The sequence below is a fragment of the Rhinolophus hipposideros genome (genome assembly GCF_964194185.1).
Source record: "Rhinolophus hipposideros genome assembly, chromosome: 13".
In the NCBI taxonomy this organism is placed as follows: domain Eukaryota; kingdom Metazoa; phylum Chordata; class Mammalia; order Chiroptera; family Rhinolophidae; genus Rhinolophus; species Rhinolophus hipposideros.
In genome coordinates, this window is record NC_138059.1 from 1689945 (window position 1) to 1829971 (window position 140027).

General features: G+C 58.3%; 2 protein-coding genes across 11 annotated transcripts; one reads left to right on the forward strand and one right to left on the reverse strand.

The window, feature by feature from the left end:
* The first annotated feature begins 64758 nt into the window (after positions 1–64758).
* Positions 64759–115389, forward strand: LOC308506895 (maestro heat-like repeat family member 5). The gene is made up of 30 exons (XM_081070890.1): positions 64759–64822; positions 75465–75601; positions 76756–76901; positions 77537–77665; positions 80415–80574; positions 81710–81762; positions 83544–83651; positions 83981–84097; positions 85032–85151; positions 85720–85866; positions 85997–86119; positions 86827–86906; positions 87904–88039; positions 89172–89267; positions 90501–90605; positions 91890–92078; positions 92152–92481; positions 96128–96277; positions 97145–97299; positions 103315–103474; positions 104736–104917; positions 107221–107358; positions 107783–107897; positions 108657–108800; positions 112618–112794; positions 113369–113524; positions 114247–114369; positions 114502–114601; positions 114851–114925; positions 115263–115389. Exons 1-30 carry the CDS (start codon positions 64791–64793, stop codon positions 115358–115360), a joined length of 3981 nt encoding a protein of 1326 aa, XP_080927016.1. The 5' UTR covers positions 64759–64790; the 3' UTR covers positions 115361–115389.
* Positions 115390–118197: 2808 nt separating this feature from the next.
* PTP4A3 (protein tyrosine phosphatase 4A3) lies at positions 118198–133706 on the reverse strand. Of its 10 annotated transcripts, none has more exons than XM_081070622.1 (7): positions 130829–130900; positions 125947–126632; positions 125674–125892; positions 122488–122580; positions 120338–120468; positions 119649–119723; positions 118198–118761 (listed from the first exon to the last, which is right to left on the reverse strand). In XM_081070622.1, exons 3-7 carry the CDS (start codon positions 125776–125778, stop codon positions 118644–118646), a joined length of 522 nt encoding a protein of 173 aa, XP_080926748.1. In that variant the 5' UTR covers positions 125779–125892; positions 125947–126632; positions 130829–130900; the 3' UTR covers positions 118198–118643. The 10 variants fall into 10 exon arrangements, with proteins under 10 accessions (XP_080926748.1, XP_080926747.1, XP_080926740.1 ...); XM_081070621.1 differs by lacking the exon at positions 130829–130900 and adding an exon at positions 130269–130546; XM_081070614.1 differs by lacking the exon at positions 130829–130900 and adding an exon at positions 129278–129402 and having other exon boundaries at positions 125674–125860; positions 126315–126632.
* Between the last annotated feature and the right edge of the window lie 6321 nt (positions 133707–140027).

A 140027-nucleotide genomic window follows, 5' to 3' on the forward strand; every position in this document is an offset into this window, starting at 1 on the left:
TCCAAGCTGGGGCTTGCCCCTGCCAGACCCCTCCAGCCCTCTCCAATTCTCCATACTCCACTTCAAGTCCAGTCCTCCAGCTCAGAGAATGGCTTGGCGAAGGGAAGGCGGAGAGGAGGACCCTCATGCTCTTCACTGTGGCACCCAAAGCATCTCCTGAGTGGGAGTGAGTGGGAGTCTCTGGATTTATTTTTGATTGAACTGTAATGAGCTGGAGCTGAGTGAGGCAGGGCCCTGCTGTCCCCTGTGCTGGACACCCAGCCTGGTAACCCCGGCATGCCACGGGACGGCCTTCCAAGCGGGAATCACTGTCCTCGCTTTACAGATGAGGGAGGTGAGACGCAGAGAGATCCAGCAACTTGTCTAAGCGAGAGGAGACCCCAGAACGGGCATCAGAGGTGCAGTGGAAACTCGCCGTGGTGGCAGATGGCCCAAGGAGCTCCCCGCCGGTTCTCCGTGCGAAGCCACCCCTTCCACGGGCACTTGTGGGAAATGCTGAACATGGCACCCTGGCTTCCCTCTCCGTGCTCCCTCTGAATCTGGGAGATCATCTCATCCTACCTGCTCGTCATCATACAGATGGGGAAACTGAGTCCAGAGAAAAGTGAAGGCCAAGCCCAGGCTCCCTGACTGCAGGTCCCTGTCCTTCTCATTTTGGACACTCCCACCCTCTCTATGGGCCTCAGTTTCCCCATCTGTAAAATGGAGCTGTTTGGTTTGCCCCACAGAGCTGCTGGAAGGCCCATTGGGGCCATGCGTATGCAGTGCCTGGAATGACGCCTGACCCCAAGTAGGTCCCTCTGTCCTCCCCACTTCCAGCTCCAGCTTTGCTGGGTCTGTCTCTTCCTCTATCGGCAATACCGCTCCGGAGACTAGAGCCGGGGAAGGAAGGCGGAGGCCGTGTGGGAGAAAAATCCCTGAAAGGCTGTCATGTTCTTCTGCAAAGGACACGATCTGCCCGGTTATTAGACACACAGACCCGCAGACTGTGGCCAGGAGATAAGGAAATCTTCCGTCAGGACAACTGTGGGATGGACTTTTCTTCCCTTTTTTCTTCCTTTTTTTTTTGGTCTTTTTCTGCTTCCCTCAACTTGGGTATTTTCAAGCTTAGAAGTGACTGCTCTAATCAGACCAAGAGGCCAGCAGCAGGAAGCGGATTTGCTCACAGAAAATGGAAAGTTAAAAAAAGAGGCAGGAGTGGGAAGGGGAACTTATTCTAGAAACATCTCATCTCCAGGTTGTGTAGAGATGCCAGGGTCCCAGGCCCCACGCAGCCAAAAATGTAGAGTGGAGGCATCGCCTTGCTTCAGACGCCTTGAATCTGAGGGGCAGGCAGGGCCCCGCCTCCAGGGCCCCCACCTCATGACCGGGGCAGATTCCAGTCTGATGGCCCTGTCCCACCGGGGTGACATTGGTGCCATGTCAGAAGCTCCAACGCACTCCCAGACATGCCTGGCGGCGTGGACATGGCAGCAGGAAAATGAGGTCTTGCTGAGTGTCCACACTGTGTGGCCAAAGCTGCCCCGTGCTGCTGTCTGCCAGCCTCTGAGCAGGTCCGTCAACAGTGGGCTGGCTGCCTCCTCCCTGCCCCGCCTAGCGCAAGGCCCACAGACGGAGTCACCTCCTGGAGTGACGTGTTCTTGCAGCAGGAGCCCAGGCGAGGGTAGGGGGCAGGGCCCATTCAGCCACCACTCACCCAGTTTCACCCCCACAGTTGTTCTCCCTGAATCCAGCTCCTGGCCATGGGAATGCTGGCCCCAGCCCTGGCAGTGTCCCACCCCATCGGCCATGAGCACATCAGGACATCTCTCCATGTGAAAGCCACCCCAGGGCTGGCGGGGGGCAGCGGTGCCTCCCCTGGGGTGAGGGCCTCCCTCCGTTGTCTCCAGTCAGTGTGTTCCCCTGGCCTCACCCCTCCCATGGGAGGTTGGGGACTGATGGCCACAACATTTTGTAGCTACTCCCATCAGCGGGGGGTCCACTTCTCCACCACGGAACACGGGCCAGCTGGGACTCGTTTCGACCCACAGACTGTGGCAGAGGTGACGCTATGGAACTTCCAGAGCCCAGGTTCCTAGGGGAGCGTCCACTCGCCCTCTCGGCGGCCAGCAGCATACGGAGAAGCTCCACTGCCCACTGCCTGATGGTGCCACGTGCAGAGAGGACGGCCATGGGGGGGCTCCGGCCCCACGGTCACCCCCAAGGCCTCAGCCCCAGAGTCAGGCTGTCTGGAGATCCCAACTCACGCTGAGCCCCTAGCTGACCAAAGCCACATCGGTGACCCCAGCTGATCCCACAAGCAGCAGGACAAAGTGGTGAGAAATAATAAATCACTGTCACTTTAAGCCGCCCAGCTTTGGGGTGGTTTGTCATGTGGCAGTCAATAGATGAGGGGACACTCGCCGTTCCTCCCCACAGCCCTCTCACAGCCCAGATGGGACCTGTGACCCGCACTTAAGCGGGCACACCCCACCCGACAGAGCCCTGCTGAGCGGCAGGGCAAGGTGAGGGGCCCAAGGAGGGGCGTGCACAGGGACAAACGCGGGAGCTGCCACCTCCGCGAGGGCAGGCTGTTTGGCCAGCGCACACTGCAGCATGTGACTGAATGTCCACGCCCTGTCCTGAGGCCGTGCGCTGTGGGGAACCTCTTCTGAGCCTCTTTACTTTACGACTCCATGAGGGAGACTTTGGAGCCTCTTGAATGCAGGAAGTGCCTGTCCTTGCGGTGCCCTGATTATCCCGTTTTCCCTTGTAAATGCCCCTGGAGTAGCTGACCTCCTTCCGCCCTCTGCATAAAGCCCCTGCCGGGCCCAGAAGTCAGGGTGCACCTGGCTGCAAGTCACATGAACCCAACTCAAACCAGGTGAAGACAAAAGGCCGGTGTCAGATGGGAGGAGGGGCCTCCCAAGCAGAAGCCTGGGGCAGAGCTGGCCACTTGTGGGGAGGTAGCTGGGCCACTACTGCCACCCAGAGGCTGGTCAGGAGCCAGGCTGCCCACCCGGCACAGGGACAACCTGAGAGCCTGTCCAGCCTGCAGCCCAGCCAGGCTCACACCTGGGAGAGGGGAGTTAGCGAGGGGAGACCCAGCCATTGCCTCTGCAGACCCTAGGGGTTTCAGGTCCACCCCTGGGGCCCAGAGATGCCATGGAGTGGCCCCAGGACCCTGAGAGCCAGCTAAGGGCAGCCACAGCCTTGGGGTTCTGCTGCCTTCTCTGCCCCATTGGGAGCCGCATGGGGCTGGGGCTGGGGCGAGGGGGGAGGCCACCCACCCTTCCCCTCCCCAGGCCTTAGCAGCCTCCACTGGGTAGAAGCTCTAAGCCAGAGACGCTCTCCAGTCTGTGCCGAGGCCCCTCGCCTCCTTCCATCTAGGCTCCCAGCATCCTATCACCACCCCCTCCTCCAGACAGCCCACCTGGGCTCGGGGGCTGCACTGTGCCGACCCACCACCTGGGCTTTACCACCCGCTCCCTGGACGGTTTGTCACATTTCCCGGGGCGGGGGGCGGGGAATCACATAAAAACAAAGACAGAACCCCATCCCCAAAGCATGGGCTGGTAGGGCTGGTTTTCTAAGGACAGGTGGGCAAGGAGAGGGTGGCAGCTGGGCAGATGTGCCCTGGCTTCCCCTAGACACCTCTAAATCAGTGCGTCCTGGCTGTGCCTGCCACTCAGGGACCTGGGTCACCAGTGCTAGTCGGGGGCCGACCTCCCAGTGTGCGGCAGGGTCCCCCTGCTCTGACCACCCCATTCACAGGCAAGGACATGGAGGTCCCACAGGGAAGTGACTTTGCAGTGGCACAACCCGAGCCAGGTTCCTTTCGGGCCAGCTGAGGACAGCGTCCAGCATGGAGGGAGGGCGGTGACGGGCTCCCTGGGGCTTGTTCCGGGCGGCAGCCACTGCCCTTCAGAAGAGACGTGTGCCAAGCCATCACCCAGGAGGAGAACAGAGTAGGACATTCCCCTGCAGCCTGTGCCAACTCTGGGCCACCCTCACTACCTCAGAGTCACCCTCTCCTGTGGTGGCAGCTGACCCCGGCTTCCCAGCTTGATGACCAGGACTGGCCTCTGGGTCCCTCACGTCCCACCGTGGCCTCGGCAGTGCCCACACCCCTCAGAGCCTTGTCCTAGCTGTGAGATGAGGACAGCTGTCCCTCACGGGAAGTTGTCGGGGTCTCCGCCTCATGGGTGGTCACTGCACAGACTCTGTGGCTGGAACACAGGACCTGACACCGAGGAGGTGCGTGACGTGTGCTCCCCGCCTCCTGACCATCTGGGGTGCAGGGGTGCACGCAACCTAAGAAACATCAGCAACGCGAATGTTCCCACATGGAATTATCAAACGGGGAGTTACATCCCAGAGCAGGTCCCCACGGTGACCCCTTGTCTCCTGCTCCCCAAATCTTCCCATCAAACACTGGTCCCTGGGCCTGTGATGGTCGACACCCTGCCCTGGGTCCTGGGGAGGCCTAGGAGGCAGGTCAGGGGCCCAGCAAGAAAGCCAAGGGCTCCGGCCAAGAGATGTGGCTGGCGGTCCATGCCCCACCCAGCAGCACCCACTCGGGCTGGAGGGAAGGGACAAGCTCTCACCATGGACAAGACCGTGGGTGGGGCGCACTGACCCTTAGCAGACAATCCTTCTTCCCCTCCTCACAACTACCTTGGCAGGTGGATCATATTCTCCCCAACGTGCACGGGAGGAAACCGAGGCACGAGGCCATCCAACCAGCAGAAAGCAGAGCTGGGGAGGGGATCCAGCTGGCGGAGCCCCAAAACCAAGCTGTGACCACTGAGGACTCCCGTCTGCTGTGATACACACAGTGCACGAGCCCAGACTCACAGCCAGCCTCTGAGCCCCGGCGCTAGTGCTGCTGTTCTTGTATAATCACGGAGAAAGGCTCACTCTTCTCTCCCTCTCTCTAACTTGTCCCATTGACGTCCTGCAGTTCAGGCAAACTTGCTGGGGTTGTGAGAATGATGGCAGGGTGCTGGCGGGGAGTGGCAAAGGTCAGGGTGGGCACAGCCTCCTGCCAGTCACTGAGGTAAGGGGCATCCAGGTGAGGGGCGTCCAGGTGACGGGCGCCCAGGTGAGGGGCGCCCAGGTGAGGGGCAACCAGTGAGGGGCACCCAGGTGAGGGGCATCCAGGTGAGGGGCGCCCAGGTGAGGGGCGCCCAGGTGAGGGGCACCCAGTGAGGGGCATCCAGGTGAGGGGCGCCCAGGTGAGGGGCGCCCAGGTGAGGGGCGCCCAGGTGAGGGGCAACCAGTGAGGGGCACCCAGTGAGGGGCATCCAGGTGAGGGGCTCCCAGGTGAGGGGGCGCCCAGGTGAGGGGCACCCAGTGAGGGGCATCCAGGTGAGGGGCTCCCAGGTGAGGGGGCGCCCAGGTGAGGGGCAACCAGTGAGGGGCACCCAGGTGAGGGGCACCCAGGTGAGGGGGCGCCCAGGTGAGGGGCAACCAGTGAGGGGCACCCAGGTGAGGGGCATCCAGGTGAGGGGCGCCCAGGTGAGGGGCACCCAGTGAGGGGCATCCAGGTGAGGGGCGCCCAGGTGAGGGGCGCCCAGGTGAGGGGCACCCAGTGAGGGGCATCCAGGTGAGGGGCTCCCAGGTGAGGGGCGCCCAGGTGAGGGGCGCCCAGGTGAGGGGCACCCAGGTGAGGGACACCGAGGTGAGGGTCAACACTTCAATTTTACCAGAATAACAATATTATGTTAGCCACCACCACCACCACTGCCTGATGGCAGCTGTCTTGGGCCCCAGAGGGGACTGTGTCCTCAGCCAGGGCGGTCGTGCAGATAGACAGCCTCCTGCAGTACTTAAGTGACAACCTCAAAACAGGGCCAGGCACCTGTCCAGATCTGGCCAGGAAGCTGGCATCGACAGCACACTCCAGAAGGCGTCACAGCGGGGCCACCTGCCAGGCCTTCACGATGGGCTGGCTGAGTGGTCGACCCCTGGGAAGGCCCTGAGTCTGAGGCAGGCAGGAGGGAGCGGGAAATGGCCCTCTGCCCAGGACGAGGGTGGGAGGAGGAGCAGAGGGCAGAGAGGGCAGGACACTCCGAGCACTTTCCCAAAAAAGGAGATCTAGAGGCCAGTGACTCCAACCCCTTCCTTCTGCAGACAGACGTTAAATGACTTGCCCAAGGTGACACAGTGACAGGGTGAAAATTAAGCCCATGTCTCCTACCTGCCAGTCCAGGGCTTTCGCCAGGCATTTGACCCCCCAAATACTGAATTGTTAATAGGACAGGAAGCCAACAGTTTCAGCACAGGGAAGACCATAGACATCATCCATCTGCTCACCCAAAATCCATTTATCCAGCCATCCTCCAGTGCACACTCACCCATCTATTCATCTGTCCATATATCCTTCCATCCATTCATCCACCCTGCCATTTACTCCCATCCATCCACATACGCGTGTATATCCATCTACCTATCTGTCCTCCCACCAACTCATCCATCCATCCATCCCCACCCACGTAGCCACCCATCCACCATTTATCCATTAACCCACCCACCCACCCATCCATCCTTCCACAAACCTATCCATCCCCCCATCCATCCACCCTCACCCATATATCCATTCATCCACCATCTGTCCATTAACGCACCCACACATCCACCCCCACCCATGTAGCCACCCATCCACCATTTATCTATTAACCCACCCACCCGCCCATTCATCCTCCCAAAAACCTATCCATCCATCCACCCATCTAGCCTCTCACCCACCCATCCATCCATCCAGCTACCCATCTATCCATACATATCTTTTCATTCATCGATATATCCACCCTACGTCTCCCACCTACTCCTACCTATCCATATATTTGTCTCCCCACCCATCCACCCACTCACCCACCCATCCTCTCTTGGGTCCATCTATCCAAGAACATTTGTTGAGCATATACGTATAGGGTCCTGGCTCTGACTCAACTAGAGGAAGACACAGTTATAACTGGAAAAGACCCCCAAACATGGATTGCTTGTCTCTGCCCACTGCGGACTTGGGGAAGCAGGGTTAGGAGGGAGGAGAAAATGCGTAAGAGGACACAGAATCATTCTTAGAAGAGGTAAAGGTCTCACCACCCACCCCAGCTCCCTCTCAGAGCTCCTCACCATGTCACTGCAGCCAGGGCCCACGGTCTGCACTCTCCAAATGCCCTGCCACCAGGTGTAAGCCCTGGACGTCTTCTTCCTGCCCTACCTACCCAGGTCGTAGGTAAAAGTAAGTAACCTGGACCCTGCAAACAGCCCAGGCTCAGTGATTTTCCCTCCAAGCCTGCTTCCTGGTGTGGGGTGTGCCATATGGGCAACCCATGTGTGGTGTCCTGGGTTCTCACTCTGTCTGCTCCGTGACCCTTCTCTGGACTTCAGTCTGTCCACCTGTGCAATGGGACACTAAGACCAGAGGTGTCCCTGGCCCGGGATTCCCAGAGCAGCCGGAGTGGGAGGGTGGGCATAGGGAGGGGAGGTGGGATGGGGGGCAGCGATTACATGAGCCAGCACCGAGGTGCCAGGCACTGGGGCCCCAGGACGCTCTGCCAGTGCGCCTCTGGGCTCGTATCCTGGCCTGATGACTCACCCTGTCAAAACCTGATGAGTCAGAGCTGCTGGCGAATAGGGGCACCGCTCCAGCTGCCCCCATACTGAGGACTCAGCCACCCCAGGCACGGCCTGAACAAGAGCCACCCAGCCCAGGAGCAAGGCTCCAGAGGAGGGAACATCCTGCCTGTGGGTGGGATGTAGCATTGAGGCTCAGGAGCCCATCCCCCATCCCACCAAGGCCCAGAGAGGTTGACCGATTTGCCCAAAGCCACACAGCTCGCAAGAGGCCCAGGGAGGACAACACGCAGGCTGGCACTTGCAGGGGCGCCTGCCTGTCTGCCACTCTGCTGCCCCCACCAGCACTGGGGTTACGCCTCGAAGGGCCCCAGGCTGCACAAGCCCTCACCCCACCACACCCACATACCTCCTCCCGGAACTCACTCTCCCTCACCCAGCTCGCCCAGAGAGAAGAGACCCTGCCCACACAAGGCTTGGGTCCCCCCACAGCCCCACAGGGCAGCGTCCTGGCCTCAGGGAAAACAGATGCCCCAAGACACAGAGGCCGGAGGTCAGCAGACTTGGCTGTGATTGAAACCACGTCTGTCTGGCTTTAGGCCCAGGACCTTTGCACAAGGCCCTCCTGTCCTCATCTGTCCCCAGTCCTGACACTCCTTCTGCATGGGTTAGAGCCCCTGGCACTGGTCATTCCACGCAGTTTGTTCACTCAGCCCGTCACTGTCATTTAGGCAACAAGTCTGAATGGGGCGTCGCGCCTGCACTGGGTACGGGGATGGAGGGGGTAACCAGCCCCGTCCTCCTCACCCGGGCCCTGGCTGTCCCTCAGGCTGCACCTCTCTGCCCTCGGGTCACCTCAGGTGGGTTCCCAAGGGGTCCTGCCAAGGTCTGTTAGGAGAGTCAGTGGTGCAGGGGCTGACGCGGCCACTCCAACCCCACTGCCTTGGGGTCCACATGGCTCGGGTCACGTCACATAGGGGTTTGGGCCCAGCCCAGAGCAGGTGAGGGCATTGGGGCCCACCCAGAGGAGGTGCCCGGATGGGTGGGGTGTACAGGCCAAGGCCACCGACGCCGGAGGGGACCCGGGCGATGCGTGACAGTGATGGGGACAGTAGAACAGCAGCAGGTCACGCTCCCTGGTCCCTGTGGGCGTGTCTGACGCTGACCTAAGTGCCTCCTTCCACAGGTGACAGGCAGTCGTCCCCTGGGACAGGCGGGAACCTGACCCTTGACCCTCGGTGACTGTGGGCAGATCACAGCTCCCAGGTGACGGCTCAGAGCCCCAGGGCTGCCTGACTCTCGGCGCCACTGGTGCTGGAGCGAGACTACAGACTGCATTGTGGCAGTTGGGGAGGACGGGCGGGCCCCCCAGAAGTGGACCTGGGGGTGGCAGTGGTGACATGTTAGTGGGGAGCCATCTGTGACATTGGCTAGAGCAATGGTTAGGCACTTGGAGGAGAGAGGAGCGACTGTGACCTTCCTCGAGCCAAGGTCAAGGTAACAGGTGTCGTCCATCTCCCCTGGAGGCAGCAAGGGTGGCGCTTCCTCCCCCGGCAGATGCTGCCCTGCTCTGCCTGCCCTGCTCCCCTCAATCGGTTTCATTATCTGATTCATTTTATCAGTGTTTTAAACACTTCAAGTGGATTTGAATTAGCGTAACTGGCCCCAAGTGGAAATAAATTACTGTTAGTGCGTAAGAAGTTTCTCCAGACAATTAGAACCTGAACTAAATTAAATTAATATCTAATCTTCGCTCACCCCACTTCAGAGTCCAGCTTTCCAGATGGAGCGGGGCTCAGGTGGGCACTGGGCAGGCTGCGAGGCAAACACACATCCCGTTTAGAGAACGATGCCGGGCACCAGCCAGCCCTCGGCCTCTCGGAGACCCAGAGGCCAGGAGACAGCGGAGAAACCGAGGCAAGGAGAGGAGGCGCAGCCAGGGCTGGGAAAGGTAGCTGAGCGGGCTGACCATGGGTGTCCAGGTGATTGTGGACACCAAGCAGGGTGGCCTCGGGGAACCCTCCGAGTGCCCTCCTCGTGTCCCCGGATCACACTGGTACCCCCTCTGATGCAGTCTCCCCAGCAATCTCAAACCCTCTCACACCTGGAGGAAACCCAGGGCCACGAAGGTTAAGTGGCCGCAGGGGCACCACCCAGGGGCTCAGCCAGGGGGGAGTGGGGCATCTGCCTCTGGGAGAGAGCCCCCCACAGTCCCTGCTGGGCTTCCCAGGTGCTCTTCAGGCGCCGGGGGAGGGGCTGGTGGCCAGGTGACACTCAGCTCTAAAGTCCAAGGTGGGAGAGCAGCAGCCCCTCGCCCAGTCCCAGCCCAGCAGTGTGCCACGTACCCCACGAAAGCGCTTCCTCCCTGTCCTGGCCCGGCCCGGCCCGTTCTAGGAGCTCTGAAAGACTCCGCATGCGGTTTGGCACTGAGCTGCCCAAGGTCACAGAGCCACCAGGCTGCAGAGCTGAGCCTGGAGCCCGTGTCTTCCAGTTTGGTTCCATCAAGGATTATTTATTGAACACCTAGGAGGGACAGGATTTTGAAGGATGAAGAAGGGCTTCCGGGGTAACCCTGGGGGCTGCGCTGGGTGGGGGAGCTCCAGGAGAAGCCCCCGTTACCCCAGCTGAACTCCCCCCCTTCAGGGGCCTCTGTGGGCAGCCCCAGGGTCCTCCCTCTGGGTTGATGCCAGAAATGCCCCTCACTTGCTGCTGCCCTGTCACCATTCGAGGCAGCAGTGCAGAGCGTCATGCCTAGAAGGCTGTCTGGGCACTTTGGGGTCAGCCGTTCGGGCCACCTCTAGGTGGACAGTGGGACTGCTGAGTGCGTGGGCCAGCCCCTCTGGTCCCCTCTGACCAGCCTTTACCAGAGGGACTTGGGGAGGGGCCACGTCTACCCCGGACCCTTACATGAGGAGCCCCAGGAAATTCTTCTCGGGACTTTGGAGTGGCTGTATGTGCCCCAGAATGTCTGTGGGGTCATCTGTGCAAATCCTGTCCAGCCGATTTGCCTCCAACTGCCCCTCGGATTTGGACTCACTGCCCAGTGCTCCCTGCAGGGCGCCACACTGACTGCCAGGGCGGCTCTGACCCTCTCCACAGGGGGACGCGTGGAGGAGACAATGGGACAGTCACACCAGCCAGTGCCTCAACTGCAACAGTAAGCAGGCCACCTGGGAACACCGTCGGCAGAGGTCCCCTCGGCAGCACATCTGACAATCACTGCTTGGCACATAATAGCACCTGGGCACTCCTGCCATTCACACTGAGCTGGGATCCAGAGGGGGGCACCGAGATTCCTTTCCTGCACTGGCTACTTTGTTTTACCTTTATTTTGGGCATGTAGGTTCGAACCAGCTTCGCAGAAATCCTGTCTGCCTATCCGGCATGGAGGGATCCAAGACCTACCCCACACCCCAGTTTGCTAAACCAATAGCAAGGAGCTGGTGAGCCGGCCGCGGCTCTGCTTCCAAGCACCCCAAGGTCCCACTGTGGGCTGGACAGACCCTTCCACCCCTTGCCTCCTTGATGCCAACAGGCGAGGCCACCCTCTCCTCTGGCCGCAAACATTTTCAGACTCATGGGACAGCCTCAGCTTCCTTTCCGTCTTCTCGTCTCCACTCACCGGTGCCAGGAGACCGTCATCTGGGATGTAATAAGTGATCAATTAATATCTGTCGGGTCAAATGCATGAAGAGTCAGATGGTAGAAACCAGCTGGCAATGGGGCTGAAACCTGGCCTGGAGTGGGCAGGTCCCATCTGGAGCCCAGATAACAGCTGGCCACTCAATCCCTCGGGCAGCTGCCCACCCCACCCGGGGCTCTGGCACCAGCCCACCCGTCATAGGAAATGCCTGACCTGCCTTGCTCACCATTCCCTGTAGACATGCTCTGAGGAGCCTTACAGGGAAGGAGCAAGACAGGAAGCCAGGTTGCAAACACCCAGTCTCGGAGGCTGACTGCAGGACCCCTCTGTCACCCCACCCTCCCCAGCCACCCAGCCCACCCCACCCTGCCTCACAGCTGTAGCTGGCTTCTGGCTCCATGGTCTGCAAAGACCGACGTGGCTTCAGGACTTCCCATCTCTCACCTGGCCCCGATGGGATGTGGGGATGAGAAGCAGGCATCTCAGCGCAGGCCGGTGGAGAGGCCAGGAGGCCCGGCCACCTCGTGCGTCAGGACACCAGGAGCTGGAAGAGCCTGAGGTGGCCAGCCCCCTCGCCCATCAGGGCAGCCCCAACTCTCCCCCTGCCCTGGCTGCTGAGCAAGTAGAGGCCTCGGTCTCTAGTGGCAGGGTGGGGAAGACAGGAAGAAACATCCCCCTGACTTGTCACTCCCAGCCCAGCCTTCACCGACACCCCCACCCACAGGACATCTCCATGCGACTGCAGAGCCAGTCACACGACCAGGCCAAGGGTTCCGCCAAGGAGGGGAGCACAGTTCACTCTGTACCTTGAAGCTACCATTCCACCGACACCATTTGCTGTTTCCAATGAGATGTCAGACCTCCCATCGCCCAGGAGAAAAATCTCATGTTCTCAGCAGCAGGGACCCGGCAGCCCAGTCTATTTTGCGGCAGAGTTGAAGGCAGTTCTAAAAAGGAAGCAGAAACGATGAGGGTGGGAAGTCTGAAAAGCCACTGGGTCAGGTGCAGGCAAGATGTAGGCTCCTGTGGGGACAACCTGCCTCTTGGGCCCGAAGCAACCAACTCGGAAACTTTGCTCTGATGTCCAAGCAAAAGGCGTCATTTCTGCCGCTGTGGCATCAAGGTGGGGAAGGACGAGCCAAAGGCCCAGCAGTGTGGGAGGGAGATGTCACCTGCGGGCTCTGGGCAGTACCTGGAGTGAGGGCTCAGGGACCTACGGAGGCCTCTGTTCATGCCATGACCTTGGACAAGTCACAAGAACTCCCCTGGTTGACAGTCACAGCTGTCACGACTTAATCTCCTGGGAAGTGATGGAGCAAATTGAAGACTAACACTGAGCCCGCCCTGCCCTCCACCCGCCTCAGCTGGAGCGCCGGGCAGGAGGGACGCATGGCTACCACAGCCCAGCCTTGAAATCTCCTTCCCTAGTAACCATCAGCTGTGAGGAAAGGAGCCTGGTACAAGAGGAGAAAGCAGGGACATTATAAACTAAAAGGAAAAAAAGGATACATATTTGCAGTTCCAACTCCGGAACAACCAACTTCTCGCTGGCATCTGCTCAGAAAATGTGGTCTCAGCTGACGGGCTAATTACCCTCCAAAATGCACTGAGAGCTGAGGAAACAAGGCCGCTGATGAGGAGGGTGGTGAGGAGGGGCCCCAGGGCTGGCTGTCTGGGCAGGGACCACGTGAGCCAGGAAGGGGCCTGGTAGGACCCCCCAAAGAGGCCTCGGCTTCCGCCCAGCTCACCCCCCAGCTGTGGGCTCAGCACTCTCTCTCCCCTTTGGCATCTCCCGCTGCCCTACCAGCGCCCACCCTTCCCCATTTTTCTGTCTCTGCCTGTGCTTCCTGGCCCCCACCCAGCAGGCTGCCTCTTGCACCTTCCTCCCCCTCCCTCCCTTTCTATGTTTCTCTGGTTTCCTCTCCTCACACTCTCAGTGCCCAGTCTGGAGTTAGGGGAACGTGCTCTGAACCTCAAGGGATAAGGTCAGATTGGGGGTGTGGGGGGCAGCAGATGGGAAGAGCCAGCATGGGGCCCCAGAAATGGCTCACTGAGGGCCACACCTTGGGGTCTCACTCACTCAAGAAGAGCCATAACTAGAGGTCAAGACAAAGGTCAAGGGCAGAGTGCCTGGTGGAGGTAGAAGGGCTGCAGGCAGAGAGCCACCTGGGGGGCACGGGCCCTCCAGGCAGGGGTTGCTCAGGGCTCTGGCAGCAGGGAGACAGTTCTCTAGGTGGTGGTCCCGGGCCCAGGGACACATGGGACCCTTGTCCGGGCAGATCTGAGACACACGAAGGTGTTCAGTGCCCTCTGGAGCAAAGCCATTCCTGCCTGTGCCTGGCCAGGGGATGCGCGGCCCAGCCCACCTTTGGGCTGGCAGGGGCAGTGCACAGGGCGGGGGTGAGCACTGCCTGTGGGGACGGCTCCCCTCGGAAGGAGGGACGGGTGCTGCAAAGCAGGGGGACCACGTGGCCTCGATGGAGGCAGTCAATAGACGGGGGACACTGCCTTAAATGAAGGAGTACACCCCAAAGCCCGGATGAGCGGTGGAGGGAGAGCGGCCACTGCCTCAGGGAGGAGGGGCTGCATCTTGCAAAGGCAGGGCTTTGTGAATGAATAGTGCACAGCGGCAGGCGGCGCCCAGGGACCCAGCCAGCCCTCCATCAGCGTCAGTGCCTCCATTTTCCTCCCTGGCCAAGGCCTGGCCACCACCCCCGCAGTGAGGGGCATGAGAGGGCAGGAGCAGCAGGCCGCGACACTGACCAGGCCTCTGCCAGGAAGAGCCAGCCCACACCAGCGGGAGAGGGCTGTGTTTCTGACCGAAGGATAGCAGGAAGCAATCGGGACCTGAATTCCATGTTGGAATGTCTCCCTGAATGTTGCCCTTCCCAAGGCGGGGGCTTCACAAAGGCTCATTTGTGTCCCCAGGGCCTCCCATGGTAGTAGGCACTGCCCAGTGTGGGGAGGGGGCCCTCGGGAGCCGCTGGCCCCTTGACAACCTAGGGAGCAAACCTCCAGGTGAGGGACGGGGCTCAGCTGCTGGTTCACAGGCAGCTCCCGTTAGGGACAGCGGGACAGTGCCATCGCACTCTCTCCCGCCACGTCCAGAAACAGAGAAACGGGAAAACCATCCACAGCAGAATCATGACACCAGACGAGCGGTTGTCCGAGTGACTTTTTTTAGACCAAAAGCCGAGCCAGGGTCACAAACAAAGTGGAGAGGGCGAAGATGCCTGGGCCACCATCTACCTCTGAGTGTCTTGTTTTTAAGGGGATTTTATGAAGAGCTGTGTCAATTTCCACTTACATCCCAAGCCTGGGATCCCGTCACCTAGATTTCTATTTTAAAACGCCGAAAGCACTATTTCAGGGCAGAAATCAATAAAATACCCTCCCTCCAAAAAATAGAAAAGACGCTTGCAGAACAAAAACATCTTCCTGCCTCTTACTAAACGTTATTTCTTGAAAACATTAATAGCTGCAGCTTTTAACTTGATTCTGGCGTCTGCAGTCAGTCCATTTAGATAATCCTGTGACAAGTGGGCACCCGATATCTTGTCTCTACGTGCCCCTCCGGGTGGGCAAACCACAGCCAGGCGGGTCAGGCGGCTGCCTGTCTAGGAACAGGCCCTCGCCACCGGGAGGCCTGGGCCCTCTGAGCTGGGCGCACAGTGGTTCAAAAGCCCACCAGGAAGCCATGCGTGGCTTAAGGAAGTAAACAGCTGGGTAACAACAAAACCACAGGGAGAAGAAGCTGTGAAGCCTCAACAGCTCTGGTGCTTCTGAAGCAGACACGGGAACAGGCAGATGGGGCAGCGAAGGGAGAGACCAAGTGGAGTCCAGCAGCCCTGGGGGCTGGCCCTGACCGCCTCTGGGACCAGGACCAAGTCCCCACCACCAGCAGACGCCAGGCGGGCTGCCCACCACCCTCACCCACAGCCACCTCTCCTCCCTCTGCCCCACCTGAACCCGCCACCTCCTCCTCCAGCGCACTGTGGGTTTTCTCATCGCAGCCTTTGGGCTTGGCTGGGACCACACCCATGCCCGCCCCTGCACCAGCCCCACCAAAAAGAACACACCTCGTCTCAACCAGGTGTGCTGTCGGGGCAATTCCTGTGATTGTTTATGGAATATTAGTGTTCATTCCGCAGGCAACTCTCCCACTGGGTTCCACCAAGTTCAGAGGGAATTGCCGGCTGGCAGAGAACAAGATAAGATATGTAAGGCCTAACTCGCTGTGACCTTTCTTTTTTCTCTGAAAACCACTTGCTTAAGAAAAATCTCAGCCGTCATAAATCAGCATCGCTCAGGAGCACGTGGGCCGGCACTGGAAGCTAGGGTGTATTCATCATGGTTTCGGGGGCTTTGACAGCCTGCTAGCTCCTGAATTTGCAAATCGCAGCCCCTTCCCCTCTGCTAATTTCCTGCAGCACAGAAAATGTCTTCCATTGGAATCCCCTTCTCCCCTCCAGTTTGCAGGGCACCTTCTCACATTTCCAGGCAGCACACTCACCTCCTCCAAGGAGCCCTCCCTCACGTTCCCCTTCAGGACAAGTTTGTTCATCAGAGAGAAATGGGCAGGTGTGGTTGACAAAGCCATGGCAAAGCCACCCAAGGTTGGTGTTCATTTCTCCAGGATCTGATCTCATACAAAGGAGTTCCCTGTCCCTTTGACGTACAGTTTGAGAGTCAAATCCCCAGCCCACAGTCTGTTTTTACAAATAAAGTTTTATTGAAGCTATCATGCCTATTCACTTGTGGTTGCCACAAAGCCTAAACTATTTATTATCTGGGCCTTCACAGGAAAGGATCACCCACCCCTGACCTTGACTTGACATTGACTACCTCCATGAGTGATGGCTCTTTCCAGCTCCCCAGGCCACACAGCAGGGAATCCTGGAGGCAGGAGACTAGAATTGGGGGCTCTGCTCCCCACTGTCCCTCCTAGAGGGTCTGTAATTCTGACCTTGAAGGCCGACCTCACTCACAGACAGGCAGCCCGAGACTGGATGTCCAGAGATGGCCGCGTGATCATTCCGGCTGGGTCCCCACCGCCCTCCCCAGCTCACCAGGCCCAGCCCCGCCGACGCCGACTTCTTCCCTCTCTTCTCTTGCCCTTGACTCCACTGGTGGTCTGGTTATTCTTTTTCTAATGTCCCCGTTATTCCAGGGAAAGGTGTTCTCAGCCCTGAGCAGCCCCTGCAGGGCTTCCCTGAGCCTCACACTCACCCGGAATTGGCTGGGCCACGTGGGTGCTTGCTGACCCTTGCTGATGGGGGACAGCGCCCAATCCTGGCTCTGCATTCTTCCAGAGGACCCATGTCAGCACCACCTGCAGACGAGGGTGCCACGGGGTCCTGAGCGGTGGCCGCCAGGCGCCAGCGGCCCCACAGCCAGCTGCCCCCATTCCCACACCAGATCAGCTCCACACACCCACCACTCTGGTCGGGACAGTGGTGTCTGGAGCAGTGCCAGCTCTGCTCTGTCACCAGCAGATGGAACAGAATTCCAAATAGCTGGTAGAACCAAAGCCTCTCAGAGCGTGTGTCCCTCCCCCTCCCCTCCCCCCCCACACTGACCTTGGCAGAAAGCTCCTGCTGTGGCCATGTTTCCTGTCCGTGGGTGCAGGGTACCTGCAGACAGACACTCTCTTCCCACTGAGGCTGGCCCACTGCACACTGGAAGGGAGCCATGGCTGTGTGGTTGTCAGACACAAAGGTAGGACTTGTATGTGACGTCATTCACTCATTCATTCACTGAGAACCTACTATGTGCCGACACCAGGAGAAGCAAAAGGCACGCCTGGGCCCTGCCCTGTGGAACTCGGCCCGGTCTTGAGGGGAGACAGGATTAAGCAAAGCTGCCCACCCACCCATGTCAAAGCGCACACGTGGTTGTCAGAGCAGAGGAGGGAGCAGGCTCGTGAGCAGCTCTGATGCGGGTCGGGCCCCACTGGGCAGGACACTGAGCTGAGCGCTGCAGGCGGAAGAGGCACAGGGAACAGCATGACAGCCAGTGGGAACAGCATGAGGAAATGCCCCACGACAGGAGGAAGCAGGCTGAATTGGGGAGTGAGGAGATGAGACCCTGTTCTCAGACTCTCTGCAGAGGTGGCCGAAGTTTGAAGGAGACTACAGACCACTGTGAAAGAGTTTTATCTCTATTCCAAGGGCAGGGAGAAGCCACTGGAGTGTCTGGTTTTTGTTGCTTTGTTTTGGTTTGGGGAGGATGGTGGTTTCCTCCCCAAACCAAGGTTCTTGCCGAGGTCACCAGCCTGTCCAGGCCAGGGCTTCCTCCTTCCTTCTGGAGAGGGCACCCAGGCTCTCATCTGCAGAGGCCAATGTAAAATGTGAGAGCTATTTGGGGCGTAAAATTGACCAGACAAGGTGGTAGGTGGAGGGAGGTTTGGACTCCAGACTCAGAGGAAGAGGGGCCCTTCCCTAGCTGGAGAAGGGGAGAGCAGAGGAGGGGGCCAGCAGGGCAACTTTGATTTCAATTAAAGGGCCCACACCTCTCCCCTCTGAGGCCTCCTGAGTGAGGATTTCTGCAGGGGTGGGAGTGTCTTGGAGGCTCCCCCAGGGCACCCCAACCGTGGGATCCAAGAATCTGCCTCCATCCAACCTGCTGGGCAGCCCTTGGGAAATCCTGAGGCTTACGGGAAGCCCAGCAGTCTTGGCCAGGCCAGGGGACACTAACAGTCCACCCTGACTCCTCCTGATGCTCAGAGGCCCAGGTGACACAATGCAGGGGACACATTTTGCAGGAGGGTCAGTCCTCAGCGAAGGCACCCTTAGTGGGTCAGGACAATCACAGGCATTTTGTCTGGATCTGTTTGCAGGAATTTTCTTAAATGCCTGGAGCTAGGGCCTTTATGAAGACTGCATGCATATTCATGCAAATCATATGCAAATCATACCACCCCCAGATCAGCTGGAGGAACAGTCAAAGCCTCATCCTTCCTCCCCAGGGGCGGGTTGGGGTGGGTCAGCGTCATGGAGCAGCTAGGAAGCTGGAGGGCCAGGAAAGGTTTCATCATCCGTACACACGTGTCAGATGGGAAACCAAAGCCAGAGGGAGGGACAGACCTGCTGAGGTCACCAGCCTGTCCAGGCAGAGCTGGGCGAGTAGCTTCAGGCCAGGGCTTCCTCCTGCCTTCTGGAGAGGGAACCCAGGTTCTCATCTGCAGGGACCAAGCCGGCGAGGTCCAGAATTCTCAGCAGGAGGGAGGTGCCTCTGCTAAGAAACGGTAATATTTGCTCTTCAATCTACTCCCGGGAGACACAGTCACAACACAGTCCCCAAATTCAAAACCAGCTCTAAACATAAAGCATCAACCAGCCTCTGTGGACGTGCTGGGGTCTCCTGGAGGACCAGGCGGCGTGGTACACAGAGCCCTCAGTCCACACCCAGGAACAGCAGCGCCCACGCGGCCATGGGCACAGCTGCGATCTGCACAGCCCCCTCCGGCCACCCAGAGGTGCCACTGTCCAGTGTGGCCACTGCAGGTCCCCGCCTGTTGCAGGCAGAAGTGGTGGCGCCTTCTCCGTCCCCATGATTAATGAAGTGCTGGGTCCCCACAGTTCCCGAGAGAGGAGGTCACCGTGGAGAAAGTCAGATTTATGAAACAGTGAGCTTAACGGGAAGGTGTGCGCCCCATAGATCTCAACCACAGGCTGGTGTGAAAGGAAAAAAGCCAGTCTCTGCAGGGAGGCGGCCAACCCCTGAGTCTCCCAGCGCAGGGGAGAAAATAGAGGTGGCAGCTGGAGGGACAAAAGCAGGAGGAATGGCAGATGCCTGGAATTCAAGCACATGCCTAGAAGCTCAGCACCGGCTTCGAAACAGAAACACACTCAGCTGAACCGACGGACACACACAAACATGTGCCGGGCGCACAGAACCCAGGCCCCGGGCAGGAGGGCCCAGGGCAGCACCTCACAAACTGGGAGCACCATCGCCCGACCCTACACCACACCCCCACCCTCCTGTACCCCCCTTAGTGACTGGCTTCCCAAGTGAGTGGCCACGGGCCCTCTGGGAAGGGTGGGCAGCTCCTGTAGACGGTGGCTGTGTGTGGAGTACCCACCCCGGGGGGCCAGCCACGGCGTCACCGACGGGCTCCGAGTCTGGAACCTGCTGGAGTCTGGCAAACAGGCACTGACACCAGCTCTCTCCGTCCTCCCTCTCCTTACATTACATACATTAGCCCATTTCTTGCCCCAGGAGCGCTGTGTTCTGGGAGCCCTGCCGGCGGGGACCACTGCCCATGACGGGTCCCCCAACCCTACCTGCACTGGGGGGCTGCCCTGGCCTCCAGTGTGGGGCCTTGCAGCCAGTGCTGCCCCAGCATCTCCTGCCATCGGCCCCACCGCCGAGAAGGCCGCGCGGGAGCCACCCCCGTGTTCTCCATGGCGCCAGGCAGTCCTACGACCTTGGGGAGCAGCCTGCGGTGTCCCGTCCCCACGCGCCCACCACCCTGGACCTCCTGATGCCTTCCTCCCTCATTTGCCATGGCTCTTCTGGCATCTCCACTGCATTAACCAGAAGCTTCCAGGAGTCCTCTGGGAACAGAGTCTGGACTGGCCAGGGGTTAAGCCCAGTGTCACAGGACAGGGCCCCCAGATCGGCAAGGCCCCCGTATCCAGTTCCATGCCCACGCTCCCCACTTTGCCCAGGCATCTCTCCGCAGCCCGGCAGGTCCGCTCGTCACGCCCGCCTCCTGCCCTAACCAGGCCCTGCCATCCCCAGGCTGGCTTCTCCGAGATTTCACTGTCCTGGGTCTGGGGGGCAGAGCCGAGGGCTCACACTGTCTGACGGGCACTGGCCTTCTCGGGGCCTCTGAGTCATCTCCCAGCAGGGAGCGTTCAGGTCTTGGGGTTCTCGGTGCTTCTCCCCAGAAACCCCCAATCTCAGCACCCACTTCGTCCTTGTCGGGCCCCCGCTGGGATTTGGGGACTGACTCCCTGAGAATTCGGCCTTTTCCAACGTTCCGCCTGTTGCCACTGAGGTCCTGTGCCTCACCTTCCATCTCTGCCCTCGGCCACAGGAAATGAGTTTCTCTCTGAATTCTTCCAAGGAGGCCCTCTGACCCGCTCAACCCGCTTTAGATTGATGATTAACAGACCCAACACTGTCATTTCTCTCTTCAATGCGTCAGTGGCTCTTAGCAACCAATTGCATGGCCCTCGTAGCCATGACGCCCCGTACCTGTTCATGCCAGGGGCCTGCTCCCTCCCACTCACTCAGGCCTCCTGCTCCCTCACCTGGCCGTCCCACTGCCACAGCCCTTGGTGACATCAGCAGGAGACCTGCCCCAGCAACGGGGCCTGCACCATCATCAGGGGCATGCAGCCACCTGCCTTCCAATCCGCTTCCTCTGCCCACTCTGGTCCCTGGGTGTAGGTCCAGTTCCCTGGCTCCGGGATTCCTGGGCAGGGGTCTCCTGTGGGAGAGCTCTAGGGAGAAGGAGCGTGAAGGGCATAGGATGGGGCAGGAGAAGGAACAAGACACGCAGGCTCCCTCACCTCTGCCCCCCTGTGTCCATCGATCAGTCAGGGGAAGGTCCCTGTACAAGGGAAACATAGCTTCCCAGACAAGGAGGGCCACTGGCCGGGGACAGTGAGCCAGCTCTGCGAGGACGTGGGGCCAAGGAGGAAGAAACCGAGGCTTGAGAGGAGAACCCACCACTGCAGCACCCCGAGGAACTGGGTCAGAACGTTTTCTCACAGCTCGTTGCCCGGGGCATTCCTTGCCACTGTCCACTTAGCTCAAAATGGAGGTCAGGCAAAGGGCTGAAGGGGAGATGACCTGAGGGTCCCATGGGGAAAAGCTCTGAGGCCACACCCCTCAGGGGCATGGGCACGGGGTGGCGGCCTGGGAGCTGGCCAGGAGGCTGCATCAGCTGACAGGCAGGAAGGGCGGCCCTGGCCGGGCTGCGAGCGGAGGACCGGTCTGCTTGTGGTCCCCTGCCCGTGGTGGTGGCTGAGGGGAGCAAGACCACTGGCTGTGCTTGGCAGCCAGGAGCCGGCCTTCCCCAGCACCGGGAAGGGCCTGCCATCTGCACCCCTTGTCATCTCACCTTCTTGGACCAATCTGTGCAGGTGCTGAGATTCTCCTAACTTCTTTGTGACAGCCAGCCCCTCCCTCACCTTAGTCAGAAAACGTACCCAAGGTTTTCATCCCTTCCCAGTAGAACAAGCCTGCTGGTGCCCAGCCCCAGGGGACAAGGAGGTGACGCTGGGAGGTGACAGAGTCGGAGGCCCAGGAGGTCAGTCTGCGGCCCCACAGACACGGGCCAGAGGAGTGCAGAACCCCCACCACCACCACCAAGACTTCACCTGCTCCCCCGACCCGGCTACTGCCCTCCTTGGGGCAGATGCAATGGTGGGACCACCTGACGGGCCCAGACGCTGTCCAGGGCAGGATCCCCAGCCCACGGGACACACGTAGCCCAAGGGTTTGTCAGTGGGGCTGCTGGTCAGCCCCTGCCACCCTCCCCTTCCTTTCCTGCCCAGCTCCCAAACTTCTCCCCAGGACCCGAAGAATCACTGACTCATGGACGATAATAATGGAATAGTGTATGTACCCTGATCATAGAATAAAAAGGGATCACAGAAACGAGTCATATAATCAAAACGAAATCTTAGATGCCCGGAATAGAGCACTGAACACTTAGGTGTAATCACATCATTGAGTCACAGAGTGTCAGAGCAGGTGGGGCAAGAGGGGACCTCAGAGATCACTGGTCCAACACCCTCGATTTCTGGATGAGGAGGCGCGAAGAGAGTCATGGGCTGGCATTGGGGGATCTTGGAGGGATGGCCAGCCTGGATGAGCCGTGTTCAGTCTGATCCAACAGGTCACCTGGGAGCATCCCCGGGGGGCCAGCCACCCATGGTTGAGTAGACAGATGAGGGGACAGTGTGGACTGCACACTATCACCTGTGGGATTGCTATTTTATGCCCATTTTATAGATAAGAAAATTAAGGCACAGAAAGACTAGGAAAGGGCAAGGCAGGAGTGGAACCCGGGCTACCTGGCTCTGAGGTCCGTGCTCTGAACCACTCTGTGCCAGAGAGAATGATTAGGAAGGGCTTCCTGGAGGAGGTGAGACTGAAAAGAGTAACTTGTTCCTTCAACAAATGTGTGCTGAACACCTACCATGTGTCAGTACTATGCGGGTCAGTGTGCAGCAGACTGACTTCACACGTGTTCACATCCATGTCCCCCATATCTATGTGTACAGGGACTGACAATTAAGTTTGCGAACTTGTTGCAATGATGTTGCTAACCTTTTTGATATCAGAGGGATTATTCATTATGAATTTGTACCAACTGGACAAACAGTTCACCAAGTTTACTATTTGGAAGTGCTGAAAAGGCTGCATGAAAAAGTTAGACGACCTGAACTTTTCGCCAACAATTCATGGCTCTTGCATCACGACAATGCACCAGCTCACAGGGCACTGTCTGTGAGGGAGTTTTTAGCCAGTAAACAAATAACCGTATTGGAACATTCTCCCTACTCACCTGATCTGGCTCCCAATGATTTCTTTCTTTACCTGAAGATAAAGGAAATATTGAAAGGAAGACATGTTGATGAGATTCAGGACATCAAGGGTAATACGATGACAGCTCTGATGGCCCTTCCAGAAAAAGCGTTCCAAAATTGCTTTGAAGGGTGGACTAGGCGCTGGCATCGGTGCATAGCTTCCCAAGGGGAGGACTTCGAAGGTGACTGCAGTGATATTCAGCAGTGAGGTATGGAGCACTTTTTCTAGGAAGAATTCAGGAACTTAATGATCAGACCTTGTACACAGGCAGAAGGGGTCCTTTCAGACATACCTGACGCATGGCACTCTGTATGGAATTCTCCTTCTGTCCACTTGCGGGACTCAGCCCATCACCCTGACAGGCTCTGCTGCAGTCTCTCAGGGTCGATGAAAGCCTGCATAGCATCAAGTCTATTTCCCTACCTCTGGAAGCTGAGTTGGCCTGAAACTTGCTTTGGCTAACAGATAGGTGGTCCTTCTCCCACCTATCTTTCTTGGGCCCCTGCCTCCCCCCAAGAACAAGACCAGACCAGTATGCTGGAGGAGGAGTGCCCAGTCAGCCCCGTGGTCCCAGCCAAGGGCCCAGACAGGTGGGAAGGCCTAGCCCAGATCAGCAAATCCATGCATCTGTCTCATAGCTGACCACCAATGCAGGGGTGAGTCCAGCGGGTCAGTGGACCCATCCAGCCTACCCTCAACTCAGGAAAAATAAATGCTTGTTGTTTTAAGCCACTAAACTGTGGGGTATTTTTGTTATGCAGCATTCCTGTGGCCACAGCTAGCTGATACGGGGTTCTGCTTAGTGGTGGCATTACAGAAAGGGTGTACTGTGTGAGCAAAGGCCAGTTCTCCCTGGCTCTCAGAAATTCCTCCCCAAATCTCTCATTCTCTGTGCCACCTCTGTTATTTCCTCTCTTTTTTTCTCCCTTGCAACATAAGATCAAGGGAAGGTCTTAGAAACAAAATGCAACAGTTTTCTTCCATAACATCCTATATTGAAAGGCACGGCAATGAGCCCCCCTCTGGGACATCCCTGTAATTAGAGCTATGTGGGGTGACAACAGCCATGCAGGCCAGTGTTCTCTCCCTGGTTCCAGAGAGCAGCCAGTTTCCACACCTTCTCTTGTCTCTTTCCCACCCCCACTGCCGTGCCTGGCCCTCCTACATCTCAGGGCCCAGCACTCCTGGCTGCCCGGATCAGAGACAATAACCTGGAATGGGTCCAGCTCCGGTGGGTGAGTCCCAGGCACCACGATGGCACCTGGGAATTCAGGTGCATGGCAGGGCAGAGGGCATATGACACCACGCCCCACACACCCACACAGGAGATGATGGGATAAATGAAAAACCAGGGCTGGACATCACTGAGCCAACCACCGTGTTACAGATGGGGAAACTGAGTCCCAGGGAAGGGGAGGGGCTCTCCCACATCTCACAGAGTTGGAAAAGAGCCAGGCTTCCACCCCAGGCCTGTGCCCTCAGCCCCACCACACAGCGTCCGGAGAAGGGAGGGGCAGGAAAGAATGGGAGGCATCCCCTCCCGGAGCTGCAGCCCCCACGTCTCTGGGGCAGCAGGGCTGTGGGTGGATGGGATGGAGCTGCAGACACTTCCAGAGAAGGGATTCAAGGCTTTGGGGTTCAAGATAGGGTGGCGGAGGGGGCTGAGAAACAGGGCTCGGGTCCAGGTGTCAGGCAGAAAGGGAGGAATAGCCAAACTCACCTAGGTTAGTACCTTGCGCAGCTCCCCCAGCTCTGCCAGGAGCTCCACACGGGCATGTGTGGCTCTGGGTAAATAGTGTCACCGGCCTTTATTGGGCAGTGCTGAGTGCCTTCTGTGAACTGACACATTTCATCCTAACCACCACCTTACGAAATAGCTATAATTCAAAACCACGGCACAGAGAGGTTCATTAAGGTGCCTGAGGTCACACAGCTGGAATGTCAGGGAGCCCAGATTTGCTCCCAGTCTGATGGCAAAGCCAGAGCTCACAACAGTTTCCCACAAAAGTGGCTTTGACCGAAGCCAGGGCTCCGTCTACACAGTGCCTGGTACAGCGGGACATTTCTGTAAAACTGGAAGAGAATGTGGGGTCAGCAGAACCTTCAACTCCCCTGTTTGTTGTTGTCCACTCGAGGGGTCTGAAGCCTGACTCAGTCCCTTGTGCGGGTGCCCTGGCTCGAAGCCCCGTCACTCCCACCTTCCAGCTGGAGCTGCCTTCCTGGGGCCTGCGAAGGGAGGAGAAATGAACTGCCAACACATCCCGACTCATCATCCTGCCATTCCTCTCCGAAAGCTCTGACTCATTTCTTCTCCTTCCTGGTAATTGAGTTCAAATAATTTGTGAGACTCTCCACCAATTCGTCATGATTCTCACAAAGCCCTGAGCCGTCTCCGGAGCCGCTCCACAGAAAGGAACAAGCCCAGGGCCCTGCGTGGGGCAGCTGCTGCAGTACCCGCCATAGACCTGGGCTGGATCAGGCCCCGAGACCTGGTGTCTCAGTTTGCCCATCTTCAGAATGGGCTGACCCACGGTCTGATGAGATGGAAGGCACGGCTCCTCGATTTGGGGGGTATCTGAGCCAGCTCCATCTATGGGGTTCTTGTCTCCAGCCCAGCCCTTGCTGCCAGGGTGCAGACCGAGACGTCCCAGCTCCCAGAATTTTCACAGGCACCTCAAACTCAGCCCATCCAAAACCAAACTCGCCACCAGCCTCGGCTGGGTCTCCAGGATTGTGGGGTAGAAAGAGCCCCAGCTCAGAGCTAGGTGGGCCCAGGTACAAACACTCTCTGCGTGACCTTTACTAAAGCTGCTTTGGGGGGATGTAGGAACGTTCAAGGTAACCATGACAAGTGCCCTGGGGAACGCTGGACACACAGCAGGCTCTTGAGAAGTCGTGCTGCTTTGTCCGCCCCCCACGCCACCCCAGGCCAGAAGGGTAGCGTCTCCCTGGCCTTTAACCAGTTGGTCCCCACTCACATCTTTCTGACTCCCGTGTGCACCCAGGTCACGGCACAGCCAGGCCTCCTGCCCGGTCACTACACAGCGCCCCTCAGGACACCTCCAGCCACTGCCTGCCCTTCGGCCGTCCTGGGTCTCACAGCTTTCCCTATTCTGGGGTGCTATGTCCGCGTGTTACCTGCATCCCACAGGTGTGGGAGCAGCCGGTGTGGGACAGGAGTGCCCAAGCCAGACCACCTGTGGCTCCCCTGCTGGCGCCCACTTCCCTGCCTCCCCATCGGTGACATGGGGTGCTGCAGTCTCACCTGCGACTGAATGTGATTGTTTTCACAAAGTGCTCACACCAGTCCGGGCACGTGGGGAGGGCCACATACACATTTCCATATGAAATGAAAACGATGGTCCTCTCTCCTGCCACAGTGACAGCTGTCATGGGCTGGGGTTCCTATTGCCCACTCTGGATCCCAGCGCTTAGAACAGTGACTGGCTCCCAGAAGTTTCCAGGAAATATTTCTTGAATGAATGGACAAATCCCGGCTCTTGGAATCTCAAGATAGCAAACTGTCATCACCGCGGGAAAAGCCCCAGCTGCCAAAATGCACGGGGGGTGAGGGACAAGGGGTCTTCAGCCAGCACCCCACGATCAACGCATGCCAGAATGCTGCCCAGCCTGTGGGTCCCTGGCTCCCACGACAGGCAGAGGGGCCTGTGACCCTGCCTCTGAGCTGATCTTCTACTGTCACGGCATCCAGACCCTCCGGGGGGTGGGGAAAGGCAGGCCGAGAGCCCCGCAGCCCCACCCGCGCAGCCCAGGAGGGCTTTGGACATCCCAGAACCACCCGTGGATGATGGAGGGACCACGTCCTCCCCAGCATTCATCCTGGCGTGCTTTCCTGAGGGGGCCTCAAGCTGCTTAATGTGACGTCTGCTAAAAAGTAATCGTGCCCTAATTTATTCAACTTGTCGGCTTCCATCTGCCACCTACAGCTCTGGGCAAGTGTGTCAGAGATTTTGGAAGCAAGAGTGGAGCCTTCTTCTCACCCCAGGGCTGGTTCCTGGAGGAAGCCCAAAATGACTGTTCTCCGAGGGGAGTGCCACCCTTGGCACGTGGCCAGGATGGGTGCCGGGAGGGAAGGGGACGCAGCAGGGCCGGGCAGGGGACGGGCTGTGGCTCACGGGCACGCCTGAGGCGGGAGGAGCAGATGGGGGCTGGCAGGGAGCCCGGAGATCAGCCTGGTCGGCCCCTCCCCTGACAGATGGGGAAACAGAGACCAGGGGACGAGAGCCACTGCAGCCCAGAGCAAAGGACTTCGGCTCCTGCTCCAGAAGCAATGTGGGGCTTCCTACCAGAGACCTGGGTGTAAGCCCAGACGCCACTGCTCAGGGGGCTGGTACCTTCCGCAAGTCACTTGATGTCGGTGAGGCTTTTCTTCACGGCCCACAGAATGCCCCAAACGAGTGAGGATCAGAGATAATTGGGGCAAGCAGCTCGCCTGGGCTAGGCCATGGCAGGCACCCTAGAAGCACGTAGCTTCATGGGTAATGACTGCTATTTGACCAAACATCTGCAGACAGAGCCAGGAGTAGTCGCTGGGCTCTGCACCCATCTAAGGGACGATGGCTTCCTGCAGTCTGTCCCCAGGGGCAGATCATCTGTGAGTCCGGGACACAATGGACAGGTCCCAGGTACCTCGAAGGCAGCCCCGCCAGGGTGCGTCTATTTGGCCCATCAGCTGGAATCCCACCTCTAACCCTCCCAACCCTTCAGAGTCTTGCACCAGGGCTGCCTCCTCCAGGAAGCCTCTGAGGCATACCTGCATCCCTTCCCCCTCGCTTACCCCTTTTGTGGTCCCTCCCCTGGGGTGATTTGAAGCCTCATAGAGTTGGTTTGTGCCTCCGTCACTGCAGAAACTAGTCACTGTGCACTAAATGACCCTCCACTTCTCTTCCTGACAAACTCCTACTCGTCTCTCGCTACCGGTCCTGAGAGTCCTGTCTGGGGCCCAACAGCCTCTGGGCTTCCTCCATCATAGAACTCCCTGCTCAGGGCTGGAACTGCCCATGAGGGTCCTCTCTCCATCCAAGACAGGCGTGTCCCCCTACTCGCTGCCTGCTGTCCCAGGCCTGGCACACAGCAGGTGCCTAATCAATGCTTGCTACGTGAGTGAATGAGGCACCGGGGCTCACAGGTGACTTGTAGCTTCCGCCCTGAGCCTGCTCAGTGTGCAGGGTTTGGAAACTGCTCTGCTGACCTCCCAGAGACTATGCAGGGGCCCTGAGCCACAGAGGAAGCCGCCGTCACTGCCTCGGGGCTAAGCCGCAGTCACTCCAAGCAGCTGTTAACAGCTTGTGAAGTCCAGGCTCCATGAACAAATAAGGTCACCATAAACAGCTGGGGGTGGGACCGCCAGACCCTGGAAAGAGCAGGTGACCCTTGGGAGATGCAGCCACCCTCCCCCATGTCAATGCAGACCCCTGAGTGTCAGGAGCCTGGGGGTTCTGACTCCAAGGGCCTCCTGTGTTCACAGAAGGACAAAGTCAGCAAACTGCCCTGCTACTTCCCACCTTTGTAAAAACAGCACCCAGACAGGGCTGCCTCCCTCGGGCGGGTAGTGGGACAGGAGAGGACCCCGCTGTGGACGATCCACTGTGTGTCCGATCTGTGGGTCCACTGGGCACCCCGAATCTGCTGCTTATGATTGTGGGAGCTGCAACCACTTGGTAGCCCCTTGGGGCCTTGGTCTCCTCATCTGTAACTGGAGGAGACACCAGCCCCAATCACGGAGGAGCAGACACTCTGGCATATGTCACCACCCCCTGGGACTGTCCTAAAGGACCTCTCCAGGGCACCGAGAGCCCGACCATCACCAGCTTTACTCGAGGCCGTGCAGGCCGGGGGGATCCCAGAACCAGCTCCCCATCCACGGTTTCAGGCCTGAGCTCAGCCCACCCCGCACCCCTGAGGGAGACCTTGGTGTCCTCGGACATGCTGACCAACCACAGGCCAGGCCTGTCCGAGGGGTGCTCAGGCAGAGACACCTGCTCCCACATTCAGGACCGGGGGATTAAACAGATAGTGAAGTTTAATGCCCAGGAAACGGGTTTTAAATTCATTAACGTTTATGATCAGTACCAGCTCCATAATAATTACACCACGAGCTCCCCTTCTCTCTCCCCACACGCTCCACCCTACACGCTCTGGCTTTTCTCTGGGTCCTGAGCAGGCCTCGGCATGTGCACCCAGCACACAGGCGTCCCTGGGTCCCGTACAAGCAGACCCACCAAGAGGTCAGGACACACACAGACAGAGAAGGCCGTTGCCTCCCAGAAGACTGACCATCCCTGGAGAACGTGCCAAGGCCTTGCATTTCCCAGCGCCAATGAGTCTTGTCACCCCCGAGCCCAAGCCCCCCACAGATGCAAAGGGCTGTACCCGGTCCTGGGTGAGCTCCAGACATGGTGGGAGGGGCCTCAGCAGGGTCAGCCCCCAGCTTCCCTCACAAGACACAATGCACCCCCTTTAACTTGAAGAGGTCTCACGCCCCCTATAAACACACAGACAGGATGGAGCGGAAGAGCCAGCCCGAGCAAGGCGAGAATTTCAGGGAATCTCAGAGCTGAGGGGCCAGGCCCTGCCTGTGGGGTGCACGTGTCCACGGAGCTGGGAGGTCCGGCTCTGCCCTCCCCTGCCTGACCCGAGGGAGTCGCTCAGCCTCGCAGCCCAGCCTTCATTTCTGTAAGAACGAGCTGAGGGGCACTCCCAGGTATTGGGGTACGCAGTAGGCCTCCCTGCTTCCTCAGGACCTCACCTCTTTTGGGTCAGCACCTGGGTTCTGCATCGGGGCTTCTCTCCCTGGACACCTGGTCACCTCTCCCGACTCTGCCTGCCACGCGGGCTCGCGGCCACCTCACCCCAGCCGGGACGCCTTCATGTCCCTCGAGGACTCCAGCCCTAGAAGTTCTGCCCGCCGGCCTTAGTCCTGAGTGGGCGTTGGCACCGGCTCAGCCTGGTGCACCCACACCTGCACTGTTTCCTCTGAGGGTCTCCTGGCCCCAGGCCGCAGCAACGTGGCCGTCAGGACAGGGCAGGGTCGTGGCTTTGGGAGAGGTAGGCCTGCAGCCTCATCGAGGACAAGGAACAGCGTCACCGTCCCAAGGCAGCAGTCCCCAAACTCCTGCCTGAATAACAAGCCCCAGGAGATGCCACTAAGGATTGTACGTCAGGAAGATCTTGGAAAACGCTGCCTGCCACCTGCTCTCCAGGACACACAGGGACACACAGGAGAGACACCTGCCACCCAGACGCTCCATGAGGCCACACCCGTGAGGGCACCGGCATAGGGAGGACCGCCCAGCCCTGACCTGGCACTGGGTGGTGTGCCCTGGGACCCTTTTTGGACACTGAGCTGGGCTGTCGGAACCCACAAAAGGCGGTCCTGGCTGAATGGGATGCAGGTCACAGAGAAAGCTTCTGCAGCCCAGGTCCCACCCAGAGCTCATCAGCGGGGTAGGGTGATCTGGCACTTTTTTCAGGAGGGGGATTGGCCCAAGGCTATGCAGCCAGGAGCAGAGTTTGCTGTCCCCTCGCAGGTTTGTCCCAGCCCCGGCGCACCGTGTCTTCTGAGCCCTTCCTCTTCCATCCACATGGGCCCCTCCCCAAATCAGCATTCCAGCTTATTCCTGTTACCTCCTGAGACTGTCCCCCTTCAAGGGCTCCTGACCCTGCCACCTGGGACATGTCCCTCTCCATCTCACCTGGAGTCTCCAGCCCTCCAGGTCGTGAGGGCTCCCAAGATCTCCCAGGAAGAATTGTTCCTCCCAGAAGTGACCAGAGAGCGCACGTCCCTAAGCTCTGCCCGGGGGAGAGAATTACGGCCCCGGTTTTATGAGGGTGCATAAATGTCCTGCATGTTTGATGTTTCCTGCTACAACCATACTGTCGTTAAGAGGGCAGCCGTATTTCTTTTCATCTTCCCACGGGCCCCACTCCACAGTTAGCACGGCCGGGTCATCTATCCAGGCAGGCCTGGCCCCTGAGACCGGTTCCTTCAGAGCAGTTCTGCCCACACTGACCGGGCCACAGGGCAGTGGGCGGCAGGCAGGAGAGGGAAGCCCAGGCGGTCCCATGCTCCCTCCCTGGGGCCCCTCCCAGCTGGCAACCTCCCTCCTCAGACCACCACTTCCAACAGCTCCTCAGGGGCCTGGACAACCGGCAGGAGGCCAGGTGTTTCCACAGGGGCCGTCTCGTCCTGGGGAGGCGTAGCGAGTGCCGATTCCTAGACGGGATACCACCACTCAGGGGCTGCCCGTGTCCCAGGTCACACGGTCAGGAAGTGGTGGCGGGTGTTACGTACATGGCGGGGTTGGTAGGAGACGCTGAGCACAGCCCGAGTAGAAGACACTTGGTCCTAAACAGAGCATGACCAGGGCTCAGAAGTGACCCCCTGGAGATGGGAGGCTGGGCATTTGTCTGCCCACTCCTGCCCCATAGGTGGGGCCCGGCCCTGGGGCAGGGATGCCCCTATCTTCCTGGGTGTCCCTGTGTAGGACAGCCCGGGGAGGACCTGAGACGCGGTGGAAGCCATCGGCAGGCGCGAGCCAAGGCGGTGCAGTGCAGACCATGAAAGTCCCCTCCAAGAAGTCCCACTGGGGCTGCTCCCTGACTGACAGCGCTTCCTGGCCAAGACCTTGAACAAACACTGCCCCGTCAGTGCCCTGAGCCAGGGTGGCCCACCCACCTTCCTCCCTTAGCCCTAGAGGCTGGCTCCCAGTATAACTGTGCTCAGGGGCCCTTGATGGGGTGTGGGGTGCTCTGTCCCTTCCAGGGGTCATCCAGCAGGAAGCCGGCTGCCCAGCACAAGCCCCACAGGCGGCCGCCCACCCGGCCCTGACCCTGGCCGCTTCCAGCATCTCGTGTCCTCTCCCAGGGCCTCCTGGGCTCAGCGAACGCCCCGGGCCTCGTGGTGCTGTCCATGGTTCTGCCTGAAGGAGCTCCTCTCCTTTCAAGCAGGCCATCGCGTGGCCAGTGTCCTCCCTGCCTGGCCGGAAAGTGAGAGCTCCCAGTGTTCTAGAAACGGGACTTGGCAGCAACCATGCTCAGCGTCACGGGACCGCACGTGCTGGAGCCTGACTGTCTTCACAAGGTCCAAAGGAGTCAGAGCACAGGACCACCACCCAGGCTCTCACCTCCCTCTCCAGGAACTTGTGCTGCACAGAACTGCCTGCCCCCGCCTGCGTGTCCGTGACAGACCAATGTTCCTTTGAGACTGTAGCAGAGCCCGGTGACATGATCCAAGAGACCCTGACTCTCCCACAGAAGGATGGAGAGGTCACATTCCTTTTCAAAGCCCTGAAGGGGAGGTTGTGACCACAGCTCTCAGGAGAAGGAGAAGGGTTAACAGAAACACCAGGCCTTGCCTTGGTGGCCAAAACCACAGCACACCTGGGGAGACGGCCCTAGATGTCCACCAACAGAGCCAATTAAATGCCAGGAGCCTTTCATCCACTAAGCACCCCACATTCGTGAACCAATTGTGAACTCAAAACAAATGTAGAAATTCCCTGATTTCCGAGGCTCAGAGAGGTTAAGTATCTCACCTGAGGTCACACAGTGGTGAGTGGAGGAGCCAAGGTTTGGACCGAAGTAGCCAGCTTCCCAGGTCCGTGTTCTTATCTCACCGGAGACCAACCAGATCTGGACCTGGTCACTCAGCAGCACCCCAGTACCCGTCTGACAAAGCTGGAGCTGAAGGGAACATGAACGTGTGGACGTTCATTCTTGGACCCCCAGGGGCTGGCACAAAGCGGGAGCTTAGTGAATCCTGGCTGGAGGAATGAGCCTTTGCTGGCTGGCTGGCTGGAAGGATGGATGAACTGTTGGATGGATGGATGGATAAAGGGTAGTTTTGTTTGTAAAACTAGAAGGAGAAGGAGAAAGAGAAGGAGAAGAAGAAAAATGGAGCCACTTTAAAATGGAGCTAAAGCTGCCATGCCAGAGAAACTGCTTTGCACCTTTTACACTTCACATTTTGGAAAGTTCAAACAGGGCAAAATAACATTTGGACTGGACCTAAAGCAACACTGTGTCCCAAAGAACTGTTTAGGAGGATAACAAGAAAGCAGATAGTATGACTCCCAGACTGATGGCTACCGGACAGAAAATTAAAAACATTGTTTATAGTCAGCGTCACCATGTTACACTACCTGCACCGAGAGCAACACCTTCCTTCTATGGATGTCATTGCCCCCTTCCCTTCACATAAACACCCCTTGCCTTTGTCTCCTAATAGAAACACTATTTGGGTTTCTGCCTGAATCGGTGGTTCCCTAATAGCTGTTCTTTTTTATCTCAAAAAAAAAATGCTTATTGCCTCTCTTTTTGAAAGGGCTTTTACTTCTAGGTTAACAAATTGGATGAATGGATAGATGGAAGGACGGGTGGATGTTTCATGGGAAGAAAGAAGGAAGGAAGGAAGGGAGTGAGGGAGGAAAGAAAAGAGGGTGGATGGGAGGGAACGATAGGGGGTGGGTGTATGGTCAGGTGAGTGAATGGAGGAATGGATGGGTGTGTGGATGGGTGGATGGGTGTGTGGATGGGTGGATGGGTGTGTGGATGGGTATGTGGATGGGTGGATGGGTGTGTGGATGGGTGTGTGGATGGGTGGATGGGTGTGTGGATGGGTGGATGGGTGTGTGGATGGGTATGTGGATGGGTGGATGGGTGTGTGGATGGGTGTGTGGATGGGTGGATGGGTATGTGGATGGGTGGATGGGTGTGTGGATGGGTGTGTGGATGGGTGGATGGGTGTGTGGATGGGTGGATGGGTGTGTGGATGGGTGGATGGATGGGTGGATGGGTGTGTGGATGGGTGTGTGGATGGGTGGATAGGTGTGTGGATGGGTGTGTGGATGGGTGTGTGGATGGGTGGATGGGTGTGTGGATGGGTGTGTAGATGGGTGGATGGGTGTGTGGATGGGTGGATGGGTGTGTGGATGGGTATGTGGATGGGTGGATGGGTGTGTGGATGGGTGTGTGGATGGGTGGATGGGTGTGTGGATGGGTGGATGGATGGGTGGATGGGTGTGTGGATGGGTGTGTGGATGGGTGGATAGGTGTGTGGATGGGTGTGTGGATGGGTGTGTGGATGGGTGGATGGGTGTGTGGATGGGTGGATGGATGGGTGGATGGGTGTGTGGATGGGTGTGTGGATGGGTGGATGGGTGTGTGGATGGGTGTGTGGATGGGTGTGTGGATGGGTGGATGGGTGTGTGGATGGGTGGGTGGATGGGTGGATGGGTGTGTGGATGGGTGTGTGGATGGGTGGATGGGTGTGTGGATGGGTGTGTGGATGGGTGGATGGGTGTGTGGATGGGTGTGTGGATGGGTGGATGGGTGTGTGGATGGGTGTGTGGATGGGTGGATGGGTGTGTGGATGGGTGTGTGGATGGGTGTGTGGATGGGTGGATGGGTGTGTGGATGGGTGGGTGGATGGGTGGATGGGTGTGTGGATGGGTGTGTGGATGGGTGTGTGGATGGGTGGATGGGTGTGTGGATGGGTGGGTGGATGGGTGGATGGGTGTGTGGATGGGTGTGTGGATGGGTGGATGGGTGTGTGGATGGGTGTGTGGATGGGTGGATGGGTGTGTGGATGGGTGGGTGGATGGGTGGATGGGTGTGTGGATGGGTGTGTGGATGGGTGGATGGGTGTGTGGATGGGTGTGTGGATGGGTGGATGGGTGTGTGGATGGGTGTGTGGATGGGTGGATGGGTGTGTGGATGGGTGTGTGGATGGGTGGATGGGTGTGTGGATGGGTGTGTGGATGGGTGGATGGGTGTGTGGATGGGTGGATGGGTGTGTGGATGGGTGGATGGATGGGTGGATGGGTGTGTGGATGGGTGGATGGGTGTGTGGATGGGTGTGTGGATGGGTGGATAGGTGTGTGGATGGGTGTGTGGATGGGTGTGTGGATGGGTGGATGGGTGTGTGGATGGGTGGGTGGATGGGTGGATGGGTGTGTGGATGGGTGTGTGGATGGGTGGATGGGTGTGTGGATGGGTGTGTGGATGGGTGGATGGGTGTGTGGATGGGTGTGTGGATGGGTGGATGGGTGTGTGGATGGGTGTGTGGATGGGTGGATGGGTGTGTGGATGGGTGTGTGGATGGGTGGATGGGTGTGTGGATGGGTGTGTGGATGGGTGTGTGGATGGGTGGATGGGTGTGTGGATGGGTGGGTGGATGGGTGGATGGGTGTGTGGATGGGTGTGTGGATGGGTGGATGGGTGTGTGGATGGGTGTGTGGATGGGTGTGTGGATGGGTGGATGGGTGTGTGGATGGGTGTGTGGATGGGTAGATGGGTGTGTGGATGGGTGTGTGGATGGGTGGATAGGTGTGTGGATGGGTGTGTGGATGGGTGTGTGGATGGGTGGATGGGTGTGTGGATGGGTGTGTGGATGGGTGGATAGGTGTGTGGATGGGTGTGTGGATGGGTGTGTGGATGGGTGGATGGGTGTGTGGATGGGTGTGTGGATGGGTGGATGGGTGTGTGGATGGGTGTGTGGATGGGTGGATGGGTGTGTGGATGGGTGTGTGGATGGGTGGATGGGTGTGTGGATGGGTGTGTGGATGGGTGGATGGGTGTGTGGATGGGTGTGTGGATGGGTGTGTGGATGGGTGGATGGGTGTGTGGATGGGTGGGTGGATGGGTGGATGGGTGTGTGGATGGGTGTGTGGATGGGTGGATGGGTGTGTGGATGGGTGTGTGGATGGGTGTGTGGATGGGTGGATGGGTGTGTGGATGGGTGTGTGGATGGGTAGATGGGTGTGTGGATGGGTGTGTGGATGGGTGGATGGGTGTGTGGATGGGTGTGTGGATGGGTGGATGGGTGTGTGGATGGGTGTGTGGATGGGTGGATGGGTGTGTGGATGGGTGTGTGGATGGGTGGATGGGTGTGTGGATGGGTGTGTGGATGGGTGGATGGGTGTGTGGATGGGTGTGTGGATGGGTGGATGGGTGTGTGGATGGGTGGATGGGTGTGTGGATGGGTGGATGGATGGGTGGATGGGTGTGTGGATGGGTGTGTGGATGGGTGGATAGGTGTGTGGATGGGTGTGTGGATGGGTGGATGGGTGTGTGGATGGGTGTGTGGATGGGTGGATGGGTGTGTGGATGGGTGGATGGATGGGTGGATGGGTGTGTGGATGGGTGTGTGGATGGGTGGATAGGTGTGTGGATGTGTGTGTGGATGGGTGGATGGGTGTGTGGATGGGTATGTGGATGGGTGGATGGGTGTGTGGATGGGTGTGTGGATGGGTGGATGGGTGTGTGGATGGGTGGATGGATGGGTGGATGGGTGTGTGGATGGGTGTGTGGATGGGTGGATGGGTGTGTGGATGGGTGTGTGGATGGGTGGATGGGTGTGTGGATGGGTGTGTGGATGGGTGGATGGGTGTGTGGATGGGTGTGTGGATGGGTGGATGGGTGTGTGGATGGGTGTGTGGATGGGTGGATGGGTGTGTGGATGGGTGTGTGGATGGGTGGATGGGTGTGTGGATGGGTGGATGGATGTGTGGATGGGTGGATGGGTGTGTGGATGAATGCTTGGAATGTACAAGTCTGAGTGAGCATAGGTGGAGTCCTGGGAAGGCAGTCAGCACCCTGTAAGTATGTGGCACCCAGTGGGTGGTGTGTGTGTGTGTGTGTGTGTTACAGTAAATGCTGGAAATAATCCCACCAGCACACTTTGCACTGCTCATTAATCAAGTAGGGATTAGTTTGCTGCTCTCTTTCCCATACATGGCCCTCATGTCCGTCACTAAGGACGGCATTCAACAACACAGGATGTGCTCCCCGACCCCACTGAACCCCATCGCAGCGCTGGTGTTGGCTCTGTCCTGGGTCTGTCTTAGAGGTGAGGGGACCAGGGCAGGGAGGCGGTTGCCTGTGACCTCTGAGTAAGTGCAGCCCGAGTCTGGGTCACTCACTGTGACTCCCGCAGCACTCCATGATGCCATGAGTGATACGTGTACATGTGTGAGTGTGCATACGTGTGTGGATAGGGCAGCTTCATGCATGTGTGACCTGTGCACTCACAGAGCTCTGAGCAGAAGGGCCCACTGCTTGGTTTCACACTCTGCTGCCGCCCTCTTGGAATGATCAATCATTTTTCAACAATGGGCCTTGATTTTCATGTTGCAGTGGGCCCCACAAACCCTGCAGCTTGTTCTGACCACAGGTGGCTATAACAGGAAGGCCTGGGCCCACCCCAGTCCGTGAGCCCAGCCTGCCTCCTGCTTCCTGACCATCCATGGGGCCCCAGCCTCTCCCGCCCGTGTCCCAGCTCTGCACGGGATCAACCAAGATGAGTTCCTGACACCCGCCAGGCCTGGCCAGCTGCAGGCCCTGTCAGTGCCCCCTGCCTGCCGCTCCTCGCCTGCCCGCCCACCTGCCGGCCGTGCACAGGCCCTGGCGCGTGCCAGGAAAGAGCAGTGTGTCCAGGAATAACGGATAACACCATTAAAGGCCAGAATGGCTCCATCCTTCCAGGGGAGAGAAATGAGCCTGTCAGGCAAGGGGCCCGGCCACGGGCTGTGATGAACGCAACCGGGCGGCCCACACGCTGCGGCAGAAGGTGCCAGGAGATGATTGCTTACAAAATGTACCAATTACCGCCGCGCCTGCCCGCCCGCCCCCGCCGCCGGGCAAATAAACACATCAGCTGCCAGCCTGCACCAGCCCGGGCTTGGCGAGGGCCCAGGGCCCGGCAGCGGGGGTGGGAGGGGCTAGAAAAGCCACCTCTGAGGTTGCAGGAGGCCCGTCCTGTCCCCAGGGGCCCTGAGCAGCAGGTGGACAGTCAGCAGATACAGGAGTCAACGTTTAACCAGCGATACGCGGGGGGAAAGACCAGGGGCAGCTGCAGGGACCCTCACCCCAAAGAACTCATTGAAAAGCTACCCCAGCTGAGGCTGGGAGACGGCACACATGACTGGTACTTCAGGGCCAGCCAGGGCTCCCTCCTGGCTCTCCATGGAGGAGACGTGCGTGGCCCACACAGAGGTGCGTGTACATGTGTGCGTGTGCCAGTGCCCACGAGTTTGCATGTGTGTATTTGTGTGTGCTGCACGTCCATGTGTATGTGTGGGTCTGGGTGTGCACGTGTGTGCGTGTACAAGTGCATTTTCTACACCACTAGTTCAGACCAGAGTGAGTGGGTGGGTGAAGGAAGGTGCTGGTAAAATCCGGGGCTTCCTTGAGGACAGGGCTGGGCCCGCATCTGATCATTCCTGGAGGCAGGTGACCGGGACCAGACGAGGAGGCTGAGAGGCTCATCAGAGGAAGGCCCAGGCAGAGTCGCCACCTGTGGCCCCTGTGGGCGGAGCCAGGGGCAGGGAGAGGGGTGTGGCTTGGCTCAGTCTAAGGAGATACCTGCTCACAGCCCAGCAACATGTTTGTAAGGTGGTGAGACTCTTGGCCCTGGAGGTATGCAAGCAGGTTACCGTCTCCTCTCAGGGGCCTTGGGATTTGGGCCATAGAAGTGCTCCTCCCTGCAGACGGAGGAGAGACCCGGAGCCCAGAATCATACATGCAACACACGCACGCACGTCTTCCCCACCCTTCAAAGCCCCAGCCACAACCGCAGTTACTTCATTGTTTTCCGACATTGGTACAGGTTCAAGCTGATGTGAAACCCTGCAAGGACAGAGAACTCACTCCCTTTGATGGAGCACAGTTCGTAAAGACCCCAGAATCTTTTACACATTTACAGGACACTGCTGAGTGTAAGCAGTAACCGCCCCCCCATCTGACAAGAAGGGAAACCGAGGCCAGAGCAATATACAACACGCGAGCAATAGTACAGCGACAAGGGCAGGGTGCTTCACGGTGGGCACAGGCTGGCACAGCCACACGTGGGCAGGCGGAGCCAGAGCCCCAGGCTCCCCAGGGCGGTGATCACATCCGGTGGAAGGGCTCTATCTCCCTCCAGCAGCTTGCGGTTCCCCTGGCAACGCCAGCTCCTGCAGCCCCTCCTCCGGGCCCCCAGCACAGGCACCCGACACTGTTCAAAAGGCACCCAACACCCAGAAGGGGAGGCAAGATGCCCGTGGTCCCGCACAGGGGACATTTATCCTGTTTGCCTATTCTTGGAACATCAACAATTAATGCCACGTTGAACGATGAATAAAAATATTCCCAGAAATAACAGCAGAGCAGCACTCCCCATGGGTCCCACAGGGGTGGGGGTAGATAGGCGGGGGAGGTCTCACCCCCAGCTGGAAGGGTGCTAGCTGCCATTGACTGACTGACGATTCTGTGTGAAGACTGTCACTTCCTCACATATGTTGAATCATTGCAATGACCCAGAGGAATCTACCCTTTTCAACCATCGCTTTTCAGAGGAAGCATCTGGGCCTCAGTCAGACACATAAAGTGACACACCCAGGCCGGGCCACGGGCCAGGATTCATCAGGACAGCGTCCGAGCCCACGTCTTTCTGACTCTGAGGTTTATTCTCTTCCCCCCAGAGAGTGTCATGTCAGTACCACAAGAGTTACCCAAGCGGTGACAGTGATGTGGGGATCACGTGTCGTTCTCAGTCAGCTACTGCTGCATAACGACGTCCCCAAACCAAGTAGCCTCAAACGATCACCATTTCTTTGTTCACAGTCCTGTGGGCGGCCACTTGGACAGAGCTCAGCCAGAACGGTTTGTCTCTGCCCCACACGGGGCCGTCGGGGGGCGGTGTGTGTGCAGTCACCTGGCCTCACTCGCACGGCTGACTGGCTGTCCCCAGGGCTAATGGCGGTCCCTGGGCCATGTGTCAGTCATCATTCAACAGGTGAGCCCAAGCTGCCATCATTCACACGGTGGCAGTTCCTAGGTTCCCAAGAGCTGCAAGGCAGGGCACATCGCAATGCCCAATGTTCAAGCCCTTCTCAAGCGTCTCTTGTGTCCCCTTTGCTACCGTCCCATCGGCCAAAGCAGACCAAAGAGCCAAGGCCACATTCTGTGGGGGGTAAAGGGGCTAGAATTGATTCTGCCTGTTGTTGGGAGGAGCTGCAAGGTCACATTGCAAAGGGGCGGGGTACGGGGGGATTCTATGGCCATTTTTTCAGTCTCTCTCCATAGAGAAGGCAGCAGCTAACCTCACCCAGAGGACTCTGGGAAGGCTTCCCAGACGTGTGGACATTTGAGCTAGCCGGGCCTAAAGGAGGCATTTACTGGCACAGCAGTGTGGGGAGAGAACCCATGCCAGCCTTGGTTTCAAACCTCATGCAGAATAAACTCACATAGTACAGGGTTGCTATTCACAGAATCGAATTGTGAGCTGCACAACCTAAGCAACTGTACATGGCAGTCCTGCACATGGTTCCCAAGATTCTGTTGATGACACAAACATCTGCCCTGTGTGCTAACCCAGTGTCTAGCCCTGAGAGAGAAAGACGACGTCTCCTGGTTTCCCCCAGCCCTGGTGCCAAATGGAAGCCTTTGTGGCCACGTGGTTGTCAGACCATTTTCCCTCAGATGGAGGGTTCTTTGTCCCCTGCTGCGTTTGCTCACACTCTACAAATTGACATTAACCATTAAGCTCCTACACAGGTGGGCTCAGCTCCAGCACTTAATCTTACCTAAGATTAAGTTTGAGAGAGATCCCCTCGGAGAGCTGGATGGGTCAGCCACCCAGACACCTGCATCCCCAGACAACTGGCCGCCAACTGCAGAGAACAAGCAGATGTCCCTTCTGGCATTGCTCAGCGCCTCCCAGCGCCAAAAAGGGAGGCCGGGGGTTCTTAGCAAGAGGTTAATGGGTGTTTGTTGAGTGACTGAATGACTGAGATTCCTGGGGGCTGCCACTGAGAGCCAGCAAGGCCACCTGTGCTCACAACTCAGAATCCTGGAGGCCCAGCCAGGGTCACACAGCCTCCCTTGGGGGTGGGCAGAAGGGGACAGCCCGGATGGCAGTCCTGCCAACAGGACATCACTGTCCCCTCTGCCCACGAAGGTGCTGGCTGAGTCAGGGAAGTGGGTGATCAGCCTGTGAGGGGACAGAGCGGAGGGGGGCGCTGGGGGAGGGGAGGCGGCTCGGGACGGAGCCATCAGCAGAGCACAAAGGAGGGCTGGTGTCGGATTCGGACTTGGATGTGCTCTTTGCCTCTCAGCCTGGTATTCTGAGTCATGTGTGTGGGGTCAGCTTGAGCAAAGGAAACCCACGAAGCCATTCTGTGACTCGCCTCCAGATGTGATGAGGTTAAGTCAGAGAGTGAGTCAGTGGAGAATCTAACCTGGCAACCCACTTAGGTCTGGCTCCCTGTGGGGGGTTCAGCCATCCTCCGGGGGGCAGGTGGGAGGGGAACTTCGCAAAGCCAGGAGCTGGGGCTGGCGTCTTCTAGGAGCCCACAGTAGATGAAAGGGCCAGAGGGATAAGGAGAGGCAGAGAGGCCACTCAGAGACAGGAAGCAGGGCCAAGAGTGGGGACCCCACAGTGGAGCAGGAGGGGTCAGGGCTACACCCCAGAGGTGGGTAGGCGTGTGCGGCTCTGGGCTGTCCTGGAATCCCACCTGGGTGAGCTGAGGTGGACAGGGCAGGGCCCAGACTCCAGTGAAACGAGCCTGCAGGAGGAAAGTGGGCAGGGGCCCGGCTGCAGGGCCACCCAGAACACAGGGGACTGGCCTGGGCTGGGCAGAGGGGCAGGCCCTCCCAGCTGGGCTCAGAGGCCTCTCAGCCTGCAGGCACACTCACCCGTTCAGCCCTGCTCTCCACAGACTTGCCTGTGCACCTACTACGTGCATGCCCATCATGCTCAGTGGGCACAGACCGCCCAGCCCCCATGCTCCCCTCCTCACCTGGGGCTCTCCTTCCCCACCCACCACTGCTGAGAAATCCTCACTTCACTCACACACCTGTTTCTCCTGCTTGCTCCAGGATGCCCTCCCCGCTCCCGGGTCAGCGCACGACACACAGGATTGGATGGGTAAAGATTGGCTTCAGCCCTCGGCCACTGAGAGCCAAGGCTGTGCCATCAGCCGGGAAGGGCACTTACTGTTCCAGGCTCCCTGCTGGAGGTGACTGGCCAGGCGCTGTGAACCGCAGGACACACGGGGACCTGTTCACCAATGCAGGTGCCAGGACAAAGCCTTGCGACGAAGGGACTTTGGCACCAGGTCTCACAGCCTGGTCTCTGTCCGCAGGGGATGACAGTGCTTTGGGCAGAGGGATGAGCTTGGACGAAACCTGGGCGAGTAGGGAAGCTTGGACCATCGCAAGGGGCTGCAGAGGAGAGGGGCGTGGCCTCCCGACAGCCACGGGGCGGGGCGGGGCCCACTGAGAAACCGGAGGAGGAGCAAGACCTGGGCTTTGAACCCACGCCAGGGCCTGAGCAGAAGGGCGGAGCCTCCATGGGTGGGGTGAGACGGTGCCTGGGGTGTCGTGCTGTGACGGGGACCCTGAGAAGGAAGGTGCTTCTCAATGACAGCAGCACAGGGTGCAGGTGCCTGACCTGAGCTGGCTGCAGGGGGCACAGGCCTGCCCCCAGTGACCCCAGGGGTCTCTGGACCCACTATGGAGACCCCACAGAGGGCCTGTGCAGAACGCCGCCTTCTCTCCTAGAAGCCCTGGTTCTGGAGATGCAGCTGAGGCCTCAGTGACCAGTGGTCCACCAGGGCCATGCAGAGAAGGAGGCTTTCTGGAGTGAGGTGCACCCAGCCGACCCCCGAGGGACGTGCCCCCCCACCAGCAGAGACATATCCCCCCCCCACAGGAGCTCAGCTCGGCAGATGGAGGCCACAACAGAAACGGCAGTGGAGGCAGCGGAGTGCTCCCTGCCTCACCCCACCCCGCCTGCAGGTGTGGCTGACCAGGAAGTCAGGTGGGGCCTGGGCCCCTGCTTCTGTGAGGCAGGGACAGGGCTCTCCCTGCCCCAGAGCCCGGAAGCAAGTCCTCTCCTCTCAGAGCCCAGATCCCAGCCACTGATCAGAGACCCTGCATCCTCGAGGGAGCCCCCCTCCCACTCTCCACTGTAAGGTAAGGGCTCAGACCATCTGTACGAGGCCTGACTCGGAGGGCCTTCGACTGGCCAGAGCCCAGACCAGCACGGCGGGTACACCTGGGCAGGCAAGGCTGCCACTGGCCTCCCCAGTGGGGTCCTGCCCTGCCTCTCCCACCAGCATCCATGAGGCGTCTGCTCTAAGTAAGGACAGCTGGGGGTCCCCAGGCTCTCCGGAAGGAAGGCCACCTCTGCTGACAGTGGAGGAGGGTGCAGGGAGGGGCCGTGGTGCCCCTCAGGAATCAGAAGCAGAGGAGGAAGCTGGGCCCTGAATCTACTCCTGCAATTCCAGGTCCCCACACCGGCCCTCCCCTTGAAGCCCTGTGGGACTGCAGGGAAGATGCTCCCTGGGACCCCACAGGTCAGGCCTGGGGGGAGCACCCCCCAGATAACCCAAAGGGTAGGAGAAGGGACAAGGGTGTGCTGCCTGCAGTGCATGGGAGAGGCCGGCCAGGTTGGGTATGAGGCCCTCGGGGTGTCATGGAAACACTGGTGGGGTCAGGGCTGGGATATGAGTCCTGACCCAGGGTGGTGTGGAGAGTTAGGTCCAGGGGAGATAGGAGATAGGGGAGAGGGCCAGATTCCCAGGCCACTACCCTGCCCGCCCTCCCTCCATCCGTCTGTCCTTTCCTTCCCTCCCTCCTGCTGGGGCAGGAGCAGGAAGCAGCCAGCGGTAAGCCCACCTCTGGAACCCCTAAATCCTGCCTGCATGTTCCCTGCCAACTTCTGCAACCAGCTAGTGTCCTGAACGTGCCTGGCTGGCCCTGGGGAGCGCTCGCTGGAGGTGCTCAAATGTTAAATGACCCCAGGCCCACTTCCTTCCAAATGTCACTGTCTGGAGAGAAGCGCTGAGCCCACCGCTGTCCCTGCCACCCCCAGTGACGCCAGCTGGTAAGTGAACCTGCCCCTGAAGGGCCCTTCCCAGCCCCAAGTCCCACCCCTCATGCAGGACAACGCGCTCCTCCGAGACACAGGGGTCCCCCACACCCAAACCCCACTGCAGTGCTGGATGCTAAGCCTTTATTAAGCACCAACTTCCTGCAGTCCCTGGAGGGCCCTCGTCCACGGTCGTGTTTGATCCCCACACAGCCTCAGCAGATGGTATCCCCATCATGCCAAGGAGACAGGCGAAAGCAGTCCCTTGCTGGGGTCACAGTGACGGTGACAGTGGAGTTCCCCAGCAGTTCTGCCTGCTCCCCCATCACCCAGTGGGCAGTGAAGGGCAGTGCCATGTCACTTCCAGGCAGAAGCACTGACCAGCCAGTAGCTGACTTTGCAGGTCTGCCCTCCCTTTCTGTGGTGGCCAGAGGGTAGAGCTTGTGTGTCCTGGAGCGCTGGGTGAGTCTGTGGAGCAGAGCCCTCAGCCTCGCCCCTACTGACCTCCAGCTGGCTGCATGGGCAAGAAACAGACATTGTAGTTGTGACACCAGTGAGGCTGGGGCTGCTTGTTACAGCTGCAAACCCAGCCTAACTTGAGAACTGGCTTGAAGGCCTGTGTCTCTTCTAAGTGTCTGATGGAATGGCTCCCTGCTCGCTCACTGGTCCTCAGTCTCCACATCTGGCAAATGGGTGTGACAGCAGGTGTCGTCTCCTTTGCTTCAGAGGCCCGACACGAGAATGAAACAGCACAAAAACCTACCTTGACACGGAATCCCCTCTCTGACAATCCACTCTGGCACCGGAATTCAACCCTCGACGCCCCCTGGGAATGGACACTGCCATCACAGCTACACAGGACGGCTCACCCCGTCACCAGCTGGGTCCCTGGGAGACTGCAGAGCAAAGCGTCTCCTCATCACTGACTCACAGGAGCAAACTTTGCTGTGTTAAGTCCTGAGTCGTGGGGTTGCTTATCACTGCGATCCAGCCTCGCCTGGCCAGGCGGACACAGCCATAGTCCAGGGGATATTAGGTGGAGGAAGTGGGCACCTGGGTGGAGGAAGTGGGCACCTGGGTGGAGGAAGTGGGTCGCTAGGTGGAGGAAGTGGGCACCTGGGTGGAGGAAGTGGGCACCTGGGTGGAGGAAGTGGGCACCTGGGTGGAGGAAGTGGGTCCCTGGGTGGAGGAAGTGGGCACCTGGGTGGAGGAAGTGGGTCCCTGGGTGGAGGAAGTGGGCCCCTGGGTGGAGGAAGTGGGTCCCTGGGTGGAGGAAGTGGGTCCCTGGGTGGAGGAAGTGGGTCCCTGGGTGGAGGAAGTGGGTCCCTGGGTGGAGGAAGTGGGCACCTGGGTGGAGGAAGTGGGTCCCTGGGTGGAGGAAGTGGGCACCTGGGTGGAAGAAGTGGGCACCTGGGTGGAGGAAGTGGGTCGCTAGGTGGAGGAAGAGGGCCCCTGGATGGAGGAAGTGGGACCCTAGGTGAAGGAAGTGGGCACCTGGGTGGAGGAAGTGGGCCCTGGGTGGAGGAAGTGGGTCCCTGGATGGAGGAAGTGGGTCCCTGGGTGGAGGAAGTGGGCACCTGGGTGGAGGAAGTGGGTCCCTAGGTGGAGGAAGTGGGCCCCTGGGTGGAGGAAGTGGGTCCCTAGGTGGAGGAAGTGGGCACCTGGGTGGAGGAAGTGGGTCCCTAGGTGGAGGAAGTGGGCACCTGGGTGGAGGAAGTGGGTCGCTAGGTGGAGGAAGTGGGCCCCTGGGTGGAGGAAGTGGGCCCCTGGATGGAGGAAGTGGGTCCCTGGGTGGAGGAAGTGGGCACCTGGGTGGAGGAAGTGGGCACCTGGGTGGAGGAAGTGGGCACCTGGGTGGAGGAAGTGGGTCCCTAGGTGGAGGAAGTGGGCACCTGGGTGGAGGAAGTGGGCCCCTGGGTGGAGGAAGTGGGCCCCTGGGTGGAGGAAGTGGGCCCCTGGATGGAGAAAGTGGGTCCCTGGAAGAGGAGACACCAACTGCAGACCGGGAATCAGACCCGGAGCCAAGCCCTTCACGTTGTAACCTCATTTAAGCTGCACAAGGGCCTCACTCTTCCATTTTTCGGACAAGGGAATGGGAGCTCCAACGAGGAAGAGGCGCACCCAAGGTCACGAGCTGGCGTCTGACGGCACTGCGCTCTACCTGTGCCCCAAAACTGTTTGCTCCCTCTAGGTCTAGCTCCTCATCACCTTCCCCTTCTAGTAGAGGGTTTTGTGGAGCGTCAGGCAGGAACCTTGTTGGCTGGCTGTCCCATCACTCACTCACTCAACAAACGTTCAGCATGAGCCACACTGGATCCAGCCATCCCCCGCCCCTGCACAGTCAGGCTTGACCAGGTGGCAGGGGCCTCAAGGAAAAGTGTCATCAGGGATTCCGTAGGTGAATGAATAAATAAACTGTGGTCCATCCACACAATGGGACATTATTCAGCGCTAAAAAGAAATGAGCTGTGAAGTCATGGAAAGACCCTTAAATGCATGTTACTAAGTAAAAGAAGCCCAGCTGAGAAGGCTGTGTACTGCGCGCTGGTAACTCCAGGACATTCTGCCAAAGGCAAAACCAGAGACAGTAAAAAGGGCAGCAGTTGCCAGGGATTGAGGGGATGGGGAGAAAGATGAGTAGAGGGTTTTTAGGGCAGTGAAACTATGCTGTATGGCACCATAATAATGGATACACGTCATCATACACGTGTCCAGACCCGTAGGATGTACGACACCAAGAGTGAACCCCAAGTCCTAAACTATGGACTTGGGGTGATAACCACGGGTCAGTGTGGGTCCATCAGTTGTAACAAAGGTGTCACTCTGGTGGACATCAGGGCGGGGGCTGTGCACGCAGGGGGCAGGGGCCAATGGGGACCCTCTGTACCCTCCCCTCCAATTGTGTTGTGAACCAGAAACTCTAAAAATTCAAAGTCTTTCAAAAAACAAATAAACCATCACGGGTGCCACAACCGGGCCCCCTCCCTCAGTTACACAGCCTAGGTCTCTGCAGTGGGGCTTCAGGACACAGAGCCTCAATAAATCAGAGTTATTTTCCGCTTTTCCTTGTAGACGATTAAGGCGTGAACTCTCAGAGCCGTTAAACTACCTAACGGCTTTCTGAGCTCCGCGTCGCAGGCTGCAGTGGGGGCAGCTCCCTTACCCCAAAGACCCTCAGTTGTGGGGCGATGGCCTTCAGGCCAGGCCCACCCCACATACTCTCTCCTTTGTCGATCAGCTGTGCCGTGTCACATAATCGAATCAGGACATGAAGCTCACCACATTCACAGCCCCAGTGCGGTGCGCACGTGACACGGTGGGGGGAGGGGCAAACCTGGGGGCCATCTGAGAAGCTTGCCGGCCAAAGGGCCAGACAGACCTGGTTTGCACCTCAGCGCTCCCCAGGCCAAGATGTGGCCTTGTGCCTCAGATTCCCCATCTGCCCAGTGGTCCCTAGCGCCCATCTTTCTTTCCAACCTCAGGAGGTCATAGTGAAAATTCAAGTCATCCACTGTGTCACGCGGAGTCTCTGGTCCCACTCCCCGCACAAGAACACAGGATATGGCAAAGCCAAAAAGGAACACCCACGGAGCCATAGATAGGGGTTCATACCACTAGAGTCTCGCTGGCGGATGGGTTGGAGACACAGGAAGCAGGAGCCACACCATCCGCAATCCGGCATCTGCTTCTCTGCCAACTGACCCCACTTGCTAACTGCAATCCGCCCTTGCCAGCGCAGCCGCGGCAGTTATTTCAGTGGCTAATGGCTAACCGGTCACAGCTGACGGCCAACTAGTCACAGCTGACGGCCATCTCCTACCCGAGGCAGCACCTTGCCACGTGAGGCCGAGAGCCTGGAAACTGCTCTCTGGGGCTCTGTCCCCACACACTGATTCACTCACTCATTTATTTATTCATTCCTGAATTTTCGTGACCACACTAAGTGCCACTCCCCGGGCACTAGACTCACAGGCAGACGTCACCTCGCCATGGTTCCTCCCACCCCCTCGCAAGCAGCCTTACGGGACGCCAGCGTGGGGGCCAGAATACATCCTGGTCCCTCAGAGAAGAGTCTGGAGGTCAAACAAGCTTGTAACAGTTTGGCTTAAAAACGTTCCACGCACAATGAGATGTCACTTCACACCCACCAGGATGGCTGGAATCAAAAAAACAGATGATAAGTATTGGCGAGGAGGTGGAGAAACTGGAACCCCCACACACTGGAAATGGCGCAGCCACTGTGGAAAAGTCTGGCAGTTCCTCAAAACGTTAAACATAGTATCACCCTGTGACTCAGCAGCTCCACTCCTGGGTAGCACCCAAGGGAAGTGAAAACCTGTGTCCGCACAAGTGTCCCCACCAGCAGGACTCATAATCACAAGAGGCAGAAACACCCGACTGTCCATCAGCTGACACATGGACAGACACCGGGGGGTTGTCCGTGCAACGGAATAGTATTCGAACGTAAACACAGACCGGTGCCCTGACACCTGCTACGGCCTGGGTGAACCGCGATAGCACTCGTCATGCTAAGTGAAAGCGGCCAGACACAAAAGGTGACGTGGTACATGATTCCATTTGTATGAAGTGCCCAGAACAGGCAAATGTGTACAGACAGAAAGCAGATGCGTCGTTTCAAAGGGGATGGGGGCAGGGAGCGGGGCGTTAACACGGTGACAGCTGACGAGGAGGGTGGGGTTCCTTTTTGAGGAGATGACAATGTTCTAAAGTTGTGGTGACGGTCGCACATTTTCTGTGAATATGTGAAAGCCATTGAACTGTACATTGGAAATGGATGAATTATATGTGACTTGTATATCAGGAAAAGTTTTTAAAGTCTTAAACAGCTTTCTTCAAACAAAGTGAAGCAGTTTTCTTCGAAGTTAACTGGCTTGAGGGGCTGGTTCTGAAAGGCGAGGAGACTGGAAGGACACACCAAGTGCCGTGGGGTCCTCTGAGCGCATGTGGGTGGGTCTCCTTTCTCTTTCTTTTGCCCACACATGTCATCTCATCGTTCCCCGTTCAACAGGTAAAATAGCATAGTATAATTTTGAAAAGAGGGGAGGAAAAGAATTAAACGTCTTCACCACTTAAGTTTTTTTTTTTTTACAATTTTATGATGTTAGGACGGTGAGAATTTTTTTTTCTGCCAGGCGCTGGGTGCAGGAGAGGGAGAACTCCTGGGGGAGCCCTCGCTGGGTGGTGGGGGGTAAAGAGACAGGCCACCAGAGCTGATAACCACTTCTGAAACGGGTCAGGGAGGCAGGAGGCAGCCGGCAGACAGCAGCGGGGGCTCAAGGAGAAGAGGGGGGACGTTTCCTGGATGGGCCTCTTCATTTCTCTCCCTTTCATGACTGATTTCCGCCTCAATTCGTGTAATTACTCTGTACTCAGCACCATTTCTTTCCTTCATTCAAGAAGGGGAAACGCACACCAGAATCTCTGTGGGGGGAGGAAGTTCTTTCAGACTCTGCACAGCTGTTCTCTGCGTGTCCGGGAGGATGGTTCTTTAAAGTTGTGCCAACTTTCGTCCCCTGAAAGAAACTGGTCCTTTCTCACCCGCCCGGGCTTTGTAGAAGCCCCAGGCTCAGATCACAGGTGATATTTTATCCCTGACTCGCCTGCTGGCAGGCACAGTCAGGTCTCCTCCCCGGTGCAGGAGATGAAGAGGTGGGGGCAGGGGTCCAGGGAGCCATGTGGCTGGTGAGCGCCTTTCCCCCATGTACGCCACCAAGTCCTGCACACAGGACCAGAGCACCACCTCCCCATCACACTTGTGGAAACTGAGGCCTGGGAGGCTAAGTGGCTTCTCCAAAGTCTGGTGCCCAGTGATGGCTAGGACCCTCCACCCCTGCACTTCCCAGGGGAGGGGGCATGCCGAGAACACAACTCAGAACACTACTGAAGAGTCACCAGGCAACTGGCAGCTCGTGTGAACTTCTGAGTCGTCGTTTCCCCCAGCAAAGGGCCCGGCTAAGTGGTGTCCTTGTCCACACCCCTGGAGGGAGGGGTCTGGGCTGTCTGCTGCCAGTCACCTCAGCTGCTCCTCCCCCTGGAGGACCCCAGGCTTGGAACCTCCAGGAAGCGACTGAAGACAGTCACTAAAGAGACACAAGCATCCCCTCCCCCCCAAAAAATGTGCTCAATGCCAGCAGTTCACATAGTTTATTAACCTGCCAGGAGCTGTTCGAGATTTTAATGTGGTGTTTAGAGTATATTTCACTGGGTAACAAAAACATCCAAAGTCAGAAACCGTAAAAAATGATGACATCCGTTGCGCCGTCTGTAGACAGCCGTCTGAGTGGCTCCACGAGAATTTTCAACTTTCCCTCTGTTTGGAACAAGCTCCCAGTTCATCAAAGCAGGCCCCAACCGAGGGTTTCAGGGAGCCAGAGAGGGACCCTGCAAATCTGTGATTAGAATACAATGGAGAGGATCAAGGTAATTAATTCTTTTTAACTTAAAGAAAACTTTTTCTTTTAGTTTCCCCATCAGTCTCTCCAAAGCCATATGAATTATATCTGCTTATGTAAATAAAGCTAACGGGTGATGACATTAATTAACAGCGTAAAAGTTGCTCATCCAGCTGAAGATAGCAGGTAGTTGGGGGAGAGGATTAATTTCTGTTTTAATTAGGAATTTACATTTTTGGCAGCTTGGCCTCCAGCAGTGAACGATGTCCATGCCCAGTGATGGATTCCAGTTCCTTCCAACCGTGTTAGCTTTTGAAAGGGCACTGAGGGGTTTCAGCCCCTCAAAGGGGCTCCCCAGCCATCATGGAGCTGGCTGATTTAAAAAAAAAAGTGACAAGACCAGAAATGTCCTCTATGGGCTGGTTCCCTGGTGGGTCTGCCCGCCCACCTTTCCAACCCCAGCAGAGGTGAAGCGATGGGGGAGGAGGCAGAGTTGGGAGTTGGGGGATCACACGATGCTTGCCCTCCTCCCAGCACCCTCTCCCTCTCCAGAAAGGCATTTGTCTCTAATTAACTAACTGGGGAAGAAGGCAAGGAAGGTGAGGTAAGATAGGCTGGACTGGCAGCATCTTGGAGCAGGGGAGTGCCATCCTAAGGTGCACTTGCCAGCCCCACCTAGATTAGCAAGTGGGGCTCCCGTGAGTGCCCAGGAAATGTTGGAGCATAATAACAACAGCCAACACCTTGGCTCCCATGTGAGCAAGGCCCAATTACAAGAACGTTAGATCCGTGGTCGCATTGAATCCTCCTAACCACCTGCTAAGATGGGGACGCCCCATTTCACAGATGGGCAAACTGAGGCACAAGGAGGTCAATGAGTGGAGCCAGGAGGCAGGGCAAGCAGCCTCAGAGTCTGTGCCATGAAACCCTACGCTAGGAAAATGGAGGGAGGGATGGAGGACAAGAGACCTCATGGTCAGTCCTGTGGGCAGCCTTCGGGAACAGGAGGGTCCCCTGGAGGGGACACACGCAGGGAAGGTCTGAATGGAGGGAAGGGTGATAGACAGAGAGGCAGGGCAGTAGGAGGGGAGGCAGGCTGGGAAGTACCAATGGGTGCTAGATCTGTGCTAAGGAGTTGGGCTGCCCCCTGTGTGGGGTCAGGGCTCACGGGATAACTTTCATTCTTGCCGTCTGAGCACGCAAAGCTCTTTAGGGCCCTTGGTTGAAGGGCCCGTTGACTTCAACCTCCTGCATGTCATAGATGAGGAAACTGAGGCCCGGCGAGCACCCCTGACATGGCCTAGGGTTCACAGTAAGCCAAGCTAATTTGAGGTGAGAATTCAGCGTCTAGCCCAGTAATGGATGGGTGGGTGGGTACTGGGTGGGTGGATAGATGGATGAGTGGTAGATGGATGGATGGTGGGTGGGTAGAGGAGTGAGTCTTTCCACACATCCCAACAGCAGCACCTCCTCCCTCGGGTCAGACCAACCAGCCTGCTCTGACCCTTCCTCTGTGTGACCCAGCAGTCACTTGGCCTCTCCCCCACCTAGGTTTCCTTACTTGAGGGAGGGGACAACAGCACATGCCTGGCAGGTCTTTGGGAAGCAGCTGACAATATGTGGTGTCATGTGTCACACAGTAGGTGCCTCATAAGCAACAGCTCCCTCTGCCATCCCCATGTTGGTACCAGTGACACAGACACCCTCCCCCTGGAGCTTCAAGGCCTCCAGCTCTGAGCCCCTAACCATGCCCCCCTGGAGGCAGCATATGTTCATCGGTGCTATCTTTGTTCAGTGTGTGTCCCAGCAGCTCCCGCACTCAGGGACAAGCCAGCCCTGCGCCGTCACAGTCAGGGGGAGGGACAGTTGGACTTCTCGAAATCCCAGAAGATAGAGGCTGGGGGAGTTCTCTGGCTCTTCACTAGCAGGTGGCCACGCTGAGAGGACAGCAAGGGTCCAAGGTGACTCCCGGGGTCAAGGGCAGAGCGAGGCTAGGACACCATGCAGGAGCCCATGTCCTGGGCCAGCTGTCCTCAGCTCCACAGCAACACACCTGACACCTTGGACTGGTGTCCCGAACCAGTCATGTCTCTTGTCCATCCCTCCCAGGTCCCTGACCCCAGGCCCAGGCCACCATCAGAGCTATAGGCTGAGAGTTGAGCCCAGGGCCTGGTGAAAACACTCCTGGGGAGCCCCCCACGTGCCCCTCAGCCCCCTCCACTCTCAAAGGAGACTTGCTCCAGGCCCAGGCCTCCCTGCCCCCACCACTGCCCTCACCCTGTTTTGTGGCCCATGCAGTAACCAAATGACCCTTTAAATATGTCTGTCCAAAGCCTCCATGGTGCCTTCTCATAGGATAAGGCAAATTCCCAGCCATAGCCAACAAGACAACAGGACTTCCCATGATTTCTCCCCAAACTCTAGCCCTGCAGGACTCCTCACTGTTCCCTGAACAAACCAAACTCATTCCCACCCCAGGACCTTTGCACAGGCTGCTCCTTTACAGAATACGCTCCTGTGTCCTCCTGGGGCTGCTGCCATCCCATAGTTCACACCTCAGTTTCCCCAGGTTCCCCGACCCTCACAGGTCAGCCTCTTCACCACATGGGTTCACGGCCAGGCCACCTGTCCCCACATATCCTTGACCAGGGCCCTGCCCGAGTTACAGAGTCCTAAGATGGCTGCCGAAAAGCGTCCCTCAGTCCTCACCCTGCATTCATCCTTGTGCCCAGCTTACTTGATACCTTGCAGGATGGGGGCAGGAGGGTGAGTGTGTGGAGTCACTGGCAGGTGAGCTTTGGGTGTCCCTGGGCCCCTGGATGAAATCAGCACCACACCAACCAATACGTCCGGGGTCAGCCCCGTGGCCCCGCTCCTTATTCCCTGCTCCTCTCTGGCACAAAGACGAGAAGGAGCCCCCGAGTGCCTGCTGCAGACCCGTCTACGGGGCAGAGAAGACCGGCCCATCCAGGCCCACCCAGAAGCTGTCTCCTCTCCCTGCTTCTTCAGCTCCAGTCTTTCCTCTGTCCATCTGACGCGGCCTCCCCAGTCAGCGGCATGTGGCAACGAGAAGGCAGTTCCCATGACAACAGCCAGGGAGCCAGATGGGGGAGTCACCCAATAATCGGCTCCGCAGAGACCTGAGCTGCAGACCGGGGTGGGACTGTAGGCATGGGAAGACCCCAGGGGTCTGAGGAAAGCTGGCAGGAAGGGGCTCCAGGCAGCCCGAAGGCGTGGACCGGCCAGCCCCGGTCATCGTGCAGGCCTGGCTGCAATCCTTGTTTACCACGGGACGCTGGACAGGTCAGCTTCCTCCCCTGACTCTCCGTTTCCCCCTCTTGAAGGCAGACATATTGGGACTTATTTCATAAGGTTTTCGGGGAAGTTATCATTCCCAGAGGTAACTGGGGCCGTTTTCAGAGGCTCTACAAATGCTGGGCACTTTACAAACACTCTCTGGCCTTCGAAGAAGAACTTTGAGGAAAGAATAACTATCCCATGCTCCAGACGACATACAAGGCCCCAGGGAGATGGAGGACCAACCAGCCACCAGCCTGCTGGCAGAGCTGTGTCTCAGCACAGGTCCCTTGGAGGCTGTGCCCTTGTCCCCAGCTCCGGCCTATTCCCAGCTGGCCTGTCCTCTGTGGTCCCTGCACACAAGCCCAGGAGGGCCCACAGAGGGTCTCAGAGCCATGCTGACGTCCAGACTGCTGAGGCCATGCTCAGGGACGACGAGCAGAAAAGCAGCTAGCTGGGCTTATAACTCAAAACAATGGCCCACGGGCCTTTCCTCCAGACACCCATCGTCGCGCACCTCCCACCTCCTCACGCAGAATCCTACACAGACGTGCGCTCCAGGCCAAGACTCGGGAAAGCATTTCCCTGCGTCGCCAAGGCATTCTGCATGGCAAGTGTGTGGCACTGAAACACTGGTGACAGCCCGCAGAGCTTGGTGCCACCACTGATCTGTGCTCACGCATCAGTAACTTCACCTGTCACTGCGTCTGCCCTCTCTTCTTTTGTCAACACAAAAGAAGCCGACAACATCTGAACGTTTTTGTGAAGACGGGTTTGGCCTTGTGGGTCCCCTGAAAGCATCCTGGAGAGCCCGCTTGGGGTTCCACAGACCACACTTTGAGAACTAATGAATTAAGGTACAAGCTGCAGGAGGGCAGGGGTCTCTGCGTTTTGGTCTCCTCCTAGCACAGTGCCTGGCATCTAGAAGCGATTTGCTGGGTGAATTACTAACCCACTTTACACAGAGATTTGCTGGTATGGGGGGCAGGCAGGAGTGGCTTTGGACATTTAAACCCTGGTGGTGGCCACCGGGCCCATCCGCCAAGGACCAGGTGCCACCAGTGGCTTGCTCCTCCCTGCATAGCTCCATCCCAAGGCTGCCTCACCTGGCCTCCCAGGAGCCACTCCTCTGCCCCGCGCGCCAGCTGGTGATAGCAGCCGTGCCGATGGGTGCATTTCACCTCCCAGAGCTGCAGGTTATCATTTGTGAAAGGGAGAGAGTCCATAATACCTGCCTGAGGTGGCTGGAGGGAGCAGAAGTGTACACAGGCAGGGGCCAGCCGAAACAGGCACCGGAGACCGCCAGGTCCTCGAGGGACTTCTGAGTCCGTGCCGGGAAGTGGGCGCAAACGGACTGAACGTGGGAAGGGGAAGACGCTTGGGGGACCAGAAGGTTGGGGGTCCTGCTGCAGCCATCAGCAAAGGAGCGCATCCCAATACCGCCTTCCAAGGTGATTATTCCAGGACCCACAGAGCACCCTGAGTGCTCAGACCCACCACGTTTGCTTCCCATTGAGGCACCGCAAAGGGAACTGCGGTCATCAGTGCACGTCTAAGGGCTTCGTCCATGAACATGACCAAGGCTTAGTCCGTAGCTGGGATCGGGGCTCAGACCATGACCCAAGTCAGGACTCAGTCTCTGACCAGGGTCAGAGTTCACTGTGTGACCGGGGTCAGGGGTGAGCCTGCAATCAGGGCTCAGGGCTCAGTACGTGACCAAGCTTACGCTAGATGTTCAACCAGGAATCAGGGCTCGTTTTCCAAGCAGGGCAGGGCTCCGTGTGTGGCTGAGAGATGAGGGTTAGCAAGGGTGGAGCCATCCCGGAATCCCTGCCGAGCTCCGGTATCTACATGTCGTCAGGGCAGTGTCTGCAAGGGGGAGATTCGGAGAAACTGGCTGTCGCTTCTGACGGCAAACCACGCTTGTTTTGCCTAAATTTTCTTCTCCCTTCCCCTACCCTCAGCCCAGCCAAGCAGCATGGGAAGGTGTAATTAAAAATCAGGTTTGTTAACACGAACACCCCGTACATAATATTTAAAACATCCAAGCGCCTTTAACGCGTTACCGACATGCATTTGCTCATTAAGCAGGAAATTTTTTTTTTATGGCAGCAACACTGCAAATAGCTCTTATTAAAATGCTCAAAACACCATCTGGTCCTTAGCTGAGACTCCGAAGCATTGCGGAGGTGGCCCAGCACGCCTGCAGGCCTGGAGATTCCCAGCGAGTGGCAAAATTGGTTTTCCCAGCAAGTTCGCAGATCCTCTGGGGGTCCCAGTCTGCAGCCACACACTTCTCACCTCACCTTGCAGACGCGGAATCAGAGCGCAGAGGCCTGGAGACGCCTGCCCAGAATGGCACAGCTAATAAGAGATGATGCCTGGCTGTGAGCCTGAGTCTTTCTGACTCGGAAGCCAGGTTCTCTCCTTGGAGGATGGAGGGTGATGAGGGGGAAGGAGCAAGGCAGCCTTGCCAAGAAAGGAGGCAGGGACAGAGGGCATGGGAGAAGCTGGGCTGGCATTGTCTGGCTGCAGGACATTCAAAAAGGGACACCACCTCCTGGAGCTTGTCTCTGTGGATAGGGCGACGTCTACTCCCCCTCCTGCTATGGGAGGCTGGAAAGGGGCTGCCCCTGGGGGCTGTGTCTGGTGGGGCCATAGTGGAGTCTGAGACTGGAGGAGATGGGCCAGTGGGGAAGCGGTCCAGGGTGGTTAGCCACCGCATGTCACCTTTGAGCCACTGTGGGGCACACCCAGGAACAGGCTCAGAGTGGGGAGATGTCATAACAGTGCTGCTGAGGTGTGCCAAGGGCGTGCTGTGGTGAGGGCACCAGAGAAGGACCGAAGGGAAGACAGGGCCCGGGCCAGCGGGGTGGTGAGACAGCAGAGACCAGCCAAGAGGGGAGGGAGAGCCGGAGGGAAGTGGGAGGGGCGTGCCCTCTGAGAGGGGGGAGTGGGAGGGGCGTGCCCTCTGAGAGGGGGAGTGGGAGGGGCCTGCCCTCTGAGAAGGGGGAGTGGGAGGGGCGTGCCCTCTGAGAGGGGGCGTGGGAGGGACGTGTCCTCTGAGAGGGGGCGTGGGAGGGGCGTGCCCTCTGAGAGGGGGAGTGGGAGGGGCCTGCCCCCTGAGAGGGGAAGTGGGAGGGGCGTGCCCTCTGAGAGGGGGAGTGGGAGGGGCCTGCCCCCTGAGAGGGGGCGTGGGAGGGGCCTGCCCCCTGAGAGGGGGAGTGGGAGGGGCGTGCCCCCTGAGAGGGGGCGTGGGAGGGGCGTGCCCTCTGAGAGGGGGAGTGGGAGGGGCCTGCCCCCTGAGAGGGGGAGTGGGAGGGGCGTGCCCCCTGAGAGGGGGAGTGGGAGGGGCGTGCCCTCTGAGAGGGGGAGTGGGAGGGGCCTGCCCCCTGAGAGGGGGAGTGGGAGGGGCGTGCCCCCTGAGAGGGGGAGTGGGAGGGGCGTGCCCTCTGAGAGGGGGAGTGGGAGGGGCCTGCCCCCTGAGAGGGGGCGTGGGAGGGGCCTGCCCCCTGAGAGGGGGAGTGGGAGGGGCGTGCCCCCTGAGAGGGGGCGTGGGAGGGGCGTGCCCTCTGAGAGGGGGCGTGGGAGGGGCCTGCCCCCTGAGAGGGGGAGTGGGAGGGGCCTGCCCCCTGAGAGGGGGAGTGGGAGGGGCGTGCCCTCTGAGAGGGGGAGTGGGAGGGGCCTGCCCTCTGAGAGGGGGCGTGGGAGGGGCCTGCCCCCTGAGAGGGGGAGTGGGAGGGGCGTGCCCTCTGAGAGGGGGAGTGGGAGGGGCGTGCCCTCTGAGAGGGGGCGTGGGAGGGGCGTGCCCTCTGAGAGGGGGAGTGGGAGGGGCGTGCCCTCTGAGAGAGGGAGTGGGAGGGGCCTGCCCTCTGAGAGGGGGCGTGGGAGGGGCGTGCCCTCTGAGAGGGGGAGTGGGAGGGGCCTGCCCTCTGAGAGGGGGAGTGGGAGGGGCCTGCCCTCTGAGAGGGGGCGTGGGAGGGGCCTGCCCCCTGAGAGGGGGAGTGGGAGGGGCGTGCCCTCTGAGAGGGGGAGTGGGAGGGGCGTGCCCTCTGAGAGGGGGCGTGGGAGGGGCGTGCCCTCTGAGAGGGGGAGTGGGAGGGGCGTGCCCTCTGAGAGAGGGAGTGGGAGGGGCCTGCCCTCTGAGAGGGGCGGGGGTGACTTCTGCACCTCTGAGTGGGACTTGTGGACGCAGATGTCCTCGCTAGGGTAGTCCTCAGGTTGGGGTCCTCAGGCAAGTCCAGTCAGCGCTCTCAGCTTCAGTTTCCTCATCAGTAAAGTGGGTCTAAAGTCACAGAACTCAGAGAGTTACTGTGACAGAGACAGGCGAGGGGACTGCAAAGGCCTTCGTGTTGTTTGTGTACAAAAAACACAGTGGCCACAGGTGCCTATACACGCACATGCACGCACACACATGCACACAGACACGGACATGTGCACACATGTGCATGTGTGTCCTGAGAGACACATGCATGCACACTGGCAAGCACAGGCGCACGCGTAGGCAGGTGAACATGTGTGCACACGTGCACACCCATGCACGCACACACACGATGCTCGGAGATCTGCACGCCCGTCGTTCTCACAGGTGTGGCGTTGGCCAGGATTGACAGATCTCAGACATGATACCAATGATAAGAAAATAACCAAATAGTCCACTTAATAAACTGATCTGAGACTTGTTTCAATCAAAATGAAAACACGGAAACTTGAAAATGAGCAACAAGCAGAAACTCCTCTCTACTGTCCCTTCCCCTCCATCTGCCCTCTGGGTTCTGGGAGGTGACCATGCCCCAGAACCCCCCAGGGGTGATGCCCATGCCCCTTCTCCCAGACTCTGACCTCCCTCTACTGACCTGAAAACCAGGACAGGTCCTTTCCTGGTGTGTGAGCTCAGATTGGGGCCTGGGGCTTTGGCAAGCATGGGGCACCCTCCCCTACACCCTTCTCAAGCAAGAAGTGGCAGTTTTTAGAAAGTGTCAACTTGTTCCCAGCTGTTGTTGCTAAAAAAGGGAAAAAATAAACCCTCTTGGGTTTCAAGGAAACTCACAACAACTTCAGAAAAATGCGTGAACGTGATGGATGTGCTCATTTCCCTGAACACTCAGCAGAGGCCAGCAGCCCCCCATTTGTCACATGTGGTTTGGAGCCACGGGATGTGGGCCGGTGGGGGTGCTGGGGCCTCATCCCGGGCCTGGGCTGGTTCCTCCTGGCAATGCCAGGCGTTCTGAAAGAACCATCTTTTATTTCTCTTCATTCCCAGAAATAATGGCTCTTGACATAAATGACTCCCGATAGCAATTAGCCGTGATTAATGTAGGGTTGGCTGCAGGAATGAGAAAGCCCCGGGGTGGACGGGGGGCAGGGGGGGACAATCAGGGATGAGGGTTTGCAACAATTACGTGTTTAAGAGGAGTGGGCGCAGCTCCTTGACACCTTTTCCAGTGCTCTCAGCCTGGAACCAGCCAAGACCCACCATGGCAGATGAGTGGTGACAGGGCTGGCGTCACAGGACTGAGCATACCCCGGGGACTCCCCACCTGTCACAGATACAGGTGCTTTGAGTCTCCAGGCCCAAGACCTCTATGGCTGGGGGAGACTTGGTCAGTTCTGCGGCCTGAGCCAGGCCCTGGGCAGAGCCTGGACACGTGCTTCAAACCATTGTGGCGTGCCTCAGTTTCCCCAAATTGGACACGGGTAAATGATGGGACCCAGCTGGCCTGGGGCTGGGATGCCGTCAGGCATGCCCTGCCTCCCACAGTCACCTTTTTCCTGGGGCCCAGTGGAGGCCTGAGTATCCTTGAGGATACCCTGTAAACCTGCAGGACCCCCACCCTCCTAGTGGGACCGGGCATGTACTGCTGCACTGAGCACCCCCTCCCCGGACTCCATCTGTCCCCGAGATTCTCATTAACTCCCATGGTGGGGAGAGAAATGATGCCCAAGCCGTCAGCTCCTCTTCTTAATTTAATTTCAGGGCTTGTTAGTGCTCAGTAATTAAAGGGCTGTGGGAGCACTCGCCCGGCAACAGCCCAGCACTGGGGCCTGAAACAGGCCTCCGCAGCTCCCGCCAGGGACAGTCTCCACCCCACAGAGGAGAACGGGCCCCCAGGCCAAGCGTCAGCGGGCCCATTTCACAGATGAGAAGCCGGGGGCTCCGAGTGGGCCATGCAAGCACCTCCGCCACCCCCACACACGTCCTCCTCTGAGCTGAGCCTGCGTCCCCAACACGCCTGTGTGCCCACAAGCCTTCATCATTCAGGGCGTGCACCATGCCAGGGTCCCCCAACTCCCCACCTCAGCAGGATGGTCCGGCCAGACCCAGGGCACCCCAGACTCCTGTCAGGAAGCCATTGCTGCCCCGCCCACCGGGGGACCCCCGGCACGCTGGCCGGCACTTCTGCAGCAGCCCCCCCCTTTCTGCGGCCCCCGAATCTATTTTGAACACATGGCAGCACCATGACCCTTTCAGACTAGTGTGTCCCAACCTCTTTCTTTGTCTCACCCACACACACTTAAGGACCTTGCCACGCACTTTTTCTTAACCTGCCCTCCACGAAATGGTAATACCACAGTGGAGCTGTGCGTCTGCTTGTCTACTGAACCTGCGTCTGTGCCTCGTACGTAAAGAGTAAGATCTCTTCATCCCCCAAGAACTGAATTTTCCCCTTGGGGGCAATGTCGTTCCCCCCTTAGGAATGCATGTGCTAAAGCATTCAAGGAATTACATCATTTCTCTCCTCCAAACCCACCCATGGGACAAGCCGAAGACCCCTCAATCAGGGCCTGGCCCCACCTGGGCTCTGGGCTCCCCTCCCCTTGGGCTCCCTCCCCAGCTGTCTTCCTCCCGCCCTCCTTTCTCTAAGGGTCCTGCTCAAATCTCCCCTCTCCAGTGGCCTCCCTGACCTACAGGAAATAGCACCCACCCGGCCTGCCTGGCCCGCTCTGAGCCACTTAACACCCCATAGCATGGACCCCGGTATGCTTGTGGCCGTCCGGAGGGCAGGGGCTCCTGGGCCTCGCTCCTCTGGTCCCAGCACACGATGTGTGAAGAGCGGCAGGTGCTCAGTGACTACCTATTACAGGAGTTTGGAGGCGCTTCTGGGCAAGACAGGAGGGGAGCGAGCCCCGTAGGAGCACGGAGACAGCCTACTGGTCCATCTGCCACGTGGCCCACAGAAGCACCTCCTGACACATACTCACAGCCTTCCTCCACCTCATTCAGTCCTCAACTGTCACAGATGAAGAGACTGAGGCGTAAAAAAAGGAAGCAATTAAACCAGGTCTGAAGACAGGTGACCTGAGCAGTAGTCACACAAAGACCCGCGCTCAAAGGGACACAGTGCTGGATTCACGCTCTGCTGTCACCGTTGTGAATTCTTACTAACTTGTGAACAGGGCCCCTGGCTCCACATACTCGGGGCCTGTACACTCTGCAGCCGGCCCTGCAGTCAGGAGAGGCCAGATTATGCCCTGGGAAGAAACCATGCCCAAATCTCAGGGGCTGGGGCAACGGCGGGTGATTTCTCAGTCATGCTGCCGGTGCCTCCTGACTCAGCCTGGTGGACGAGCCACTGTTTTGAGTGCACCAGTCACGTGGCACAGGGAAAAAAGATTCTAGAGGGTCTTGCACTGGCAACAGATGGTCTGGCCCAGCGGTGACAGAAGCCATAGTGCCCACAACTCATTGGCCAGCACTAGTCACTGGCGCCACCCAGCCTAAAGGGGCTGGGAGAGCAGTGCTGCCCTGGGCAGTGCCAGAAGGCAGGAATGGGAAACATTTGGTGACCACACAGAGCCCACCTGACCATCCCATGCCTCCACTCCAGACCTGATGCCCTTGGCCTTGACCTTTCATGAAGATCTTCACCCAGGCAGCTGCCCCGGCCCAGCCCTCATTGCCATTCCGGCCCCGTGCCTTTGCCCGGTTGAACATGGGCTTTATCTAAGGGGGACGGACCCAAAGTGGGTCCTCGCAGCAACTCAATTAATCCCCCATCAGAAATTCTAACACAATCAATTTGGGGAGACGACTGACATCATAACACAGTAATTAGGAACAACTTTCAACTCTTGGCTTCCTTTGAAGATTGTAATTGCAATTAATTAAAACATCCTCGCTGCTCCTCAGAGCCTGTTCCTGAGGAAACTGGAACAGAGGGGAGGGCCCCCCTCTGGCCCCTGTTCCCATCAGCCCAGAAATCAAGTGGGAAGTCATCTCCTTTCTAATACTGAGGGGTTTAATGTCTCCTGTGTCCCTGGGAAAACTGTGGTGGCTGTGAGGTAGAGAGAACCCAGCCTCAGGGTTCTGAGCCGACGCCCCTGCGTCCGACCCTCTTTCCAGGGCTCTGCCTGTGCCCAGATGGAAAGGGCCCCTGCAACACCCAGTCTCTGCTCAGCAAACTTCTATCCCGGTTACATTCGCACCTTCACAAAGTGTCCCAGGAGCAGGGGGTTCCCCAGTGAACGCTAATAAGTCACAGCCATGCCCTCCTGGGGCTGCTGCTCGCTGGTAATGCTAACTGCCGGCAAGGCTGTCGGTGCCCCAGTAAGGGCAATGGAGAGGTGTGTTCTGGGGCTGAGGGGAGAAATAGCAGGCCGCCCCAGCTCCAGAGGGGACAATCAGGACCCTGGACAGAGGAGGGGTGGCCACACTTGGTGTAGACGAGGAGACAGTGTCAGCCCCTGGGAGAGAGGACAAGCCTGCTGGAAACAGCTCCCCACATCCCGATGCTCTCGCCACTGCCATGTCAAGTCCATGGGCCTGACTGATGACACCTCCCACGTCCCCCAGGGACCCATGAGAAGGCACTGTGACAGCACCTTAGATCCCAGGCTGAGTCAGTGGGTGGAGGACCCAATATGCCGAGGTCTGTCATCCCCCAAAGCCTCACCCCAGAGAGTACTCACAGCCCCTGCTTCTGGTCCTATGACCTGTGAAACTCTTTTTTACTTTCCAGCCTCTGCCCATGCTGTCCCCTCTGCCTGGAGCCCCTCCCCAATAGACACGTGACTGGCTCCCCCTCATTCTTCCAATCTTACTTAAATGCCACCTCTTCCAAGAGGCCCTCCTTGACCACCCTGTTTGAAATAGCGTCTGTCCCTATTCACTTTCTTCATAGTACTTATTGCTGTGTTTTGTGTTTTTTTTTTATCATGTTTGTTTCTTTATTACGTTACTCATTTGGGGCTTTGTTCCGTAGGTCAATGCTTCTCCAACTGGTGGTGGTAAAGGACCAGCATTTTTTCTTTTTATTTTCAATCTGTCACAGATCAATACTTTATAAGCTACATTAAAAATACATTTTTAGAAAATTCTCTACTTAAAAAAATACATAAAAATACGTTTCTGGAAAAATTCCTACTTAAAGAGACATTCTAAATATAAACCCCAAGTTCTTATTATTACACTCCACAGTCATGAAATTACTCTGTCAACTTATTATAAAAGTTTCCGAGTGGCTACTCTCCATTTCTGTTTTCGAGAGACGTGTGTGCTCAGCGTTCTGCAAGTGCACCTGCCAGAGAGTCAATGTCTCGGGGAAGCAGCGATTAAACACTCGGCTTCCTGTCCCTGGGGTGGTACGGCTCTGAGACACACCCCACACTGTCTCCTAGGGTCCCCAGGGCGACCTCCAGTGGCCCACAGGGGAAAGTAGCTGTGTACCATGCCCACTACTGCCTTCCTTCCTTCTGTCTCACTTCCTCACTCCTCCCCCATTTTTCCAAGTGTCACCTCCCAAATAAACCTCCTAAACTTGAATCCATGAGTAGGGACTGCTTCTGGGGAGACCCAAACAATACACAAGAGAGAATATATACCACCGAGTGTCACTATTGCTGTTGCCCCATCACAATTCATGCGTAACTATTGTGCATCTCTCTAAAAGTGAAGAGACACAGGCTCCTTCCTTCCGTGGACAGGAAGGAGCCTGGAGTGGTAGCCAAGGGACTCAGGGGGCCACTGGCGGAGAAGAGGAAGATGGACACACCTCTTCCAGAGTCTTGAGGCCTCCTCCTCCTCCAGAGGTGAGCTTTGCTCCAATAAACCAAGCAAGGCTTTGGAAAAACCATTTCTGCTCATTACTGAGAAGCTATAAACAACTGCTGGATTCAAAGAAAAGGTGAAAAAAATAAGCTCTGATTCCATCTGCACCGGAGTGAGAACGCACCCTCCCGGCCCACCCACCTAGCCTGCACTCCTGGAACCCAAACCCCAACAAGAGGAAACCTGGGCCTTTGGCAGGCAGGGCAAAGGAGGACGTCAGCGGAGTCACACACGCAGTGGCTCTGCCCTGCCGCCCGTCAGCCCACGGTAGACAGGCCTCTGCCAGGGTTTGTCACCTGCAGAGGCAGACACGCGCAAGATGACAGCCAGCTCACTCGTGGCCGTTCCCAGCTCAGGGATTCAAAGGCAGCCCTTCTACCCAGAGCCAGCAATGGGGCAGCAGGGGAGTGGCACACTGGGCTGTGCAGCACGACGTTCCTGCCCTTCCCGTCCTGGCTTCTCCCTCATGCACCCTGGACTCCCAGCTCCCATGTCCCGTTCTCTCTGCTCTGACACCTATTGCCCGTCCCTCTGCCTCTCCAGTCTCTGTCTCCCCACATCCCGATGCCTCCATCATGGAAAATGTGAAAACTGCTGAACTTGGAGTCAGACACTGCAGGAATCAGATCCCAGCTGTTCCTTGGAGGATGCAGGACCTGGGTGTCCTGAGCTGTGGGGCGGGGACACCCATACCCACCGCAGGGCTGTGGCGAGGCCCAGCGGGCAGGCTCTGTGAGGCCCACCCACCAGCCTCCAGTCCCAGGTCCTCTTCCCTCTGACAGCCACTGGGGCCTGGCCAGCCTGAGCCGCCTGCCATTTTGACTTCACTCCTTCCCTCACTATCCATCTGAGACCCATGTGGCTCTCCCGTGCCACCCTGGAGCAGGCCTAGCCTGAGGGCCCAGCTTAGATCAGGGCCCAAACCTTTGCCTAGCTTCAGGAATCCAGCTGGAACCAGATGCCTGTCCAGGGGTGTCCAGCAAAGAGCCTCGCGGGGACGGGGGACAGGAGAAGCAGAGACACTCTTTATTACCTTTCTGAGGCCCGCACGGAGGCTAGCCCCGTCTGGGGGCGCCCCCACAAGGGGTGTCGGGCTCGGGGGTCCCCGGGAACGCCGCAGTGGTGGCGGGCCCGGGCGCCAGCAGCACCAGGCCGGGCCGCTGGCCGGCCCCCGCGCGCGCGTAGCTCAGCGCCAGGCGCTCCAGGCGCCGCTTGCGCAGCGCAGCCTGTGCCGTGCGGTGCAGGGGCCGCAGCAGCGCGGGGGGCAGGGCGCCCGGGCCCCGCAGCAGGAAGTCGAAGCCGGTCCGGTCGTGCGGGTCGTAGAAGAGCGGCCCGCAGGCCGGGTCCGGGCCCGGTGGCCAGGCAAACGGGAAGGGGAGCGTGAAGTCCTCGGTGAGCACCCTGATGGCGAAGTCGTCCTCTTTGCCCAGAGCCCGGTAAGCGCGTCCGATGCCGCGGAAGTGCGCCTCCCAGAGCTGAGCGTCCCCCCCATAAATGTCGGGGAAGGGGAGCTCCTGGGGGACAGCAGCACCTGCAGGATCGGGCCACGGGGGGGTAAGGATTGGTGAGCATCGTGCAACAGGCCGAGCCCCCAAACCAGAAGGGATGGGAGGGGCAGGAGGGGGGACGCGCCACCGGGCTGGCCTGGAAAGGTGGCGGTGAGGCCATGTGCTGGCGGAGAGGGGACAGCATCACAAGCTAAGAAGGGTGGAGAAGCCCCGCAGGGTGCGGACCAGCATACCCCACTAAGTATTATTTGGGTGGAAAGTTCCATACTGGGAGGAAGTCTGGATAGTTTGGCCAGGCTGACCATTCAGGGCCTACCGCACAACCCTACCTCGGGACGTTGGGTTCATCCCACAGACCGAGGTGACCGGAAGGGGGTGACCTGGCTGCTCTCTGCTGAAGCTGATGCTGGGTTGTGCAGGGAATGGACTGTGGGGGCCCACATTCAAGGACACCTCCTCCCTGCAGGCCTCGGGGCGAACGGCTGGAGGTGCAGGGCTGCCCTGGTGTCTGGGTCTGGCCTGGACTCGAACTCAGTCCCAGCGGGCGAGAGGACAGTCAGGGAAGCGGTTGTGAGGTGTTGCTGTGGGTTGGGGGTGAGGGAGAGCGGTAGAGAAGAGAGGAAGTTGTGGATGGGGCCCCCAAGAGAGGAGAGGAGAGGAGAGGAGAGGAGAGGGCCCAGGTGCTCATGAGAGGAGTGACAGCATCTGACTTGCCGTCAGCCAGGTGAGTGTGGTTGCTGTGGTGCCGACCGGTGGGTGGAGTAAAGGCAGCAGCAGGGAGATGGTGAGGCAGCAAGGGCAGTGAGTCAGGGCAGAGAGGCTGCTGGCTCGGCCAGGGTGCTGGTGAGCAGTACTCAGACTCTGACTATGTCGTGAAGATAGAACCGACAGGATTTGCTGATGGGTGAGGAGCAGGAGTGGAGAAAGAAGGGAGACACTGGGGCTTGGGGCCTGAGCAGCTGGAAGAAAGGGGGCCCCATTTACTGAGATGGGGACAGCAGAGAGAGGAGCAGGTTGGGGTGGGGAGCCAAGAGTCTAACTTTGGAAAGTGGGGGCCTTTACACGGGCTGGGGAAGAGGAGCAGAGGGTAGCTGGCTGCGGGTCCACAGTTGGGATGAAGGTTCCAGGATGGAGACAGACACCTGGAAGATGGTGTTTAAAACCGCAGATCTGGATGAGGTTAGGGAGAGGAGAGGAGCCAGCAAGGACACTTGGAAGGAGCCAGCAGAGCTGCAGGAGGAAAACCAGGAGCCGAGCAAAGATGCGGGGAGACTAAGCCATGAGCTGCCGACAGGTCCCATCAAATGAGGCCTGAGCGCGCACCTCGTGTTTAGCAACGTGGAGGTCATCAGTGACCCGGAGAAGAGCTGCTTTAGTAAAGTGCCAGAAAGGGAGGGCTGGTTTGAGTGGGTTCAAGAGCAAATGGGAGGGAAAGATTGGGAAACGACAAGTATAAATAACCTTTCAAGGAGTTTTGCTATAAATAGGGAGCAGAGAAATCTAGCTAAAAGGGAAGTGGGGTCAAGAGATGATAGGATAAATAGCCACGTTTTCCGTGCTGTTGGGAAGACCTGGTGAAGACAGTGTCCTGACATAGCAGAGGAGGATGGAATGAGGCTGGAGCGAGGGCCGTGAGGAGGAGGAAATGGGATAAGCACAGAGCTGGTCTTGGCTGGGAACAGGGATGGGTCACGCACGGGAGCAGGCAGGGGAGGACAGAGCCCTCGGGGACAGGTGCAGGTGGGCGGGTGCCCGTGGTGCCAGGAACCCACAGGAGTCCTCTTCTGATGGCTTTCATTTCTCATTGAAAGAGGGAGCCCGGCCAGCAGCTGAGTGTGAGAAGAGAGAGGAGGGATGCGGTGGGACCCAGTGTGCTGGAGACCCCCTCAGGCTGGCAGTCAGGTATTGAAAGAGTGTTGGTGTGGTTGAGTTATCCCAGCTCTGCTCAGCTGCATGGGCCCAGGTGGGGAGCAGGCAGGGGGTTGCCAGGCTGGTAGAACAAAACAGGAGAGGGCCAGGAGGGAGGGGGTGGCCAGGGAGGGAGGGAGGACAGGTGGGAGGAGGTGGAAACATGCGAGGCACTGTGAACTGGGGTTCCACAGCGGGAGTCCTGCAGGAGTCCTCGCCAGAGGGCCGGATCTGGGGTGAGACTCCCAGGGCTGGGCTGCCGTCTTCATGCTGACCAGGCCGAGGGCATGACCTGAGTGTGGGTCGCTGGGTGGGGCACAAGACAGTGGAGAGGAGTCTGGGGGACTGATGGGCCAGGGGGAGGGAAGAAATCACTGATAGGATGACAACAGGACAGAGAGAGGGTCAGTGGCCATCGTCCAAAATTCAAGGAGTGGTGGGGAGGGGAGAGTGACCTCAGATTGGGTGGATGACTGCTCCTCCCCAGTAGGAGCAGTGGTTGTGTACTTCGGAGGATTTGGGATCCAGCAGTGGGGTTTTAGGGAGGTGCTTGGCGATGGGGGGTCAGAGAATGATCTGAAAGAGCCCTGAGGAGTGAGGAGGACTCTGCTCCCCCCCCAGGCTCAGTGGTGCGAGGGCTGCAGGACCCCTGGGAGAGCTCAGGGCAGCTAGTCCTCGAAGGAAGCTGAAAGAAGGGCCTGTTAGGGCACGGGGCCCAGGCCCTCACTGCAGCCCTGTCCTGCTGTGTGACCTCGGCCGAGCCTCACCCCAGGCAGAGGTGCTGGGGTGGCTGCTTCTTCCCCCACATTCTCAGAGCCCCAGTGCCACCGACACCCCCTCCTCTCCCACCCCTCCCCCACCACGTGTCTCACCTGGAGTAGCTACTGGAGGAGGGGTCAGACCTGTGGGGTTGTGGTCCCTGGCACAAGGGGAGGCCATGTCAGCAGTCTGGGGTCAAGCTTGTTTACCTGGCTACCCAGGAGACTGAGGGAGGGGCCTCCCAGGGGAGGAGAGAACCTTGTGTTTAAAGGGGCCCCACCTGGAAGTGGGCTGGGGCTGGGAGGTGGGGGGATTGTGGAGGGTCAGCAGGCACAGTGGCCCCTCCCTGCACCCCTGCAGCTCACCTGACCCTTTTCTGGACCCGTCTCAACCCCACCCTGGCACTCAGAGACCTCTGCCCACCCCACCAATCCCCATGACCCTACTTTCCCTTTGCTTAGGTCACTCTAGTGTCCACGGCCCCCATCCTATAAGTGCTCCCAGGGCAGGGGAGGCCGTGGCCCGGTAGAGGCTGGCCACCCTTCCTGACCACAGCCTTCACATCCCACGGGCACTCCCGGGTCCAGGGCCATTAGCAGCCCAGTCTCAACAACTCTATGGCCCCCATATGGGTGGGAGCCTGTATCTTACCAGCAGAGCCCAGGTGGTAGGGCAGAAATACCCCCCAAAAAATGAACTGCATGACACTGTCACGAGGGAGAGCCTTGCTTCAGGCCCACCCAGAAGGGTGAAGCGAGTGGAACTGTGCAGTCCTAACCCCCACCACCTCCTCCCCTTCTGTCTGCATCAGAACTCAGGGCTGAGGGTTGGGGGCGGGGGCAGGCCTGGCGGGGCCCTCAGCAAAGACGGGCAGGGCGGGCTCCAGCAGACAAGGATTGTGCTGGGCACGGAACAGCCTGGGCGGGCAGGACCGGGACTCACCCCAGGGGCCAGGGACCACAAGGGCCTGTCAGGCTGGTGCCCCCACTGCCACCCCCCAGGAGGCCCAGAGAGGAGTGACTCCCTGAGCCAGGAAGTCCTGGAGGGGGACTGGAGCTGGAGCAGGAGGGAGGAGTCAGAGGGGACAGAAGGGGGAGGCTCGGTGGCTGGGCTGCTGGGCCCTGAGTCAGGCCCATTCTCTTTGGGGCAGTAACAGCAGCGTCTTGTATGGTCTCCAGCTGCAGCTGGAGCCGGAGGGAACCCAGGAAGGGGAAAGTCTGTAAAGGCACGGAGGTGGGAGCAAGATGGGGCGCTCCCATGGCTGCCGCGTCCCAGTCTCTGCACCCCCAGGGCCACCCCTGGGCGGTGGGATGTCAGAGTCCCCTCCGCCCACACACCCTGACCTGCCGTTCTGGGCTCAGGTGGGCTGTGGTGTGGGGGAGAGCATGTCACTGAAGCCCTCCTCCATCCTGCCAAGGCATTCCCTGCTGGAAGTCCTGCCTGGGCCCGTGGCGCCATCTGCTGGCCTCGAGGGGAGGCACTGGCGGGCACACCTGGCCCCCTGGCTCATACCCTGGGGACTGGGAGGCACCCCGGGGAGGAGCAGGCACTCTGGGGGTCAAATGGGAGGTAGTCCCTGGCCCTCATCTGTGCCCTGGGCTGGTACTGGAGAGCATGAGTGTGAGCCTGGCTCCACCACTGACTGCTTGCTGTGTGACCTCTGGCCAGTTCCTGACCCTCTCTGAGTGCCAAGGTCAGAGTGGTGAGCACACCTGGCTCCCAGGCTGTGAGAAGCAGCCACGAGGCGGGGAGCCCATATCCAGCACAGGTTGTACCTCTTGGTGCTGACAGCTTCCTGATTCCTGAGAGGTTGATGGGGAGACACACCAGAGACCTGGACCCTGTCAGCAGACCATTTTCAAACGCAGTGAGGGGTAGGACCACGTGCACAGGGTCAGATCCCATGTGTCAATAGGCCGAGGTGGGTTTGCCTGAAAACCCCTGACAGAGAAGGGCCTGCTGAAAGCCCCTGACATCCAGCCTCCCCGGGCTCCACCTCGAGAGCAGCCTGTTCGTTTGGCCGGCCAGGACTTGGGGAAAGAGGTGACAGAAATCTGCCTCATCATAATCCAGGTATGAATTATGTAGGATATTCCAGGAACCCACAAGAACAAAGGAGGCCTGGAAAGTCTGGGCCAGGACCTCTGAATCCCCCAGGGCTCGTCCCCCTCAGGCCTCAGCTTCTCTCCGTACTCCTTCCTCTCTCACCTCCCTTCTACGTGGAGTCCTAAGGAGGTGACCCCACTCCCTACCCCAAGGCCTCACTCTTGGCCCCAATTCCAGATTTCCAAGGGAGGGGACCTGCTTGGTCCACCTTGCCCAATCAGCCTGGCAAACATTTAGCGAGGCACTCTCCAAAACAAAAAGGCGCTGACTTGTGGCGTTGCCTATTTCCATGGTGTAAATCTCCCACCACCACTGGTTTCCTGCTACCACAGTGACGGCCCCAGGAGACCTGTGGCGTATCGCTGCGCGGAGGCCAGCAGACACGCGCAGTAGCTCACCACATATATGTATATGCCTCGTTATAAATAACCGCCAGGGCCAAGGTAACGTGAATCACAAATAATCGCGAAGTTGTGAGTGTGCGGCATTCATTCCCTGTTTTTAATATGATGCATTTAACAACAAGCTTCTATGGCTACATTTAACAACCAGCTCTCAAAATTGCTGCGAACCTAAGGACGGGTCATGAAGCCGGTTGGGTGACTCCAGCACCCCACTGGCCAAAGCCACCAGGCAAAACGACTGGCAGGAGCAGGCCCGAGGATGGGGGGGATGTTCTCAGAGGAGAGGCGCTCTCCAAACGCCTGTTCTGGCAGCTTTGCAGGCTCAGGCCTCCCAGGGCCCCTCCCTCATGAATTATGGACCCAGTTTTTGTCCAGTCCCCTCTGTGGTGAAGGGAAGATGGAAGAACTCGAGGGGGCGGGGGGTTCCCGACAAACTGGACTATGTGCAGACCCTTCCACTCCAGAGTGACCTGCCTTCTGGACCCAGCTCCACTCTGCAGCCGTGCAGCTGGGCCGTGGCCCAGTGTGATGGGAAGTGACACACAATCCTGACTCTGCCACCTTTTCCTGACGCGGAATGTGTAGTAGTTCTCTATTACTGAGTAACAAAGGACCCCTACCGTAGTGTTTAAAACACACTCATTTACTATCTTACAGTTTCTTGGGTCAGGAATCCCAGCTTAGCTCGGTCTGCTGTCCCAGGGCCTCACAGGCTGCAGTCAAGGCGGCGGGGCTGGGTTCCTGGGTCTTACGGGGACAGCTGAGAACCAGAGCTGGAAGGACCACATCGGGAACACAAGTATGTGCGTGCACACACACACTCACACACACGTATCACGCTGTGCCGGAAACACAGTGTCTGCTGCCACGACACTGTCCTGGAAAGGTGCCATGGACACTAGAACCATTGTGACCTCAGGGGTGAGGTCAGGGCGGGGCAGGGCACGCCTAGAGATAGGGCTGCCCCCTCGGGCATGAGGACAGAGTAGCGGCTGGTGCCTGTGGGTTCTCCAATCCACATCCCCACATGGACGGACAGCATTCCGAAAAGCCACGCAGCCACAGCACGGCTGCTAGGGCGTCATCAGCCATGCCCCAGAACCCCAGGTCAGCCCAGTGCCCGGCCAGGATGTGTGGGAACGCAGGAGGGGACCCTGAAGCCCTGCTTCTCATGGGTGCCTGGCCTCTCCCTCTTTGTGTGGGGAGCAAGGACTGACAGTCAGGCCCTGAGCCAAGGAGGGAGTGGTCCTACCGCCAGGAGCATCTGGGGGTGTGGGGCTGGGCCCCCGCCTGCAGTCCTTGGTGTGGCGGAGGGGCAGCCGGGAGGGGGGAACTTGAATTCAAAGGAAGGCTCTGCCATTGCACGGCTGGGTGGCTGCCGACTGCCTGTGAGAACCAGCGGTGTCACGAGCCACATCCACACTCGCCGGAGGTGTAAATGGGTGGACAGACCATCTGCCTGCTTCCCTGAGCCTCAGCTTCTTCAGGGAAGGTTCCTCCAGGGCCTTCGGGTCCCAGTGTCCCCAGCATCCTGAGTGGGCACTTGGGGCGCTCCAGCCTCCCGGCTGGCAGGCTCTCTCCCCTGCCTCCTCATACTGCCAGGACGGTGGGCGCCCTCCGTGGGGGCACAGAGAGACCCGGCTCTCAGGCTGTCCCTGGGCAGTTCCAGAGCTGACTGGTTTGCGACCCCTGCCTGCGGGCCGTTGCAGGAAACAACTTTGTGCCTGCCTGTGAATCCTGTTTCGGTCTGCAGGCCGTAGTTTCCGTGTGTGTGTCAGACCTCCCTCGTCCTCTGCCATGTCTTGGATGGCTTCTAGAACGTCCTCCAGTCTGCAGCTGCTTACCTAACTGTCCCTATCGTTTTTATGTATTTCAAAATACATTCAATTTTGGTCATGGCAGGGCTGGGACGCGGGTTTGGGGCGAGATAAGGGGTCTCAGTCATGCCTGTAGCCAACGGCACCTGGCCCGAGGCCCCTCCGGGACACAGAGAGAGGCCGGGCTCCAACCCGCGTGAGATGCCCACAGAGGTGGCACCACCCAGGCTTCATGTGAAAAGTCCAGCTCCCCGGGATGCAGCTTTGGGGTCGGGGCCCAGGTCTGAGCCAGCACCGTCCTGCAGGGGTTGTACGAGCCGGGACAGGTCAGGGAGCCTCTCTGTGTCCTGCCACCTCGTGAGGTTGGTGTGAGGACTGTGGGTGGGATCAGTCACCCAACACATGGCCATCCTCACTGGTGGCAGTGGAGGTGAGGTGACGGGAAGGAAGGTGCCCATCGCTCTCCGGCAGGAAGTTGTGCTCACCTCGAGGGAGCTGCCCTATTCCCAGAATGCCTTCATTCATTCATCACTCCTTCATTTCTTTAGTCATCCAACACACACACTGGGCACATCCTCTGCCAAGCTTCCCTCAAACAGGCCATTCAGAATTGACCCCCACAGCTTATCCACTCCTTGTCCCGCTTGATTTTCCTCCATGTAACTGTCCCCAGCTGACACAAGTACACAGCTTCTCTGTCCATCGTGTCTGTCCCCCAAGAATGTGAGTGCCACAAGGGAAGGGGTTTCTATGTGTTCTGTTCACTGATGAAGCCCCAGGGCATGGAGCAGTTAAAGGACATTTGGATGTGCTCCATTTGGGGCTATTACAAGCAGAGCTGCTATAAACATTTGTGTACAGATTGTTGTATGAACATAAGTTGTCACTGCAGTTGCGTACATGCCTAGGCGTGGAAAACCAAACTGCCTTCCACCTGGGCTGTCCCATTTGGCATTCCCACCAGCAACGTAGGAGACGTCCAGCTTCCTGCCACCTCAGCAGTACCTGGCGGTTTCCAGCTTCCTGATTCTCCTCTAGTCCCTGCGTAATGATGTCTCAGCTGTGCCTTTAATCTGCACCCCTTGTGTGGAATGATGTCAAGCACTTTTTATGTGCTTATTTGCCATCTGTTGACCTCCTTTGGTGGAATGTCTGTTCCAATCTCTCATATTTTGTTAGGTTGTTTGTGGTTTTTGCTTCATTTTGTCCTGTGTTCTTCACACGAGGATATCCTGCACATAGGCCGCCATCAGATACGTGATTTGCAAGTATTTCCTCCAAGTCTGCAGCTTATCTTTTCATTTTTTTACAGATGTCTTTCAAAAGCAGAAGTTCTTAATTCTGATGAACCCGAAGTTATCACTTTCTCTTTTATGAGTAGTGTTTTTGGTGTCACAGCTAAGAAATCTTTGTCTAACCCAAGGTCACCAAGATTTTCTCCTACCTTTTCTTCTAGAAGTTTTAGAATTTTAGGTTTTGCTTTTAGGTCTGAGGTCTATTGTAATTTTTGTACATAGTTCGAGGCATAAATCGGGGGGTTTCTGCACCTGCATATCCAATAATTGCAGTACCGCTAGTTGGTCCTTTCTTAATCGAGTTGCTTTTGCACTTTCATCAAATATCGGTCGGCCTTATATGCGGGGGTCTTTTTCTGGACTCCATGTTTTGTGCCATTACTTCATATGTCTATGCTTTCATCAAGCCACATTGTGTCAATGACTACAGCTTCATGACAACGCTTTACAAAGTAGTGTCGCGCCCCCACCTCTGTTCTATTTCGAAATTGTTTGGCTATCTTTGTTCCTTTTCTTTTCCATGTAAATTGGAAAGCATTTGTTGGTTACTACAAAAAAAATTCTGCTGGGATTTTTATTGGAATTGTACAAAATACTTAGATAAATTTAGAGAAAAGTAGTATCTTAAGACTATTGAGTATTCCAATCCATGAACATGGTATATGTCTCCTTAATTCCTTTCATCATTATTTTGTACTTTACAGTACATACTGTGTTTCCCCGAAAATAAGACCTAGGCAGACCATCAGCTCTAATGCGTCTTTTGGAGCAAAAATTAACATAAGACCCAGTCTTATTTTAATATAATATAAGACCAGGTCTTTAATATAACATAACATAATAAACATAATATAATATAATATAATATAATATAATATAATATAATATAATATAATATAATACTGGAGCTTATATTAATTTTTGCTCCAAAAAAACGCATGAGAGCTGATCGTCTGGCTAGGTCTTATTTTGGGTGACACACTGTAGATCTTGCAATTATTTGTTAGATTTATATGTAAATATGTCATGATTTTTAGTGCTATTATATGAGTAACTTTTTATTTCATCTCCCAATTATTCATTGCTAGTATCTAGAAATATGACTGGTTTTTGCATACTGACTTTATATTTGCAAATGTGCTGAACTCACTCTTTAGTTCTAGTAGCCTTTTTTTGTGTGGGGAACCTCAAGAGGATTTTGAGTGACGTGATCTGACACATTTCGTACACGGCAGAACAGATGAATGGATAAAATATTGAGATGAACCTCCTGCTAGTATGACACACAACGTGCCTATCAGATTTGCTGTTTGTTTTTCATCTTGCTCACTGTTCTATCCCCAGAGCCTAGAGAGAGCAGATCTCACCCGTGGCAGGTAGTTGGGAAGGGGGAACTGAGTGTGAACAAGCAATGAGGTGGTGAAGCAGGTGGAGAAAAAACCCACTGCTGCCACGGAGACTCTCCTGAAGGGGACTGTGGGAGCGCCTGGCGTGGGCAGAACCCTGAAAATGAAGGATGCCTTCTTTTTTGGCCCCTTGTGGCAATGAACACAGTCAAAGAGAATCCTGACCCCACACTAGCAGAAGAGGAAGGCAAGAGGAAATAGGAAGGAAGGAGAGGAGAAGCGGGCACACACCAGCTTTAAGGGGCACCATCGCCCCCCTTGCTCTCGTTACACATTTCACCTCCATGTCTCCCACAAACAAGCATCCTGAAGCACCAGGATGGTGGGGCCTGGGGCACAGGTGGGACTGGTACAGCACACCCAGCTTCATGGCTGCTGCTCCACCCTCTGCAACACCCCACCTCCCTCCAACACCCCACCAACACCCCCTCCAACACCTCCCTCCAACACCCCACCAGTGAGGAGTGGGTAGCCAGGGCAGTCTCGTGGGGTGCTGAAAAGACTGGCCCCTCCTCCAAGACAGCACGAGGGCTGGAACTGGGGATGCTGTACCCTGAACCCTCCAGGCCGTACCAGCCATGCCTGTCCCACCAACACTTGCTGGGAAGTCCCATGGGTGATGCTGCCAACTCAGGAATGTCCCTGAGGCCATGAGACCCCTGCCCTCCTGCCAGGGCTCAGCCAGTCCACTGAACGTAAGGGTGGGCGAAAGGAAAGATGTGGCCACACCTGACCCAGACCACGGCAGCCCCCAGTATCTGTGGTACTCACAGCCATGAATGCACACAAGTCTCCCAGGTGCAAACACCTAAGACCCTTTTCCATTTCAGAATCTCCTCCCACACCTCCGAATCCGTGATGGACCTTTCTTGCAGGAAGATACCTCAGGACTCTGCCCACAGGGACAGGCCGGCACATCCCACCGCCATCCTGCTGAGCAAGTCGCATAGCAGCCAGGCTGCCCTCAGGCCCCAGGAGCACAGCATGTTCTTGAAGGAAGCCTACAACACAGGTGACTCCCCGCCCTGGACCCGGGCTCCAGCACATGATGGCCCTGCATGCAAGGAAGTGCTGGGGATGAGGGCCGGGGGTGTCCACCTTCCGGGATCAAGGGTGGCAGGGGTGTGGACACAGTGCCCCTTGCAGCAGAGCCTCTTTATGCCTCCGAGGTGCCATCCAAAGCCCAAAAATGCTCTCTCTCACAGCTCACTCTCCTCCCACACCTTTCACACCTTACAGCCTCGGCTTAGGCCTGGCCCGCTCACTGGAAGGCTATTCCCCTTTCAAAGGGTGACTTGCCCTCATCCTTCCAGGCAAGTTTCCACCTCCTCTGAGAAGCCAGTCCCTACTGTTTCTCCGCCTTAGTCAGGATTTACTGCCCCTGCCCTCTCTGTGTGCCCAGGGCCTTTTACACAACTACCCCGCAGAACCAAAGTCCACTGATACTGGGCTGGGCTGGAGGCACCTTCAGAACAGAGCTGGGCCCTGACTCCTCTTTGAGCCCCGACTCACGGCCCCATGACCCCCCAGGGTGAACCTCATCGAACGTTGGATGACTGGATGGAGGGCGAGGGGATGACGGCACGAATAGATGGAGAGATAGATGGATGTATGATTAGTTCATGAATGGGTGACTACACGGATGGACTCAAAAATAGATGAATGCTGGGTAGATGGGTGGATGGACGAATATATGGCTGAGTGGATGGATGGCGGATGGATGGATCTATGGGTGTGTGGGTGGATAAATTATTAACGGGTGGGTTGGTGGGTGAGAGTAAGGACAGATAGACAAGCGGATGGATGGATGGGCTGATGGACAGACATAGGTATGAATGTACAGGTAGATGGACAGATGCATCAGTGTGTAGGTGGATGACAGATGAATGGACAAACGGATGGATGAAAGGGCAGTTGAATCAATGATGGGTGGAAATGTGCATGGGTGAGTAAAGGTGAGCAGACCTGCATGCGTTCTTGCTCCTTCTCCTTCCTTGAAGCCCAGAAGGACAGACTGGACAGTCAGGAGGCCCAGGGTTTCCCACTACGCTCAGTTCTCCAGTCGCCGTTTACCTGAGCCCCACCCCTTCCTGCCCCACGAGCCTGCGGCGCGAGGAGGCCTTCCCATGCCCACCCACCCTCACACCCTCTTGCCATCTGCTTCAGCCATCTGCTTCAAGGCGCTCCGAGACCTGAATGGTTTAGACCCCCACCGCCTGAAGCACATCATCCAGAAGATCAAGGACATGGCTCATGGGGCCCCCAGCGCGGTGCTGGAAACCACGTATCACTACTTTACAGACAACCCCGAGGTGGGAGCTGCTCGGGCCCTTCAGGGGAGGCCTGGGGAGCAGAGCGGAGGGCTCACCTTGTGGCTTCTCCATACAGCAGCTACAGGACTTGGGACACGTCAAACTCCTTATCCGTCCACTGAGTTGTGGGGGGATAGGAGGAGGGCAAAGTGGACCGACGTGTACTGACCAACCTCAGAACAGTCTCATGATACTGATATTATGAGCCCCACAGGCGCAGAAACTGAGGCTTAAGGAAGGGCAGTGATTTGCCCAAAGTCACAGAGCCATTAAGTGGCAGAGATGGATGGGTGGACGGGTGGACGCTGGGTGGACGATTGGGGGGAGATCTGTCTGAGTTTTAATGAATGAGTGAATAAGGCAATAAGTCAACGAACTGGCTTTACAGATGGAATGCTTTTAAAATCCCCCGGCAGTTCCCTGCGTATAGGGACAAATTCATATCCATCTGTCTGCAGAACCGGGTTCAGGGCCTGGTGTCCACTAAATGGTTATCAGCGGAGTGGCCAAGCGCAGCCTCTTGGGATCTTCCCCCTCGGGCCTCCTCACCCTCTCCTCACCGATGGTCCCACGGACCTCCCCACATGACCAGGCCCTGCTTGTCCCTGAGCCTCTGCCCCCCCTGCCACCCTCAGATCTCCAACCGGCACAAGCTCTGGCTGCTCCAAGTCCTGGAGACCGTCATTGGAGCCAGTGAGTCCCTGGAGGAGAGATGGACGGAAATCTTCATGAAGCTGGCCCTGGAGAACATGACCAAGTCCACGGTGGGCTTCCCCTCCCCCCAGGGCCCCCCAGAAAGGCAGGCAGCTGCCCCAGGATCCACACAGGCTGGGACTGCCCGGCCTGTGGTAAACCAAGCGACTTCTGTCCATTTTCTCATTGTCTTGCCACCAGCCCCTTCAGAGAGGTTGACAACCTCATGCACCTATTTTGCAGATGAGAAAGGTGAGGCTCAGGGAGCTCATTGTTGTCTAAGACCTCAGGGCCTGTGAGCAGGTTCCCCGCAGGTCCCTGCCCTGTGGTGGGCTCAGGAATCTCCTCTCTCCACCACTTTCCTTACCATTCCCACTGCTGCTTGCCACACCCCAGCCTCTGGAAGTCTGCCAGTCTTACCCATTCCCAGGCTGTAACTCAGCTCTCGGCAGCCCCCCTTCAGGGTCTGCCTCCCCCACAATTACAGGTTCAGACCTGAACCACCCTCCCCCAACCCCCACCCCGTCCGCTCCACAGGCTGCAGTCCAGGGGCTGCCCCGAGTTGGCCAGCTGTCTCGGTTGATTACGCCTCCAAGGGCATGGGGGCCCATGGATTTTATTCAGAACACCAGCCTAGGGCAGCCCCAGAGGGAACTAGTCGGTAAACACTCCGCGAGTCATGTCGGAGAGCGGGGCTGATCGGCAGGCCCACCACGGCAGGTCCACGCCCCGGCACTCCAAAGCCAGAAGGGGCATACTTGCACTCCGAAGGTGCTTGCGACCCCGTTTGCCGAAGGCGGGCCCAACCAAGGGGCTGTGTTTAGGAGCCGCGCCTGCAGTCATGGCCCAGCTGGGACACGGCGGAGTCCCACTCTCCCCGCAAAGACGTCCGTGTGTGATTCTAGTGTGATTAATAGAGAAAATAGATAGGTCCACACCCTATACATTCTTTTCTTTTTAAGTCTTTTTTTTACATTTTTTAAAAAAATGTAGCTCATGATCGTGACGTGTATCAGGCGTATTTTAAATGTGCATCTCTGTATAGTTACCTAACAAGAGCGAGTTATGGTGCAGGGAGGTGTGACCCAGGGGGATGAGACTGCAGGATGGGCAGGCTCACCAGTGCCTGGGTGGTGGCCCGGCTTCAGCCCCCCGAGGGTGGACAAGAGCCCCTCTGGGTCAGCATGAGGCAGGGCCAGGGCAGAGGGCCGACGCCAGCGTGGGTTGGGGCAGGCGTGTGTGTGGGTGCCACGAGCTGGTCCAGGACTCCCGGGGAAAGTAGGCACGTCCTCACCCAGGTCCAGACGGGCCGAGCACACCTTCCTGCATCTCAGTGTCCGAGCCCAGGCTGGGACTCCCACTGCTCACCCCCATCTCCTGTACCCCAAGCCTTCCTCTTTTCCCACTTACTCTCTCTCTTCCTGAGAAAGCGTGCTTGGGAAGTACAACTTGGAGATCATGCTTTCCTGGAAATATCTGTTCTATTCATTGTGGACCAAGCATGAGAGATGGTAATCCTCTTGCCTTCCTGCCCGCCCCCGTGCGGTTGCACAGACTCCATTCTGAACATGGGTCCTTTATCCACAGCCTGCCTTTCTGCTGGCAGGCTTCTGGAACCTTCTCTTTGTCTTGCACGCTCTGTGGTTCCACGGTGGTGTGCCTCGCTCTGGGTCTGTTTTTAGCCACAAGGCTTTGCAATCATGTGTCCTTGAAGTCTGGTTGCTTAGCTCCTTTCTTTCTGGAAAATGGCTTCCGTTCACTCGCTGCTGATGTCCCTGTGTGACTGTTCTGGGCTCCAGGAATGCCCAACCCCCAGGCGCAGCTTGCCCCACGAATCCTTACATTCTTACCTTGCCTCTCCTTCTCCATCTCTCTGCCCTTTGTTCTGCTCTTTGAAGATGTGCTATTATCTTCTGAACCTTCTAATTTAGCTTCCCACCTGTGTCCTCGCGTCTTTAACTTTCAGGAGATCTTGATTCTGTTCTCGGAGTCTTCCTCTCTTGTGTCATGCCGCCTATACACTCACGGATGCAGTACCTTCTCTTATCTCTCAGAGGATATTAAAGAGGGTTTTGCTTGACGTTTCCATCTCTCTCCAGCCTCTGTTTCCTCCGAGCTGCTTTGCTCTGCGTTGCATCAGGTTTGTGGCTGTGGGTTTTCTTCTCTCCCACGTCCCAGGCCTTCTCCAGCATGGTTGTCTGCAGTGCTTAGGAGTTGATGGGGTGGGATTGATAGAATTTGGGGTCCGTTGTGGAATAATGAGGTGAGCCCACTGCCCCCTGCCTACCCTCTATGTCAGCACCTCTATGTCTTTCCTCCTGGTTCCCCTGGTTTCCATCCAGTTTTCCCAGAGAAGACCCTGGTCTAGCGTCCGGCCTGGAGGCTGAGGCCCCGGGCAGCACTGTGAAGGGCCTGGCCTTCCCACTGCCCTCTCCAGACACCACGCCTCCAGACCATGCTGGACGCTCCAGGTGTGCGGAGAGCGGAGGGCATCCAGACAAATGACCACTTCTTAAGCGCTTCACTCCCGTCCCCACCATCCCAGGTGCAGGGGTCTAGGAGACGCAACCCTTCCAGTTTTACACCAAACAATGGGGAGCTTGTCTAGTGGGCAGGAGTGTTGAGGCACCCAACGCTGCGAGCCCTGGGGCTAAGCCTGAGCTTCACCAGCCAGCTGTGCTCTTGGCTTGTTGGCCTCAGTTTTCTATCCAGTGAATGGGTGGTCAATAGCTGCCCGCCCCACAGAAGCAGACCATGTGTGTGGGGGGCCAGAGCTCTGGACAAGCGCCCACTCCCATTGTTTGCCTCCCCCCCACAAAGGAGCTGGAAGAGGCGTACCAGGACACGGCCAGCAACATGCTGGTGGCCGTCTGCAGGCACTCGTGGCACAGGGTGACCCAGCACCTGGAGACCGAGGTCCTGACGGGCGTCTTCCCACACCGAAGCCTGCTCTACGTGATGGGCATCCTGACCTCTGACAGTACGCCCTGCCCTTGGGTCCCAGGGCACCCCAGGCCACCCTCTGCCTCCAGACAGCATGGCGGGGGTGGAGAGAGATCCCGCATGCTCATGGCAGAGACCAACCACTGCCCGCCTCCCCTTGGCCAGCCCGGCTGGGTCGGGACCCCTGTGAAAGGGTGACACTGCCCTCCCGGGCTGCCCCATTTCGACTGTAAGTTGGGGTCCTGCCAGGATGAGGGCTGAGCTAATGCAAGATAGCAAATGCTGACTAAGCACCTGCCACGTGCCAGGCTCCCTGCATCAGGACCTTCCCTGGAGGCACGCGCCAACTCTCGTTCAGTCACCCATTCGTTCCTTCACAAGCACGAGCAGCTCACTGCTGCCCAGCTGGGGAGGTACTGGGCTGCCCTGGTGGTCATTGGGGAAGGCTTCCCAGAGGAGGCAGCCAAGTCTCAGCTGTGTCTTGAGGGATGAGTAGGAGTTTGAGGACGGAATGGTGTGCATGCCTCAGGGCCTCAGGGAGGAATTTGTTAGCAGCGTCAGCGAGGGGTTGAGGGCAGTGGGAGGACACAAGTATGGCAGCTTCTGCCATCTACAGGGTGGCCCACCTGGCAGAGGAGGCCTCTAGGCCAATGGAGGAGGCCGTGCTTGGGACTTTAAACACTAAGGCCTGGGAGGAGGCCGGCCCCAACTTGCCCAGGCTTTGCACCCCTGCTCTGGGACTGGCAGGCTGGGTGGTGATCCCTCTGTGCCTGGGGTGACCTCTGAGACCCCCGGGGCCATCTTCAAAGCAGTCACTCCCTCTGAGGTTGGGCTTCCCATCTCACAGTGCCCCCCCTCTGACCCTTATTTTCCCATCTTGAGGGGACCCCAGCATATCCTAAAGGGCCATGCCAGAGGGAGCCCTCCATTCCCCATTGGTGAGCCTTATATGGCCGCCTGAGGTCACACAGCAAGGCCAGCAGGGCCACAACTCCAGCTCAGGTCTGGACGCCAAGCTCAAGCATGATTCATAGTTCCCCGAGCTCACTTCCAGCCTGGAGCTGGGACAGGCAGAGGCAGGACAGAGTCCTAAGGGTGGGGGAGATGGAGTCTGAGATCCAGGCCCAGCTGTGGACCTCAGCCTGGCCTCCAGTGACCGCTCTCTCCCACAGAGAAACTCTTCAACCAGGCAGAGAAGGCGCGCTGGGAAGAGCAGCTGACCCAGGTAGGGAGGGAACCCGGCCTTCCGGGCCTTTTGTGGGGATAACAGGATGGGGGAGCAGGCAGCAAACCAACATGGATAGGCACCTGCTCAGCCCCAGGAGGAGAGCAAACAGGTGTACAGAGGGGAGGGGACTTGACATGGTCCTGGGGCTGGTATCTGGGGGAGCTGGGATTTGAGCCTTGGCCCCTAGAAGCCTGGCACAGGGCAGGCTTACTGTTCAGAACATACAAGGCCCTTCCCACCCATCCTGGGGGCTGGGTTCATGACAGAGGAGGCCACAGAGGCTGTGAGAAGAGGGCAGGCAGGAAGCAGGGCGGGTGGACTGAAGCTGCCACTGCTGAGTCGTGGTGTCATGCACATCCATCGCTGACCACCCACCATGTGAGGGCTGATGTGGCTGGGAGAAGGGACGCAGGACCCTGGCAGACCTGGGTTCGAGTCCTAATTTAGCCAACCACAGCCGTGTGACCTGGATGACCTACTTTGCCTCTCCATGCCTTAGTTTCCTCATCTGTCAGATGGGAGTACCTAGCTCAAATGTGTGCTGTGACGATTATAGGAAATAATCCATATAAAGGGCTTGGTGCCGCGTGATACACAGGAAGTCCTCATTAAATGATATTATCATCATAGAGCAGCAGCAGAATAGTCGTAATGAAATGGTATCTAGTAGAAATAAGACCAGCAGCAATACAAGTAATTAATAGAAAAATTAGACAGAAAATCACTCAGGATGTAGACAACTTGAACAACCTAATTAACCAAATTGATCCAATCGACATTCCTTTCATATGTAAACGGGATATTCACCGAGACACATCATTGCTGAGCCATGTGTGAAGTTTCAATAAATTTAAAAGGTCTGAAATCAAACAGAGTACATTCTCTGACCAGAACATAAATTAAAAATCAATAGCAAAAATGTATCTGGAAAAATTCCAAATATTTGGAAATTAGCACACTTCTAAGTAATCCATGGGTCAAAAAAGAAATCGCAAGGGGACTTAAGAAATATTTTTGACTGATTGAGGAGGAGAACACAGCATATGGATATGGGTGGGGTTCAACAAAAAGCAATGCTTAGAAATTTCTATTTTTAAATGCCTATATTAAAAAAAAGGGATAAAACCTATTATCTAAACCTTCACTTTAAGAAGCTCTCAAAAAAGAGCAAATTAAACCCAAAGTAAGTAGAAGGAAGGAAATAATAAAAACTAGAGTAGAAGTCAAAGAAAGTTTGTAAAGGGACAAACTATTGAGAAAGAATAAAATCCAAAGTAGATTATTCAAAAAAAGATTGACAAAGTGATAAACTCCTTGATCAAGAAAATAAAAAACGCAAAGCACCAGTATCAGAAAAGAGGAAGCAATATCACTACATATCCTTGACACACGAAATGGTAATAGTGAAAGTAGATTCCAGTAAATTAGGCAATTTAGATGGAACAGACAAAAATTCCCTAAAAATGTAAATTACCAAATTGACACAAGAAGAAACAGAAAATCTGAGTAGTCCTGTGTCAAAGAAATTGGAATCATAATCATATACCTTCCCACAAAGAAAACTCCAGGTTCAGATACTTCACTGGTTAATTCTATCACACGGTTAAGGAAGAAAGAAACCATTCTTACAAATTCTCAGAAGCGGGAAGGGGGCAAGAGACCAAGGCAGTCAGGGCTCTGAGTGGTAGGCGAGGGTTGCGGGGCTGGTGGAGGCCCCAGTGTACTGGGAGAGCCCAGCCGTACCCACTCCAACCCTGCCCATCCCCATCTACTCACAGATAGCGGTCAAGTCCGTCCAGTTCCTGAACACAGACGTGTGGTCAAAGGAGCTGCTGTGGGCACTCAACAAGCCTGACCGGACACATTCTGAGCAGCCCCCAGAGAAGGTGGGCCACACCCTGCCTCCCCACGAGCAGCTCCTACTGCCCGTCCCTAGAATGCACACCTGAAGCAAGGCCTGGGGCCCTACAAAAAAACTGATGCACCTGAAAGAAACAGAGGGGAGGGGCCAGGGCAGCAGGATTAAAGCCGCACCCTTAAAGCTCCACCACCAGGCATGAGGTTGATGGTCCCTGCGGTTGAGGGTGGTGAGGTCAGCTGCAGGAGCCCTGGGGGGCTAAGGGAGCCGGGTCAGGGGAAGCTGCAGGCCATCCAGGTGGACAGGGATGGGCAGAGGTGGGTCAGGCTTAGGACAGGAAGCTGAACCCTCCCCCAGGCCTTCCTGTTCCTCTACTATGGGCTGATCCTACAAGCTGAGGACAACAGCACCACGGTCAGGACACACCTGCGAACCCTCCTGGAGACGTCCCACCAGTGGTCCAAGCATAGGGAGGTGAGGACTCAGCCCTTCCCATCCCAAAGCTGATTGACCCTGACCTGATCCCTGGTCACAGGCTGAACCCTGATCCCGGTCACACACTGAGCTCTGACCCTGGTCACACACTGAGCCCTGATCCCGGTCACACACTGAGCCCTGATCCTGGTCACAGGCTGAGCCCTGACACTGGTCACACGCTGAGCCCTGATCCTGGTCACACACTGAGCCCTGATCCCGGTCACACATGCTGAGCCCTGATCCTGGTCACACACTGAGCTCTGATCCCGGTCACACATGCTGAGCCCTGATCCTGGTCACATGCTGAGCCCTGATCCCGGTCACAGGCTGAGCGCTGATCCCGGTCACACGCTGAGCCCTGATCCCGGTCACAGGCTGAGCCCTGATCCTGGTCACACGCTGAGCCCTGATCCTGGTCACACGCTGAGCCCTGATCCTGGTCACACGCTGAGCCCTGATACTGGTCACACGCTGAGCCCTGATCCTGGTCACACGCTGAGCCCTGATCCTGGTCACATGCTGAGCCCTGATCCTGGTCACACACTGAGCCCCGACACTGGTCACACTCTGAGCCCTGCCCCATCACAGACTGAGCCCATTCACAGCTTAGGTCCTCTTTTTTGTCACACACCTATTTTCTGAACCCTGTTCCTACCTCTGGCACAGGCCTACTCAGAGATGGCGAGTGGAGGGGATAACAGGCGTCTTGGGAATAGCCTCTCCCTCCTGTGCCCCCTCCTCCAGACCCCACAAGAGAAAGTCCACGGGGTTGGGCTCGGGGTTGCATGTCCTAAAGAGTGTGGAGGTGGGAGGCGGATGTCTGTGACCTCAGACAAGTCCCCTCCCTTTCTGGCCTCAGAGTCCACACCCCAGTGAGGGGCTAGGCCTGGTCCTGGGACCCCATGTGGTGACCCTGCTCCCTCACACCTAGGGCATTGCTCTCACCGTGGGGCTGGCCGCAGCCCGCCACTTGGACCACGTGTGGGCCGTCCTGGAGCAGTTTGGCCGGAGTGCACCCATTAAGCGGAGCCTCCACAACTTGTCCCCAAAGGTAACTGGCTCTGGGGTCCTTGGGGCCTCAGGAAGGGGCTGGGATATCGGGGGAGGTGGCAGCCTACCAGCCAGGTCTCCTGGGGTGAGTTAGGGGCATAGGCTTTAGACCACGTGTTCTGGCCTCCCGTCCGGTCCCACCTCTGCACCCACCTGCAGGGTGACCCCCTGTGCCTCAGTTTCCTCCTCTTGAATAAGTTCTTCCTCCCTCCCCAACTGTTGGGGTGAGAATGAGCGGTGCTGGGAAGTGCTCTGCGACAGGTCCGGGTGTGCCTGGTGGCGCCTGCATGTTTATTAATAGCCCTTTGACCATGTGCGTCCTCTGAAACATGAGACAAGGGCCAGAGGTCAACCTGTGTCCCCACACATGGACAGAGCAGCCACCCTGAGTGACCCCAGCGGGCAGAACCATTTTCCCCAGTTTCCTGCTGAGGTTCGCGGACGCCTGTCACCCCTCAGAACACCCTGCCTTGAGTCTCCTACTAGGACCTGGGGTCCCTCCCGTCTCCAGTCCCCCGGGGCTGGGGTCCGGCAGGCCCCTGATGCCCCACCTGCACCTCCCGGGTCAGACTTCAGAGGACCTGCGGTGGAAGTGGGCCACGAGCACCATCCTCCTCGCCTACGGTCAGATGGCGGTCAAGGCCAAAGCCCACATCCTCCCGTGGGTGGACAACATCTTGTCACGCATGATCTTCTATTTCCACGGCAGCACCTGGGTATGTCCGCCACCCGGGACTGGGCCGCCCCTGTCCCTCTCAGCAGCAGCCTTGCTGTGTGTGTGACCCAGGCTGTCGCTTTCTCCCGTCCCTTCCCGGGCCCTCACCACTCGGCCTGACCTCATGCCAGGACGAGACCCTGAAGCAGAGCTTCCTCACCGCCATCCTCATGCTGGTGGGGGCCGTGAGCCGCAACGAGGGCGCCCACAGCTACGAGTTCTCCCAGCTCCCCCAGCTCCTCGAGTGTCTGATGGTGAGTACAGGCTGTGGGGCACAGAAAGGGGTGGGGGCGCCCCCCTGGGACCAGCAGCGCTCATGAGAGGCCCCCGCTGGGAAGGGTGGGTCATTGCATTTCTAGAGCAGTCCCAGGCTTTCACACCTGGAAACACATGCACGCCTCCCCTTCACTGGAGCTGCCCAGGTACGTGGCTGAGGCCAGAAAGGCCAAGACCGCCCATTCTGCTTATACTGACCTAGCTCAGACCACTAGTTACTACCGATTCTGGCCCAAAGAACCCGCAGGTGATGGAGGAAACACGAGTGATGGACAATTACAAAAGAAATAGTAATGATAATAGCAGTTCCCACGTACTGAGCTCCTGCTGTGACGCAGACGCTGTGCTTTACGTGCCTTGCTTCATGCAAAACACGTGTGCGACGCAATGGTGTTTGTGCCTGAACGAAGCTCAGAGCACTCGGAGACTTGCCCACTGCCATGCAGCTGGTGTGTGCGTAACCGGGATTCAGACAGGACCTGTCTGGTGCTCTCGTCCATGCTCTAGTTCTCTCTCTAAGAGGGGGCCAGGTCACAGAGCCCGCCCCACCCCTGGGCGGGTGAGGAGCTGGAGCGTCATGCTGGGGTCACGTGGGTGCCAGGCACTGAGGCAGAGACGAGACGTGGTGTCAGGAGTGGGATGGGCCCCAGCGTGCGTGACTCGCCCTTCACCCCCCCATGTGCAGGCTTTGATGGGCGAGGAGCCCCAGGACACGCTGTGCACGTCGACCCGCGAGCAGACCATCCACATCGTCTCCAGCCTCTGGTAGGCTCCCCGGCCCCACACAGGGCCTTCCTCAGCCTCAGACAGCAGACTCGAAGGTCAGGAGAGGTGGTGCCAGCAAGACAGCAAGGCAGGGAGAGGCCAGAAAGCAGGGCGAAGGTGGCCATGGTGGCTGGGGGATGGGCAGCTCATAGAGGCCAGAACATTTGGTCTGGGGGCACAGCCACTCCCCAGACTGACCTGACTGCCCCTCCCCCCAGACACTCAAGGTCAGAGCAGCCATTCAGGGCAAGATCCCAGCCACAGGAGGAGTCCAGAGCAGGCTCCAGCAGTTGGGCAAGGAAGTGCAAAGGGAAACAGAGTCTGGACTCCAGCCAAATCCCATGGAAGGGAGGGGGCTAGAATCCAAAGGGCTTGGGGCCCCAGTGCAGGCAGCAGGTCCTGAGTTAGCCGTCCACCTACAGGCGGGTTGAGGGGCTACCTGGCCTCCCTACCTTGACCAGGACAGGGGAGGCTGACTAGGAAGTGGAGCCCCAGGGAGTTCAGAGCTGCCTGCTCTCCGACTGCAGAGGGACGTGCAGGCAGCAGCCATGAATCCTGCGGCCCAGCACTGCACTGGGCAGGTAGCAAGTGGTAGGTGGCAGGTGGGGCTGGCCAGGCCTTCCCCCGAGCAGGCAGACCACGTTCAGATCCCAAGGTGTAACCAGGGCTGGGGCGAGAGCAGTCTGCTCGGTAAAGGGGAGCCTGGGGTGCAGGGCTTTGCGAGCCCCTGTCCCCAGCCAGGCTGGTGAGTCCCTTACGAATCCCTGTGGAAGTTGCCTGCACAGGAGGCCTGCACAGGTCATGGAGGGGAAAGGCTGGGGAGGCAGAAACATATATACGAGTGTCTGGTCAAAGCAAGGTGAGAGGGGAGGTGATGCCTGAGTCCCAGGAGAGACCTCTGCTCAAGGCTCGCCTGCTCTTGTCTATTCTGGCATGTGGTCCCTTCTTACCCCCAGCCCCTGCGCCCCTGTCTTACTTCCCCGTGTCCCCCAAACAGTAAGCTGAGACCACCCCTGGACTCGGAGAAGAAATCACGGCTCCTGTCCATCTGCCTCCACAGCGTGCTGGCCCTGCCACTGCTGGATGTCCTGGAGAAACACTCCTGCCTCTTTCTGGAGACACCCAACGTACAGGTGCGAAACGGGTCTCTGCACCCCTTCTCCGAGAGGGGCCCTCAGGCAGGGTATCCAGCTCTGCCTGCTGCCGGTGGCTTGAGAGGGAGCTGGTGTTCATGGAGCACCTGTGACGAGCCCGGCCCTATATATTCGTTAGCTCACCTGCCCAGCAGCAATTTGTCCTGAGAGTCAACCCAAAGAAACAAAGGGTCTGGTGGGAGACTCAGGGCTGAACCCCAGCCCTTCCCCCTCTTCATGCCACACCCTAAGGCTGGGTTCAGGCTGTAACTGGAAAAATAAGCACTTTGGGTGCGGGTGAGCACACCAGGGCTCCCCTGGACCCAGGGCAACACCCCAGCAGCCAGAAGGACGGTGTCTTCCTATACCCCAATCCCAGAGGAGACCAGAGTGCCCCATTACCAGGTAACAACAGCACAAGTGCCCCACCCAGAGAGCGTGACCCGGTGACAGGCACTGGGCTGGGGACTCTGTTCATTGCCATCCAGTGTCCACTTCCACTCCAAGTTCTCAGGTGGCAGCAGTGAGCTCAGAGAGCTGCAGCGAGCTCCAAGGGCCCCCAGGAAGATGATGGCCAGTGCCCCAGGTCTCTGCTCCAATGGGCTCTGATGGGAGGTGGGCTGGGTCCTCTCTGTGGCCCCCTCCATCCCGGAGCATGCTCAGCGAGCCAAGCAGTGAAGACTGGGGGCCTTGTATGTGAGACCCAAAAATGGGAACTGCTGCATAGTTTGCTGGGACCAGTGCAAAATGAAACACGGGGCTCTAAGAATTTCAAGATGGGACCGCAGAGCATCAGACGGAGCACAGGGACCTTCTGACACCAGGTGCTGTGCAAGTTGCACACCCATGACCAGCCTTGCTAGAAACGAACTTCCTCGGCCACTGAGAAACCTGTTCTCTCAGGCAGGCCCAGACGGCCCTCCTGCCCAGTCTCCCCATCTGCCAAATGGGCATCTTGACAAGGCCCTTCCTGGGCACGTGTGAGCTCGCTGGTGGGCAGCCTGCACTGGGGCTCTGCAGGAAGTGGGCACCAGCAGCACTGAGGCCAATGCACTCAGCCTGCGCAGCTCTCAGCCCTGGCCCACCCACCAGCGCTGTGGGCCCTGATCGGTTGGTTCTCGTCCCCACACAGACCCTCTACAGCAAGACCTCAGAGGCACTGGATGAGATGCTGCAGACCTTCATCACGCAGAACCCCACGGCGGACGAGCTGCACTTCCTGCTGTCGGTGAGGGCAGAGGGCAGCGGAGGGTGGGGCTGGGCCAGGCAGTGACAAAGGAGGATGTGCCAGATGAGGCCGGGCCTGACGTGGGGGGAAGGAGGGGCCCAGGCGGCAGGTGCAGCCTGCTGGTACAAGGGCCTCAAATGCCACGCAAAAGGGAGCTGGTGACAAAACAGGCCATGGCGCTGGCTGGGATCTGCCTTCTCACCCACCAGAGAACTTCCCCTGCAGCAGTGTCCCCAGCTGTGAGGGGGTCTCAAGAGCCCACCACCCCCAGGGGCTCTCCCTTGACAAGAAGGAGACCAGCAACCGGGTAGCGACAGTATGCAGGAGCAGGGGATGGCCCAGACAGGGGAGCTGGCTGTGCTGGAAGGGTCGAAAGGAGGTCAGGGCTTCACCAAATGAAGATTAAGGAGGTCGTTGGGGAGGGAAGGGAAAGGAGGCACACAGGGGCGAAGTGAGCCAGAATGGGGAGCGGTGCTAAGGTGGGGGCAGGGGTACGGGGTGAGGTCAGGTCAGCAGGGGCCAGAGCTGGCAGGCTAGTGATTCCTGGAGGTGAAGGGAGCTGCTGAAGCAGGGGGTCCTGAGCTGGGGGCCACAGATGGAAGTCGGGGGGAGTGAGCACAGCGAGGAAGAAAAGTCATCTGCACTTTCACTCACCTTGAGCTACAAAGTAGCTCGTTCCTCCTCTGGGAAGGTTGGTGACAAACCACAGCAGTGCCACAGTAGCTGTCTGCCACTAAGGGAAGTGACAGATGTCACAGGACATCACTGGGTCACAGAATCTCCAAATACGGTTTGCCCTCCTCAGACTTCAGAATCATTACTGTAGTCACATATCGCCATAACAAAGAGACTCAATGTGATTTAAAACGGTCCCCCTGCCTGTTTCCTGTGCCTTGGTATTCCTTTGTAATTCTGTGCATTCTGCTGGAAGGGGGGTGCGTCGTCCCACGAGGCAGGTTAAGAGCCAGGAGCCTCAAAGGCTTTGAGCAGCAAGGGCGGTCCAGCTACAAAAGGAGAAAAGGATTGCTGTGGTGGCGGGGCTTCCTGGCTCAGAGGGATTCCCAAAGGGGCGAGGGGCCTAGAAAGGCTGAGCCCGGATGGGGTTTTAGGGGGCGGAGCCTGAGCCGAGGGTGGGCGGGGCCTGGGCGGGGCCTGAGCCGGGGTGGGCGGGGCCTGGGGCGGGGCGGGGCCGGAGCTGGGGTCCCCCCCACAGCACCTCTCCCTGCCCCGCAGCACCTGTACATCTGGCTAGTGTCCGAGAAGGCACACGAGCGGCAGCGGGCTGTGCACGCCTGCACCGCCCTCCTCAAATTCCTGAGCCACAACCACCACCTGGACGTGAGTACCTGGCTCGCCGGCCCCAGACCCCATAATTCTGTTGTCCCAGCCCAGCCCCCTCCTCTCAGAGCCTGCCAGGGTTCACAAGGCTCAGGCCGCTGGGCCTGCCACCAGGGTAGGCTGCACCCCTGAGTGTCCTTTGCGCAGCCAGCAGCCAAGAAATCCGTTCTCCACACAGGAGGAAGCAGCCCAGGGGTGGGGATTAAGGACCTTTCAAATCCAGCTGGGCTCTCTGACCCCTGACTTAGGAAGCTGGGCTCTTGTCAGCACCCTGAAGCCCCACCCTGAGCCTCAGTTTCTCACCCATGAAATGGGAAGAAATGATTCCCCTCAGTGGGGTACAGTGAGAACCAGACGGGGGCCGTGAAGGGCTCGTAACATGCATGGCCTTGCCCCAGACCAGGATAAGCAGTTACTGCGGGGCTCCCACTATCCCCCCGCCCTTGGTCCATGCCCACTGCCCTCTATCCATCACCACCCCAGTGGGTTCGTGGTTCCCAGCTTAACCTCCATCTGTCACTGTCGCCATGGGCTGAATGAACACCAGCACGTGTTCAGGGAGCAAGCAGTTCTCCGTTTCGCAGCCAAAGTCAGCATTCAGTCCTTAGGGAGCCTCATCAACTCCATGGGGAGATGAGGAAATTAGTTCCTCAGCCTGATGCCCAGCGAACATGCCTTTCTAATGAAGGGGAGAGGCCGCGATATTGGGACAAGGGACTGCTGTGCAAGGGAAAGCTCACTGCACAGACTCCAGCTTTCCTGTGACGAGGGGAACCCCTCTGGAGGGCTTCCAAGTGTGGCTCTCGTGGCCCACACAGAAGTAGGACCCAGGGGAGGGGAGTGAGGCCCTCGCTTTCGGCGCAACATTTATGGGGGTGCCAAAACACTGTGCAAAAGATCAAGGGTATTTAATGTGGTGTTTTCAACAATCACCTCTGCAAGCTATGGCCCATGGCTGGCTGCCTGTTGTAAGTAAAGCTTGATTGGAACCAGGCCTGGGATTAGGGAGACGCAAGGTTATGGAAACATAGTGTGGGTTGCTGTCTTTGTCTACAAGTGTGAGGCTTTGTTCACCATGATTTTTTGCCATTCGTTTTCTAAATACTACATAAAAATATGATTTCTTTTGATTTCTGCATGGTTTGGCCCCCCCTTAAATTTCACCCACACCCGAGTCCCAGCACTCCCACACAATTTGAGGGAATCTATTGATGCTGGTCGTCCTGGGCTCGGGCTCCATGGGTCGGTTCTACCATCAGTGGTCCCCCTATTCTCTTGCCACAGCCAAAAGAGGACTTCAAACAGATCGGGAAGCTGATGGGCTTGCTGGGGATTCTCTGCCAGGACCCCGACAGGGCCACCCAGCTCTCTAGCCTGCAAGGGTTGGGCCATCTCTATCAGCTCCTGCTGCGCCACAGAGGTGAGCCTTTGCGGGCCACCAGGCGGACCCACTCCTACCCCAACCACAGCCTTCACTGAACACACACCAGCAGTCCTGAACTCAACTCCTCCCCCAATCGGCCCCCAAGCCCACCTCTAACCTCAACCACAGCCCGCATGGCCTCACCTGGACACCGGAACCACTCTGAGTGCCATCCCCAAACTTGGTCACTGGGTAACCCTGATTACCAGTGACCCGTCCCGACGTAGACCCCAAGCCTGTGTTTGCGCCACCCTCACCCCTGCCCAATGCCACCCCTGGCCAGCAGAAGCTTCGAAGGTGGAAGCAGTATCCCCTGAGCAGCTTTCCCAGGCTAGCAAGGATGAAGCCCCACTCTGGAGCAGCGGAGACCAGAAAGCCACTCTCCCCACCCACCGTAAGGTGGCACGCTCAAAGGACAGCATCTACCAGCGTGGCAGCTCCCAAGTCATCAAGGTCAAAGCCTTTAGACACGTGGGCAGGTCTGGGTGGGGGGAAGTGGCCGTGCTCTGCTCTGACCCCCAGCGCCGCCCCCTCTGACAGGATTCCAGCTGCTGATGTGGCCTCGCTGAACCCAGGTGGTCAGCGCCACACTGAGTATTAAAACCAAGACCGATCTTGCCTGCTTCTTTGGTGATTAACTGAGCGTATTTGGAGAAGCCCCTGGCCTGGGACAGGGGTTCTGGGGGAAAGGAAATTGGAGGAATGGGCTGAGGACAGAGTCTGGGGTCAGCAGCCCAAACTGGAGTCCCTACTCTGTCCCTCACTGCTGTGTGACCTTGGACAGCTGCTTCTCTCTGAGCCTCAGTCTTCCTCTGTAAAATGGGCAGTGATACTGCCATGAGAACACAAGTGGCGCTCTCAGGGTGGCTGTCACGGTAGGTGTTCTCAGAGGCACCAGAGGACATCCTTCCATTTGAGTCTGATTTTTGCAGGACCACTCTGCAGAAATATTCCCGCCCTCCCCATTTTCCCAGGGGCCTCTCTTCATCCTCTGAAGGCCAAACCTCCTCCTCTGAAGGCGTAGCATGATGCCCCTCTCCTGCTGTCATCTGGTCTACTTTGCCCAACTCCTCGGTCAATGGCTTGGGAGAGTCCAGTGGTTCCCCAATGTTCCTTTCACTACCACAGAAATCCCGTATCTGTGACATTTAATACCTGATTTGGATGGTTTCCTTCTGAAGATGGGCGAGGCTGAGCACAGGGTGTAGGCTGGATGCCGGCACACATTGGACAGGCAGTGTAGCCTGGAGCCTACTGTTCTGAGTGGTCAGTTCTTGATGTCTCCGACATGGTGACTTCAGTTTGCCCGTTCTTGGTGTTGGACCTATGGCGAATGCAGACCCTATACTTAGCGTGCTTGTCAGTCTCCGTTAGACCTTGAGTACTCCAGGTCACAAACTGGGTCCCTCCAGGGCCCAGCGCAGGGCCTGGTCGGAGAGCCTGCCTTCAGTTAACACCCATTAAGTTGAACCAAATTGAACCAAATGATGATGAACTGGCGGCACACAGCTAATAAGGGCCCAGGGATTCTGAATCTGGTCCTGGTTGACTCCAGAACCCGTGCTCTTTGCAGCTGCAGCAAGCTGTCAGTGCTGAGGCCGATCAGACATTGAGTACAGAACATCTAAAGCCCTGAGGCCAGCGTATCAATTGTCCAGGCCCACATGGGAAAACCTGGCTTGGCTTCAGTTTATGCCAAAGAACCTGGACTGCGGGCAGAGGCAGGGCAGGAAGGGAGGGTTCCACTGGCCACCAGCTCAGTGGGGACCAGTGGTGAAGGGACCCCAAAGCATGCAGGCCATCAGGGGAGCTGAGTGACTGGGAGCACAGTGTCTGGGAAACAGCAGTCTGCCCCAACCTATGCTGTCCCTGAACACAGAGAGTGGGTGTTCAGCTCTGGCCCTCCTTGGCCAAGAGACAGTGACAGACAAGAGCACAGGGAGGGGAGAAGAAGGAAGGGTATGCTAATCAATGGATGGTAGATCTAGGAAGGTTTGGGATAGAGAACAGACCTGGGTTCTATTCCTAAGTCTGTCCTTGATTCCTCATGTGTTCTGGATACACTACACCTTCATCACCACCATCACCACCATCACCACCATCATCACCATCACCACCACCACCACCACCACCATCACCACCAGTACCATCACCATCATCACCACCATCACCACCATCACCATCACCACCATCATCACCATCACCACCACCATCACCACCATCACCACCATCACCACCATCACCATCACCACCACTATCACCATCACCACCATCACCAGCATCACCATCATCACCACCATCACCACCATCACCACCATCACCATCACCACCACCATCACCACCAGTACCATCACCATCATCACCACCATCACCATCACCACCATCACCATCACCACCATCACCACCATCACCATCATCACCACCATCACCACCATCACCATCACCACCACCATCACCACCAGTACCATCACCATCATCACCATCATCACCATCACCACCACTATCACCACCAGTACCATCACCACCATCACCACCACACATTCTACCATCACTGCCACCTCTATCTTATATTTATTCATGACCTGGGTTAAAGTAAGACATCTCAAAAGTATTTACCAACCTTGAGATTGTAGCATTCTAGGATTCTGAGAATCTAACCACCATTCCAAGTTGAATTTCTTCCCAAACATTCTAAATACCAGAACTTTAACCAAAATTTAACATTTTAGAAAACAATTTTAAATTTGATCTTCTAACAAGTGTTCTAACCAGATTGGTAATAGCCTAAATTCTTTTTTAAAAGTTATTATAAACTACAAATATTCCATTGAAATTATTTTAACTTTCTAACTAACAACCTAACATTCTCACAAAAATGTTACCAAAATTTTAGAGTAAGATTCTAATAAATATTCTAACATCCATTATTTAGCACTTATTTTTATATCTAACGTACATACAAACATCCTAACAGACTTGCAAACATTTCAACAAATATATTAACATTTTTATCATCTTTAATGTCCTTGCAGACATAATTTTCTATCAGGCTTCCTAACTAGCATTCCATCACCAGCATTCTATCTTCCTCTTATTATCAGATGCTCTGAGTCATAGCCTTCCCATAGAACTTTCTGGGAGGATGGAAGTGTCTATAGCTGCACCATCCAAAGCAGCCACGGGCCACTTGTGGCTGTGAGCACTTGAAATATGGCTAGTCAACTGAGGAACTACATTTTAAATTTTACTTAATTAAGTTTAAATAGTTACGTGTAGCTAGTGGCTACCATATTGGGCAATGATGCTCTAAGTCTTTCCCGAAGGTCCCACCTGGGTAGCCCCATGCTGCCCAGCCTTCCCCCTCAGAGACTGTGGTCTGTGACTGTGGAGCAGGCATCCCACCCAATGTTTGCATTTCCCTGAGAGCCTCTTCATTACCCCAAGTAGCTCATGGTCTGGGGTTGAAGGTGACCGCCACCGCCCTGAACTGTTAGAGCTGCTCCTGGGAGAATGTGGACAGAGAGCAGAGTCAGGCTCCTGGGGAGGCCCGACCGTGGGACAGGAGCCCTGGGTTCCAGACTCAGCCTAGCCCCGCCCAGCCCCACCCACATGTGAGGGTGACTCATACACCTTCGGGTCTTGGGGTTGGTCCAGGTGACCTTGAAGATCCTTCTCAGTGCTCAACTTCAATTGCTCTTGATTAAAATGCTGTAAGGTGGGGGACTGGGGCCTGGCGTGGGGACCACCCAGCTGAGCTAAGGCTAGCAGATGAGGAAGCCCATGAGATGAGGGCAGGGCAGAGGAGGGGAGGAGAGGAGGCTGGCCAGGCCACGAGGGTCCTGGGACAAGCACTGGGGTCTGAACGAGGAAGGGAGCTGTGTCCCTTCCTTCCTGGCCCCTTGGCTTTGGTTGGCTCGGAGAAATGTGCAGGTGATTAACCTGCAAAACGGTATACATGGTGGGGGGCCCGGAGGAGTGAGGTTCAGAAGTGTGGCAATGCTCAGAGACTGGGGCGCCTGGAGCAAAGGAGTAAGAGCAAAGGGGGGGGGCGGGACACAGGTAGCCCGAGGTGATGCCGCCTCCACTCCCGCTGCTGCAGGAGGCCATGAAGCACCTCACGCTGGCAGAGCTGAGCCACCTCATCTGGACGACCATCGACGGGCTGGGCTCCAAGAGCACCTTCCGCGCGCAGGCAGCCGCCAACATGCTGCTCACTGTCGTCCAGGAGCACGGGGCCGAGCTGGAGACCGTGAGGGGCTGGGGACCTCTGCGGGCGGCCAGGATGGGGCAGGGTTCAGAGGGGTGCTCCAGCAGGCAGCACCCAGGGCTATGGCGTCTGGGCCAAGGCCATGTCCCTGAACTTGAGCCAGAGGGCGACACAGACCCCACCCTGCTGGGTTCTAGTGAATGAAGGAATGAATAAGGGGACACCCAAGCAGGTATGCTGGGGCCCTGGCTGGCGTTGGCAGGGTCATGGGGCAAACGTGTTGATTGATATGGGGAAGGTGCGGTATAGCCCTGACCCCCCGGGAGCTCTCAGTCTAACAGAGGTGACAGACACCAGGCAGATAAGACTGGACCGCAGAGGAAACGCAAAGCAGGCAAAGGACGGTGCCCAGTGGGGCGGGTGCCCCCAGAAAGGGGGTAACTAGTACCAAGCCTGTGGAGGCTCAGGTGGGTGACACAGGATCAGCATGAGTGGGTGAGTGAGAGAGACCAAAAAGTGCACAGGGCAGGGGCTTTCCAGGCTCGGGGCACGGCGTGTGTCAAACGGGTGTGTGCAGGAGACCACGGGGTGGGTGTGTCCAACCCTTCCAATGACGGAAACATCTGGACAGAGTTGGAAGACCTCAAAGGCCGTGTGAAAAGTAGTGGGGCTGCCTCCCTCTCCGACTGGGACTTCTGACCAGGTGTCCAGCACGGGGCTGTGTCTCGTCCCTCACACGTCCCTGGGCAGACCCGTGTCTCCCCCTTCACACGTTCCCCTCGGGAGGACCACAGCTGAAGGGACTCCACACTCACCAGGGCCGGACCCCTCCCCCTTAGGCTCACAGAATAGGGCCTGGCCCCCCTCCTCAGACCAATCCTCTGCCCTGCACTCTTCCTGCCTCTATAGGTTGCCAACCTAGGCCAGGCCATCCACCTGCAGCTCTGCTCTGTTCGCCTCCCCAAAGCCAAGAAAAATGCCCTGCATGCCATCACCCTGCTGGCCCGGAACCACACCCCCGAGCTGGTGGCCACCTTCCTGGACTTCTCCATACCCCTGGACAGGTACCCAGCCCCACATTCCCTCACTGCCCCCTGTCTACCCTCCATCCTCTCCCAGGCAGGGGGCAGGGCCTCCACCCTCAGCTCTGGCCTCCTGCCTGTCCCCTCCCAGCCCCCTGGAGCCCCCACAGGCCTGGGTGCAGGGAGAGGGCCCATGGACCTGCTCTTTTATAGCATATGTCCTGGGTGGGCCGGGGGAGGCACTGCTCCCCTTTCATTCTACTGTGTTCCACATAAAACACCCCTGCCCAGCCTCAACCACCTGTCGTCTGACGGAGAGAGGGCCCAGGACCCTGAGTGCCAATGCCACCACCTCATCATCCTTCCTGCTCCTCCAAGGAACCCCTCCACCTCCCACCTGCTCCCCAGTGGCTACCACAGCCCTCTGGGGGACGCTGGCTTTCTCCCACAGCCCTCGCACCTGAGTTGAGAGGCAGGCTAGAGTCGTCTTCCTCCCTAAAATCTCAGCTCTGAATGCTGGTGCTCAGTCTGCACCACCTGCGGCCCCTCCACCATGCTCCTGCCCTGGGTCACCCTCGGTCCTTCAAGATATAGCTCCTGGTCACAGACACCCTCTCTCTTACGCCCCATTTTGATCTTGGGGATTTCACTATGTCCCTCCCCCGGACGTCTCGATACCTGGACGTCCTCTTCCCTGAGATCCTGTCCGCCATCCTCCCTCAGCCACCCACACCACAGTCATCCCCTCGGCTCGGTCATCAACAATTTCAAGCATCTCTCACGCTTTCAAATACCTCCCACGTTCACAGCTCACTCCCTCTGGCCCCCCACAAGCCTCTGTCCCCCAGGACCTCCAGTCCACTGCCCCACCCATCTTCTCTCCGACCCTTACCTGTCCTCACCAGCATAGATTCCATCTTCCAAAGTTACGGTCACTGCCTAAACACATGCCAAGTCCCTTGTTCCCTCTGTCATACTCAGCTGGCAAAACCGAGCTCTGGCACAGCCTGGCTTCACCAACTTCACACCTGCACGTGCAGCCTTATACAGGGAAAAGCACATCGCATTGTAAATTTCCAACCACACACCTCCACGCCCCTCAGGGCTGCTGGCATCCAGCTGCATTTCCCCAGGCCACCCCTCTCCCAACACCTCCGCCCACTCCCCACCTTAGCTGCCTGCCTGCTTCCATTCCACTGAAAAACTAGACGCCACCAAAAGAGACCTCCCACAGACCCCCAACCCCCACCTGACACTTGTTTCCAGAAAGACTTCTAACTTCCAAGTGGAAGGTCTCTTTTGTTTTTGTTAGTAATTTCTAGTTTTATTGAATTGTGTTCAAAGAATGTCATCTGTAACATTTCTGCTTTATGAAGTGGATTGATCTTTTAAACAATTTTTGTGAATCTTCGTTCTGTGGGCTCTTGAGAAGAAGGTGTATTTTCTGTTATCAGATGTAGAGTTTTACGTATATCCACAAGAGTTGCTTTATTGATTGTATTTAGGTGTTCTACATCCTTCCTTAGTTTATGTCCACTTTGATCTGTCTTGTGTTGAGAGTGGTGTGTTAAAGTCTCCTATTATTAATGTGTTTCTGTCAATGTCTCCTTCCATCTCCTGTAGATTTTACTTCATAAAGGAGGTTGCCACGTTATTTGGTGCATACATATTCATAAGTGTTACACCATCTGTATGAATTGTGACTCTTAGCATTTAAAAGTGCCCTGCCTTGTCACATTCAATGCTTTGAGGGCTTGAATTCCACTTTGTCTGTTATCAGAATCACTACCTCTGCTGTCTTTTTTTCCCCGCATTTTTACAGCATGCATTTACCCACCCTTTTATTTTAACATTGAAAAATGCATTTATTTTAGGTGTCATCTTATGTACTCCATATAGTTTGGTCTTGATTTGTGATCCAAATTAAACATCTTTTTTGTAATTGGTGAGTTAAGTCCATCCACATTTATTAATATGACTGATACGTTTAGTCTCAACTCTGTCGTAATATTTTGCAATTGTGTGTATTTTTGCTATGTTTCTTTTTCTATGAGATGTGTAATCTATGATCTTTAGAGCTTTTTTAATTTAGAAAAGGTTCTGTTTTTGTTCTGGTTGTTACCTTTGTACTGCTATCCTATTTTAATGCCCCAGTGGCTTGTTTTATTATTTAACGTTTTAATATCTGTTTTCTTCTATTATTATTTTTATTCTTTAACTCCCCCCATCACTGCCCATATAACCATCAGTGAGATTATCTTCCTCTTTCTCTCTTCTCCTCCCATTTTTTCAGTTGCAAACTTCTACTTTGTAAAAGTAGTCATCCATGCTCTTCCTCACATTTGTTTTTTGTGTGTGTGCACACACACACTCACCCTGAAATTATCTAGTCATCTCTTAGCTTGATGAAACTCATCCTCTCGTTGATTCCTCAAGAAGGGCTCATGGCTTCAGAACCCCCGTCTCCCACCCAGGTTCTTTATGTTGCAAGTGGTTTACTTGGAGGACAGCTTGGCTAGATATAAAATCTTTGGTTCACATTTTCTTTAAGTAAGTGTTTTTTAAATGCTGCGCAATTGTAGTTTTGTTTTGACTTTGAAAAGTCTAATAACAATCATTTTCTGCCTTTGCAAATTGTGTGATCCTTTTACCCAAAGACCTTGGAGATTTTTTTCCTTTACCTTTGAAGTTTAACAGTTTTACTAAGAAATGTCTCAGAGTTGATCATTTATTTACCCAGGTACCTGGTGGGTTCTCTGACTATGTACATTTAAGTATTCTGTTATTCTTGTTGTTTCTGAAAAGTTCTCTTGGTTATTGTTTTAAATATTATTAGCTCTGTTCCATTGTTGTTTTTCTTCTTCAGAGACTCAAATGCTATTATTACCTGTCTTTTATTTCCACTACTTTCTCCCTGATCCTTTTTACTTCTTTCTTAAATTCACTTCCATTCTCTTGATTGTTTTACTGCTTTTCCTCAATGCCCCTTATTAAATTTTCACTTGAGTCTTATCTCTCTTGAGCACCTTGTGTGGTTTTATTTCTGAGATAATTTTGTCATTTCTTCCATCTCTTTCCTGAATTCAATCAACTCTTTTTTTCTTTCTTATTAGAAGATGTGTGTGTGTGTGTGTGTCCTTTTTGAATTTATAATTCAAGGTGGATTTTCATATCTTTACACACTTGCTTGAGTGTATTTAACTGAATCTGGAGTTTCATCTTGCACTTTTTCTGCGTCACGGTTGTTTTTCAGGGGAGAATTCCTTCACTGATGTGTGTTGATTTTGTTGTCTAATTTTTTTCAAATTATTCTATGGATCTGTTAACTTTGCTCCTGTTCATGTAAAACCTTCTCGGAGTGTTTTGTAGGATTTCAAGTTCAATGGCACCCTCTTCTGTCAGTAAAGCAAAGTCTAGATAACTTAATAGAGTCTTTTGGTTTAGTGGTAGGTGATAGGGTCACGTGTTTTCCAGGGTTTTGGATTCTTTTTTCTCTTTCAGGCCCTTAAATTTTTCCCTTCTGCATCTTTCCCTTTCACCACTTAATTTCCAAAAGGACACTTCTTTTTTTCCCCCTCTCTTTTCTCTCCCCAAAGCTGTACATCTTAAAGGCTGTCCTTCACACTGGACGAGCTTTTCAGTCCCTTTCCTGCCATTATCTGCCACCACCTCACGCTGGAGCAGAGATGGGTGGAGTATGAGAGATGGCATGCTGGGATTGGCCTTTTTCTGCTTGTAGTAACGTTGAAATTTGGGTATTCTGTGAAGTCAGCTTTTTGTGTCGTTTTACTCTTCCCTTCTTCTTGCTCTGTGTTGCTTTTCAAGGCAATTTGGAGAGGTGGGGACCCAGACAACCACCGTGGTCTTCAGCTGCCTAGAAGTCTATCATTCCGTTTCATCTGTATTAGAATTTACATCTGATCTCCTCCGTTCTGAGAAGCACATTTTTCACATTTCAACATCTATGAAATGGGAATACATGTGACATTAATGGGGGCACTAGCAGCCTGAGAACATTTCCAAATTGAACTCTCTGCTTGAGGTTTCTTTGGGTCACACTGGTGGTATGAATCAGACCCCAGAACAGATTTTGTGTTTCAAATTCTCAGAAGAACCATTCTCCTTCCACCCACTGTGCTGGTTGAGGCATGCAGGTTTTCTTATTGTTTCTTTCTGCACAGCAAGCATTTTCTTTTATTTAGTTTTATCACATTTGCAATGTACAAGCAGCCCTTGGAGTCCCAGCTTTAGGATGGGGTTACACTCCCATCTTGGATAATTAGAAGTACATGAGATAACTTTAGGTGTGTGTCCTAAATAATGTGGTATGAACAGAATTGTGTGGTTTGTACCCTTCCAATATTCTTTTATTTTCTGGCTTTTATTTTTCTCCATATTATGTCTTTAGTATGCATGCTAACATGTTACATACGTATAGTTGGGGGAAGGCTCTCCCCACCCCTGAGCTGCATGGCTCTCCCCCAACAGCTTCAGGTCTGTGCCCATGTCCCTTTCTTACTGAACGCTTCCCCGACTGCCTTACTTACAATTGACGACTCCCAGATTCGCCCTCTCACTGTCCGCTCCCCTCCTTCCCCACTTCCCCTGCCCCCCGCCCCCCACTTATATACTTAGCGTCTCACACTCCCTTGTGTGCTGCCCATATCAAACTCTAGGGTGTCATTCCCACCTAGTCACCAGTTCTGTCACTGCTAGGTCCTCTGGAAAGTGGCCTGCATATGACAGTGTTCAACACACACATGCTGACTGAGTGACAGATGCCCACAGGGAGCAAAATAAAAACTTGGGCCCTCTGGGCACCTCACTCCTGGAGAATCATCTCACTTAATCCTCTCAAGGCTGGCTTTGCCCCAGAGAGGGAAAGTGACTTGCCCAAGGGCACACAGCCAGCACGAGGCAGAGCAGGGATTTGAGCCCAGACCCTCTGACTCCAAAGGCCCCATTCTTTCCGGGTGGGCAGTGACCATATTTGGGTATTAAGTCCTCTGAGCTGTTGTCCCACCCAGCCCCTGGTCAGATGGGAGTGGGGTGGCTTCCTCAGGGCTCAAGGGCGGTCTCCCTTGGGTCTGTCTTAAACCTGGGAGTAGGGGCTCATCCAGGCCCCCCTGTGGCCCTCCCAGCCCCCACCCAACATTCCAGAGTCCCTCCTGTCCTTCCAGCTCCTTCCACCAGCACTCAGGCCCAAAGGTCATCTAGCCCAGAAAACAGAGCCATCCAATGCCCTCTGCCTCCCCCAGGTGTCCCAGGGCCATAGGACCAGGCAGGCCTGGCCTCCAGTCCCAGCTCCCCAGTTACAAGGCAGAGAGAGCCCTGACAGAGCATATTCCCCCTCTCTCTCTGTCCTTCTCTCTCTCCCCAGTCTTCAGTTTCCCCATCTGCAAAATGGGTACAAGGACACTACAAAGTTCTGCATGCACCAGTGATGGGCCCTAACCTGACGCAGTTTGGGCCTTGGGGAGCTGGACCCCAGCACACCCAGGTCTAGGAGAAAGTAGTCAGGGCAGGCTTCCAGAAGGAAGAGACTTTATGCCAGCCATAAAGGCTGAGTGGAACTAGCCCAGTGAGGAGGCGTGCTCCAAACACAATGAATAATAGTATGTGTGGAGGCCCAGAGGGAGGACGGGAGGGAGGGCAGACAGGGACTAAAGGGGAGAGGGCAGAAGTCAGAAGGTGACAGCTTTGACTGCCAGCTGGACATGTCCTGCCACTACTTGGGAGCCACTGAAGGTCACAAACAGAGTCAGAGTCTGCAGCTGGGGTGAGAGGGGCCTGAAGGAGAGACCCTGAAAATGAGGAGACCCTGGGGCAGGGACCAGGGGCAGCTGGCCCCATCTCCTGTGTCCCCCCAGCCACGCACACCTGTGCCACTCTCACCGCCTGTGCCCCCACCTGGAGACACCCTGATCCACCCCTAGGCTTCCCACCCTGCCAGCTGTGGCTCAGAACCCAGCCTGGCCCCCACTCCAGGCACCCGAAGCCCCGGTCACGGTGGCACACGGGCATGGCGGAGCCCTCACGGCCCCTCTCTGCCCACAGCCATGCCTTCCAGCTGTGGAGGGCCCTGGGGGCCGAGCAGCCCGTGAGCCGTTGGGTGCTGGCGGTGCTTCTGGCCTCGCTACGGGAACGGCCCCTGCCGATCGAGGCTAGTGACAGCAGCCCCCCGCCCACGGAGAATACCTACCTGCGCTCACTGGCCGTGAGTCTCTGCCACCCCCACTGCCACTGGGCTAAAGGGGCTTCACATGGGCGTTCAGTCAGGTGTCAGCGGTGTCAGGTGTGCCAGGCCCTGGGGAGAGGGGAAGCCCACCCCTGCCCAGCCTGGCCTGGAGAAGGGGGCCTCCGAGACCACCCCTTCTTGGCCGAGGGTTCTGGACCGCTCCAGAGCCCGTCTCCCCTCCGTGACGTGGGACGGTGGTGACCCTGCAGGACTAGGGAGGTCATTAAGGCATACAGTGTGGATACAGGACTCTGATTGCTGTGTGGACGGCCTCAGAGAGAAGGGCTTGGGACAGGTTCAGGGAGACAGGAAGGGCATGGAGACAGTACCCGTATTGGGTTCTGGGGGTTGTGGATTCTGGAGGAAGCTTGCAGGCTGCGTCCTGTAGCCCCCGCCCTCCTGGAGGAACCTACCCTGCCCCAGCTTTCCCCACAAGCTCAGGCCCTGCTTGCACAGCCCCAGAAGCCGGGAGCTCACTACCTAACACAGCCACACCTGACCTCTTTGGCTGAATGCTCACCAAGGCAGCAGCTGTGACCCTAGGTTTTTCCAGTCTGAGAGCCCCCTACCCACACTGCTGCCTACAGCACAGGTGTGTGACAGCTGAACATGGTGGCAGATGGGAAGCCCCACGTTCTCCTCACTCCTGGCTCTCAGTCCACTCTTCTCCCTGACAACCCCCAGCCCCAGGCTGAAGCCAGCCTCCCTGTGGGAGACCACATAACAGCGTGGGGTCAGCAGGTAGCCTCCCCTGCGTCCCGCCATGCCCCAAACCCCTGCCCTCCCCTTGTCATCCCTGCTCAGAATTGTTGTTCACCCTGAGAACATTCTGGACCAAATGCCTCTACAGGCATGGAGGCACTTAGTGGTGTGAGCAGACAGAGCCAGGCATGGGGGGGGGAGGGAGGGATGGAGGGAGGGAAGGAAGGAGGAAAGGAGGGGAGGAGGGGAGGAGGGGAGGAGGGGAGGAAAGAGGGAGGGAGGGAGGGGAGGAGGGAAGGAGGGAGGGAGGAGGGGAGGAGGGGAGGAAGGGAGGAGGGGAGGAGGGGAGGAGGGGAGGAGGGGAGGAGGGGAGGAGGGAAGGAGGGAAAGGTCTCAGGGACTTGGCCCTGGTCTGCGAGGCTGTGAGCAGGGAGCAGGAGGTGTGGCCCACACGGGGTTTGCTGGGCGGTGGGTCAGTCAGCAGGCCTGGCCCCCAGGCCGCAGGGCTCGGAGCTTGAGCACCCCTCCTGCCCTACAGGCCATGAACACACTGCATGAGCTGCAGATCACACACGAGTTCAAGAAGGCCGTGCAGGAGGCCTACCCGCAGCTGCTCCTGGCCCTTCTCACCCAGATACACTACATCCTGGAGCTGAGCCTGCCCACCGGTCCCCAGCCCGGCCAGCAGGCCCCACAGGCAGCCATGCCCAGTCCCCAGAGGTAAGGCCGCCCGCAGGAACGGTTTCCCAGGGCTGAGAAACTCAGCACCACAATTGGGCAGCTTAAAGCAATGGGCATTTATTCTCTCATAGTTCAAGACTAAAAGTCCAAACTCAAGGTGTCCACAGGGCCGTGTCCTCTGAAACCTGTAGGAAACGACCCTTCCTGCCTCTTCCGGCGTCCGGGGGCTCACGGCCACCCTTGCTGTGTCTTGGCTTTGCCTCTGTCACCACGTGGCATTCTCCCTGTGTCTCTCTGTCTCAACATCCTGCTTCTTACAATGACACCAGCCATAATGGATCAGGGCCACCTAGTGACTCATCCTAACTAGATTCCGTCTGCAAAGACCCTATTTCCAAATGAGGTCACATTCCCAGGCGCCGGGGTTAGGACTTTGACAGAGCTTTTTGGGGGACATGACCCAACCCCCAAACCCCGTCTGTGGTCAGCACAGCACTCAGAGGCCTGTGTGTGTCCCCAGGGGGCTCAGCAGCACTTGTCACGGGACAGCACTTGTCACAGACGCTACTCCTCCCTGAGTGTGGTCCTTGCAGAGACTCTCAGGAGAACGTCTTTCCCATTTTGCAGATGAGGAAAGTGAGGCTCAGAGAGGCTCGGAGGCTCCCCTGAGCCCCACAGAATGTCCCGTGTGGCTGAGCTAGAGCCCATAAGACAGCAGGGACACCTGCCTGGCCACCGCCAGCCCCTGGAGGCAGACAGCCTTGCAATCCCCATGCACATGTCACTGGACACCGGTACATTTTTGTGCTGACCTCGTGGACGGTCGCTGGCCTCCAGCCCCTACCTGACAGCACAGAGGAGACCTGTGTGGGAGGGTCCCACCTCCCTGCACGTGGCAGTGGTTCAGGCTGGTGGCCCCATCTTTTATCTGTGCCAGGTTGTGTCTTGAGAAATCCAATACGCTAGTCTTTAAAACCACGGGGGCCCGGCTCTTTTCATTTGTTTGTATTATGATGTGCTTCACGCGATTTGTCAGTTTTAACAGCTCTCCCCAAGGCGCGGCACTGAAAAAAAAACGTCACTTCTCATATTGCTTCTGAATTCGAATGTGCATAAAGTTCCGTTTTTATTCAGATCAACCGTGCAAAATGCATGAATCTTCCCTAATAAGCTAATAAAACGTCCTCCTCCCAGAACACAGGAGAGAAGGAGAAAGCTGCCATGTGTGGCCTCAGTCCCTGTGCTTCCCTGGCCCCCATGCTCTGCCTGCCCCCACCCGCCCCTCCCAGCAGGCTCACAGCACTCACGAGTCCACAGGAGTCCCGAGAATGCCCAAGTGGCCTGACTCCTCTTTCCTGACGCCCTGCTGTGCCTGCAGGGACAGGCAGGTGACTGTGAAACCAAAGCTTCCAAGAGTCATCACAGAGGGGAAGCATGCCACTCCGCCCCGCAGTCCCCTTCTCCTCAAACCGTCATCATCTGTGGCTGAGACCAGTGACCTGGAAAGCGCAGCCTTCGTGGCACTGCTTGGGGCCAGATGACAAACATTTGGTATTTGGGTTGGTGTCATAGGAGACGATCACGGAGCTGCGTTTTCATCCTTTGACACTTGGTTTTGCAAATGTGCTCAGAACGCGCCTGGTCCGAGATGACAGCCTGATTGCAGGGCGGGGTACACTCGGGGTGGGGTGCACTCAGGACAGGCCACAGAGTGAGGCTGCCCTGCTTTCCGTGGGCCTGCGTCCGGGCCCTCCACCTGTGTCCTCCTGCAGGGTCTGGGGCAGCCCTGAGCAGTGGCCACTCATCAAAGAGCGGGTTTGGAGCCAGGGGTCTGGTTGGACTCCACTTCCGCTGCCCCTGGCCGGGCTGTGTGACAAGTGACAGGTGACAGGACAGGGCATCAATTCTCTGGGCTGCTTCCTCCTTCTGAGAGTGGGGCAGTAGAAAGTCACCTGAGCCAGTGCATGGGAGGCGCCTGGAGTGACGCCTGGTCCAGAGGCCATGCCTCACGGCTGGCATGCTTTGTTACGCACGGGCGTTCGGGCTTCTCCTGCCTTTTCTGAGACCTCCAACTGCAGAGGAGTGTCAGGAGCTGGAGTTGCAGGTGGAGCCTTCTCTGGGCTTCCATGATGCCACCCACCTGCCCTGCTCCCCTCTTCCCTCCCTGCTACGCCCTCTCTGTACTCAGCCCCACACACTGGCCCATGAGGCTCGGCGAGGACTCTCTACCTTGTGACTCGGGAAACCTGACCATTTCTGTTAACAAGGGCAGGAATCACCTGGGCAGCTGGGCACCCTCCCCAGGGGCAGGCCTGGCCCCTGAGCCCCTCTGCTCCCCGCAGGACTTCGCTGGAGGCACTGAAGAGCCTGCTGTCCAGCACAGGGCACTGGCAGGACTTCGCCCACCTGGAGCTGCAAGGAACCTGGGAGCTCTTCAGCACCATCCCCACCTACCCGCAGGGCGTCAGGCTCCTGGCCAGGTAGGGGCGGGGTCAGGCCACCTGTCCAGAGGCTGGGGTATGGGCTGCAATGATCCCCATGGCCACCCCGTGAGCACAGCCCCACGGACTCACTCTGCACACGGCCCTCAGGCATGGAAGGTGCATGCCTCCTGCCCCTGGTCACACATACACACTGGGGGCCTGTGGGTGTAGGCATCTCCCTCAGGCCACACCTGGGCCCAAGGCCTCCCGGGGGACGAGGGCCTGCCTGCTCCTCTGTCTCCCCCAGGCTCGTCACCCAGTGGGTGCAGAGGGGGCGGGAGCTCTCTCTGAGAGGTGGTGCCCACCCACACTCAGTGACACCTCCAGCCACCTGGTCCCAGCTGGATGGGGTGGTGGCAGGAGGGGGGGCCCAGGACCTTCCTATGAGCCCAGGCCCTGCCCGCCCTCTGCCCCGCCCCAGGGCCATGGTGCTGAACCGCTGCAGGCAAATCAAGGTGGTGCTCTGCCAGCTGCTGCCCACCCTGCAGAGCCAGGAGGAGCGGGAGAGGAAGGTGGCCATCCTCATCCTCACTGAGGTAGGGCCTGGCTGGGCGGGGGCCCCTCAGAGACCATCTGAACCCCTTCTCCAGCTGCCTCAGTGCCCCGTCAGGACCCACACCAGGACCACAACCTGACTTGGGGAAGGCCCTGCCAGACAGACCCCTCGCATCCCTCCTCCCCACTCTGGGGCTCCTGGCTGGGTCCCCCACCTCTCAGGGTCCCCACAGCCCTGCCCTCCCTGGCCTGAGGCCTGCAGGGCCCTGAATGTAGGTCAGCCTTTCCTCCCTCCTACCGCTGGGACTGTGAAGCTGACAGGGGATGGGTAGGTAGGAGCGGACAGGTGCTGCATGTGGCAAACTTGGCAGATGTGAGCGAGAGGCAGGGTGGGGGAACGTGTGTCATTTCCATCATGCATGTCAGTAGGGAAAACCCAAATCAAAGCCTGGTGCTGCCTCCACTCCACCCCACCCTACTCTCAGGAATGTCTGGGCCACCTGCCACGGGGCTCTGTCCCAGGCGGACCCATGAGCCGGCTATTGATGGACACTGTCCCCAGCCTTGCTGTGTGGACTCAGGCAAGGCCCTTTGCCCCTCTGAGCCTCGGTTTCCCCAGCTATACATTGAAGGGTGGAACCAGCTTGGAGGTGGGTTTCCAATACTCGTTAACCACGATACCCAGAGGGTGCTGGTCAACAACCCCCCCCAGCCCAGAACCCCCACCAGACCCTGGTTCTGGGCTCCGTTCCTGCGAGAGGATGCCCCACCTGACCTGCCTGCCCTTGGGGGTCACCCAGTTCCTCTACAGCCCCGCCCTCCTGGAGGTGCTCTCCAAACAGGATGTCCTGAATGTGCTGGGCCAAAGCCTCAGCGACCCAAACCCCGAGGTCCGAGTGCTGAGCCTGCAGGGCCTAGGGAACATCCTCTTCCACCCAGAGAAGGTAAGGCCAAGGACACTGTGGCTGGCACACACCCTTGACCTCCAGAGTAGCCGGGACACAGGTGTGGACAAAGGCCAATGCACTGGAGTCCTGGCTCTGTCCCTTCCAGCCATGTGATGGGGGACACATGACTTCTCCTCTCTGGGCCTCAGTTTCCTCATCTGTAAAATGGGGCTACAGGTGGCCTCTTGGCAGGGTTGTGGGAGAAGGGATGATCTCCACCAGTGTATACTCCATTTGTCGAGAAGATGAACGCTATTGCAGACCACCAGGCGACTAGGTGACACCCCAAATCTGGCCCACAAAGGAGACACCTCCCCTGAGAATCATATGGATAGGTCCCCCCAGTCCATTGTTGCTTCATCGTCTCCATTCCCTTCCAACTCCCTCCTGTCACTATAACAACCCACAGCCCATAGTGAGCAGCTAGAGGCATCATTGGAGGCAGGAGAGGAGGCCCCTCCAGCAGCCCCTAATTCAGGACCAAGAATTCCTGACATCACCCCTACTGTGGGTTTCTGGGGTCCGTGCACAGGTGCTGTACCTATAAGCCAGCTCATCCAATCCTCACTCCAGCACTTTCCAGCTCTCTGGGCCTCAACGGCCATATCTGGTAAATGTGCGTGGGGACAGTGCCTGCGTCACATGCTAGGCTGGGGAAGGGAGATGGCATCCAGTGCGGGGAGGGCTGGGAAAACAGGCAGAGCCAGCCAGGGTGGCCTGCTGCCGTGGGCACAGGACGGGCAGAACCGGATGGCATGAAGCAGGACACGGAGCTGAGGGAGGGTCCACGGTCACTGCCCCAGACACCAGAGAGGCACCCTCTGCTGGCAGCCAGGAAAATACAGCCCCCAGGACTGTTCCCCTCAGTGACTGGTGCACAGCTTCAAAGCCACTTCTGTCCACCATCAAACACACCGCACACACTGGGTCACGCTGTGCGTATTAGGAGGCCAGAGCGCAGCTACAGGCAGAAGACCCGAACCGACCTGGGTTCAAACAAAACAGAAGTAGCTCCTCTCTCAGCCGCATGGCCGCCCTGCCCAGTGGTCTCGAGGAACGGCTCCTCCTCCTTTGTTGCCCCCCACCCAGGGTGCTGCCCTCACCTTCAGGGTCCACTAGCAGCCTTCAAGGGCACCCCCACAACTTGTCCTCACTTCTGCTCCAGTGCCATTGGCCAAGGGTCACCCGCAGCTGCATGGAGGCTGAGACCCATCTCTTTCTGGGCACCCCTGTGCCCGCTGCAGCAGGCATCATCTTAGAAGAAACAAGGGGCAGCTGAGCACGGGCCCAACGGTGCCCAATGTGGTCCTGCCACTCACTCTCCTCAAGAGAAGGGGTCTGCACAACTAGTGCAAAGTCTTGGTTTCCCATTGTCATATGAAAATCACATTGAAAATCTGGACGCAATTTTCAAGAATGGCCTTGTCATGCGGGGACTCAGCTCCCGCTCCCCGCACCAGAACGCAGGATATGGGGAGGCCGAAAAGGAACACCCACGGAGCCATGGGGTGGGGAGTCATACCGCTGTAGTCTCCCTGGCAGCTGCGTTGGAGACACAGGAAGCAGGAGCCACACGATCTGCAATCCGCCATCCACACTTGCTAACCCCTCTTGCTGGCCGCACTCTGCTTCTCTGCCAAGCAACCAAGCCCACTTGCTAACTGCCGTCCGCCCTTGCCAGCTCAGCCGTGGCAGTTATATCAGTGGCTAATGGCTAACCGGTTACAGCTGACGGCCAGCTATTCACAGCTGACGGCCATCTCCTACCCGAGCCAGCACCTTGCCACGTGAGGCGCAGGGCCTGGAAACTGCCTTCTGGGACTCCGTCCCCACAGGCCTCCCAGCCCTTTTTGTCCTTGCTGGAAATTGTGCTTTTTTTCTTCACGATGCTATCAGCGTAATGCGTGTGTATGAATGAAATATTCAGTGGGAAATGGAGCAAATGCAGCTATCAAGTGAGGCACGCAGCCTCCCGTGAGCAGCCCCCCCCCCCCCGCCACCAACCTGATACCACTCTTGTCCAGCTCACCTGTGACCTCCCCCACTGGTCACTCTGCCCATCTTATCAGACCACCCAGCACAGGTGGCTGGGTGACTTTTCCGGCCACTGGGCCTCAGGACCCCTCACCACTTGACGGTGAGCGCCTTCCTGTCGGCACGGGTATCCCTTCGTGTTGCTGGCCTCTGGCGCTCCTTCACCCGCTGGGCCCCTTCCCCATTCCTCTTGGTGGTCTCCTCCAAGCTTCAAGTGCCATCTATTGCCCGATTGTTCCCAAATCTGTATCCCCGCCCGAGATAACCTAACTGCTAGGATCTTTGCCACATCTCAAACTGAACTCTTTGTGCCCTCAAACAGGCTTCTCCTGCAGCCCCCATCTCTGTTGATGCGACTCCCCCCTCCAGCTGCTTCAGCCCCATACATGGGGTTGTCCAGTCAATCGACAAATCCCACAGGACACCCAGCACCCAAGCCCTTCTCCCACTTCACGGCTGCCCCCACTGAAGGCCCCAGCATCCGCCCCCACCCGACCATTGCAACCCCCTCCCTGGTTCCTTTCTCCTCCTCGGTGATTCTCCCCCCACCCGGAGCCAGTGGGCGCTTGTGACGAGTGACCAGTCTCCTGTGCCCACAAACAGGGCAGGGGTGCTCCTCCCCAGGCGTTTGTCCGCGCGGCTCCGCTGCTGCAATGCTCTTCCAGCGCGTCTTTGCAAGAGCTCGCTCAGCTGTCACCTTCTCAGTGACATCTTTTCTGATCTTAAAGTTCTATCACAGCCACCACTGCCACCTCTGCGCTGGCCTGTTCCACCCCCACTGCCCCTCCTGCTTTATCTTCGCTCTTGTCACTTGTCACCCTCTGACACACACCATGCTGTGCGTGTTTAGTTTAGTTTCTGGTCCTTCCCATTAGAATTCCATCCTGTGGCCCTGTCCTCTGCTGGCTGCACCCAGTAGGTGCTCAGAAAGGGTTTGTCGTTGCTACATGATTCACTTGCTGAAAATGAATTTAATGTAAAACCAATCAGAGCTTAGGAAGCCAACGAACTTGCCTAAAAGTTGTTTAAAAGTTGTAAAAAGTCACCCTGGTTTGCACACAAGTCACTGAGAAGGGTCCGGACGGCAGGAACCATCCACTGGCCGACACACTGATTTCCCACAGTTCATCTAAACAATTCAGGAACGCACTGCAAGCAAGTGGAATGGACAGAATTGGCCAAAATCAATTCCGTTGTTTTTCAAGTGGTGTAAAAATGGAAAATGGTCCCTGCAACCCAGCAGGCCTGAAGCTGCCACTGGTGCCCCCACGTCCCTGTGATGCGAGAAACCATTGAGTTCAGCATGTGACAACTGACCGCCCTTGTCTCATCCAGCCCCCAGGTCCCCTCTGAGCCATGGGGAGGCCAGGAATGGGGGCAAAGGCAGGGTGGGGTGGAGGAACGGAGGGGTGGTTCCAGGCTTGGCGACAGGTCCTGTGGCCAGCATGGGAACAGGAGAAGGAAGGACTTGGGAGCCAACTAGCGTGGGGTTAATACTGCCTCCACCCCCGAGGACCCACAGGGCTGAGAGGAGAGCCCTGTCCAGGGCTCACAGCTCCTGGCATGCAGACCAGGGCTAGAGGCACAGGTCCCGCTGTGGGGACCCCAGCGGGCTGGGGTACAGTGCTGGGCAGGTATTCGGGAGCAGTGCAGGTGCCCAGGCCAGGATAGGGCTCTGGGGAGGGACAGTGCAGGGAGAACCTTAGATTGTTCTTGGTCCAATGAGCAGGGTGGGAGCGAGGGCCTGGAGCCCTCGTCCCACCGCCCCTGCCGCCCCCAGGGAAGCCTGCTCCACGGACAGCTGCCACCCTTCCTCAACGGCTTCTTCCAGAACAGCGAGCCGGTGGTGGAGCGCATCATGGGCACCGTGTCCGACGTGCTGCACCGCCTGGGCGCCTGCGGTGTGGGGGTCCAGAGTCTCAGTATCGCCATCAATGCCCGCTCCTTCTTTGACGACGTGAGTGTGCCCAGGGCCAGGCGGGGCACCCCCTACTCGTGCCCATCCTGGGGCCCCCTTCCTCAAAGGCAGAGAGGATCTCAGCCACCCTTATGCTAGGGTGGGAGATGGAGGTCCGGGGCGCTACCGGCGTGTGTGCCCGCCCAGGTGGGTTGGGGCAGATGCGTGGCCACCAGGTGTCACACAGCCCTTCTCCACGGGGCTGAGTCAGCACCAGCATTCAGTCTCCAGCCCTTCCTGATGGTCTGAGTGCTTACGAGGACCGTTCTCCCTTCCCTGGAAAATCAGGGGATAAGTCCCACCCCCAACTGCACAGGTGACACTTGAGTTGTTGGGCGTGATTTTGAGTGTGAGGGAGTGATGACTTTAGGTCCTTGAGGATGGCCTGGGAACCAGCCTGAGAGCCCTGTCTGAGGGGGTAGGCACGACGCTATGCTGGGAGCCCTGAGTCTGGGTGACAGGGTCCAGCTGAGGAACTGAGCCCCATCCCCACAAAGGGGCACGGGTTCCCAAATTAGGTGGAGGTGGGGACCCCCAGAAAGGTTTGGCTACGGTTTGAGCCCCTGTCTTGCAGGAGCGCGACAGGATAAGGGCAGCAGCCATGGCACTGTTTGGGGACCTGGTAGCAACGATGGCAGGCAGAGAGCCAAGTAGCCTGCGAACCCAGGTGCACCAGAGCATGGTGCCCCTGCTCCTGCACCTGAAGGACCACTGTCCAGCCGTCGTCACGGTCAGTGCCTGCTGATGGGCCTTTGCCTTCGTGTGGTCTTACAGGTGGCGGGGAAGCCAGGAGGCTGGGGGTCTGCAGATGGCAGTAGGGCTGCCTCAGGGTGATGGGTGCCCCTAGGGCAGCGGGTTTGGCTCCTGCATTGGTTTCCCTCTCCACAGTCTGCCTCGCCATGTGCGTGTGCACACACAAACACAAGCACACAATCATCTGCCCTCCCCGTGCACACGTACACGCACGCACACATGCACACATGCCGCTGTGCCATCTGTGCGGGCAGAACCTAGTCTGTTCTGCTCACTGCTGTGGCCCCAGCACTGGCACGCGGTGGGGTCTCAGGTTGTTCATTAAACCTGATGAAGTGTGGATCAAGTCCTACTGTGTGCCAGCCCTACTATGTGCCAACCCATGAGCCATTCCCAGACCACTAAGACACAGCTCAGCCTTCCCAGGGCTCTGGCCATCGGGGAGATGGACATGAAGCGGCCAGTTCTAAAACAAATAGGAGAGCTTCCTTCAGTTCAGCCAGGGGCCCCAGTTGCAGCCCAGGGGGCAAGGCTTCCCCAGGGGCCAATACGTAGGAACCGCGGCTGGGTTAGATAGAGAACAACACGGGAGGAGAGTCAGGCAAAAGGCGGTCAGTCCACAGTGGGAGGAGCTGGGTTGCGGCCCCAGCCCCACGGGTGGTCCTCGGGCTCAGAGACCCCCCCCTGCCGCCCCTGCAGCAGGCCAAGTTCACCTTGTACCGCTGCGCGGTGCTGCTCCAGTGGCCGCTGCGGCACACCCTCTTCTGCTCGCTGGCCTGGGAGAGGGGCCTCAGTGCCCGCCACTTCCTCTGGACCTGCCTGGTGAGGGGCCTGGGGGCGTGGCCGGGGACAAGGGCTGCAGCTGGGCGGAGGCAGGGCGGGGGAGCTGGTCTGCCCGCCCCGTGACGAGTGAGTGACGGGCGAGTGAGTGACGGGCGCACTGTCCCCGGCCAGATGACCCACAGCCAGAAGTTCAGCATCCACTTGGCACAGGCTCTCGGCTACCTGCGGAGCCCCCATCGCCACGTCAAGACCTGGGCAGCGCTCTTCATAGGTGACCGGGGCTGGCAGGCTGTGGGGGCCCCCAGGGCTGCCCCCGCCCGAGCCCCTGCCCCTTCCGGGCTCTGGCCCACCCACCTCTGCCTGCCACACGTCCGCATCTGGAGCGAAGGGCCCACTAGCAAGAGGAGGGAGGTGGTGGGGGTGGGCCTCGGAGGGGCACAGTGGGTCTGAGCCCCTCAAAGAAGGCGGCCCCATCCACTGGCCAGCGTGCCTCTCCATCTGCCTGCCTCCTTCTGCACAGGTTACACCATCTGCTACCACCCCCAGGCCGTGTCCCAGACAGTGAATGACGCGGACACAAAGCTGCTGCTGTGCGGTAAGCAGCCCCGCCCCCGTCCCCGCCCCCATCCACACCCTCCCACCCCACTTCAGGCACCTGTGACAGGGGGCTCCCCACTCCACTTGAGGCTCTAATAAAGTGAGGCCGTGGGTGGGCTGCCAGGCGTGAGGGGCCACGGGGGGTGGGGCTGCGGACAGGAAGCCCCCCCTCCCCCCCCTGGAAGGGGGCGGAGGTAGGGCCTCAGCTGTCCTGCCACCCCCGACCCCACCCCGGGCTGGAATGAAGGGGCTGCTCCCAGGGAGCCTGCCCCCCTCTTCTGCCTGGCTTGGGCTGTGGGGTCACCTCTGACTGACTGGTCCCTCCTCTCCTGAAGCTTTCGAAGATCTCAAAAAAGACCAGGAGGCTGGCATCCGGGAATTCGCCACCAAGCAGTTCTCCTTCCTTCAGGAGGTGGCAGCCAGACCCCAGTGACCCCCAGCCATCCTCTCTCTCCCTCTGCTCCCCCTGTGCCCACCGCTTGGTCAGTCCTGCCCTGTCTGCGTACAGCTTGGTTGCATAACATTTTTCCTTTTGAAAGAAAGATCTAGATTCAACCAAGAATCATCGTAACTGTCGCCTCCCTGCCCCACCCTCCCGTGGGCCCCCAGGGCACCGAAGTCAGCCCAGGAGACACTGGTGGGACTAGGCTACAGGGCCAGGCCTGGGATATGGGGCAGGTAAAATCTGTCTGAGGCCCTGGTCAGGTGGACTGCATTGACTGGAGCCCAAGTCACCACCTGCCACTGCCCTGGGCGCTGAGAGGGCACAGCAGGGGGCAGTGTTTGCCCTGGAGCTCATGGTGAATTCGCCAAGGCAGTCCCCCCAGTCTCCAGCTCAGAGGTCTGTAGTCGCTGAGCAGCTGACAACGAGGAAGGAATCCCTTGGCTGGTCTCCCTCAACCTGGGGTCCCCAGTGTCTCCCTCCACCCTCACCTCTATCCTCCCGAGTCCAGTCAGGGCTGGCACCTGGGTTGGCAGCAGAACCAACCTGGGCCCAGAGTCAGACCTTCCCAGTGGGGCCTGGCCCATCTAGATGAGCTGTGCGGCCTCAGCTGTTCCATCTGTAAAATGGGTAGTAAGACCTTCCTCCAGAGGCCTCTCAGAGGACTGAGCCCAGAGTAGGTCCCTTCCTGGCAGGGTCCCCAATTCCCTAGCAGCCACCTGAAGACACATCTGACCTTTAGCCAGTCCTTCCTCCTCTCAGCCTTAGTTTTCCCATATGTGAAATGGGCCCTTCCCTGGCCTCGTCCTCAGGCTGTCTCTCCCGGGACCAGACCAGCTGGTCTCCTCTCCAACAGCATGCTCCAGCCCAGCCTGCTCACCTGCCTTTTCTCTCCACCACACTTCAGTCAAGCCATTCCTTCCCCTGGAGCATCTCCCCACCCTCACCCACCTCAGGACCTCCACACCACCCCATCCTTCGAGGACCAGCCTACGTGTCACCCTCCCTCAGCCCCTCCTAAGGCTGGACATCCCCCCTTACACTAGACAAACTCTTAACCTGTCACCCATCCCACAGACTGTGAGCCCCTCGGGGCAGGGAGGCAGGGGCTGGCAGCGGGGAGCCCCACACCGGGATGGTGGGTTGAACAACACAGCGAGCTCCGTGGACCATAGATACTCACTTACCTGCATCCTCAAGACACGTTTGGGGGACAGAGAAAGTAACCACATGGGAGAGCTGGCAGCCCCTTCACCCAGGAGCCCAGAGGAGGAGGAGGTGACTGTGCCTCTTTACGGGTCCCCATCTTGTCCCCTGACCTCCACGGGCACCCACCGATCCTCTAACCCCTGGCTGGGGGTGTCTCCTTTGGGACCAAGGGGCTGGGGGGGAGGGTCCCAGTGATCCAGCCCAGTGGTGTGGTCTGGGCAGGAGCCATCTCCCATTAAAGGGGGGCTTCCCTGGTCTTACCCGTCAGCTGCCTTCTGGGCAGGGGGTGGGCAGGCCACCTCCTTGTTGCTCTCCAGCCATTCTCCCTCCAGAAAGGCTGGTTCAGTCAAAGCTTGGAGCTGGTGGGCCTGGACCCGATGGGTTCCTGGAGCCGACAGTGACTGGACGAGACCCTCAGGGAAACTGAGACTCAGAGAAGCTGAGTCTGCCAGTGTGTTTGGGGGGGAGCAATTCCTACCTAGCAAGGTGGCTGGGTGCAGAGCCAGGCACACGGGAGCTGTCCCATTAAGGGTACCAGTGGTGACAGTTCACTACCAGGCCAGCCACAGCGAGCCGGGGACAGAGGCACAGTCTGTGTCCTTAGTGGCCACCTGCCCAGGGCCATTAGCAAGGCACAGCCCACCCAAGCCACCCGGGGCCCATCAAGTACTAGCAGGACGAGCCCAGGAGGGGGACAGCTGCCCCAGGGGACATGAGTCTCAGCAAATGCCTTAATTGTGCCCCAGGCATGAGGTTCACCCTTCTTGGACCCACCACCTCCCCTGGGAAAAGGAGGTGGGTGAGCCCATATCCCAGAGTGGGTGTGGGTGTGGGTGTAAGGTGGCTGCAAGGAGGGGCAGCGGCAGGCAGTGCAGGTGGGCGACGGCCTGGACACTGGGAGACGGGTCAGTAAAGGCCTCTGGGTAGTGTCCAAAGGTGAGTGACAGTGCCTGGGAGGCGGGCCCTGGGGCAGACCCCCCCAGCCTCTCCACTCCCAGCTGCCAGACCAGCCCTGGAGCCCTCCTCCGAGCTGTGCCCCCACCCTCCAGGCAGCTTTTCTTCTGCCCAGGGAGGGCCAGCCACCAGCTCTGCGAGAGCCACACACAGGGGCACTGAGGTAGGCCGGGGCTGCCTCATATACACTCAGACCCGCTCACCCTCAGGTCCCCGGGGTTACCTTCTGCCCCTCGGGCCTCCCTTCCCTGCCCTGGGCTGATGGGATGGCACGTCCCAACCCGAGCTGTCAGCCACCATCACCTGCTCCCTTCTCCGGGGCTTGAAGGCTGAGATAAGGACACCTGCTGGGGGCGGGATAGGAAGCCACCCTGCTGGACACAAGGCCCCGGGGAATCATCAAGGAAACCCACCCCGGTCCTGCAGAGGGGCACAGCTGGTGACCCAGCGTCTCCTCCTAATGCCCCAGCTCCCAAAACACCAACATGGCAATTGGCGGAGCCCACTCCTGCTGAATTAGAGACGTGCCCTGTCCTTAAGTCAGGGGGCGCAGGGACCCAGCATGGACACCAGGGGGAGCCCCCGTGCAGCCGGTGGGTCCTGGACAGTGGCCCTGCCCCCACCCCAAGGCCCTGCACCCACTGTCAGAGCATACGCACGCGCAGTCCGAGTTCTGTTTTATTGCCTTTGAGTGTCCAAAACATCTGACCGCCCCCAGACACAGTCATTTAAGGAGCTGAGAACAGGTCAGGAGGAGGGGCCGCAGAGGACGAGTTGGGCCTAGTGGTTAAAAAGTACACCTGCCTCCCTCCCCGCAACAAATGGGCCAGAGAGGAGAGCTGCCGGGGTGGTACAGAGAGGGTGATGGCACAAGGCCAGGGACGGGCCCCGACTAAGCCTCAGAGAGACACACAGAGGACACAGACAGAGACCCAGGGCATGGGGACAAAGGGAAGGATGGGTCTAAAAAGAGGACGATGTGGGCAGACAGACAGGGAGACAATGACAGCAGAGGTGGTGGGTGGGGTGGACCCCTGGAGGCAGGCGCACAGAGGTGCTGGAGAGAAAGGCGAGATGGAGGCCCGGCGGCCCCGGCAGCGGAGGTCCTGAGCTACATGACACAGCATTTGGTCTTGTGCGTGTGGGGGTCTTTGAACCGCAGTCTCTGTTTGGGCCGGTATTTTTCCAGGTAGGTGAGCTGCTTACTGTTGATGGCTCCACGCCGCTTTCTGGGAAGATGGGACAGGGTGGGGATCAGGCAGGACCCAGGCGTGGCCACCTGCCCTGCCCCCCGGAGCTAGAGGCCCACCAAGAGTTCCGGAGGGCTGAAGCGGGTCCTCGTGCTCACCAGAGCCCATCCCACCTCCGGGCCTTGCTGAGCTGTTGGCACTGCCAGGCTCGCCCTTCCCGGTCACCTGCTGTCATCACTGATGGCCTTCAGTCCACCTGGCTATCACCTCCTCAGGCCGACTCCCTGATCTCCTTAGTGCCACGGTCCCCACCCTCCCAAGGCCCCACCCCATCCCCAGGCCATGGGGTCCTAGAGGACCACCGAGGTACGGCTTGGTATAACCTGCTGTCTGGGAGGGAGGGAGGGCGGCGAGGGATGGGGAGGGCCTCAGGGGATGAGGGGGCAGACGTCTGCCCAGCAAAGCTTCAAGAGCCATTGTGTAGCTCCACAATGGCTTTCTGGCAAAGCTGGAAATGGGGCTGCCCCGATGGACAGGTGACGTGATAGGACATGCCTGTGTGGTTGGTTGTCAGTCACTGGGGTTGGGGCCTGCTTCTTACTGCAGCACAGCACAGCCTGTCCTGAATCACACGGCCTCGGGCTGAGAGAACCAGAGGCCCTGGAGGGGGGACCAGCCCGCCTTCACCATAGCCTCCCCTCAGTACACTCCTCGCCCCTGGGAGCGGACCATACAAAGGGACCAGTCCTCACTCTGGGCCGGGAGGGCACATGGGACTGGGGGACACCTCAGAGGACACCCTAAGGCCTGCTGGCAGGATGCGGGGCTGCTGCAGGGTCAGCAGTCCCCTTAAACCCAGACCCCCAGGAGCTCATCAACTGTCTGCTCGCTCACCCCACCCACCCACCCACCGGCCGCCAACTCACTGTCGGATAAACTGGATGGCGTCTTCATACTTCATCCCACTCTCGATGAGAGCCAGTGCCACAAGCACCGGAGCCCTGGGGACAGACAGCAGGGTCATCCAAGCCTCTGCACCCCTACCCCTCCCCTGACAGGCCACCTGCTGAAGACGCAGGGCCTACGCCTTCACCTGTCACCAGAGGCCACTCGGACCACCCCAGAGCCCTTCGCTCCCCTGTAGAGGCCTTCGGCTCGGACCTCAGCTCCACCACCTGGGTCCAAATCAAGTTCTCTCCTAGCCCTGCTGTGTGACCTCAGATGCACCAGGCAAACTCTGCTGGGCTCAGGACTGACCCAGATAAGAACTTCATACTGGGCTACCAACCCCACTTGGCCGGTTTTCCCTCTGCAAACCTGGATCATTTTAGTGAAACCCAGGCTGTTTGGTGGCGGTGGGGTCTTTGTGTCTGGGGAGGGTGGGGCCTGGCAGCTCCTTCTTGCTCAAGTGCAGGGACAAAGTTGCAATCACAGCAGGAGGGAGTGGGGGTCAGACCCCAGGAAGGACTTCCTCCCTGCCAGGATGTGGAGGCCCGTGTGGGAACCCTCTGGAAGGAGGTCATGTGTGATGTGGGTTCCGCACCCACATCCGAGAGCAAGTCGGGCCACAAGATCCCCAAGTGCCAGTAAGCCCCCCGCCCCCACCCCGACTCACCGCCCCAGGCCGGCCACGCAGTGCACAGCCACGCAGCTGCCAGGGTCGTCGCAGAACTTGGCCTTCAGCAGACTCAGCCAGTCCTCCACTACCTTGCCAGGTGGGGGCGCCCCGTCGTCAAATGGCCAGTCCTGCAAAGGGAAACCCAAGCCGAAGGTGGGGGGACAGGCAGAGCCCCACCGGGCAGGGCACTCTGAGAAGCACAGAGGGTGCCAAGAGCCCGCGGGGGTGAGGGGTAGCAGGCACTGGGGCAGAAAACTGGCTGGGCACGAGAGGCGTGAGCCGCTCATCCTCTCCTCTCACTTCAGCTGTCCCTTCTCCAGGACGCCGTCCTGAACACGCTGTCCTTTCTTTTGGGAGCCCTCCTCCCCATCAGCCCACTGTGACTCTGGGCTCACAGACTGACCCTCAGCAGCCTGAGAGGTCCTGGGTCAGCAGGCCCTAAGGGTCTGGTCGTAGCTGGCACAGTACCTCTCTGTGTCCCCAGCCTTCAGCAGGGCCACACAGAGCAGGCCCGGCCCAGGGACAGGGAAGGAGTGAAGCCACTGCTGCGGGGTGAGGACCTTCGGTCTGGGACACAGTCAGTTACAGCTGGGACCTTTCCAGAGGTTCCCAGTGGTTAATTTGATTTTGAAAATCAGCTGTGATGCCCACCCCCACACCCTGCCCAGCGCCCTGGGGGGGGGGGGTGAGGAGCGCCCTCAGGGAAGGGCCCAGCCCAGGGCACTGCATGAGGACAGGGACACGTAAGCCCCGGTGAAGCCGATTCACGCGGGCAGAGGGGACTGCGGCAGAATGCATGTCATTGGCCCCAGGGGTGAATCTGCATGGGCAGACCAGGGTCATCGCATCCCATACCCCGCCTCCAGGTATGGCGCCACCTGAATGGATCTGCTCTGCCGGCCGCCTTGCTTCTAACCCAGACCCTTCCGGCTGCGGTAGCAGGAAGGGAAGCCACTGACTCACTATGCTAAGGGGCACTGCATGTTTTTATCTCAAGTTCTTCCAAGCACCCACACTTTAGAGGTGAGGACCTGGGCCCACAGGTGGATTCAGGCCAGGCCTGTCTGCGTCTGAAGCTCCCACTCCTTCCACCACTCCAAATGGCCGAGCAGAGGTTACCAACAGTGACACCTGCCAATGACAAGGTCCTTGCACGGAAAGGAGTGGCTAACAGTCCTCTGGCGCAGAGGTGGCTGAGGCTCAAGCAGAGCTGGGTGGGGACGGCTGGGCACCCTTCGTGCCTCCAGCCGGAGTCGGGGCAGCCCTGCACTGGGGAGGCCCCATGAGACCGTCCAACAGGGACACAGCAGCACAGCCACCCACCTTCCACTTGGACACAGGTCCCCAAGGCCAGGGGCCAAGGAAACAGCCCCACAGGTTCCTCCCCACAGCCGCCCCAGGGACCCACCAGGTGCCCCAGCCCCACCCTCTCCGCAGCACCTGCTGCCCAGCGACAGGGCCCCAGACACAGGCAGCAAGGGACAGAGATGAGGCCCTGGGGACAGGCCCAGGCCCAGAGGAGCCAGCCTGGAGCCGCCCAGGGCCCTTCTCTGCCCCGCACTCACTCGTAGACCTTAAGTGGCCATGGAGTCTCAAGCCGTCCTCAGGGTAAGGCCATGTCCCCACCAGGCAGGGCTGTTGGGGTCAGAGCCCCAGCCCCTTGATGGGGAAGCCCCCCTGGAGGAGGTATTATTACTAAAGGGCCACTCATCAAGCAGTCCCAGGTCTGAGGCAGTCTGGCTGTGGCCTCAGACAGCCAAGGAACCCGGCCTCAGTTTCTCCAAAACAGAGCCACACGGGGAGACTGCACTGCAGCTGAGAAGCCGTGGTGTCTGCCAGCTCTGGCACGCGCAAGGGCCTGGCTGCGTGAGCCGGGGCTGTGCCAGGGAGCACAGCATGTGGTCCCACCCCCTGGGCCAGGCTAGCCTGGGACAAGCACACCCGCTCTAGAGGTGGAAGGCCATGCAGGGAGCAGGTGACTCCCTCCAGGTAACACGGCCCAATGCCTGGGCCTCCTCCAGATGTGTCCAAACACACACGAGACCCCGGCACAAGCATGGCCACGCATGCCTGCCGCACAGCACGCTGCAGGCCGAGAGCCCCTCCCCCGTGGCAGCAGCACAACCACCAGCAGCACCAGCCCTCACCACAACGGTGATGCCGTCCTTCTCCAGCGGGGCCTTGTCGTAGGTCACTTCACACACTCGCACCACAGTGGTGGCCCCGTACTTCTTCAGGTCCTGGCAGGGAGGGAGAAGGGAGAAGGCGGGTCTGGGCTGGGGCTGCAGGGCACAGGGATGGGGACTCCCTGACCAGGGACCCCCGGGAAGGGCTGTGCCCCACTCAACAACACAGAAAGACCGACGCAGAGCGGGAACCGCCAGTGGGGGACTTTCAGGCTCCGTCACTTGCCAGAGGCAAAGTCTTTCCTGATGCTTCTGGGGCAGCTGTGCCTTGGCCCACCCAGCACTTCACCTCCCTCCTCTTGAGTGCTCAGGACCCAGGAAGACACCATTTTCCAGACAGACCTCCTGAGTCCCCAGGGGTCCCCAGGCAGAGACAGGACACCACCAGCCCACAAGTGGGCCCAGCGTGACCCCAACTCTGAGCAGCCCTTCCAGCCGGAGCATGAATGGTCCAGCCAAGGCACATGTCTGTCCAGACCCCACACTGCGGCCTTCAGTCTGGGAGGGGCAGGTCTCAGTGGGCAGGAGGACCTCAGAGTAGGGAAAGTGGGCACGTGCTGAGGTGGCAGCAGAAGGGAGCCAGGCCCTGCACACCAGCGGGAAAGCCCCAGGCTACCAGGGAAAGGTCAGGGTAGTTTGCAGCCAGGCCCAGGATATTTATACCCAACGTGGAGGGGGGTTCCCTCCACCAGCCACGTGCAAGGGCTGCTCCCACCCCACCTGCTCCCAGCAGCTATTTTGGGAGTGGTGAGGAATCAGCTGCTGGACCTTGTTTGTCATGTGACACGGACACCGTACACAATGAGGGCAGAGCAGAGCTACTTTGAGAATTCAGGAGCAGGAGGGGGTGCAGGGTTCTGAGACTGTGGGGTCTCTAAGACCCCTCAGTGCCTTCAGAAGAGGGTGCTGCCACCCAACCCACATCTGATCCTTGACCCTAGCTAGTCATGCACTTTGCCCTGACCCTGCTCACATGCTGAGCCCTGATCCTGGTCACACGCTGAGCCCTGATCCCTGTCACAGGCTGAGCCCTGATCCTGGTCACATGCTGAGCCCTGACCCTGGTCACACGCTGGGTCCTGACACTGGTCACACGCTGAGCCCTGATCCTGGTCACACGCTGAGCCCTGATCCCGGTCACACACTAAGCCCTGATCCTGGTCACAGGCTGAGCCCTGATCCCGGTCACAGGCTGAGCCCTGATCCCGGTCACACACTGAGCCCTGATCCTGGTCACATGCTGAGCCCTGATCCTGGTCACAGACTGAGCCCTGATCCCGGTCATAGGCTGAGCCCTGATCCCGGTCACACGCTGAGCCCTGATCCCCGTCACACGCTGAGCCCTGATCCCGGTCACAGGCTGAGCCCTGATCCTGGTCACACGCTGAGCCCTGATCTCGGTCACACACTGAGCCCTGATCCCCATCACAGGCTGAGCCCTGATTCTGGTCACATGCTGAGCCCTGATCCTGGTCACATGCTGAGCCCTGATCCTGGTCACACGCTGAGCCCTGATCCTGGTCACAGGCTGAGCCCTGATCCCGGTCACATGCTGAGCCCTGATCCTGGTCACAGACTGAGCCCTGATCCCGGTCACACACTGAGCCCTGATCTCGGTCACACACTGAGCCCTGATCCCCATCACAGGCTGAGCCCTGATCCTGGTCACATGCTGAGCCCTGATCCTGGTCACATGCTGAGCCCTGATCCTGGTCACAGGCTGAGCCCTGATCCCCGTCACAGGCTGAGCCCTGATCCCGGTCACAGGCTGAGCCCTGATCCCGGTCACACGCTGAGCCCTGATCCCGGTCACAGGCTGAGCCCTGATCCCGGTCACAGGCTGAGCCCTGATCCCGGTCACAGGCTGAGCCCTGATCCCGGTCACACGCTGAGCCCTGATCCCCGTCACAGGCTGAGCCCTGATCGTGGTCACAGGCTGAGCCCTGATCCTTCTCATATGCTGAGCCCTGACCCTGGTCACACGCTGAGCTCTGATCTCGGTCACACACTGAGCCCTGATCCCCATCACATGCTGAGCCCTGATCCTGGTCACATGCTGAGCCCTGATCCTGGTCACAGGCTGAGCCCTGATCCCCGTCACAGGCTGAGCCCTGATCCTGGTCACATGCTGAGCCCTGATCCTTCTCATATGCTGAGTCCTGACCATGGTCACACACTGAGTGCTGTGCTCCATCTCTTCCCAGATCCTGCTATTATCTCAAGGGTCTGGCTGTGAGGGGGATAAACCCTCTTCTGTAGGACACCTGGCTTAGTGTCCAGGATCCAGGTCCGCTGATGGCAGAGTGCCCACTGCCTCCCTCCCGTTTTCAAGGTCCTCTCACAGCAAGGTCCTTGTTTAATTACAACAAGCTCCCACAGGGGCTTACCACACATTGGAGAAACAAGGGGCTGAGGTGCTGAGAACACAAATGGCCCTACACACAGTCACAGGCTCTGCATAGCAAGAAGCTCTGCAGAGGCCAGGCTCCTACCAAGCCATGAGAAGAGCTGCAGGCTCTGCAGACACATCTGGTCATATCTGCTGGGGCTTCGAGCAGCACACATCTGCCTGCTTACTCTCCAGGGTACAGTGGCCACCCTGTGCTGTGACCAGCTCAGACCCTTGCCCAGCCCGTCCTCATATAGACATCTGTGCCCTGAAGCCTGTTCTAACCTGTGGCTTCCCCCAAGATCCCTTGGGCTTCCTGCAGGTAGCAGCTGGCCATGGAGCTGGCCATGGTGCTGGCCTCCATGCCTGCTCCCCACCTGCCTGCAGCCTGTTTCAGCAGCCATTCCTCCCCTGGGGAGGCCTCTCCCTCCTCCTTCCTGCTCAGCCTCGGCAGAGGCCAAACAGTCAGCAAAGGACTCGGGGCAATGCCCACTGCTCATCCTAGCTCTGAACCGGCCTCTACCCACACAGCGTGGAGTCCACCTGTCCACGTCAGCCCCCAGCGACCCCAGCTGATCCCCCAACAGTCCTCACCCCCGAGCTCCCCAGGACACTCTTACGTCCCCCCTTCGGGGATCCTGTAACCAGGGTGACATTTCTGCCCACAAGTGCAGAACTTGGGATGACAGCTACAAACCTCTCTCGGGAGGCTGAGGGCAGCGTGGCCAGGCTGGCTGGACGCCTGCCGGCCCACTCACCTGGATGAAGGTGCTGAGAGTGGCGTTGGTGGGGTTGTGCGTGATGAGGAAGCGCATGTTCTTGTAGCTGACCTCCACGGGGGCCGGCCGGTTCATGCGTGCCATGGTCCTCCCCACAACGGGGTTGGGGACACGGATGGGAGGAGCCCCCGAGCCTCCCAGATAGGAGGAGAACGGGATCCCTGTGCTTGTCCAAGAAAGGAAATGCTTTTAAAAAACCTGCCCCCCACACCCCGCACAAATATTGTGCAAATACTTGGGAGGGGGGAGGACGCTGCCTGGTGTGTGAACGGTTAAAAAAGAAAATCCAACACTAATTTAAAAAGAAAAGGAAGACACAGCCCCCCAGAAGTCAAATGGGCCCGTCCAAGCTCCTGCCTCTCAGAGACGAATAATTAGAAGGGGTCAAAAATAAAAACAACAACCAAAAAAGTCAACAAAGAAAACCTTAAAAAGCCCAGAGTAAATCTGGCCGTCGTGCCGCATCAAGCACTGTCAGCACGGTGTCTGTCACTGGGGACACCCTCTCTGCATCGGGGGATGGGCAGACAGCCCCCTTCGCTCAAAGGCAGGCCCCAAACCCCCAAAAACAAAAAAAAAGCAAAACAAAAACAAACAAACAAAACAAACTTGAACTGAACCAAGAGGGCCGCCGTGGAGCGGGAGTCACAGGTGGCGGCCGAGGCGGGCAGGCGGGCGACTCTGGTGCAAGGGCCTCTGTCACGTTACCCCATCGGGGTATGGCAAGTCCTGGCAGGACGCAGGGGGCTCAGGCAGCCCCAGGCCAGGCGGCAGAGGCCATCGGCGGGTGACGGCAATGGTGAGGGCCAGAGGCACAGCGCCCTCCTTAGCAGCAGGCCCAGCAGCAGGCGCGGTGGCAATGCTGGGCGCGACAGCACTCCGAGCTGCCCCTCCAGGCCCTCTCCATGGATCCCAGGCCGGTCAGCAGCAGGCAACGTCTGGGGGCGGAGGGGAGAAGGAAATGAATAGAACAGGGCTCACCAAGACCCCTGCCTCCTGCAAGGGCTGTCAGCCTGCTGACCCCACCATCACGGCGATGCTTTCCCGGGACCCTGCTGCGGTGGTGTGCTGAGGGAGCAACTCTCCTTAGGCCTCAGTTTCCCCATGTGGGAACACAGGAAGGACAGCTCCTGCCAAGGCTGACCCAGGACCCTGAAGTGACCAGACAGCCAACAGGACGGAGTGGAGAGGAACAGAGGGAGGGAGGGATTTTAGGGTCTCACACACACACATTCTAGGATAGAGCTGAACCCCAACACACGGAAGTTCAGGTGGTCTGTGGGAACAGAGGCCAGCACCCTGAGCCAACCCCTCCTGTGATCAGCAGATACCCCCCCTGCACAGGAGAATCCCCTGTCCTCTGCGGAACTCTGAGCCCAGGTAATTCTGGGGCGACCTGTCCTCGGAGAAAGGGGCTCAGGCATGGAGGCCGAGGTGCCGGGCACAGTGGGTGAGGGAGGACGGTCCCACTCACAGCCGGGAACCACAGTGAACATCTCCCAGGAGCCCCGTGGGAACCTCTGTCACGGGTCAGCCTCCACCCCAACCCAACCCACTGTCTCCACCATTTGCCACAGGGCTGCCAGGCACAAGGGTAAACAAGCCAGGAGCTCAGAGAACCAGGACAGACCACAACAGCCAAAGGGCCTGCCGCCAGGCACATGCCAAGGCAGTGACAGCTCAGGGGGCCAGGAGTGGGGTCACACTGTGACAGGGCCCCTGGGAGTGACACTGCCGGGCCACCGAGGCACTTCCACACCTGTCTCTCCCCCTCTGGGCCCAAAAGGTCCCAGGCCAGAGGCCGCAGCAGAGCAGCCTCACTCCCAGCCCCACAGGTGGGCTGGGAGACCCCGGGCATGTCCCTGGCCTGTTTCCCCATCTGCACACTGAGGGGCCAGACAAGATGCGCCCTCCAGCCACTGGACTAGACACGAGCCTCACAGCCGGCACTCCTATCTGCTCACCTGGTAAGGTTCTCCAAGCCCCCACCCACCACCTCTTACCTCTGCCCCACCCCTGCATCCCGTGGTCCAGCTGCCCGCCGGGCAGGCTGTTGCCCTGGAGCCTCAGCCTGGATACAGGAAGGACCCAAGGCCTGGGACCCCCAGACACCGAGGGGCCAGCTCCACCGCCGCTCCTGGGCTCAGGGCAGGCGCCACAGCTCACACCCCTCCCCTTGCCACGGTCCCAGGAGGGGTAAATGGCGGTGTTGTGTCACCAGAGGAGGATAAAGGCCAAGAGAAGGAATCCTGTCCTGGTTTGGCTGCCCAGCCTGCGCCGTCCGAACGCCAGCGTCTGCTGGGAGCGCAGGTCGCAAAAGGCAGCTTTGGGCACCCGACAGCCAGCACACAAACACCTGTGCCTCCCGGGACAACAGGATGTCCCCGTGTGCACGTGTGTGTGTTTACCAGAAAGCAAGCAGGAAAAAAGGGCCAAGGAAGCCACAGGACTCCAGGCCCCCCCCTGTGGGGCTCATCACCACTGCGTTACCCACAGCGGCTGAGCACCTGGGGAGACCCTGTGGGCAACAACAGATGGCGTGGCTGTGCTGACCAGTATCCCTGAGGGTTGCTGGGCAGGGAGGGGCTACTGCCCCAGGTGCCCACTTGAGCCTGAAGTTGTCATTTGTCAGTGGGGTCAAGGGTTAGATTGGCTGGGCTCAGGGGTCAGGGCCCAGACTAGAATGGGGTCAGGGGTCTGGTCTGACCCCTGGTTGACCCAAGGTTGGTCCAAGGTCACTGCGCAGGCTGGGGTCTTGCCACACATCCCGCTGTCCCTGCAGTCTAGGTCTCCCAGCTTCAGGTGGGATGGAACAGTGATTCCCACACTTCCTGACCCCCGGTGGCCCACGTGACTCAACGTGGCCTTAGGGCCTCCTAACCACCTCCTCAGTGAGGTCACTGAGCAGGGTCTTCTGGCAGGGCTCCCCCAAATCCACCAGCCAGCACCCCCATGCCCAGCCCCCTTGCCAGGAGCCCAATGCCCCTCCCTCTGGCTTTCCTGCCTTGGCCTACATGCCCCCTCCGAGGACCTCAGCTGGCCCCCTCCCACCCAGGGGCACTGAGCCGTCTACCACGTCCAGAACAACCGTCCCTTAGAGACCCAGCAGGGGTGGCCTCTGCACCGCCCCGGTCTGTACAGGAGCGAACAGACCAGGAAGAGACACAGGACCTTCCTAGTGCTCCCTGCTCGGGGTTTCTCAAGCTCAAGACCGGTTTACCGAGGAGGAAACTGAGGTTCAGGGCGGCTACCGCCCTCACCTCTGGTCACAGATGGCCACGGAGCTAGCAAGAGTTTAAATCCAGAGGGTTTCCGAGAGGCCAGCCCCTCCGGACCTAGAGGTCGGTGCGAATGGGGGGAGGCTAGAGAATTAGGGCTCCGTGGGGTCCCAGGAGAGGTAGGGCGCGCTCACGGGAGTACAACGGGCAGGGCTGGGCCCGGGTGGGCTCAGGTGGGGGCCGCCCGGCCCGTGATGGGTGCGCCCGGGGCGCGTGCGGGCTGATCCGAGAGGTGCGGCCACCTCCCCGGGGCGGGGCTGGGGTCCTCGCGGCCCGCCCCCCGCCCACTGCGTCGCCCAGCTCACCGGCGCGCGCAGACGTCCCGCCGCCGCCTCCAATCGCGCGGAGCCAGAGCCGACCGAGGCTGGGGACCCGGAGCGCTTTGCCGGCCCCGCGGCCGAGAGCTATTTATAGCGCCCGGGCGTCACGTGGGCGGGTGGCCGGTGACCGGCAGGCGACCCGGCTGGTCGTGGCTGCCACACCTGCCGCCTAAATATAACCGTGGGCCCGCCGCGCCGGCAAACAAAGGGGCGGTGGAGGGACGAGCGCGGAGGAAGCGCCGCGGAGGAAGGGGAAATCCAGGAGGCCGCGCGGGGCGGGGCCCCTGGGGGCCGGAGCACCGCCCCCCGCGCGCCCGGGTGCGCGCTGCCCTAGAACCTTCCCGGGCTCCCCACGGCCGCGTCGCGCGGGAGGCGTCCCACGGGAAGGGGGCCGCGCGGGGGCTCGGGGCTGCGGGAGGAGAAACGTGCTCCCAGGGGGACCCTGGCACAGGTCAAGGCGTGGACGGAGAGCTCCCACTGTGCACGTGGAAAGGAAGGTGCCGTGGCCCAGGTGGGTTAACGAGGCTGGCATCCCCAAGGCGAGCGCCCCCGGCCTTGCCCAGCCCTGAAGTCGGTCTGCGCAGACTCCGGCCTCGGTCTCCATTCCTCAGCACCTACTGTGTGCCAGACGCTGCCGTCCCTCACGAATCCTCACAGCACCCAGGGAAGGGAGCTGCCGTTACCCTCCCCCACCCCCAGGGTGCAGGTGAGGAAACCGAGGCGCTGGGACTGGGAGCCCACGCGGGGTTCCGCGGGCAGGTGGGATTCACCCCGGAAGCTGTCACCACGTCCGCTCAGCCTCCAGGCTCTGCCTCCAGGCTCTGCAGATGCCCCTCCCCAGCAGGCGCTCCGTGACATTCCCAAGCAAAGCCCTTCCCAAGGTCCTGGCTTTGCCTCCGGGGAGCACCGTGTCTGGAACAGCAGTGCGCCCCTGACTGAGCCCCAATAGTGAACTGATATCACAGTCATGCCGTACCTGCCCTAGCAGCCTGGAAACCCTCAGAAGTGGGGAAGCAGGGTCGGAAGACCCCCCAGCACACAGGGTCCCTGGAAGCCTCTCCTCGCTGGGAACCCTGCTCTGAGCCCAGCTCCCAGACAGCCAGCCTGACCCCTGCAATCAGTGGTCAGCACCCCAGGGGCAGCCAGGGGAGCTGGCCCCGGGCCTGGTAGAGAATACAGCCGTCTCCAGGGCTCTCCCCACACACTCAGAGAGCCATGCCTGTGACCCTCTCACCCTTCCACCCTCAAGCGGGTGAGCAGGCAGAGGAGGTAAAGACGGGACACCTGCACTGGGTGCCCCGAAGCAGCCCCACCCACTGACACGCCCCGACCAAGCCAGGAGGCCTGCCAGCTCAAGGAGCCAGTGCCATAAGCTCCCAGGCAAGGGCTCCTGCCCTTATGTCACCACCCAGCACCCAGGCTTCGGCCACCACTGCACTCCCACTCCAGTGCTCTTCGTTCCCCGATTCCAGCAGCAACTCCCTGAAAAAGAGCTGGAGGCACTCAGTGCCCCACAATCTCCTGTCTATTGCTTACTGCGGTTCTGTGCCCTCGGGCTCTGTGCCAGACACTGCATATCATGAACAGGACACGTCAGCCACCTTGTATGGATACAACAGAGCAGCTCAGAGACGTCCAGGGACTTGACCCAGTCACACAGTCAGGAAGCAGGAGAACCACAGTTGGGGTTGAGTGTCGCTGACCCACAGGGACCCCGCTCATCCTGGCTCTGGCCCTCTGGAAGCCAAGGACCTCTGGGGCAAGCTGCTTCACCAGCCGGTGCCCATCCGTCCGGGTGAAAGGTCCCATCCAGCTCAGTGAGCTTGCACCCAGGACAGAGCCCACCCCGCTGCTCGGGCTGCAGACCTGGGCCCCAGCGTTCTTACGCCCCTCGCCTGGGGTATCCACTCTGGCCAGGCCTGGGGGGGGGGGGCACCTGCTGCAGCTGGCACAGGGCCAAGCCCTTCAGAGAAGCCTATTTTTATCAGGGCAGGAGCTGTTCCTGGAATCCTACCAGAGCAGGACCAAGTCCACACACTGCCGGGAGGGGAGATCCAAGCAGGCCAAGCCCTCACCCACCCCCCGGAAACCCTCCCAGAGCCCTGCCACCCCTGCACTGGCAATACCGAGGGTCCAGTCCCCCTCACGGGTCAGGCGCTGCTGCCTCCCTCCCCCCATCCCTGCCCTCTGCCCTCTCCCTTCAGCCACATGCCCTTCCGAAAGGGGAGTGGCCCAGCCCCAGAGAAGGCATGTCCAGAAGGAGGGATGTAGAGGTTGTCCATCCCACCCTGCCTCCCGCTCAGGGCCTGGCACCAGGCTGGCCCCCCACTTGTTTGTGGAAGGAACAAATGACCCAACGTTCTAGGCAGAGGTCCAGATCTGGGAAATGTCCAGAACCCATCACGGGATCTCAGCCCCTGAGGTCCAGAGGAACCTCAAAGGTCACCTACGCCGTCGAATCTCCAGCTTGCACACCCCAGCTTGCTCACTACTCCTTGGCAGCACCGGCCGCCTTCGGGCAGCTCCTGAATTACCAGCCCCTCCCTCTACTGCCTCCTGAGTGCCCACTGCTGGGACGGGGAACGGCAGGAGGAAAGCTTCCGAATGGAATAAGCCAGCAGAGCAGACACTGCGGAAGGCAGAGTTGGGGGATCAGATGGTCAGGGAAGGCTTCTTGAAGGAGCTGGCCAGCAGGGGAGAGGCAGGCTCTGTGGCTAGAACTGCACTATCAGGGCTTCACCAGCTGCCCTGATTCCCTGTGTGATTTGGAGCCAGTGCTTGCCCTCTCTGGGGCCCCTGGCCTTCTCTATAAATGGAGACACTGCCAGGGAGGGAAGCCACTTTCCAAGGCGGTGCCCGGCTGTGACCTGGAAGCAGAGCTGTTGGGAGCAGGCTGCGGTTTCCACCCGGGCAGGCACCTGTTCTACCCGCCGGGATCTCGAGATGGAGAAGACACGCCCCGGAGCTCAGCTGCTGACCCTCAGCGCTGCACGGGTTTGCCCTCGCCACACGTGGCTTTAATGGTGCCCTGTGGGGCATGGTGCTGACTTGCCAACCTGTGTCCTGCCTGCCGAGGCCAGCCTGTCAGGCTGTCACCACCGAAAGCCCCAAAGCTGTAACTGCCACCTTCATGGGTGGGCAGGGGCAGTAGCATGAGCCAGGCCCTGCGACTCCTGGTTTGCACACAATTGTTACCAACCGAGAAAGATACTTCCAACCCCCTCAAGGGGTTATTAAAACCAGGATAACAGCAGATGACAATCTAAGCTGTCAGTTATTAACAATAAATGTAATAGTGGCAATTAACCGCTTCTGGAGAACCCGCTTTTTGGTAGAGCCTAAAGATTGTTGGGGTCAAATAGATCGGAAGCTCCTCCATGTATTCTGTGGAGGGGGAGGCAGTCTGCGTCCCTGAAGCCCCACTGATTTGTTTTGTACAAGCGGGCTTAACATGGCCCCACAGGTAGCTTTAAGGTCAAAGGTCTACACTAGGGTAGGAGAGGCAGGCACCTGTTCTGCCCGCCGGATCTCGAGATGGGCAAATCAGCATCTTGACTAATGGTCATGCCAACCATGTGTGGAGGCCGGTTCCAGCCCCCAGCACCACCAAGGGCACATGGTGACAGGGTTCCCTGAGGCAGCCCATGCACATGGGCTGTCCTGCAGTGATTTTCCACAGCACCTCCTTTTCTCCCAGACGTGACAACCAATGATCAGTCGTGCCGTCTCTGCATTACCACCCTCATCTAACAAAGAGGCATGGGCAGAGGGGCTCCATAACTGCCAAGGGCCAGAGGAGCCAAGCTGGGCCCCACGCTACTGTGACCGCAGCCTGCCTCCTGACGGTGCAGCCTGCCAAGAAGGGGCTGTGCAGCCAGCAGTTCTGGCCACCCTCCTGTCCCACTGAGGCCTGTCCCACACCTGGGGAGGCTGGGGGCCCATGACAAAACAGAGAGCCTAAGAGGAGCCGGTACATTCCCACATGGTCCAGCTGGGGCTCTGGAAGGAAAAGGCTCCCTCATCCCATTTGACAGGAAACCAGGGAGGTCCCGGCTGAGCTGCCAGCATGAGCTGGAAGGCCTGGAGACCCCTGGCCCTGTGGCTCTCTTGAGGTCTGCCCCAGGGGTGGCCACACCCAGGCCTCTGGCCGGCCCCACCTTCCACATCCCGCCCCACCCCCCCACCTCAGGGCCCGCTGAGCCCACTGGGAGCCCTCAGACACTCACCCTTATTCCAAATGCCAGAGTCCCACGGTGGCTAGGACCCCAGCCTGGCTTTATCCCTGCCCGGCTGCCCGCCCTCCCACGTCAAACGCCCCAGGGCTCCCGCCCACCCTACATTGACAGGGAGGTGGGAGAGAGGGCAGGGGCAGCCCCTGAAGGCTCCCGCCTCCGAGAGCAGCCAGCAGCTGGGCAAGGGACTGGAACATGGGCCTGAGGTCTCAGCGGGCACCCTGGCCTCGGGAGGAGGGAGGGAGAACCCCTCCCCCACTAGGAAGGGCTCTGGGGCCTGCAGGGGGCAGGACAGTCCCTAGGGCCCTGTAACCATAGCCTGCCAGAGCTGGAGGGGACAGGCACAGAGCCAGCAGGGAGGGGAGTCCAGCCACCAACGCCAGACCTTGCAGCTGATGGGGGGGGCAGCCTGGGGGCTTCCCAGGTCTCTGGTCTGTCTCCCTGCCTGCTGCAGGCTGGAAAGGGGGTCTCAGGGCCCTGTGCTTGCTGGGCTGTGGCTCACTGCACCCCTACCACTCCCACCTGTCCACACAGAAACAGCCTGCCCCCAACCTAAGCATCAGCCCTTCCCTCCCGCGGGAGGGGGGGGCCTCAGGATCTCCCTTTCAGGTAGCAGCCCAGGTTTTCCCAGAGCGCCCTCTGAGCTCCAAGGCATTCAGTTCATCCTGTTGCCGCCATTTCCTCCCCAAGGAAGAGGGATAAGGTCAGCTAGTGGGGTAATTAGCCACCCCACCCAGGCCTAGGTTCCGGGCACTAAGGAAGTGGTGCCCCCACCGGTGTGGGAGGTGCCGTTCTTGCCTTCCAGGGCCAGGGTCAGTTGTCCCTCCCCCCACCAGGAAGCTGCCCCAGTCATGGTGACATCGGGAAGGGTGGAGCCCTCTTCCCCCCACACCATGGGGTATCGGGCTGGGGGTGGGTATCTCAGCCCAGCACAGCCCCAGTACTGTACTTCTGGGAGGCAGAAAAGGGAAGCCACCGAGAAGTCTATCTTTACGCCCCGCAAAGCCTGTTATTCTGGAGTTTGGGGTGTCAGGCTGGGAATTCCACTGCCCCAGGACACTAGACAGGAGGCGCTGAGCTTCTAAAACCCGTCCTGGCCTCGGCACTAGCCCTGCACCCACCGTGCCAGGCGCTTTCCTCCTGGGCCCCATTGGACTGGCAGTGACTCCTGGCACAGAGCACCACATCTCCCAGGCCCCTACAGGGGGTGCCCAGAATGGGCGTGCCATCCCAGCAGGATGTGGAGTTTCAAGACCCACTTGGAGCTAATGGCCTCTGAGAGGCCCTCACACCCCCAGACCCCCAGCTCAAGTCCTGCCAGGAACTCAGAGGCCCCCAGGAGGCCCCCGTCCCAGCCTCCACGAAAGTACAGGGCCCCCCAGCTCAGCAGGCGGCGCCCCACCCCTCCCACACTGTACAGTGGGACCCTCAGCAGGCCAAAGGAACACCGGGACACAAACAGGGCCCCAGGCCTGGCCTCAGAGAACTGGGGTGGGGGCGGTGGCCCTCACAGAGGGTCCGTGTGGCCCAATAGTCCCTCTCACCAGCCGGGATGAGCTGACCCATCAAGTCCCTCCCACCAGGGGCCCTCAGCAAATACAGGACCAGGCCAGGACTGGGACGCCCATGGCTGCATGCCCGGGGCTGTCTCCTCACCTCTCTGCGCCTTTTGAGTCACCAGCACAAAGTGGGAATAATTGGCCATCGCTTTATAGGGAGAAAACAGGAACTACACCCCATAGGTACCTAGCCCAGCGGTAGCCACAGCTGTGTCATGTGGCCTGGAGGGCAGGGGATGGGCCGCGCGCATGGTGGGTGGTCTCCACTAAGCCTGCTCTGCAGCAAGGATCCCAGATTCACTGGATTTAATGCACCTGCCTGAACAGAGCTGGGCCACGGGCCCTAGCCCCTCTCCCTGGAGGAGCAGCTATGGCTCCTGCTCGGGACCACTGCACAGTTCAGTGACAGGGCCCCTGAGTGGGGGAAGGCCCATCAGATTGCAGCCAGCACCCAGCAGGTGATGCAGCCTCTCCCTTCTGCTCGGGGCGCTCCCTAGCCCCACCTGAAGCCCAAGGCCACTGAGGGTCCACGGCAGGAAGGGGGCGCGACATCACGAAGGTAGCAAGGGCCACTGGCCGAGGTCCTGGTGGACCCACGTCAGAGGGGCCTGCCGGAGCCGCGGGAAAGAACTCTGACCCGGCCTTGGGAGGCCACGTCCAAAATAACCAGCCCCACCACCCTGTGAGGACTCAGCCAGGCGCACGTAGGCCTCTTGGTCCCGGGTGCTGCCAAGCTGGGTGCAGAAGGTCACAGCTATTTCTGGGTCGGCCTGGCAGCAAGACGCAGCCCCTCGGCGCCCCCAAAGAGCGAATGCAAGAGGGGCAGCCGAGGCCCAGTGAGGCAGGTCACTGTCCCCAAAACACAAGGTAGAGGAGCTTGCAGTTCCCCCCAAGGTGCCGTGGTCCAGCTGGGGGACCCTGTGCTGCTGGCCTTTCCTCTCTGAGCCATCTCCCTTGAAGAAAAGTGTGTGGGGACAGAACGGGTGAGGGACACGCTTTAGCAGTGGCCAAGCACATGCCCATATTACCCTGTCTGATCCCTCGATGACTGTGAGCCCCTTAGGAGCAAGGACCTGAGGTGCAGAGCTAGGCGGGGGCTGCGTGGCCCCAAGCCGGGCGGCCCCTTCCTGGGCCTGACGTGTGTGCCCGCACCCCACCGCCCAGGCTCTTCGGATCTGCAGGAAGCAAACCCCCCAGGGTGGAAGGGACCGAGGACAGAGCCCCCACACATAGGAAAATGGGCCACACACATCAGGGGTGACACAGGTCACAAAGCAGGGGGGAGTGCGGGGGAATTTGCACGTAAACATCAGCCTGTCTTTAAGCCCCCAGCAAAACTCACAATGCAAGGCACTCACTGCTCAGGCAGGAGAACAGCCGTCTGAGTTGGTTTCCCAGCTCTCCTAGAGGCCCCCGCCATGTCCCAGCACTGCAGGCGTTGTCACTGTCTAAGAGCTAATAAAGTCCCTGCATGCTGGAAACCCTGGGCAGAGCAGGGTTGACTCAATTTTGCAGACTTTAAGCGAGAACCTGCTCGGGCCAGATTGTGCAGGCAAGCAAGCTGTGTTAACTTTCCTTTTTTTAACTGAGTTAAAATTCACAGAATATGACATTCGACATTTTCACTACTTTAAAGTGTATACTTTAAAGTCGGTGTTTTTTAATATATTCACAGTGTTGTGTAAATCATCACCCGTGATCTAATGCCAGAACATTTCCATCACCCCAAAAAGAAACCCGTATCCATTCGCATTCACTCACTGGCAAAGCACTGGACCATTTCCTGTCTCTGTGGACTCGCCTATTCTGCACAAGTCACATTAATGGCAACATGTCGTCGTTTGCGGCTGGCTTCTCTCACGCAGCATCATGCTTTCCGGGGCCATCCAGGCTGTAGCACCTGTCAGGGCTTCAGGCCTTTTCATGGCTAAGTGAGAGTCCACAGTGTGGAGGAGACCCCATTTTGCTTCCTGCCCCTCAGCTGATGGACACCTGGGTCATTCCAGGTCTGTTTTCATTTCACCCACAGGGACCAAGCAGCACCGGGAGGGTGCTGGCCAGACACGCACCCAGCCGTCCGCCCTTCACCTTCGTGTCTGGTCCACCTGGTGGGTCTTTCCAAGGCAGTGGGGCGAGGCAGACACCACTCAGAGCTGGGGTCAGCCTGGCTCTGCCTTGCTCAGGTAGCAGATCCTCTGCAAACAGGGTCCCCGTGCCCCGAGGGCAGCTGTGCAACTGGGTCACAGACCAGTGGGCCTGGCACACAGTCAGCGCCTGGGAAACAGCCAGTGGCCCTCCTGGGACATGCTCGCGGCTGCCTGTCCTCAGCCCCCCGATGCCCCTGAAACATTTGCTCTCGCCCAGGACTGGCCGATGGACACGCCTCCCGGCAGCGAGCACGCCCAAAGCCCTGGTTCTCACGCTCATTTCCTCCTGGGGGTGGCAGGGAAGATTTGCCCTGACCCCGAAACCCCAGCCAGCTCTCAGGGAGGGCTTTGCCCATGAGGCCCCTGAGCCAGAGGCTTCCAAAAGGTGGGGTTGAGGAGGAGGGGAGGGGAAGAAGCAACCGGCTGGGGCTGCTCCTTGGCCTCCCTGGGGCTGGCTGGGCAGGGCTGTCTGACCCTGAGCCCACCAGGTCCGTCTGAAGGACAGTGGCCTGGCAGGCAAGAGGCAGCCAAGAATACAGGACACGAGGCTCCCTGGAGTCAACATCCCTCTCAGGGCCAGGCAGGCCCCGCTGGCAGTGTCCGTGGGAATGGTCCCCAGGCCCAGCCAGCCACGCTCAGGCCAGTTAGTGGGCAGCTGGACACATCCCGGGGGGCGGAAGCCCAGCCCCTGCTCCTGCTCTAGACATGTCCAGACCTGCAGGCTGATGAGGGTGTGTAAGAGAGGGGCTGCAGGTGGAGGGAAGGGGTCTGCAGCCACAACCGCCCCCACTGTCACCATCCATGCCCCCTGACCTGGCCCCTGCCACCTCCACCCATATCCAGAGACGAGCAGGGCTGAGGCTGCAGTGGCCTCATCCACATGCACATAGGCTGTGGCTTCGTGGGCCAGGACCCCACTGGGCCTCAGCTGGGGCCTGTGTGCTACAGGGGTGGCTAAGGGGGTGGACAAACAGATGCCCACACTGGACAAACAGTTCTATCCATGCTCCAGCCACGTGGGCCTTGGAGCGCCCAGCTCCATCCGTCTCTCTCCTCTTCGTTCCTTGCCCTGCCCCCAACACTCCGCCAGGGGACCCCCAGTTGCTGGCTGTCCTCACAGGCCTGAGGGCCCCCTGGGGACAGCCCTTCCGGTGACTTCCTGCCAGGGAGGCCAGGGGAGGGGTAAACAAGTCCTCCAGATGGCTTCCTGCGGCTGCCCTGCCTGGGCGGCCGTGGGAACAGCCCAGCCACCGTGGTCAGGGAAGGGCGGCAGGAGCAGGAGGGGCTGCATCAACCACCCACAGAGCACCTACTGCGTGCCCCGTGCCCCGAGCCACTGCCCCCTTCTATGCCTCCCAACATTCCCAGAAAGGGCCTCACAGAGGGGGAAACTGAGGCAGACAAGTGCTTGCACCAGGACCTCCTGTCCGCTCACCAGATGCCCCTTTCATTGTCAGCCTCTTGACACACCAGCAGAGGCAGTTGCTGTTGGCCCATTTCAGTGATAGGGAAAACTGAGGCCAGAGAGCAGAGGGTCTCCTGGGGCAGGATGAGCAGTGGCTGTGCTGAGATGGGGTCCCCTCCCTGCTGCCCCCCACACACACCTGGAGGATCCTCTCTGGCCTGCTCTGTAAACCCGGCCATGGGCGAGGACCGCACAACCCAGCCGAGGCAGCACTGGCCACTGACACTCCTGCCTTCCGTCCAGCCCCACTTCCCAACCTGTCACGCTGAGCAGGGCTCTCGACCTCAAAAACCCATCCTCGCAATCTGGGAAACAGGGACGACAACAGGAGCTGCCTCACAGCTGACTGTGAGGATGAATGAGGATGGAGGTGCCAGGGACGAGATCCCCGCCGACTCAGTGGGCTCACGGCGGTGGTGCTCAGTGGTGCTCTTAACTCACGCCCTGGAACCCGTGGAGCCTGCCTTTACCCAGCTTCCCTTTTCTGGAGCCTCTCCATCCAGCTACTGTGATGCCTACATCCTTCCAGCCCAGGCCAGGTGCCACCTCCTCCCAGAAGCCCACCCTGCCCACCCCAACCTCAGTCTTGGGGACGCACACTCCAGAAAGGTGACTGCTGTCTCCTACAGCTCCTGTTCATGGGACCCTCTGAGGATCAGGACAATCTCTCCCTGCCTTCTCCCATCCCCCACAGAAGCCAGTACGGGTCTGGGCAGCCCCTCAAGAGGCACAAGCGGCAGAAGCAAGACCAAGCAGTTCTCTGCGTCCCCCACCCCTGTCCACAGGAACCAAGACGCAGGTGATGGGGGGGAGAGGGAGGGACGCAGGGCGGGGCAGGTTAACCCCCCACTGTGGCTCAAGGTTCCACCTACGAGCGGGAGGAGCTTTCGTGGGCACCCTGTTTGTGAGAGTCCATCATGAGGGAACTAAAAAACAAGCAAGGGTCCCTCCAGATCCGGGACCTGGGCCCACAGGTGGGGTCAGGAGAAGGTCCACAGAGAACACGAAGGAAAATTTCAAGTGAGGTGCAGACTAACACATGTGGGCTGCCTGCTCCGTAAAATCGAGGACACATCCAGCTCCCAGAGCACACAGCAGCTATGGGTTTCCCGGGCTGTTTGAACTGGCAGAGCTGGGCCCATGACTCTGGACTCCCTAGGGCCATGTGGAGGGGACGGCGAGGTCATTGTGGGGAGCCCTGGGCACCCCCGGGCACCCCCTGTGTTTCACATGGCAATTCCCAGCAGATGAGCCCCGAGGCAGCAGGCCAGAGAGCAGTGAAGCCCAGAGGACACTCAGCAGCTGACCCAGCCGGGAGATGAAGGAGAGAAA

Bases quoted from the DNA above. Each gene is read 5' to 3' on its own strand.
- LOC308506895 (XM_081070890.1), top strand. From the start codon at position 64,791: ATGGCGAAGTCGTCCTCTTTGCCCAGAGCCCG. The intron at 92,079-92,151 runs CACTGAACACAC...CTCTAACCTCAA, and splicing joins CCTACCCCAACCACAGCCTT to CCACAGCCCGCATGGCCTCA. The intron at 97,300-103,314 runs GTACCCAGCCCC...CTCTGCCCACAG, and splicing joins TTCTCCATACCCCTGGACAG to CCATGCCTTCCAGCTGTGGA.
- PTP4A3 (XM_081070616.1), bottom strand. From the start codon at position 125,778: ATGGCACGCATGAACCGGCCGGCCCCCGTGGAGGTCAGCTACAAGAAC. The intron at 122,581-125,673 runs GTGAGTGGGCCG...CCTCCCTGCCAG, and splicing joins CTCTCAGCACCTTCATCCAG to GACCTGAAGAAGTACGGGGC. The intron at 118,762-119,648 runs GTGAGTTGGCGG...CCATCTTCCCAG, and splicing joins GCCATCCAGTTTATCCGACA to AAAGCGGCGTGGAGCCATCA.